Here is a 113,487-nt window from a genome sequence, read left to right as displayed (position 1 = left end):
CCTGGCCAGACAGGGGCTGACATCTGTCTGCAAACACTGTATTGCCATCCCCTCCATCCAGCTAGGTCTGATCCTGCAAGGCTCTGTGCTCACAGTGTGCCTCATGGTGCACCCACCTTCATCTCAGCTCAGACCAACCATAAACTGTAGAAGAACCTCCTGCATTTCACAACAGTCAAGAATGGTGCAAACCAGCCTGGGGAAGCCATTCAGCAGATTCAGACTGTTCTCAGATGATGCAGCTGACCAAAAGCAAGTTATTTGCAGGTGACTGGACAGTAGTGAACAGGTCATCCTGCCTGCAGCAGCAGAAAGCATCACAAATATGCAACTTACAGTAACTTTCCAGAAAAAGAGAGGGAGGAATAGGTGGAGACCTGCTCAGAGGTGATTAAGTGGATAGAGTCATATGCCCTAACCACAGTGCACCTGCTCTCAGGCTCTCCTGCTGCAGCCCTGGGCACCTTCACCTCTCCTTCCCGCACTGCCACATCAATGCAAGCCCAACCACCTCTCCGTGCCTGAGGCAGCTCAAGAATTCCCAGCAGTGCAGGAACAGGAGCAGGGAGAGGGGCAGAGCTGGGATAGAGAGCTGGAAAGGGCAAGAGAAAGGGCAAAGAGCCCTGCGGTCACTGCTTGTTTGCCACATGGAAAGGATCAAAGGGAACAGCAGCCCCTTTCTGGAAACATCCCCTGCCCAGCTAGAGCCATATGGGCCAAGGTTTCCTGCAGCAGGCACACAGCTGCTGTGGCCACCAGCACGGCTTTCTTGGGCTCCAGTCTCAATGAAATGGAGACTAAACCTTGCCAGGACTGCCTGGTGCTTGCCATTTTGGCAGCCACCAAACACAGGCGACTGCCTGTGGTTAGAGAGTGCCCTACAGGCAAGAGCACCAGATGCCTCCTGTGGGGAGTTTCTGAAGAAAATCCAAGAGGTTTGGACTATCTGAAAGTGTAGAAAGAGATGCATAAGAGTATGAAAAAATTAATGACTCTGTCAGGGAATAGGAAAGTAGCCCTTAAGCAATGAAAGATAAGAAAGCATGATTCTAGCAGACTGCATTCAGCACAGACAGACCCCAGCAGAGAAGTTAGGCTAGAATCCCAAAGTAAAGGCTGTAGGGATTGTTGGAAGATGAGTTTCTGCACAGCTGTCCTCCAAAGTTGAATATGTAGATGTAGAAACTGGGGTTGGCAGCAATGGATCAACAGTGCATTCTCTGTTTGTGGTACAGGTCTGAAATCCATTCTGGAGCAGCCCACTGGAAGAGGCTTTGCCATGATCCTGGAAAGACACATGGGACATGAGAATGGATCTCCAAAGATATGGATAGGAGGAAAAAACAAGAAATCTATCTAGGGATGTGGCAGAGAGGTATCCTTGACAGGGACACACTCTCATTGCCCTAACTTCTATCTACTGTCAGTATGAGCTATTCCTTTTCTTTCCAGTAAGGCTGGGTCACCAGGAAGTTACAATTTTCATTCTTTTGGATTAATGGGCCAAGGTGAGGTCAGAAGTTTTAGTACATACACTGTGTCAATGGCTTGCTTGGACTGATCCTACAACCACGATCTTGTATCAGCCCACAGCCTTCAAAGACTGAGCTTTTGCAACAGAGAGCACATGGGTGAAAAGTCTTCTGAAGGTCAACTGATTTCCTTTCAGACTCATACAGATGCACACCCCAGGTATAGATGATGTACATAAATGTGCAGTGAGGCCAAAAAGAGAGCCCACAAAACAGTCAGGACAAGGATGGTCCTCAGAAAAATCAAAGTTGTTCTCATCCATGTGCTAGCTCAGCTGCCAGCAACCACGAAGCTCTCTGTCTTGAGCATCCCATATGAAAACAATTCACCAAGGTCATCCTACGAAATGCTGGACTCCAACACCAAGTTTGCTTTCTAATGGAAATGACCTACTAGATATTGAACATTGTGGGTTATTTGCTGATGCCAGTGGGGAACAAGTCACACAAGACTACTTCATAAACATCAGAACTCAAAATATTAGTTCTTGGCTTGCAAATGAATGTAGCTTCAATTAAAGATGCTGTCCTGTGTTTGCAAACATGAGGCTTTTATGGGCATGAGGATCAAAAAGGCCAAGCTGTTCTGATCCAGTGCAGTGGTACACACAGGGCTACTACAAATGAAAAAAAGGACAAAAAAATCTCCTTCTCCCAGAGCCAGGCAGCTAAGTATTGTGGTGAGACCATGCTACTCTGGTAGAACCAGGCAAGGATAAACCACATGAAAGACAACTTGTCCACACTGGAAGGCCAGCCAGAGCTGGTGTTGTGAAATGCAGTCACCTGCCACTCTGCAGTGGATCCCAGTTGGCCACTCTGTTCCTGAGCAAAAGTCACTTTAGCTCTGGGCACTTCAAAGACAATTCATCCTCCTGGGCAGTTTGTCTTCTGCTTTGTAGGCAGGACCCATGACTTGGACAAAGTCTGCCATTCTAAAGCACTGTAATTATACCCAACATCATTAGCAACAAAACAATTAATTCCTAATTCCAAAGTGCTTATACAAAGAAGATGAAGATAAGAAAGAGAACAAACCTTTTGCAAATGCATCAGAGCACTGACTGTCTGCATATGCCTCACTTAATTACCTATTCAAAAGGAACAAAGCGTCTCTCATACTGTGACTCCAAAAATTAATTAGTCTCAGATCTCATTAAATAAAGATCCAGTTCAACTCTAATTAAATTAGGCTGCCTTTGACAATCAGCTGCAGTCTAGCTATTGAAGGTAGCAAGCTCCTTTTCCTTGCAGCTCTCCCAGGTGTCAGCAGAGGCAGGGATGCAGGCAGCATCCTGCAGTCCTGACCCTGCCACCAAGCATGGAGTATGACCAGGATATGCCCGTGGGCCTGGGGAATAGCTGGCACACAGGAAACCTCTTGGACTTGAGATCTTCTGTTTCAAGAACTAATGCCTCAGGAGAACCACCTTCTCTGCAGCCAGATGACACACATTTAGCATTGTATTTCAGCATGTGCTGCTTTTTGTCACTGCTGTGTTCAGCCCCAGATGTTCCACACAGTCCTGCAAACTCTCTTTCTCTGACTGCTGGAGGAGACTCAGCCTGGCTCAGCATTTGTTCTCATCAAGAATTCCCAAGGACAAAGGAGGGAGACCAGGCCCACCCTTGGGTTTAAGGGGTGGCTTACAGCACACCAGACTCACCAGGTCCCTACCTGCAGCACTTCATCAGTCTTTATTGTTTTCCAGCTTTGGGAGACCCCCAGTCAGATATGTTAATGCTGTCTTTAGTAACCTGGTCACATACCTTTCATTGGTTACCTAATTTTAAACTGGAAGGAGCTTTTTGTACTCACAGCTTCCTCTAATGAAACCGTGTAATGGCTCAGTGTGACAAGAGCAACTCTGATAAGACGAAAGAAATGCACAGCTGCAAGTTGCAGGCACTGTCCTTTGGATTGTTCTGCACTTCACAGCCACCAACCTAATTTTATGCTCCAGCTCCTGAGAGTGAGTGAGCAGGAATCATCTGGATAACCTTCTCCATGTCACTCACTAGTTAGTTCACTCCTCTTCCCCTTTCCCTCACTTTTTTGAGGCTGGAATTATCACCTGCTTAGCTGTCTCTTTTATCAAAACTGCCTCATGTCTTTACTCATCAATTGATTCTTTTGAAGCTTGACTAAATTACCAGAAACCTAAATGTTTCCCAGAAAATCACTGGGAAATATAATGAGCAAGGAACTCGGGGTGAGTAACCACTACACCAAAATAGCTTTTACTCCTGTAATGTTTTACATCTCCTAAGAGCAAGAAAATTTATAGAGGCAAGGAGATTATAACTATAAATAGATCAACAGTGACAAACCACAGATAAGCATTTCTGAGAATTTGCATACTAATCTGGGTGTCAATGAGTTGTCAATAATAACACCTGACTGAATAGTCACCTTGTAAAATGAAGTCCAACTGTTCAGCAAATAACTGCATTAACTTTCTCAGGCAGCATCACTATCCACTTCAATCTGAAATATCACCTCTGCAAATGAGCACAAGCAGATCTCCTTATGCCTTTCTCACTCCAATGTGGCCATAAGGTGCCAGCCACTGTCCTTACTCATGCAGTAAATGCCTGCTCCAGCAGAAAGGCAAATGGACCTCCTGATTCCCTTTCTCATTTCCCAGGCAAGCACTGCAGCTCCTAACCCCACCAAGCATCCATGCTCAGATCTGTGGAAACTTGTAGTGTCCCAACAAGTTCAAGTTACCCTGAACTCCCTGCAATCCGAGAGCTCCCAAAGTGCCCCCACATTAAGGAGATTACACAAAAATGTGAAATGCTCAAGCCATTTGAAATTGCCATGTGATCAGCACAGAGTAAAGGCACATTACTGGACTGCTTTGGATGGTTCTGTAAAGCCTCGTAGCTTGGGATTCAAGCAGCACTGGGAGATGTACACACATCCCTTAAGAGGGATCAGACAGAGATGGAAAGGGGCAAAGAAGAGCTGTAGTGGGGCCTTGGCTCAGACAATGTATGCCAACCACATCCAGATGCTGCAGCTCTTCTTACCTGATAAGACCTTCTAGGAATCAGTGAATGAAAATCATTCGTGTAGGAGAGATATGTGGTAGTGCTAGGGAATGGGACAGGAGATGTGAGCCACTAGAGAGAGACAGACCTGCAGGAACTGAGCAATTTTCTCAAGCATAAGTGAAAAGAAGTATGTATTGCCATTTACATCCCTACAGCACATGTACAGAGAACTGTTAAGATGTCTTTCTTCAGGGTCTGGTGCACTATAACTGTGTCTGAATGCTTTGCTCCCATTTTTCCTTACAAAGATTTCAGCAGGAGCTGGGACTGTCTTTGCAAGAAAGCTTTTAAGAAGATTGTAATAACAAGCTTTTCCTCCCTCTGCCTTTACAGCTTCCCTACTTTCCTTTTGGAACTGGGCAGTTCCCACTGCTGCTGACAGATGCTCAAGAAATTCTCAATTCTTACAAATTTTATGCTGCCTGGTGATCAGGTAGGTAGAAAACACAAGTGTCCTGTGTTCTTTGAAGGGAAGGATACAAGAAGTGGTTCAGCCTTCATCAGATTTAAATTAATCTTAATGAGAACATCAATAAAACTAGGGTGTAGGAGAAGTAGCCACAGGGGAGACTATTTTATTAAACAGCAGAGAATCCCTTTGTCCATCAGGGGACCTCTCTGCTGTGAACATATAATTCTCATTATTACATTGCAGTCTCAGTATAATGCAGCAGGGGAAAGAAAGTTCTGGAAAAAAACCCAAACAAAACCAAACAAACTCAACATACCAGCCTTTCATTATCCACCAGACAAAGCCCTAGGAAATCTGACTTCATTGTCTGCCAATCACAGAGCCCACTTGCCCATTGCTGAAAGTGAAAAATGTCATGGTCTGTCTCAGCATGGAAGGAAGAGAGCCTGGAAAAGCACTCATTTTACAAGCTTTGCTTTCCCATTTGTGTGAGAGGGAACTGGTGGTGGTTTTGCTGTGGAAAGAAGCAGCTCTGGGCTCGTGTCCCACTGCCCAGGCTGCAGGGACAGAGCTGGCCTGGTGATGCACAAAGCAGATGTGCACATGCAGGGAAAGCCCTGCAAAACACGAGTTAAACAAGGTGGGTTTTGTGATTGTAGCTCTGATTGCAACCACTTGTGCATCACTGCAGTGAAACTAGCTACCTGTGCTGGGCTTTGGGAGGGACACACAGGGGAACAGGAGCCATGTGCACTCTGCTTCAGGAATGGCCATGAAGATGTATCTCTGGACCTCAAGGACACCAACCCTGTCACTGGAAAAAGTCATCAGTGGGCATAGGATTAGTTGCTTTGTAGATGTAAATTTGGACAGGCTCCAGTATGGGTGTGTTATTTTGGATGCCAAGTACCTTTTTAAGTTAGTATCATTTTTAGTGTTGCATTAAGGGAAGGGGAAGCAGGGGAAGGAGACCAAGTTCCCTGGCTGGAGCAGAAATGCAGCTTCTCAAGCTGAAAAATGACAGAATGTGCAAGCAGATCCCAAAGTCAGAGAGGGTTGGGGGAGCATTGCTCAATGCTGAATGCTCCTATTTGAGCAGGGTGGGAGATGCACAGTGTACTTCTGTCTTGGACCACAAGTAAAAGACCATGTTGTGAAGTAAACCAGCAGACAACAGAAGCCTTTTTCCCTAAAAGCAGCTCTTGGATTCAAAGCCTCTTCAAAGCCAGTGAAAGAGGTACCAAGAGCTCAAATTTACACAGTGATGACAAGTTGCAAGAGAAGGATTCCACTTCTTACATTGTACATATTAGAATTTCAAGGGCTTTTGACTTTGTCTAATCAAAACCCATTTTCACTACAACACTTAAAGACTTTGAATGAAATCAAGATAATTCCCTTGCCAAATTTTCTCTGAGTAAACTATTTCTCCTCACGTGCCAAGTTGAATTAAAAGAAAGAGTAACAAGTTTTAACATTTTTCTCTGCTATTAGTCAGAGAGGAGAATTAAACCACTGAGCCTTAAGTTTCCACAAAAAAAAATCAGTCTAATTAAACAGAAAAAAATGCATAGGACATTTTACCAAGATTCCTGGAAAAGGAACAGGGGATAGAAAAGCTAAGACAACTCAATCCAAATCAGGATCTTCTCATCTCCTACAGTAAGTTCTGTCTCCACCACTGAGGTGTGGATTTTGCAGAAGTTCAGTCTGAGCTGCAGACTCCGCAGAGTTCCCACAAAGTAGAAACAAAAGCAAGAATCTCTCACGCTGCTTGTGAACATTTCTGCAAGGCAGTGCCTCACCCAGTTCTTAACAGGAAGCTTCCCATTAACAATAAAAGATGGATGACGAATGAATGCTTACATACTCTCCAAACCCATTCACTTCTAATTGTTTTATGATATAAACCATGCTAGTCACACAAGTTTTTCAGGGCACTTTTATCCTGTATGTTCAAAATGAACCAGAATGGTTCTGTGGCACATCTTGCCCCTGCACTGTACTTCAGGCTGCATAAACTTATTTGCAGGCAATCCTAGGAGGATGCTCTGGCTGCCTATTGCAAGCAGCCTACACATGCTCTGGAAAACTCAGGGGTGGGTCTGCATCCTGTAGCCCCCCTTTTCACATAACTTGTGTCAAATATTGATAGAAAGGGGAGGGGGGAAGTAATCAGTCTTCTGCTTTGGAGGGATGAATGCTAAGTCACATCTGATATGCTGAGAACAGCCCCCAAGAGCAACCCTACACTGAGGAGCTTGTAGGAATTTCCCACTGACCACCTGCTCTTAAAACTGTAGGGGGAAATCCCACATGCTCTGGGATGGAGTTCAGTTAAAAACAGCCCTTAACAATTACAGCTGCAGGTTATTTTTAATTGAATTCAGATGATGAATGTGGAATAGATGATTTCGAGTGAGATAAGCAGGGAAATACTTGCTCTTGTCAAGAAGGTAAGGAGCAAACAGTTTTCCCAAGCAGCCTAGATAGGAACTTTTTAATCACTGAAAGAGAAATAATGGATCCAAACTATCAAGATTTATTTTAATCCAAACTGGGGATTTGATTCAGAGGGCCGTGAGAATCTTCCCTGTTCAAGGACTGACTGCAGAGTTGGTGCACAGCTCTCCCTGTCACATCAACACCAAGACTGTCCCAGCCATGGAGAAAGGAGAGGGTTGATGTTCTCACACTCACAGCACTGCAGTTCAGAGCTTCCTGCACACTCCTCACACAAGCTCAGATGCACTGATTAAATTGTCTGGGCAATGGTTTCCCCTCAGAGTAACAGGGGCAATATTTCCTTTCTCCCACTCTTTGTCTTGTCCATCTGTGTGATAAGTCCAGAATTTTTGGCAATGAACAAGCACCTGTAACTAAACTGTGGCTTTCGTCCTGCAGAGCTGCCAGCTGCTTTTCATGTGTCACTGAGCATTGGGGTGGATAACTGGATGCTGAAATGGAAGAATTTGTAGGCACAATGGATGTCCCTCAGTATTGACAGAAAATAAGAATAGGTTTGATAATTTTGGGGTATTTTCCACAGAAGCTGACAAAAATATTCATCAAAACTAGGGACACCATTTGCCAGACTGAAAATTAACAGAACAATGTGAACATATGCCCAAACTGCCAAGAAGGACATCTCCCAGCACCACCACATCTTTTATTTAGATTTTCAGCTCATTTTGTTCATACACATGGCAAAACTGTAAAAAAAGACAAAAAAGTCTTTTCCAGGCTATTGTTACATGAAAATATTCCAGTGGAATTTGATCAACATTCATTTCTAATGTCATGAAAAGAGCTCACACACAGCTCCTCCCTTTCCCTCAACCCAAGACCTTTGCAGGACATTATTTCCATTAAAAAAAATTAACTGTAAGTGCATGAGTGCAAAAGAAAAGGATGAGCAGAGCTGGGGAAAAAAAAAAAACCCAAACCAAACATGCCTAAAAGCGTACACAGTGTTTCACAAGATAATTGCAGAACAAATAGAAAGCAGAGCCAGATAAACACAGCCAGCCTGTGCCACATTCTCATGGCCATCTCGACAGCATTTTAAGACAAAGAGAAATGGAACAGGAGAGTTCTACAGGAACACTTTCTGTTATCTGAAAAATTACTAAAAGTAAAAATTAGAGTGGAAGCACTACTGAGTAGGCTCAGGTCATGCACACACTGGGCACATTCAGAGTCAATGACTGGATACTTGGAGGAAGACATAGCTCAGCACAAGATGGAAACAACCTTATTTCTTAATAGCACTCCACAGGTGCCACATGGCAAAAAAACCCCACTGTGACCCAGCCAGGTGGGATTTGGGCTGGCAAGCTCCCTGAAAACATTTTCACAAACCTTCACTACTGCCTGCCCTTCCATTCTCTCTGTGAAGAGATCCAAGCTGGGTGGATAAGTCTTATAAAATCATGCTTAGAGAAGGAAAGGAAATCTACCAGATACCTGCCACAATTTAAATGCAAAGGAACTGGAAACTACTATCCAAAGAACTGGAAGAAGAAATAATGCATCCCATAGAGCACCATTCCCGCCCCTGCCCCACCCAGGTTATCTCTTGGCCAGGTGAACCACCTCCCAAAGGGAGCATCATTGTGCTCCACCCTGGCTTAGCCCTGGGCTCCAAGCAACTGATCACTCTTAGCTTCCCAGGGCTCTTTCAGAAGTGGCAGGCACTTACCTTCTCCCTGGAGTGTAGGCTGATTTGTTAACTAGCTATTGAAATTAGTAATCCTCGGTTGAGTCAACAGTTAGGCAGTTGCTTATATCACCTTACAAGGAAAAAAATATTGACACTCTTATACTGTCAACACATCAGAAGTAGGCAAATATAGACAGAGATAGAGTATTCAGATAACCTGCCAACCCTTGCCAATTGCAAGCAAAAATATAAACAGAAGGCTCTCTGCTTTCTGAAGATTTGCAGCAGAGGAGCAGCTACATAAGGAGCCCAGGAAGCATCTTCTGTGCTGAGTTTAGGCCAGAGGAGCATTATTTTGCTAACTCAAGGACTTTGGTTTCTGCTCAGAGGAGGTGCTGATGTTATAGGCTTGAGCAACTGGGAAGAAGTGCCTCCATCCCTTTGGCAGAAGCATCAGGAGTTTACAGATTCAGCTGCAGTTGCAAAATAATGCAGCAAAACTGGAGCAGTCTGGAGTTTTAGCCATTTTAAATCAAAATTCTTAATTTAATTTAAAACAAATCTTGGTCTTGTCCTGCTCATTATAGCTGACTGCCAATTTATTCACAGACATCTTCAGTCTAGAGCCCATCCCAGATTTCAGGGATGCAGTACATAGCCCTGCTCTTCATCACTCACCATTTCCTTCGTAAATGTCAGAAGATGTTGAGCCAGCAAATGCTTCTGATTACCGTCAGAAGCTTCTTCCCTCTTCTGTGCCTTGTCCCCTTGCTCTGTGTCCTGTAGCCCTTCTTTCCATCTGTACACTAAATGTCTTCTTGCAGCCACATCCCTGCAGGGTCCTTTCCTTGGGCATCTCTTCATGTATCTCTCGCCATCCTCTGCTCCCCATTCTGCATGACCTGGGAGGGACCAGTGCTTTACCAGGTAACTTCTGTGGAAGTAATTGGCAGGAGATGTTTCCCTAAACGGCCAAGTGTCCTTTTACAAAATCTGGTTGATTGTTTTTCCTCCTAGAGCAGCTGGGACAAGGGCTGGGTGAGCAGCTTGTAACCCTTTCAGCAGTGAGTTAGGGCTAATACAACTGAAAAACAACGTTGTTATTTTGCAGAGACCAATTCTTCATGGAGGTGTAATGTCCAAGTTTGCCCTAAGGGCAAAAAGAAATCTCTCCCTAGAGCCCCTTGCTCTATTTTTTTTGAGTCAACTCAGAGGAAGACTATTCAATCCCTTTCCTCATAAAACCACATAGACTCTCCAACAATGACAAGTGGCTGCTTAGGCTAACCACATGCATCCCCACAACCCCTTCTTTCTAACTCCCTCCTGGCAAAGCCAAAGGGACACATGGGTTTGTGGTCCTGTGGGGAGTAAATCTCAGCTGGAGCCCTGAAGCCCACACCAATCTGGGATAGGTGTGCATGGGCTAAATGCTGGCTGATGTTCAAATAATTCACCTCAAGGTAGGGCAGAGGGGCAGATGTGCAGGAGGAAGATTTTAAGATACCAGTCATACATTTCCCAATGTCTATGAAGGTTCAGCTCTGAGGACACACATGTTCCAGGTTTAGCTTTCTGAGTTGGAGGAGGACAAAATTTAGGCTCAGTTCATCAAGAAATGGGCAAAAATTCAGTCTGAGCTGCAATTTCTTCTACCTGAACCAGTTTGCCCAACCCTGGAGATGCTACTCAAGATATTAGCTTTGCTGAAGTTCCCACCTGACATCTTGCAAGGAGGGCAGAAGGGCTCAGAGAACTCCAACTCCACCTTGGCTTATAAACCTGCCAAACATGTTTCTTGGCAAGGTAGCAGAGTCATTTCCCCAAAGGCATGGTGGTTTTGCTTTGTCTTTTACCAGGTTCTAGCCCTGTGGTACTAGCTGTTGTCATTGGGAGACAATCATAAACCAAGAAAGCAAAGCAGGAAAAAAAAGTAAATAAATAAAAAACAACAAAAAACATTAAGACCACAACTATACACAAAAAGGACATGTTGAGCAGACAAAAGCCAAGATGGATGAAAAAAAAAATGACTCATTTCTTTTCATAAGTTTTTTGCTTGCTCCAAAGTAAAACCAAATGGTGGAATAAGTCATTTCCATTGTGTTTAGCTGCTCTCTGTGGTTTTTACCAGTAGCCACAATTGTCTGCATTGAGTTAAGTATTATTTATAAGGTACAAGGAATGAGTTGTGGAAAAGCCATCCAGGCATTTGACAAACTGCAAGAAAGAGCTTGGAAGATTTCCTAGTCCTCACTGTGCCTGACACTCACCAGCACTGGCCTCCTTCTGTCTCTTTCCCTTTTCTGCCCTTGATAAGAGAGTTTTGTCATTTCATCCTATTCTGTACTACAGACTGAGAACACCTCAACACCAGCTGTGACACACACTCTTCCAGAAATAGAAAAAGGAAGATGCTGGCACCTCATTTGAGAAATCACTGGAAATGAAAAAGGGAAGGAGACTGATTGATTCCCTAGGAGGAGACCCACAACCATCCAGGCTGCCATGAGGCTGTCACGCCTCCCAAAGCACAGGAGACACAGATGTGTCAGTGCAGGAGGTGCAGAGATGCCCCAGCAGGCTGTGCACATGGCAGCCTTGGGGTGACATGACCTGTGAAGGCAGTGCAGACACTCCTGTGCTGGTGGCAGACAACCAGGAGGTGGCCTGGTCACACTTGCAGGCACTGCTGTGCAAACCCAGTCACTGTTTCTGAGCAGGATTTACATGATGAAATGGCACTTTTCCAGCCTGCCCCTACTGCCTTGTGTGTCCAGTTGACCATTTCATGCTCTACCATGGAAAAGCCACCTGGTTCCTCCCATGGCAAAACCACCTGGTCCAGACCTCCTCTCTCATCCAGACCTCCTCCCTTCTTCTTGCCTGTCTTGGCTCAAGTATAATTTGAATTGAAATTTCTAGGCAAATCAAAACCTCTCATTTTAAACCAACTTTTGAACTGCTTCAGAATCCTTAATACTTGCAGATCCAATAAAAGTTTCATTCTAATCAAATATATTACAGTTTTATGGAATATGTCTGGATCAACATACTGTACTTAGATGTAAAAAATCCCCTCATTATTTCCTGAATATCTTGACTCTGTCTCTCCCTCTTAGGATGAATGCAAACACATCTTAGAGTTTCCCAAGGGACAGAAATGTATTATCAAATCCTCTGAACCTCCCTATTAGAACATTCCAGGCTTGCACAGTTTGTAAGAACATTTTTTTGGTTTTGATCAGCACAAGATGCCCCAGCTGCTTCTCTTGACTCACCTTCTAACGTGGTGATTTTAGTCTCAAACTGGGGCAGAAGTCAAATTACAGGCAGCATGATTCATGTGCCTCTCACTTCAATCTACCCTCTTCTTCTCGGAAAATGAATTACCATTTGCTTTGAAGTAATATTTCTCTCAAGTTAACTTTTATAGGATTTGCAACCTGCTTGCTGAGTTGGTTTGGCATAAATTGTTGTATTACTGTGGTGATCTCACTACTGAATGCAGTAGGGTGGTGACAAGAGGAGCTTTCCTGCAGCAGGGCCATTGTGCATTCATCTCAGATTTGCTTTATACAAACACGCAACTCTAGTGGCAAATCACAAAATCACAGAATCAGGTCACAGTTAGGTTGGAAAAGACCTCTGAGATCACTGGGTCCAGCCTATGACCGAACACCACTGTGCTAACTAGACTATGGCACTGAGTGCCACGTCCAGTCTTTCCCTAAACACCTCTAGGGACAGTGACTCCACCACCTCCCTGGGCAGTCCATCCCAATGTTTATCACCCTTTCTGTGAGGAAATTTGTCCTAATGTCCTACCTAAATCTCCCTTGGCTCAGCTTGAGAATGTGTCCTCTCACCCTGTCACCAGCTGTCTGGGACAAGGGGCTGAGCCCCACCTGGCTGCACCTTCCTGTCAGGGAGTTGTTCAGAAGGATAAGGTCCCTCCTGAGCCTCCTTTTCTCCAGGCTAAACACCCCCAGCTTCCTCAGCTGCTCCTCATAGGACTTGTGCTCCAGATCCTTCACCAGCTCTGTTCCCTTCCCTGGACTTGCTCCAGCACCTCAATGTCCTTCCTGAATTGAGGGGTCCAGAACCAGAATTGGGCCCTAAACTGTGGCAAGCTTTTGACCTATAGAGCCTTGTCTGCTGCAGGAAGATTGTCTCTGCATGTATTAAGACAAGACTAAAGGCTCTGCAAACTCGAATAACCTCAGAGTGATCCTTATCCTGTGTAAGAACTACAGTTAATCTTGTCTATTGTCAATTAAAACAAATAAGAGAAAAAGAGGTCCAACTCCAAACCCAAGGAAATCTGGAGTAATTAAACAAGCAGCTTCCTTTTCTTTGAATCGTGCTGTTTCCATACTGATCCTCTCCACAGTTGTCTTGACAAGACTTCTCCAAGCCCAATTTTAAGTATATCCTTCACCATTCTCTTTCTAAAGAAAGATATCCTGCCCCAGGCTACCAGCCATTTCCATTTGCACTGGTTCCTCATCAGAACTAGAGAATTGTCATCAAATTTCCCAGCTCTCTCAAGCCAGCACCTGGTAACATAGATCTTGGACATTTTGAAATTGCAAACATAATCTTCATTGGCTCAGCCATTCTTAAGCCATGATTAATAACCAAAATAATAAATTTTTTTAAAAAAAGTAATTCCACCCATGCTGGTAACTAAAGTGAATAGATCTCTTGCACACAAAACAAATCCCTGTACATTGACTTCCTCTGAGTCACGCCCCAATACACCCACGCCTCGCCTCACTAAGGTATTTCTCATGTCATCTAGCCTAAAGCAAACACCTACACTCTCTCCGAGCCTGCAGAAGAGAGAAGCCAACCTTGCAGCACTGGGATCAAAGCTGTAAACGCCACCATCTTCCCCAGGATGTCCTGCAATTAGCAGGAGATGACCTGGAGATGGTGGCATGGCCCGAGGTCATTTTTGTCTAGGGAGAGGGTGTGTGATGGCTTCTGGTGTAGCAATAAGCTCCAGACATTGGGCCAGGTGTAGCAAAGGAACATCCAGCTCCTCTGACCTCAGTCAGAGGACCTCTCTGAGCACCACAGTTTGGATGGAAATGAAATGAGTGGAATGAGGGTTACACAGTGTGCCTGGTTTCAGACTGGGGTTTGCAGAGATGGTTGGACAAATGGGCAGAACCTGCATCCAAAAAGCAGAGAAGGAGAGAGATGGAGAAATGGAAGAGAGGAACAATAAGGGGAGGAAAAAAGGAACAGAAAAATCATGAGGACTGAAGTGTTGGAAATGCTTTCAAGGAAACACAGACTCTTGCTCCTCTTTGGTTTCTTTCATTGAGTTTGCATTTGTGAATACAGCCTTGTCTGACAGCTCCAGATGCTGCTGCAAAGCCACCCTGGGCTAACAGCTTTGCAAGGCCCCACTACATGGGCAGAGTGTTTTACAGATGAATGTTCTTTTTGCTTTCCACAAAGCATCATTGCATCAGCTCTAGCTCCTGAAGAGCGGTGTTTCCCACCAGGCATAGAAAATTCAATAAGTGCTCATGCTCTTGGGTTACAAAGAAGGGCAGGTCACGTTACGGTCATGCAGTGCCCTCAGCTTGCTGTGAACCAGCCTGGCTTGAAAGCCTCAGTGAATCTCAGCCTCCACAGAGTGACCTCAGGTGCCTCTGGGCTGCAGGTGCTTCTCAGTGCTCTGTAGTGCATTCTCAGCTCCCTGCAGAGACTCCTGCCTGTCCTGGTTGTCCTCCTGCCAGTCCAGGGCATCAGTTCCTACAGCTGGAAGCAGCAGCTGTGGTCTCCCTGCCACCACTGTCCCCCAGCACCCCCTGGGCTTGCCCAAGCTGCCTGCAGCTTCACCAGGAAGGTGTGGACATCCCAGCAGCAAGTCCCCACTCTGGTCATGTGTTCCAAATACCTGCTGGAGGCTGAGCAGAGCACACTGGGACTGTGCTCTCCCTGAGGCCACCAGGCTTTTTGAGGAGAGATTTACTGGATCAAGTACCCAGCACCACCTTTGAGCAGCTGCAAACCCCTAGCTGAGGTTGGAGCTGACCCTCAGCTCTGACTTATACATCAGCTGTGGGTTGGATGGTCTTGTCCTGGGCTATTTTGGGCAGCTCAGTCATTATCTATGCACGGCAAGACTCTTGTAACATCCAAGCCTGAAGCAATACTTCTCACACCAGCAGGGTTAGCAGAACAACCAGCTGCAAACCCAGCATTAGCTACAGAAAAGTCACCAAGTGATCAGTCTTCATGGCCAGTGTATTATCTGCAAGGCTTTCCAGCCTGAGAAGGTAGAAGCAGAAGTTAAAACTGAGGTCAACAAAGTGATTGAAGCAGCATTTTCTTATCCTGCACTGTATCCTTACAGCTGTGACCATCAAATCAAAGGCTGGGGCCACTGAGCTGGATTTTCAGCAGTTGTGCCCTTAAAACAGAAGAGAATTTGGGAGGACCTTTGCCTCCTTCCCACCTCACCTGGACATCCTACTGCATCCCTGAATTTACAATGGCTGAAAATCCTAGGGGGCTGAGAGAGGTGATGTGGGGAGTGATTACAGCCCTGTCAGTAACTGTGGGCTGAAGTACTTTCCATGCCAGCCATGTCCCTTCCTTTCCTAACAGTACAGAAAAGGAACATAACCAGCAGCAAACAGCACACTGATGTGTTTCAAAATCTTTGCTGGAATACCAACACCCAGGCAAACAAACAGAGCTGAGCATGCTGCAACGAATATCTGCCCCATCTACAAATAAGAGCTCTCCCAATTTCAGTAACCTGCAGTGAGGAATTCAGCCTACAGATCTGCCAGCTCTGTGCCAGGCAGACACACATCAGGGATTCTCTGCAGCAGCCAGAGACCCATGGAAAGGTGATAGTGATGGCACAGTTGGATAGTCCCGAAATACCAGTTTCCCCATAAATAGGCAAATCAATTAAAGGTTACGAAATGCAGTAATTTTCTCTGGGTGTAGCTACATGCTTCAGAGTTTAATGAGCAAGTAAATGAAGTTGGGAGAGAGAAAGTGAAAACACACTTTGGGCTTCTGCTGTTTTGTTCCTCAAAACCTTCAAAACTTCACAAGCCTTAGATCACATCTGGTGACCCTTTCAGGACCTTCCAGTTCATGCCATCCTGCAAACAGTCACTCCTGCATGTCATTCCCTTGGGCCTGATGACTCCTGGGAGGAGAGGGAAGTAGAATTGCCTGTCAGGCACAGAAAGTCAGGCACAGAGATGGGATATAGTCCAACTGATTCTACAGATGGTGTGGGGAAGGGAAAATGGCTAGTGAAAAATGTCAAAAAGCAAAAACCTGCAGAGAGCATTAGCACTGGAAATTATCTAAGTCCAATATTGCCCCATTTTATATCCTTTGAAAAAAGTTTAAGCAATTTTCATTTTCCAAAGCCAGATAAGGACCTCAAGCATCCAGAGAGGTTTTATGGCTCCTGCAGGAGGATGACCCTATCCTTACAAAAACCAGACACCTGTGTATGATCCTCTGTCTCAAAAAGCAGAACACTTTTCCAGACAAACTTCAGGAGAACCCTCCATAATGCCCCAACTTCTCCTCTTAACTTAGAACTTGATCTCCCTGGTATTCTACCTTTGAAACTAAACAATTCTTTGCTGCTTTAGGGGCAAGTGTTCACATATGCCTATGAGCCTCTAGGCTTGTGTGCCTTACTTTCTTTACACAGTGAAAATTTCAGCTAATTTAGATACATAACTGAGAACTTTGCCCTAATTTCATTCTCTGCTGTACATTTTTGGGGGTTCCTCCTTTAGAGCAGCCCAATTTTTATAAAGAGGTGATACAGTGAATCATTCCCAGACTTCCCAAGACTGGGGGAACAATGGGGACTAGCCCATGCACAGGCAATAAGAGGCTTTCTGAATCATTCTACAACAATTTCTTGGCATTGCATTTGGGCGATGAAACACGCCTTCAGATTTCTCCTCTCCCCAAAAGAGAGGATGCTGCCACTAGGGCACATTTAGTAATAGATAAAGTAGGAATAAAGTTGCTGTTCTACTAGAGATGGCCATAGAATTTCCTTATCTCGGTTTCTGGTGCACAGAATCATATTCGGGTGCAATTTGCTGGTTGAAAAGTGACTTCTGGGACCACCTTTGTCATGCTAAGTGACCTAGTCCTAGAAATGCTCCAGACACTGTCAACAGCTTGGTCTCAGATTTAGGAACAGATGCTCTGAGACATGAGCAGAGATCTGGAATTCCTTCCAGGAGAGGGCAGGAGCCCTCGTTCAGCCCAAGGCCCAGAAACTACTAAAATCACTGTTTTCCTGTCACACACATTTTTGATAATCAGAAAGAGAGAATTCTGCTGTCCTGGGATGAGGTCAGAAGCATGGTGATTTCATTGCACAGCACGTATGGAAAGCAAAGACTTTGCTTCTGATTGAAATATTTTATCTAATCAGGAGAGATTGCTTAAAAGAATATAAAAGTTCAAACACCACAGTGTAAACCAAAGTGAGAAGAAAATAGTTAGATGAAAAGTTCTTTTAACCAACCTCACCAACTTTAGACTCCTTTTTTTAGATCTACTGTAAGCTTATTAACATTACAGTATTACAAGGGAACAAAATAATTCAGTAGGACTGAAAATCACAAACCAAAGAACCTATAATTTTCCATTAAAAAACAGGGATAAACATTTTGCTTGACTTCACAACCATAAAAAATAATCTGACTTCCAATATTTGAACAGTGTGTTTAACTAGCAGATGCATCAGTAGTATCAATCTAACAGTATTCATGTCCTGGAATAATTTCAGTTTCACATCAGCTACAGAAGGGAGATTGTGAGGCTCATTGTGAACACAAGACTTGTCCTCATTAACATTGTGCTCTCCCAAACCACATCTCAGCTTTATACATTGGACTCCTCCTGAGGTCCATTTACTGCTGCACAACCATTCCATTCTCCGTGTAATGAGACAACAGGAATTCATATTACTTCTAATAAAGAACCACTCCACAGCCCTTATTTTAAATTTGCATTACACAGACACCTTTAAAAAGAAGGTGTCGTTAGGCCAGAGGAGCTGGCTCTGCAACATGCTTCTTTGGTAATAATACCTTCCACATTCTGTAACTTCTGAAATATAGGCATGACATAAACCCTATGGGGGCTCATATCACCGAGATACTGCTAACCTGAGCCCTGCAGCCCTTCTCATTGGGTGCACAGAGCAGGCACTGCAGCCAACCACCCTCCCAGAGTAAGCAAAGATGCTTGGATACTGTGCTCTGGAGTCGTGTCCTGCCTTCAGTGGTAACCTTAGAAAGACTATCTTTTCAGTTTGGTCATTAGATAATTTACAAAAATATCCCATGCTGTGATCTCAGCACAAAGGGCACACAAGAGCACAGGTGGAAGGAGATCTGCCTCGCCTCAGGAGGATGCTGAGTGGAAACCAAACTGAAGGTTGATGATGTCAAGGACCCTACAACAGTATTTGTCTTTCTGAATGGGGGTCCTGCTCCTTTTATTGCCACTCTGGGAGATCTGAGCTCAGCTGCCTGCTTGGAGACATGCTTCTTTTCAAACCAGGGGTGTGCACACTGGTTTTGGGCTGGACTGGAATTTTGAGGAAAAATACCTTCAAGATAGATTTGCAGCTACTGTGATGACACAACCACACAAGGATGTCAGGAAATTGGATGGTCTACTTCCTGTCCTCCTCCCACACTGGTCAGGATGTGAGGATCTGATGTGTGATGAAGTTGCTATTGCCTAATGAGCTATTGCACAGCCTCTGACATGGTGCAAGAGATTATGTCCTGGGCTTTGCCTGCAGCAAATGAAGCTTGGCTCTCTTTCCTCACGTTACATGCAATTTGCTGCAGAGTAGGTGTCTGTGTGTGCACTGTTATCATATGACAGTGATTATTGTTGAGCTACTGTAAAGTGAACAGTGCCTGTGTCCTTTCCCAAGGAGCTGTATTTAACTCAGTAACTTCTCAAAGGAAAACTCTGTAAAATGGTGTGGCTTGCAAAACAGGATGAATTTGGGCAAAAAAAGATAGGAAAGGAAAGGTCCTGAAAATCTGAACAGCAATCAGAGTGGGATCTCCTGTCAACTGGTCTTGAGACTCCTTTTAAGTAAGGCACCTCTGTCCCTGCAACTCAGGTAGGGAGTTGAGTGCCTAAAACTAAGCAACAGGAGCAAGGCTCATGGGTCCTTCTTAATCCCTGCTGAGCCAATCCTTCATGACTTTGATCAAAGAAATGCAATGCTGCAAAGCATAGGTAAGAAAACCAGAGGCATAAAGCAAGGCAGAGGTTGAGCTGCAATTCCCCAGAGGTATTAAACTCCCAAATTCTTAGGTTTTTGTTTGTGAGATACTCTACCTACAGAGAACAATATGGACTAAGCAGTGTCTCAGAACTGGGCTGTTTTCCAGACTTCATCTCACCTCTCCTGAGAGTGTGTGAAAAAAACCTGGCATTGCAGAACAAGGGATGTTTGAAAGTTGGTGCCTCTGGGTGCTTCTATGAAGCCTTAGGTGCTTAAATACCGGCATCTGTGATCTTGAATAAATACTATATTTCATGGAACAATTTTGCTCCACGTGCATTCACTTCATGTACAATGGAGAGCATTTTTCCTTAAAAAATAAAGGAGGGTTTTTCCTTTGGCAAAGTCCTTGTAGAAAGACAAGGAAGGTTCACAAACGAACATTTTTCAGTGAGGAACATTCACCCTGAAAGTGCTTGTGTGGGCACCATGAAAATGTTGTGGGCTTCAGCTCAGTGGGGAGTGAGAGCTGTGCTCGTGAGGCAGTGACCATGAGACACCCCTGGGAGCAGCTGCTGGTTCTGCACAGTCAGAACAATCCCTGCACTGGAGAACATCTGAATAACCAGCAGGGTGGGTACACAGCAAACTCGGGGTGAATAATTTCCATGCAAACAAATTCATGAATCTGTCTGTTTGCACAACATGAGCTCAGATTTAAGAGAAAATTCAGTAATAAATTTTGGCTGTTGAGGTGAGAAGTGATGGTTGCACTGGATTTTGGAGGCAAAAGGAGATATTTTGTAAGAGTTAGTTTTCCATTTGAGGGCCCCCTTTTTCTCTGCCAGGTCCTGACCTGACCTCAACCTCAGCAATGTTCTGACAGCTGTTGGGATGGGAAAGGCTGTGGTCTGCCATTTTCCAGGATCACATGTGATCCCATCTACTGTGTGGGACTACCTGAGCACCCCAGCAGGACAAAGCACACTTTAAATAGTCTTAGGAGTACATCTCCTTTCCAGAAGGGCAGGTAGGTAGCAGCAGTTTTGAATTCTGTGCTTGGGGCATCTGCTGCTCTGACCTCCAGTGATAACTATTCTCTGCCTGTCTGACTGGGGGACCACATGGGACTGTTCCCTTTTTGCCCTCCTTGTCACTTACTTTATGAACTCCTGAAAGGCAGATGTTACCTCTTCTCTGTGTTTGGATGCAAGTTGCAGATTTCTTAAGAACTGACTGTCAAGAAGTTTTTAATCTTGATTTCTTCTCCAGTATGAAAAGAATTCAACATCACATTAGAAAAAACTCAACATTCCTCTTTCCCAAAATAAAGAAAAAGCAGACTTTGTGAAAAAACCAAGTCAATGTACAGCAGCACAAGGAAGTTCATTTAAAACCCACCCTATGATACATGCCAGAAGAAAAACAAATGTAAGTTGCCACTTGCTCAAAAGCACAAGCAGCAAGGAGGGAAAGCACAACATGTCTCCAGCATGAACAGATTTCCATTTGTCAGCCACAGCAGCAGAGACACGGACCTCTGCTAAGAGCTGGCCCATTCCCATGGGACTCAAATGCTCCAAATTCACCCTGAAAACATGGTCCAGCCCTGACACCTCAGGACACCTGAACTCAGGTAAGTTCAGTGCAGAAAGCAGCATAAATCTGTCCCCTACACCCAAACCTCTCAAGGTGAGGCTCGCAGCCAGCCTGGACAGGTTCACCAGACATTTGTGCAGAAAGCCCACACAGCTTTACATTCCCACATCATGTATGAAGGCCTCCTCCTCTGTCCCACAGAAACATATGTAAACTCTTCACATAGATTCTGCCCTGGATTTACCCCATCTTATTCACATAGAGCACTGGGTTCCCCATTTTCACGCTTTAAAAGGTGATGGTTCCATAGCACTGGGCACAGCTCTATCAGTCATCTCTGTCTTCTGCCATGGAAGAACAACCAGAAACTCATTGGAACACTGGGGCAACTTGCTGGGGACAGAACAGAGCAGGATTTTTCTGCAAGATCTTCTGTTTTTCAGAATATTAGCATTCTTCACCAAACATAACAGACAATTAAAATCCTGCTTTTACAAAGCTTTCCTTGGGTTGGGCAAATTTCTAACATCCAGAGTAGGATATCTGATAACTAAGGAGGCAGACTATTAAGAAAAACACCAAGCAAGATTCTGCCACACAACAGCAGTGAGATGTGCAGCACTGGGCACTGAGGACTGGGATGATCAGCTCAAGGAAAGGGCAGTTAGGTCACTAAAAGCTTAAACGAGTGGAAGAGGTGACCAAACACATTCATGGAATTTGCAGCTATTAAGTATCATGAAAGTATCAGGATGGTCTGGGAAAGCACCTGGTTGCAAGCACCAGGAGGTGTCCTGTTTTCAGACTTATTCCAAGCCATAAATGGGTACAGCCAGAAGCAGTGCTTGGGCTACTCCAGTCCTTAGCCTTTAGGAGATATGTGGGCTCCTGGAGCTCTCCTCTTGGAACTAATTCCCTTCCCTAAAAATGCTTAGATGTCCATTGTATTAAAGAACACTCATTAGATGTTATAGCTCACTGGCCAGGGCTGGCAGATGGTATGGAAAGCTTAAACATGAGTTCCCTAATTCTCTGCTGGGTTTCAGTGTGTGAAATCTGCTGTCATTGCAGCGAGAGACCAAATACTATCTTGAGACTCCGCAAAATTTGATTCCCCCCTCAGCAGCTACAATTCTGTGAAATGCTGAATTAGCAAAAAGGTGATACAATAGTATAAGCTGATGAAATCACCCAAAACTGGCAAATGGCTCAAAGGTCCCAAACCCTATTTGCTGGTAACCATGGCACTGCAAATTCTGTTTGCTAAATACTGGCCCTGAAGGGAAGGCAAAGGTGAGAGGCTTGCAGGAGGGAGGCTACAGTGCATGTTGCTAAGCCACTGAGCAATAACATGTTGTGTGCTTCATGGGTGTGATGGCATCAGTCAGAGCAGGCATGTGACTCAGCCCCACCAACACTGAATGGAACCTTGTAAAGCACATGGCTAAATTCTCTTCTTATCTCCAGGGGATACCAGAAGAAGAAAATAAAAACCCGTCAAGAAAAATCTTTCAATTTGCTTTCGTTCATAGAAGCATCAAAAGATTAAACTGCCAAGCAGGGTAATTTTTCAAATGCTGGATACTTCCTTGATGCTGAATAGCCAGGCCTTTTCAAGTCCATCCATCAATACTTAGTCAGTAGGAGCTTAGTTAAGCTCCCAGTCACCAGGAATAACCTCTCTCAGCCATCCCAAGCTTTGGAGATGAGGCTGGTTTTGGACAGAACAGCAAGAAGTGAGCTGATCCCTGAACCCCTGGGGCCTTAGGAGGCAAGATTCCATTAATGTCCCACTGAGGAGCAAAGAGCTTTGATGCTATGTAATAAAACTCAGCACAGAGATCTTGGCATTCAGGAAATAACCAGTGGGAAGAGGCCTGGCCAGGCTCTGGCTGTGCTGGAATCAGAGCCCAAAAATGTGCTAATGGGTTCAGCCTCTCTAAAACTCAGCACTACTTCATGTCCTTTGGCCAAAACCTCCTTATGACCCCGTTGGGACAATGTGACTTCGAAAATACTATGTTGTCTATCCTACAGCCTAAATGTCAGCCAGGGAAAGAGAAGGAAGGAAAGCAAAGAGCCACCAAGGGCTGTGGATTATCAAGTGCTCTCAGCTGCCACTCTGCTGAGCCATTCCTGCTCTCTCCAGTACTCTTGGGTTTTAGGGCAGGATAAGGCTCTCTCCATTCACCTTTCCTGGTCACCCCATGCAGGTGTTCCTTGCAAATATGAGTGTTGAAGAGCCTCATGTACTTCTATAGACGCTAAATTGCATGTGGTTAGTCAAAATCATAATTTACTGATACCAGCTGACTCCTGGGATGAGCAGAAACATGCTGGGGTCAAGCTGTGTAAATTAACCCTATTAAATGATTCTTCAGTGGCTGCCTGTGCACATAACTCATGAAGGGAGCTGTGGTGAGAGCAGGTGATGGAGAGGATGAGGCTCCTGCTCCCTGTGATTGCAGTGTGGTAAGTCTGGGTGGCACCATGGCAAGACCTTTGTTGAGGAGCAGCTCATGCACTGATGCTCTGACTGCAGAAGAAAACTCACATCAGGAGTTTCACTTCTGCCTTACAGCAGCTCAAAGAGACGAGGTCAAGGATCAGTGGGTGGATTGGGATGGAGTAAAAGCAACCCCTTTTGATCCTTTCTCCCAGATGCCTGCAGCACATGAAACTGTGCTTTGGAAAAGTCTAAATTCACACTCACTACATCTCTTGATTCTTAAAGGCATCAGCTCTGTCCTTCTCCAGCACTGTAGCACAACCTCCAGAGACCTAGCTGGGGTTTTGGCTTTGAGTTGTTTGGTTTCTGGTTTTTTCGGTTTTTTTTTCCCCCAGAAATTCTACTCTCACAGCATTTTCAACTCAATTTAAGACAGTGACACAACTGGCTCCTCTTCTCACACTATTAACCAGCAGCCTTTCTACCCAACCTGTGGGACAGTTCCTGGGATAGGTCAGCACCAAACCTCTGGTTTGGAAATTGGCTTATTTTCATAACATATGGCTCAGACACACAGGCCTGCATACAGGATTGAAGGGAAGTTTGGCCCCATTATGTCAGTGGCAGTATTGTCATGCTACATAAAGGTTCCCTGAGTCCTGAGTCTTCAAATGCACATGTACCACCCACAGCAGAAAACCTGTCCCAAGGCGTGATTTCCACACTCAGCATCCAAGATGAACTCACTGCATCTTCCACTGGGAAATGCTAGTCATGTATTACATGTGCTGCTGCACATATGGGTGCTATCCACAGCTTTCTAACTCCCCTTTGTCATTTGTGTCTCTGAAGAGGTCTTTAGCATCAATGAGGGATGCCCACAGATCTCTGTAGTTTATGGATAATGCAGGTACTAAGCACAGTCTAGATGACTTTAAGTTACTACGAACTAGAAATGCTTTTTTTAGAAGATGCTGTACTAAATTTTAGACAGAGCAAGAGTATTTCATGGACATCAAACAGATAGCAGGTAGCTCTTCAAAGTGTCTGAGAGAGAGAACCTTGGGTACTTCAACTTGCCACTCCACCAGCAGCATTTTCTGTGACCACTGCTTGGTCACCTGCTTGCACAGATCCACCTGGCAAATTGACTATTTACAGAGGGAAAGGTAATGCAAAACTAAAGTCCATACTCTTTCCTCCTAATTTATTTTCAGGACCCAGTTCAACCATAATGCATGTTACTTTGGACTTTTGGGAGAGAATTGTACTTGGCAGAAGTTTGGCATATTTTTCAGTCCCTAGATCTTCCCTGCTGTGCATCAGCTTGCACCCAGCATCTGGATCTGGCATTTTTTGGAGTAGGGACTTATTGTTCACATGCAGATGGAAACTAGCAGACACCACCTCTGTAGTACTGCACTATCAGTAGCAAAATCCAGCAATTATTTTAAAAGAAGACCCATTCCAAACCTGCTTACTTTTCCTGTGAGTGTTTCACCGGGATAGCACCGCAGGATCCAGTGTATCTCTCATAAACCACATTAAGCTCTTTAAAGAACCAGTTTCTAGATGACAAAAAGCCCTAACTGAGCACACAGCAGCCGAGGCGAGCTCGTTGTGTTACCTTGTTGAAGGCACACTCAGTTAATCCTCGTGGAAAGTCCCCTCCAGTCCCCTGAAGTCATTGTAACATACACGCAAGTGTGCGTGCTTGGGTATAAATAAAAAAATGCATCATGGACCTCGGTCACCAAATCTGGCCTTATTTGTAAGTGCTCCCCTTGCCACAGCCTTTTCTAGCCTTGACGCGATGGGGAGGAGGAAGGTGTCACCTGTTGGTGTCCTTGACAGATGGAAGTGTGGGTATGTGAGGGGACACATTTTAGAAACAGGGAAGGAGGGAAAACCACTCTCGCCAGCAGCCAAGGGTCCAGCAGAGCTTCTGATGGACAATTCAACCCAGAACAGAAATGAAAGGTACTCGGAGTGAAAAAGAATGAGAGGCTGGAGAAAATACAGAGCAGCTCATCTATGCTCTGGGAGCAATGGAGAGTGGTACTATGGGCAAAGTGTATTCACCCCAAAGCCCACCTCCACATAACCTGCTCAGTCTAGTGATGATCAGAGCTTGTTAGAAAGTTTTTAAGGGAACACAAAAGAAATATGGGTTTCGGACCACATTCATCACACAGTCACCCCTGTGACTGTGAGACCCATTCCATGTGTCCCTCATGTAAGCTGCAAGGACTGAGCTATCTTCTGTTGAAATTTTAAGATTTTATGACAGTTTTGTACTCTGTTTGTAATTGTTTGTGCTTTCCAAAAAAACCCCAAAAAACCAAAACCAAACCAATCAAAATGCCAACTGTTTGGATGTAACATTTGCCCTGAATATTAGAAACAGACAGAAGAATTTGTTTCCTTGCTATGCTTCTTTGTGTGCCAGAAATTATTGAGAAGAAGAACTTTTTCACATCACTTTGCATATGCTGGTCTCATCCTTCACCCATTTCATCTTGTTTTGTTCCCAGGCTTACATACATGTGTAAACATCACTTTGCACAGGGGTGAGCAGAGTCAGAGCATCTAGAGTTCTGGACACTGCTGTAATGCAGGCGCTAACAGGACTGGGCACAGTTCAGCACCTGGTGTCACGATATTACAGCAAAGGAATGGTTCCATGAGTTAGTTCCATGAGATATTAGTTGCTTATCTTATGCTTTGGCTGCTCTAACCAGAAGTAATTGTATCCCTGAAGCACGATACAAGCACACTGATTTAGAGTGTGCCTTTTTGCAGTCACACGTGTGAGTACAGAGCCTCAAACAGAGCAGCACAGAGGGTGCACACAAACCCCACTCTCCCGTGTGTTAGCCCTGCCAGAAAGCCACAGGGAATGAAAAGCATTCCCTCCTTAGCTGAGCGCTGGGAACCTGTATTTCAAGTCATTTCTGTTTGCAGAACCAAAGTGAACTCCTCTGCAGCCCAGGTGGGAGGCAGAGCAGCCCTGGCTCCTGGCAGGAACACGAGCTGCAGAGCTCCTGGAGCCCCTGCCCTCGCAGAGGGTGGCTGGTGGCACAGTGAGCCCCAAGAGGAAAACCTCCACAGCAGGCAAGGGCAGAGCAAGTGCCACTTCCCCAAAGACCTGACCCTCAAAACATCAGAGACAGCAGCTCTGCTAACCCTCCATGAGCTGATGGTCAGAGAAACAGGAGTTTGGGAAACTGCCCCTTAGGTTCCTGGGGAGCAGGGATGGCTCCTTCATCTTCTGGTGCCCAGGGGGGTAAAAAGTACCCAATATCTGACTGTTATTTGAGCAACATTTGGGCAGCCCAGGATGTTCCAGTGTGGAGTAAGTTTGGATAGAAGTTTGCAAGTGTTCCCAACATGAGGGATGCCCCATTTTCTATACAAGTGCACAGCTGCCATACCAGAACTGGGCAGAACTGGAAAATTATACCATATATTAATGTGGCATGTGAGAGGGTTACGGTTTACCTTTTGTTCTTATTTAATGAGAGGGCGGGAGAGGAGGGGGTTAAGGGAGGGGTGAGATCATGATAGATGAAGAGAACTGGCTTGGCTAACTCTCCATAGCCTGTAGCTACTGCAATATTTATGAAAGGGAAGGTTCACCTTGGCAAGCTAATCTGCCTGAAATTGGAAGGTTTCAGATGAAAGGGAAACCCTGTAAAGTAAAACTGAGTGGTGCTTGAGAGAAGCATGATGGCAGGGAAAGAAAAGCTATCTCCTCACCAAGAGTTTCCATTTCTGAATGCTTTGCTTTGCCCAAAAAAAAACCACAAAGGAAAGCAACCTGGCCAGGCCTGCCCGCTTCCAGAGCACAGGAACCAAAGTGCCAACAAACATCAAACTCCCTTTTCGCAATTTGCAGAAGTCCTCTGGTATGTGCTAACACTGCACATTGCCCTGCCTGCAAGGCTGCAAGTGTCCCATCCTGAGAGTGGCTGATTTCTACTTAATTTTCCTGAATTTTGAGGATATTTGCACAGACAGGGCAGAGCCCTTGGGTGTCCGTTACAGGTCTGCTTTTTCAACAGGAAAAGCTTGAAGATGCTATCATGAATGGCATTTCCTGCTTCTCCTACAGTTCTTATTGACATTAAAAAAAAGAAGAATTTTCTGTCAGTGTTACCAAGACTTCTTATTTACCAAACACTGTATCAGCACAGGACTTGGACCTTTTTAGAAGAAAAAAAGCATTCAGATGATAAAAGTATGAATGTCAGGATCCTGCAAAATATTCCCTTGATTCCTTTTTAGCACAAGACATGGAAGCAACTTTGAAAAATTTCAGGAAAGTATTTGATATAATATAGATAATTTTTAATTAAGGTCTTGCCTGAGGGCAGACCCACAGCCCTGGCATCTCTTATCTGCCAGCACAAGGCACTCCCAGTATCCTGTGCTCCTATGGAAGGAGCAAGCTCTGTGCAGGCAGGGATGGGTTTCTTTTAGTTGCTTAACTGTTTCCTCCACAAAGACAGCTCCAAAGGGAGGTGACAAGACACTGCTGGAATTGGAGGAAGGTTTATTTTTCAATTTGGATGAAAAATATGGATCTCTCTCATTCTCTACTCCCACCTAAAAGAAGGTTTTCAACCAGACTGGATGAGTGGCTGTGCTTTATATTGCTTTCATTTTTTTAATTATAATTTCCCTAATTTTGATCTCAATCTATCACTAAAAACAAAAGAGCGGTCTGAAAGCTTCAAAAGAGAATGGTGTGATTTTTCCAGCAGTTTTTCTTATTGTCCCTCCCTTCCCACGCCAGCCCTGGCACACAGGGGCAGGGGAGGAGAGTGCTTGGCACTCTGGAGGTTCTCACACCCCTCTCCTGTCTAGACCAGGGCTATGTCTGATTTTCTATCACCCCAAGGCTACAATTTCCAGTGAAGAAAGTATTAAATTCAAAACCATCTGCCCATCTCGGCTCCTTCCGAAAAGGCAAAACCGGTCAGAGGATGAATTCCCACGTCTGGCATCAGAAAGCCTCCTGCCCAATTTGCAGCTTTAACATCATCATTGCCCAGCCCATGACGTTAAAGGCTCTCACAACGTCTTTGGGGCAGGGACAGACACTCATGTAAAGCCAGGATTTCATGTCAGCACCGAGAAAAGAGTGGGTATTGCATGAAGCAATGGTGCTGGGAGCTGGGAAGGATTTAACCCATTTAAATTTACTCCTTGTCTGACTTGTTCTGCTTTCCTCTGACTTTTCCCTGCAGAGACCTTTGGCTCGAGTTTGCCTGCTGCCGACTGGGCCAGGATCTCATTTGCAGCATTAATCACGGGCAGCTCTCCCCGGGGCTCGGTGGCAAGCCGGGGTCAGCGCTGGGGTGCTGGGAGGGGAGGAGGAACAAGGCGAGTCACTCAATCTGCTGCCTGGTGTCACAAGTGATTTATGGCCTGCTTCAAACACAGCCATTGATCTGTTCTGCTTTCCCCAGCACGCTTGTCAGCGTGTAATAAAGCCAATGGAAATTCCTGGGTGTTGAGTCAAAGAACTTAAGTATGCTCAGGTTTGCTTTTTTAAAAAAAACACACCTGAAGTCTCCCCATTTGGGAAACAGCTCAAGATTTACAATCCTGCAGAAATTTGCAAGGGTAAGAACAAGAAATACAACCCCAACCAGCCCTTCAGGCAGCTGGCCAATTAATCTTCCCTTTGCTGTCTGCTGCTTGTTCTCCTTTCTGCCTTCAGCAGTTTTGGAAGATCTAAGCCAGGCATCGGCAGTGACTTCCTCACGCCTGGCCCGCAGTGAACCCCTGAGATCCGTCCTGGAGGTGAACCCAGCCATTCCCTGGGCTGCATCTCCCAGAAAGGCTGCCCTGGAAATCACCTGCTGCTCCCAGTGTGGGCAAACCCCGAGGCCAGGCCAAGCAAGGCAGGGGCTGTGCAGCCACCTGAGCTTACCAGCAAACATCTCTGCTCAGCTTTGTGCTGGCTTGAGCTCAGAGGACCACTGACCTCAGCAGCTCTGGAACTTGGAGACCTTGCTGAGAATGGTTCTCTCCTCACCTGACATTGCTGCAAGGAGGGAGGAGGTGCAGGGGCAAACCTCCCTGTGTCAGACAAAACACAACTGTGCTGTTGTCACTGCAGGATGGCAGTGATGAAAGAAATCAGCATCAGGCATTGATTTCTCTCCCCACTGCTCCCAGGTCACCTGAAGCCCACGTGTGGGTTTGCATCCATGCCATGTAGGATGAAGGAGAGCATGGACTGAATGGCAAGAAAGGCATCTTGCCCAGAAACCAGCACAGATGTCACCAGGCAGTTTATATTGTTCAGCCCTTGCAGGATCTGTCCTTGATTGTAACATCAATGGCTTCTCACTTCCATCAAGAAGGAAACATTTCCACTAACCATCAAAAAGGAAACATTGCTCTACTGCATAGCATGGGCTACACATTTAAAATACTGAAAGGGTAAATCTTTCGCCCAGTAAAATGATGTAAGGCATCGTATTCTCTTGTTTTGCTCTTGATTAAAAAGCAAGTAATAAAAAATCCCCAATAAAATAAATTCACATTTTTCTCATGAGACATTTTAAAACAAAAAAATTGCATCTTGCATCAGAAATATGATGTCAAAATGTCCCCAAATTCTACTTCTCAAGAGTATCTTTCCAAAAAGTAGCATTTCCAATACATTTCCAGTACACTCTTTTTCTAATCAGAAAACGTTGACTGAGGAACCTAATCAGAAAGTAGTTGACAAGCCCCAGCAATTTTTATTCTGACAATATATTCTCTTTCTCTGCAAAGAAAATTCCCATTAACAATTACTAGGCAGTAGAATAATGAGATTGCAGGAGCGAGCTGCTCCACATTAAAACTGATCTCATTAAAACTGCCAATCTAGGAGCATGTCATGCTCTATTTCAGAGCACTTGTGAATGCTCAGCTCCTCTGGAAAGCCAGGGGTGAACCATTTGCCACCAGTATCTAAAAAAATCACAGAATTCCCAATCAGTGGCCATTGAGAAGATGTTGGCCCCAGTTCAATGGATTTTACATTTCAGCTACTGTACATGTCATAACAATCAAACTGTGTGAAATAGAGAGCAGCAGGTTCCTAAGAAATATTAGCGCCAAGTCTGATTGAGTAATGAAGGAAAATGCACACCTATGGGACTTTCCACAATTCTTATCAGTTCTCAAAAAAACCCCAAGAGACACACATCTTCCAGTGTCTTTTTTTTTTTTTTTTTCTGGAATGAACTTCCCAGCACTCCAGGGAGGAGGGAGAGAAGTGGGAGGAATAGAAAATCCCTTTTGAATGAAACATTGAATTAAATGCCAATGAAATGTTGATATTTAAAACACCCACTCACATATGGACAGTCTGGGAAGGTCAGCCCACAGTGGCACTGGATTCCCAGTCCAGTGCATAGAACAGCTTCCAGTTTTGTCTATCTGAGCACTGTTTTCAAGAAACTCAGTCCTCCTTATTGTATCTTCCCATTTGAAGACTGCCTGTGACATCCAAAGGGACAGAGAGAGTTGGGAAGAGGTGATTTCCTAGGAAGAGTCTGTTTTGTGGCCAAAATCATAACTGTTAGGAGAGCAAGAGGGATTTCCTGCTTTCGGTACTTCAGTTTTTACTTGCCCTCCCAAACCACAACAGAGCTATCACCACAAGTGCAGCAAAGACTTCAAATACCCCAGCACTGGGAGTACCAGCATCTTTTGTGCAGATTAACACCACTAGCTCCTTTGCCTTTCTGAGGCAGATTTTGTGACATTTCTTGTCCAGAAGGCAAGTCTCAGGGTGATAAAAGCAGCCAGCTTGGGCTGCTAGCAACACAGACACTGCCTCATCTCTGTAGCAGAGGGAAGCTTTTTCCCAACAGACCCTGCCTGGCTAAATCCTACTGTAGCAACCAGCTGGAGTCTGCATGTAAACAGCACACACATCCAAAAGCAGCTGGGCAGCTTGAGTAAATGCTGGCATTCACAGCCAAGCCCTTGGAGCTCTGCTCAGGCTCAAAAATTGTCTACAGTGCAATCCTTGCAGTACAGAGTTCTCAGCTTTGTGATTGAGCCCAGGAGTGGTTGCCCTGAAGAATCCCAGATTAAACTGGTTGCAAGGAAGGGATTCTGCTGCGACACATCAACCCCTGACTTCAGTGTTAATATTCTCCCAACTGAGCAGAATTAGGTCAAGAAGTATGTGGCAGTACCTCAGTATGAAAAGGACAGATTTATGGGGATCTGAGGATATTGGTTTATGCTGATTGAAAATCTGGTCCTAAATACCAAAATTTTGTAGAAAAAATGCACAAGAAGGATGCTGCCAAGAAAGATGCACATTCTGAGGCTTTAGAGGAAACATAGAGGCTAATTTGAACTTGTGACTTCCCCGGAATCACACGGTAGAGACCCAGCAAGAGAACTGCTGCATTTGAAATAGGCTCATATAGTGCCAAACACACCCTCATACTCTCCCAATTAAAGTGAGAGGAGTTGCTCTTCCACCTCCCAGATCAAGGCTTGAACAAGGCAATTAATTTGAAAAGGGCAATTTGATTAGAGTCAATTTTGCCTGGGGTAAAAAACATCCATTAACAAACACCAGCTAATGAAAAGATGCTCAGTTTCCCCTGGGCTTTCTAGCTATGTCAGTTGGGAGCATAGATGAGAATGGATTCATCAGAGCTAAAGGTGACATGTTGGAGTTTAACACAAGACACTGTAAACCTGGTATTTTTCAGACTTCACATAGGAAATACTCCAAGATGCTCAGCTCTTCACAGCACTGACAGCAAGAAGGGGTACATGGGGAAGTGACAGACACCTGCCTGTGCTCCTGCCATGCTGAGCACTGCCCCACTGCAGGAGCTGCCACACCAACAAAACCGGTGTTAAGGTCACCTCCAGCAAGCCATCAGTGCAAGCTGGGAGATGCTGCTATTGAGGGAGATACTCCCATGATCAGGCTACAACCAGATTGTCTCACTGGTTCAAATATCTATAAATCTCACATCTCCACACTCAGGAATGACCTTACAGCCACAACTTCCTTTTACCAGTTTAAACGTGGTTTGTTAAATTTATCTGAGTGGCAGATGACAGCCTTTCCTGGAGGACCACACAGGCAGAGCTACAGAAAGAGTGGGTGAGATGCAGAGATGCTGTGTGCTGTGTGCTCTCCATCGAGGGTGCTGGGAAGTGCTCTGTACGTTCTAGCTCAGTGACTGTGTGCATATCCACCCACCCACACGGGCTCATTCACTGCTCTGCAGTATTTTCTAGGCACAATCTGATGATGAACAGCCCACACTGACACAGCCTGAGGTGCACTGCCACCAGGCAGATGCTTGCACATTTAATCTGGCAGCAGAAGCAGCAGTGCCTCTTGGGACACCCAATACAGCACCATGGAGGGGAAAACCAGCTACCCCAATCACATGGATGCCTTTGGGAGCATCTGTCAGTATTGTCATGACATGGTATCTGCTGTTCCATGTATCGACAGACTCATTTAGCGCTAAATGGGTAACATTTTGGCTAACTCTAGCTGTTTGAGCCAAGCTGGCAGTGGAAGCCATTAACCATGGTACACATCACTACTGCATGCTGCTATTTGGCTCGAGTTCATGGCAGCCACCTTGGAAAAACCTGGAATATCTGCTTATTGTGCAAATTGTAACAATAGCCTTTGTGCCCTGCCTGCATGGTAATGGAGCGTGTTTAAGCCACTGACAATGCTGAGTTCCTTGAAGTTGCTAATGGGTTAAAGCTGGGACATCTGGTGAAACACTAGCCTCAGCTGTTCCTCAAATGACATCTTCTTGGGTCAAATTTATCTCTTCTTGCCAGTCCATCTGCTCACAGCCTGTCAATGATAAACACTTGAGAGTCACAGAGCAGCGAGGCAGCAGACAGCAGTGAAGGACAGCATCTTGGAGTCTAACTAGATAGTGATACGGGAGCAAAAATAGCCCCAGTGCTCTCCCCCTCCCAGTCATCTTCCTCCCGTTGCGCTCCAGGGTCAGGGTCAGGCCAGGGAAGCAGTGTGTGCCACGCTGAGTGCAGAGCCCAGGCCAGGCCACCCCAGGGCTAAGGAGAGACTTGTTTGTTCCCTAAGGTAACAAGGATAAAGCCAACATGCACAGCTCAACACACCACTGTGCTTGCTCGTGCTTCTAAGATCCCAGAGGAATGGTTCACACCCATGCTTCCAGCTGGTGAATGTTCATTTCCTTCAGCAAAGTACTCCAGAGCTTCCTAGTCTTTGCTGGCCGCCCCTGGGCAATCCTGCCCACGTAGTACCAGCCCAGAGCAATGCAGCAAGAGCCACAGGGAAGCTGGAGGCTACTGGGGAAGGCACAGGATAAATGTGCTGCTCAGTTTTCTAGGAGTTTGTACATTCCAGGTCCATTGCCTCCTTGCCCACATCTTTAGGAATGACAACTTTCTTCTACCTCAGAAGGCACTGACACTCACTGTAGACATGACTATAATGTTGCACACACACACAAACACACACATATTCTTCTCCAAAGCACTAAATCAAGAACTCCAGGTCACATAGCAGTCTGTAAAACCACAAGGTAGAGGCTGAACGTGACCTCTCCCACTGCTCCATGGGGATTATGTATCTGAGACCAGAATGGTGTAAAACCCATCCAAAAAGGGAAATACTGCAAGGATTCTTGGAGGTTAACTGGTGTGGGTGGGTGTGAATGGGCAAGGAGTCACTTCACATTTAGAGCACTCTGGGAAAAACAGATTAAGCTTTCCTTGGTGTCAGCTGACCAGCAATGACCTTTGAAGGTGCATTAACCTGATGGGTCTCAATGTGGTGAATAACTATTTTGGTTTAAAATGGGCAGACACAGCAAAAGACCACAGTTTGTCCCATGAGTTACAAGAGCATATTCACAGTTAAACAAGCACTGTGTGCTCTTATGTCTTGCTACCACAGCAGTGATGTCCTGCAGCTAGTGAGGATCAATTTCAAGTTGGTAATTTTCTACGCAATGAGACACTTCTACCTTGAGTCACTTGGATTCTTTCACAGCAGTGTCATAACACTGCACTGTGCTATTGCAATGCACCTGCTCATGGCCTGATGCTGCCTGAGACACAGCAAGGAAACATCATCGTGACCCCCATGAAGCAACAAGGCTTCTTGGCATACTACGAATACCCTTGAAGAGAAAAAGCTCTTTCACACTGCCAGTGCTATGCAATTGCTCTAATGAGCCACACGACTTTAAGGAAAGCATTTGCCTTCTCCTTCACAGACTTCTCCATCCCCCCAATTAACTACATTACCATCATAACTAACCCCCTGTGCCTGGCGCGTGCTGGCAGCTGGCAGAGCCCACGCTTCAAGACGTGCTTGATGCATGGCTGCACAGAGGATCAGGACACAGACATTTTAGTGTGCGTCAGACACCACATTTCTCCATCCTTGAAACTGATCCTGCCCGAGTGTGCTCTCTGCAGAGCCAGGACTTTAACCCGAGAGCGCAGCTGCATTTTTAAGTATCATGTTAATACAGTGTTGTGGTGGGGATTTTGTTCAAGGGAGGATGGTTCCCCTCTGACCTTTGGCTCCAGAGGCACGCTTTAAAATTAAAACCTTTCTTCTTCTGTGACCCAACACTAATTTATCTCCATTCATACAATAGTGTGATTCTAAAAGCCGTTTGCATTCTCATCTAGTGTGCATGGCACTTTGTACATGCCAGCAAAGGCCAAGAGAAGATCAGTACGTACTCTTTATTTTTAAACCAAGAAAATATAGAAAGACCTTGGTATTGTCCTGCTGGCATGGTGGTATCCCATCTCTGAGCTTGGGGGCAGAGCCATGGACCAAGAAAATACATTAAACCAACAACAGAGCCAAGCCAAAAGGCTCCTTTGGGATCCTGGACTCTGGTGAAGAGAGAGCAATGAGGATGGTGGCCTGGAAGAGGAGCAGCAGCACTGGAGCCCTGCTCTGCCGCTGCTGCCATGTGCTCCTCATCCACCGTGGCAAGTCCTCTCCTGGCAATGAGTTTGCTCTGCTTCTGCACCGCCGCACCGAGCAGGCAGCAGGAACCCGGAGGCACCGTGTGCCCACGGGGCTTGCAGAGCTCTGACCATCCCTGCAGTGCGTCCCCGGCACAGCCGGATCCTCGCCGAGAAATGAGCCTTTTGCTTTTAATTGTGCTACCCTCTAGTGGCCAGCGCCCTGCCCTCGGAGCTCGGAGCTCCACTCCTGCCGCAGGAGAGCCCTGCGCCGCGAACCTCCGCGACCAGGAGCGATCTTGGAGCTCCGCGAGAATGACTTGCGCATCTGAAGGGAGACAGAGACCTGGCAAGGTCAAACGCTAGCCCAGGGCTCCACCACGCCAGCTCTGCTTTGGTCTTAGGAAGGGGAAGATCTGCCTGCTGGGGGTGGGAGGTCTTGACCAGAGCAGGGTGATGCCAGCTCAATATCAGGTGCTTGCAACGTGGAAAGCGCCACCAAACTATCACTCTTGGCAGGGTCTCCCAGAGAACATGCTTCCTTCCTTTCTTCTCCCTGCTGTCTCACGCCAGGCAATCCAGCAGCTTAGATGGCAGCAGAAACACTCAACACGTCAATAAAAATGGGTTAGAATTCAAGGAACGTCCTTGCAATTACCAAGATAATTGCTACATTTCAGAACCAAGCATTACTTAATGGTGCCCAATTATCTTGTGGCAGGGCCTGCAATGGCAGCAACTAATTGCTTAACTAAAGACTTTTCTTCTTTCCACCCTGTGTCAACATGCATGCATGCAATTAGGCCATTGGTGCAGGGAGGAGAGGAGATACCTGTTGTGAAAAGAGGGGTTAAGTGGCAGCCACAGCCATGTTCCAAAGCTCAGAGGACAGGTGTCTTGCCTCCGACTTTGCAAGGATGGAAAGTAGAACCTCAAAAGCCCAGGAGGGAACAAGGATACAGGTTTTTGCTTCCCGTCTCTGAACAAAGAGCTCAAATGAATACACAATGTGACTGGTGCCCCTCTTACAAGCCTTTAGGCCCCCCAGGCTCAGCTGCATGTCAGTAGCCTTTCCACAGTTTGTCAGTCAGCAGAGTTCACCGATATTAGCAAAAAGAAAAAAACAATCAACTGCCTAGCAAGCTGATAGAAGACTTCCCTTTGGTTACTTTCAAGCTTGTTGAAAAGATTCTTGTTGTTAACCTCTTCACTGAGCATCTCTCTCATATGAAACAGGAGGAAAGGGAAAATAGGTGTACTTTCCTTGTTATTTTCATTTCATCACTTCTTTGCAATTCTCTGTACTATCTTTAAAGCTGTCATAAAAGCCTTTCAATTTGTTTTGACACAGAACAACTCCCTTTCCTTCCAGTTCCTTGTCCCTTCTCCGTGGCCTTTTCAGCCTCTCCTCTACTTGAGGTAGAAACACAAGACCCCAGATCAAGGCATTACCCTTGTGAAAACATCAGGTCTTGGTTTCTACCCCTCACTGGTCATGTTTGATTTGTTCCTCTGACCAGACTGGGTTCACCACAGAGCCAGCTCCAGGCCTTGTCTCCTGAACATTGGCTACCCTGCATCCAAGGGCTGTGCCTGTTCAGCTCTGCTCATCTTTTCCATACTCAAGTTTCTCAGACATGAATTCCCAAGGCCATTTTGTTGTTCAGTTACCAGCTCAACTCCCTCCCTTTGAAGCCCCTCCACACTACTCTTAAGGACATTTTTTTTCTACTCTTCATCATAGTTTCCACAGAAGCAGTAAACAAGCCAGGGTTGACTGTCCAGCTCAGAGCCCTCCTTGGGGGCCTTCAGTTTGATGTAAAACTGTCTGTTCTCACCCTGGTTTTGTATGTTTGACCGTTTCAAATTATAGTCACAGTTTACTCTCATCCACCAAGTTACTGAACAGATTTGAGACAAATGCTTCAGGAGCCCAAATTCTGTCTTTCAAATCTGCATTTTCCTCTTTGCTGTATCAACAGTTTTCACAAGCTGAAGGACATGGTCTTGTCTTCAGAACACCACACTAGTTTTCCCCCTAGATTTCTCCCCATCATTTAAGTCCTGTGCATGCTATTTGGACTCGTGTTTCAGTTACAAGGGGACAGAGCCAGTGGGGCACTAAGACCTTGTGGACTCAAACTGGTCACTTAGAAGGATCATAACCCAGCAAGAGAATAGTTAATATTCCCTAAAACTGAGGGAGTTTCATAGCACACAGTTCAGTTTGCTAGCAATGCACCCTTTCCATTTTCACACGTGCACACATGAGCTAATTGTTTCACAGGAGTAACCTCACCTGCAATTAGCCACAGTTTTAAGTCTTTGATCTCTGTAACTCTCCAGAGGACAGCAAAATTCCCACATGAAAGCCCTTCATTATTTTATTCCACTTTTGGGAGTGACCCTATGCTCCTGGATTTATTAAAAAAAAGTCCTTACCTGCTCTCAGAGAATTTCCATTGAGCTGACTGAGGCTGTGGCAAGGGGAAAAAGCTCCCTTTGGGGGAATTTGGTTCTCCCAGGAGCTAAGGATAAGTGAGTACAGCCCCCAGCTGATGGCCTTCACCTGCTCTCTGAGCAGACTGCTGCTCTGCCAGCAGCAAACCCATCCTGGGCATGGACTTTTTGGGGACATGTCTTGTCTTGCTGGTTCACTTCCTGGGGTAATTTTTATTTCTTTGAGCTATTGTCCAATTCTCAGTTAAGGATCAGCACACATTGTCCCTTTCCAGGGAGTTTACCTTAGCCAAGAGAGAGGAGATGTACATCTGATCCTGTAGCACCAGCTGAGGCCAGAGGGTGCACGCAGCTCCTGAAGAGCAGTTTGCAAGATTTTGCCTGGCTGTTTTTCCAGGGAAAAGGATAGGGCAGAGCAGGTAGCTCAGAGACCATAGGTCTGGTCCCAAAGAAAACAAAACGTCAGGGCCTCAAGGTTCTTAATTAACTCTATTAGAGTGATAATCGTGGCCTGCCCAACCCCAGGGGAATGGAAAAAACCCTCCAGTGTGAGAAGCATATAAAGGTACTGGACTGAAACATGAATATTTTTACCCACTGTCAGCGGTTAGAAGGCAGTGTGGGGTGCAGGCAGGATGAGAAGAAAAGATTCTCATCTCAAGGAGATTCTGGTTTAGCACCAACACATAGGAAACAACCTAGAAATCAGAGAGATTTTTGTGATGTGTATTTGCTTTTTGCAGGACTGCTTTCGAAACAGTCTGAAACTTCGAATCAGTTTTTCAGCTCATCTGAAAAATTTAGACTCTACCCTTTACAGTTCATTAGTGCACACTAAAATATACCCCTTACCACTTTCTTTTGGAATTTTTTTTTAATTAGATGTGGCTTAAAAATAAATCTCTCACATTTCCTTGCAAAAGAGCTGATGGGACAGTGCTTTAAGAGAGCCAGCACTGCTTCCATGCCTGTGTGCAAGATTTGGGCTCCAGTGATGAAGCTCTTTTCATGCCACAGGGATGTGCTTCCAGAAACTGGTTCAAGGGAGCAGGAGAGATGCCTGCTTCCCACAGCTACCAGAGTCCATTCAGTGGCTGGTACTGCAGCTTCATAGAATCATTGAATATCATGATGTGGAAGGGACTCAGAAGGATCATGAAAGTCCAGTTCCTGGCTCTGCACAGGATGGCCCCAAGTTCTGTCCCTTGGGAGCCTCCTTCTCCCCCTTTGGAGTCAGGAGTCAGGGTGGAGCCACCACTCAGGAGCAGCACTGCAGGGCTGGTGTGAAAGGACAGAACATCTGCTAGGCAGCAAGAGGCAGGAGCTACTCTTATATTTTAGACTGTGTGGGTTTGGAGTTCCAGATGTAGCACCACGAAGATGCATAATTAGAGCACCCCAGAAGCTGCTTTAAATTACAAAATCAGCTTTATTTGTCCGCTGTCTTTGGAAGGAAGAGAAAACTTCAGTCCACCTTTTTCCATCTGAGCCTGCAGGCAGGAGATGCTGACCCAAGCCAGTCAATGGGATCAGCACAGCTTTTCCCCTGCCTTATGCTGTCGTGGACCCCCAGCATGTGATGATAAAGGAGGTTTTAGAAGACAGCCCAAAATGCAGTGCTGTCAGGGTGCAGACCTAGCAGGCTCCCCTGGCTCTGCTTTTCGTAGCAGCTTCTCCTGCCAGCTGCTCACCAATTCAGTGTTCTTGTGTTAAACCCACAGCACATGAGTGGCACCAAATTCAAAAACCCTTCACTCGCTAAGCTCCCAGCTCAACCCAAGGTCTCAGCCCTTTCATCTTGTTTGGTTGTGTCAGCATACAGTGTCAGCTCATCATTTATAAAAGCCTCATATCACAGCGTCTCTCTGAAGTGTGGTTTGCCCCAGTTATAAAAAAACTCTCCACAATCACAAATAAGGTGTACTCAAAATCATCAGTTAAATGTTGGCTTTGCTTTCTGGCTTCTTCACTTTCAGGCAAGACACACTTCACCCTTTCAACCTTTTCTTTGCTAATCTCGGAACTAGAATTTCACTTTGATGTTAATGAGCACTGAGATGGGGGCAGAGAAGTGCAAGTGACTGACTGGCCTGGTTTAATGCACAGCCATTCCCCAGCTGAACCAGTCATCACCCTCCCACCCTGACCCAACAGCTCAGTTCAGATGATGGTGCAGCTACTCTGCACCAGGAGAAGCATGTAACTGCTAGAGTCTGGACCCTCTGTCACACTTCTAGAACTGGCATACGAAAGGAGAAAGGAAGGAAAGGCTAAGTAACATGAATTTCCCAGTTAAGAATCACTGAATGGTGACATTCAAACTCAGACTTTATTTTCATCTTTAAGCCCAAAAAGCCTCTGGTATATGAGTTCTTCTGCATTGGTATAACTACATCTCACCCAGGGCAGACCTCATCAGCTGTTTCATCATCTCCTTTCATCTCTCAGGCCCCTTACCTTCCCACGTGACTGGAAAAAGTCAGAAAATCACGGTCAGTGCTGGCCTGGTACCTGCGGGTAGCATTCAATAACAGGTGCTGCAAGCACAGGGCTGCTCCTGCCCTGGCCCTCATGCCAGAAGCCTGTCAGGCAGCTGCTCTGTCTACACTACCCTGCTTAACAGAGGACACTGCTTGCCTTTTTTTCCCCTCCTCCTCCACTGGGAGCTCTTATTTCTCACCTCCCACTGCAACACTTATCACAGAGTATATCCTTCACCTCTAGCTCAGCGTCCCTTTCCTCAGACTGGAAAGTCACTGATGATGGGGGTGGGAGGTGGCAGCTTGTTCTCAGCTCATTAATCTGTCACAAACCTCTGCTTCAGGCTAGCTGCCTCCAGCCCTCATTCATTTTCAAGCACAAAGGATGTTTGTGTTTGATTGGATATGCTGGATAAATGATTCCAAGCTGTGAATTTCATTTAATCGCTAATCACAGACACGGGCTGAAATCCTGTGCATGAAGTTGACAAATAAACTTCCATTGACCTCCACGGCAAGGTGGGACACTGGTTACCCTGAAATAAATAATAATGTGAATTACATCAAAGGGGTCCACAGGAAGGTTATATGCAAGAAGACATCATTCACATCATCCTTATCTTTACTCCTGCTCTGTAGATTTACACGTGAAGGGGATGTTTACTTTCCTATATTACTAGTAGCTGTGAAACAAACACATCATTAAGGAATCTCACAATCCCAGCTCAGATAAACACCAGAAGCTTCTAAACCAGCCCCAAGATGCTCTTCTAACATCAGTCAGACCTTGGAGCTTTGCTGGTAGCTTTGCTGTCCCTATGGATAAGGAATGGCTCCCCTCTGGGCACAGAGATGTCTCTGCCTCCCTCCAGCAGAAAGGGGAACTCACACCATCCCTGGAAGTGTCATTGCAGGGCTTGGGGCTGGGGGCACAACTTCAGCACTGCTCACTTTCCAGCACAGGAGATGTCTCAGACTCTCTTTCCAAGGACATAAAGGGTCCCTCCTCCAAACTGGTAAATCAGTCAGGTGCTCAACATGGAGCTCCTCACAGGAATCAGGAGAAGCAAAAAAACCATTTAATTTGTAATTATTTTTTCTCAAATGCTAGTGATTGTGCACTAGGAACTAGATGTGTATTCCTGGCTCTTTTTTCACAAAGACCTCAACCCCCAAAGTCAGACCAGGGAAATCAGTTGCAGATTTCAGAAAGTTTCCCTCAGCACCTCTACTGTGCCCAGGCAGGCTGAAGTGACAGTGGTTCAGTCCTGCACGAAATGATCTGGCAGTTCTCAGCCCTGCAGCACAGCATCCTCTTTGAACAAAGCCCCTTTATCACATATCACAGAGGAGAGACAGAAGGGAGAAAGAAAAGGGAAGTAAATAGAGGAGGAATAGAGAAGTCAGCAGTACACACAGTCATGACCTGTGCTTGTTACTAGGGCAGCAGTGCCCATCTGCACTTCACAGCTTGTGGTCTGTGCTCTGGAGCTGCTGAAGGTCTGATGGCTTCTCCCACTGCTGTGCCATGATGTGACATGTCCTTGCCTGGGCATAACGGGGCCAGGAGGAAACTCAGCATTAACTGTGCTCAGCAGGGCAGCGTGGGCATCGCCTCCCTGCCTGAATGATGAATGGCCTCAGCACTGCAACCTCCACAAAAAACACACTTGCCTGAATCTCTCCACGGCACCTCACTGGCCTCCAGAGCCTAATTCCTGAAATTAGGTACTAGGGCAGAGGTTTTTGGTTTCCAAACCAGACAATGTACTGGAGAGTGGCCAGAGGCTGTGGGTACACTGAGCAAGGGTGGGGTAATTTGGGGGGAAGCTTTCTGCCTACAGGGAGAACAGGATGCGTGAGAGCAGGTCTACAGCTCTCAGCTGGAGCAAAAATTACCGGCAGATTATCATCTTGATAGCAAGATTTAGTGTGAGGAGGGCCAGGCCAGGTGAGTCACCCTGGTGCTGCTGCCAGTCGTTGGGGCTGCTGATGGCTGTGATAACCCAATGAGCACAGAGTGAGGACCCGCAGGGAGATTGCCAGGTTAGTTATGGAGCTGGGCACTCAGGAATGCCAGCAGCTGCTGCCTGTGCCCCTTTGCAGCGCCAGATACTGGAGAGGACAGGGCACAGGGCCCGAGACATGCCAGCTTTTGCCACTTGTTCCTCGGGTGGGCTGCATGGTGCAGCTGATCCTATCCCAGGAATTGGGTGCGGAAGCAGATTTTGCTCCACCGCAAGCTCCTCCTCTGGGGTGCAGATGAGGAGCTAAACAGCTCCCAACCCCAACACGGCAACAGCTGAACTTGGCTCACTGAGCCATGGTCGAGCACCAGGGACTTAAACCTGTGGCCAAGCTTCTGGGCAAGCCCAGACCAAAGATCATAAAGAACTAATGTGGAGGGGAATAAATTCCCCAAAACAAGAAACAGCCTCTCTGGTCATGTGCAAGAACATCAGGCCCTGGTGAGACAGGAAGGTCTGGGCTCTGCTGTCTTCAGTTCAGTCATTTACCACAGCAGATGAATGAGCTCAGATACTTGTCCTTTACTTGAGACCTTGCATACCCAGTACCTCACCCACCCCTGCAGGTAGTGTCACATCCCATACAGTTTTGACCCTGTGGTCTCTTACCCTTTCTCTGTGCAGGTCTAAATAGAACTGGGATGGCCTCCCAAGCAGTCCTGCTCTTAGTCCCTGTTAGCCAGGGATCACATCGCACCAGAGGGTGTGGAGAGGCTCTTGACACCAAAATGTTTTGACAATCAAACATCCTCAAACAACTCTAGGCATTGAGCACAGCTGATACATGTGGGGCCAAAGCAGCTCTGAGCTGTCTAGAGCCACACACATAACAGAGAGCTCAGCAAATCCTTCCTGAGAAGTGGTGTGAACTCTTGGGTTACTGCTACACACAAAGCCAGCTGTCCTATCTGCACACCCAGTGCTACCTATGTTGGTGAGTCTGATAGGAGCTGAGATGCTGGTGCACACTGGTGCTGCTGGCTGCTTGGTTTTCAGGAGCCACAGACACCCTGAAGAGCACAGGAAAGCCATCACCCTCCACAAGCCCTTCCAACTGCACCCACCAGCCTGTCCCACAGCAGAGAGAAACAGATTGCAGATATTCCTGAACAGTCCCTGCAGGCATGAGGCTCCACAAACTCACCACTATAACCAGTAAGGGATGTTCAGGCTCTCTTCAGGCTCTCTGGCTAACTCTACTTGCAGCTCCAGTTTAAGAGCAGGGATAGTGGCTCTGCCTGCTCTGCATTCAGGGTCTCTCCCCCCATGGATGCACTCTAAACCCAAACACATCATCCACCTCTTGCTGGAACTCCCCCCTTCCCTTTGCTCCAGGTGGAAATGGTGACTGAATGTGATGAGGTGCTACTTGGCCTGAAAAATCTTTAGATGTTGCAATTGGTTGCTCAGGGGCTGCAGCTGGACTAGATTAGATTTCACTGGGCTAACCAGAGAGATTTTTGCTGGGTTTCTCCAGCACCAAGCTAACCACAAATCATGAAGCAGCAAGAAGACCTAGAAAAATGTTCACATCTGAAATGCTTTCTCACAGAGCAAGTTCAATTAACAAAAAGTCCCATGAGGTCAAAAGAGAAACGAAAAGTAATCGTTGGGGTCGGAGGTTGTACAGTGCACTGAGTATTGAAATTACTCACCCTGCTACAGTCCAGCTACAAGATTTCCTGTTTGCTTTGCCCTAATTTTTGGGTGTTTTACAGTGATTGGAATGATAAATTAAACTCCTACACTAGAAAATAGCTGGTGGCAATGGAGGTGGGGTAATTTTGTGAGTTAACTGTGACAGACCAATATGAGAAACATTATGATATAATTTTGGTTTAAATTTGGAGACAAAAGTACACCTCAGTCCTTACTTAGCTGAAATGGCTTATTCAGCTCAAGAACATATTTTGCATCCCTATTTCCCCTGCTGCACAGTGCAATATGATGCCATGCACTCTGCTTGTCATAGCTCAGATCCTGTCTTACATTTCTGTAATGCCTTGCATGCTGGGGAGTCTTGGCATGCTTCACAAACTGCTGTATGCATGGCCAGAATCAGACATGCAGCCACTTCTGGGGTGGAAGGCAGCAAGAAGTGTGTGTGCTGCACTGGGGGCAATGAGATTCTGTCCCAGAAGAGATTCTTTTGCATAGCATGTCATTAACGTCAATCTCTGAACACCCAGCAAGCTCCTGGCTACAAGTTTAGCTGCATCTCAAGGACTGGAAATTTTACTGCTGGGATGTGAACCTGTAATTCCAGGCAATCTATTTCTGCCTAACCTGCTAGGCTGTCAGTAGCTGTTTTCATCACTTACATACACTTTAGAACAATATAGATAAATATCAATGTAGATCTCAGCCTCCTGCACCTTTTGGAAGGGGTTATATACTCTCAAAGGATGCTTTTGGGAAAAGAACCAACAGGAAAGGTGGCAAAGGAGTCAAGTTGCCAGAAAAAGAGTTATCTTCTCTCTTCCACCTCTCATCATCTGCAGGTCTTTCTGCTCACTGTCCCACAATGTAAGAAGGAGGCACATCTGGAAGGCTGGGAGGGCAAAGGCAGAGGAGGGAGGACATGGCTGTGATTCTCAATAGGCTGCATTAGGTGGAGAGATTGAGGGGTGCATGGCTGTAAGGGTGTGACACAGGTTCTGTTCTACCAGCGCTTTTGCATCCCCCAGGGTCCTGCACATCCCCCCTGGCTGAAGAGAGAGCAGTGTGACAACACTGAATACACACTTTAATTCAAGCTCCCAATTGTACTCCCATAGCAAATGCCAGATTCCAGGCATCCTGCAGCTTCTGTGACATTTTCCTGGAGCCATTTGCCATAGCCTACCTGCTCATCTCCATCCCCTTTCCCAAAAGCATGTCCTGGCAGTTGGAGAGAGAGGTTCCAGCAAAGTTCTTGTTGAGCTACCTGCTCATTGCCTTCCAGCACTTGGGAAGGTACCACTGAAAAGGCAGGTGATGCAGCACATTGGAAGTTGACCAAGGGCACCTGTGACCTGGCCACAGTGCTGCTACCAGCCTCTTTCTCAATTGGGTATTAGTTTACTTGTTGTTTTGATTTTAAACAGGTCTAAAAACTGGTTATTCTTAGGGAAGGAGAAAGAGGGGGAAATAATCCCTTTTTCCATGCCAGCCTTAATAAACATCATCCTGGTGCTACATGGGGAGAATGATGTCCCTTTCTTCCTGTACCCTGAGGAGGTACAGAGGAAAGAGCAGTGCCTGTGGCCCTGAGCACTGCCTGGGGCACTGGCTGGCAGCTGAAGAAGACCTGGCTTCCAGCCACACACCCAAGTGCTGTGGTGTGTGTCCTACCTCAGCCTGACTCCCAGCTGCCAGCGGGAGTGAACACCTGGGTTTGCAGGGAATGCTGCCTTCAGCTGCACCCAGCTCCCCGTGCTCAGGAAACCACAGTCCTGTAATGGTGTGGCTGTAACTTGGCTGAGTGTCTCTAAGCAGTGGGCAGCCTATAGCTATTTTTTAGAAGGCATTTGCATTTTGGTGGGGTAGAGGATACAAAGTGGTTGCCTATAAAATAGGATCTTACATACTGAAAAAATCGATTGCTGCTGACACACAGTAGCCCTGAGCCAGGTGATCCATCCCTGGTTCCCAGTGGCCATGACGACACAACAGCCTCCCAGAGATCAACTAAATATTCTGCATGCAGGGCCGCAGGGTGTTGGGTACTGCAATAGCTGGAGCTTGCAGGAATGTTAACTTAGCTCCCTAAGCACTGATGTAGGAATGAGAGTTCACTGGTGAGCCCATCTACCAGCCCGTCTTTATAAGGTGGCTGAACAGGGCTGGGGCTTCACTTCCAAAGCCAGGGTCTGGATACTGAGCTTGAAATCAGCAAACAGAAGAAAATCAAATTAATTCCAGGCTCTGTCTTTCCTTGCCACCATACACCATCCAAGATGCTTCCTGTTCCTCAACAGCATCTTCCACCTCGAGACATCTGAGACAGGGTATCCCTTCATCTCAAAAAGTGGTATGTGGGGCAGAGAGACACCAAAGCTCTGATATCTCAGAGCCACATCTCTGCCTTGTGTATTTCTGTGCAGTGCCACAAACCATTGGGGTGGGCAGCCCTGGGATAGCCTCTCTCTCCAGCCCTGCCTCTTCTCCCCAACCACGGGCAAATGCAGCTCTGGTTTGGACCAGGATCTAGTACCAGCCTCCAACGTAATTTGTTCCATCACCTGGACCTGTTGTTTTCAAATGTTCAAGGGGCCAAGGGATATATTTGTTGATGGTATGTATGTTGGTTACTACCAGGATTGCAGTTTTAAGGATTTTCCACATATCGTGTGTCCTGTGTCTGTCCACGTTGCAGTGCAGTGACCCAGACACAACACTGACAGCTGCAGGGTAAATAAATAAAAACAGAGTATTTTGATCTTGGAAGGGGAGGTGGTTTGGAGGGGAAGGGGGGGCCAGGGTGTCAGCAGCCAGGACAGGGTGGCCACAGCTGTGATGGGAACAGATGCTGCACAGGGAGCGGGAGCAGGGAATAAAGTTCTGCAAATGCAAGCAATGCTGGAGAGTCTTGGAGAATGGCACGCATATTTGGGACAGGTGGGAAGTGTTTACATTGAAATAAGAAGGATGATGGCTTGACAGAATGCTGGTCATGTTACCTGTGACCCAAACTGACCGGCCAGATCTCTCATGGGCCCAGAACATCTGAGACCACCATTTCTATGTCACAGCAGAGCCCACAGAATGTGTGTAGGATCCCATGCAGTTCTTGGGCTACTGCTGCCTGGAGGTGTTTTTGTCCCTCTCACAAGCTAGCTGATGTTGGCTCTAAGCCAGGCTTTATCCCAGCCTAGCTTGTGGTGGGTCTCTGTAGGACCCCTGTGCAAGCCTTGAACCAGGCAGGTACAAGGAAATATGGAGACCTGAGCCAGCAAACCTGCCAGTGTGGTCTCCAGCACAGCTGGGGCACAGCTGGCAGTGCCCAAGGACACATACCTGACTCACCCCAAACAGCAGCTCTGCCATGGCTGGGTCCCAAGCTGGTTACATTGGTTTATTGGCTTTGGTGCTTGGTTTTTGTTTTGGTCGTTTTGTTTGGTTGTTTTTTTAATAAGTCTAGCAGAAGTTATTTCTCAACCAGTGTTTAAATGATGAAACAACTAGAGCTGCACACCTTTCAAATCCTCAGAAGCAGCCCAGCTGCCAGGAGGAGCTCAGTGAGGCTCTTTCAAAGCAGGTAACCTGCTGCTGGCTGCTGCCTGAATGAACTGGCATTTGGGTGCAAAGCAGTTGTGCACTGTGCTCTCTCTGCTGATGGTCATTAAGGACAGGAGGTTGTTGCAGAGGATCTTTGCAATGCTTCACTGAATTTCCCCCATCCTAAGGACTCATCACAACAAATGATGTGAACCATCAGAAGAAAACCCTTCTTTCCTCTGGCCCTTTATACCCTTTCCATAGAACATTAAGGGCTGGGTTTTTCAGGATCCCTAGAGGCACATGTGTCCCCATTTAAAATTAATGGAGAGCTGGGAACACATCTCCCTGAGGTGCTTTTGAAACCCCAGCCAAAGGGGTTGAGCTGAGCCCAGCAAAGGCAGACAGCATGGCTCTGTCACACCTGCATTACCCAGTGGTGTCAAGGAGACTTGTCCAAGGCCATTTTATGCGGTGAACTGAAGAGCAGAGACCAGAGGATAGATCTCCTGTGCCTCCAGTCTGTCTCCAAGCTTCCCTTTTGCTCCTGGCTGCTTGCTGATTTGCGTGACCCAGGGGAAAAGAAATCCTTCTGACTGCAGATATGTCACAGGAGGATGCTCAAAGGCAGCTTGCAAGAAAGTTTGAGCATTTCTAATCAAGCTGGAGAAAGGCTCACAAACACAAAGTCATGTTGAGAGACATTCCCTGCATTTATTCACACCCTAGCCCCTAGATAAAAATAGCTTTCTATGTTAAGTTTAGGACCACAGAAAGCCCAGTGGATAGCAAGGGATTATCACAAAAGGGCAGCAAGGCAGTCAAAAAGAGCCTGAGGGACATTTTGTACAATTTCCATGAAGGGAATAATTAATTCAAACTGTATACAGACAGCTCTGGGAGTGTCCACTCTGGAGATGTTCAAAGAGCCCTTTGCTGCTTTGGGCTCACTTTAAATCGAGTGTCCTAAAAAAACCACTTCAGCTATGCATTTCTTTTCAGTTATACTGAGTGCTTGAATGCCAAGGGATCAGGGAAAACTTTGTTATTAAAGAGCTGCAAGACTTTAACAAGGTACATAGTCATTAGAAAGTTGTTGAGTCATGAAAATACCCTCAATAATTTGAAATTAATGTTTAGTGTGTGCTGTACCATAAAAATGCTTAGATGTCGTGGCCATGGATACTAAAGAAAAGCCTTAAGGCCATGACTACACGAGCAAGTTACCGCAAGGTGAGCGAGGGTGTAATTTTAGAGAACACCACTTACAATAAGGAAACTTCCCTTTCTCCATCTCTTGTCCTGGGACCAGAGGAGGTGGCTAGGTCCTTGCTGAATGTGGAACAGGCTTTCTTTTGAAGGCTGCTGGCTGAGGGCATGCATGTGGCTGGGTACAACACAACGGATAAGGTGCAGGAAATCTGTGTAATAACTGATCTTATCTTTTAGTAGCTTTGCTCTCCAGCACAGATGTAAGGATGGATGGACTATGTGTAGCAGCCAATGCCATAGAAATGGACACAATTAGATATTTAAGAAGGTAAGTAGAAATGGCTAGAAATTATTGTGGAGATTCTGTTTCATAAGAATAAATAATCATATGTATTAATAAATTCTTGCAAATGACAAACTGGGTTCTAGTTTCCCTCTACTAGTGTCTCTATTGACAAGGTAGGGAAAAATGAGAAATTAGCAAGTGTTTCCTTCCTTCTTTTCCAGAAAAACAGTTTTCTGAATTCAGACTGCTTCTGGTAATGTCCTTTCTTTTCCATCTTTGGATTATGCCAAGCAAAATTCATCAAGTTTCACTTATGATTTGTGAAATTCTCTTTCTGACCAAGGGCAGAGGGATGCCTTTTGGGGCTGTCACACCTTATGTTGAAGAACAACATGCTATGGTGGTGCTGCTCAGCATTTCTCATACTCCTTGTGGAAGCAGAACAGGATGCAGATCCCAGCCTGTTCCTGAAATTACACAGAAACTGGGCAGAAATTATGGTCCCCTTGCTAGGAAAGGGTAACTCACATTTCTACTGTTGCCCAGCTCTACAATTAAGAAACATTGCTCTGATGGTGGTTGTCTGTAGGCATCTGTTTTCTTCAGGTGCTCATAATATCAGTGTCTCAAGAGTTAAACTACCTGGAAGAAGGGGATTTTAGTGGAAGATCCGGAGTGGTGAACATTATCAGCAGTGTTAATCTGTCACATCTCTCCTGGACTGTACATGCCACGCTCCATCACTCTGGCATGTCGTGGCCTGCATTGTTACAAGATGTGCTCAAGCTGTAGCCAGCCACAGCTTGGCATCTCAGTGAACCTTCTGATCCAAGAAAATACGGGAAGGAGAAAATAATAGTGCCATTTTCAAAAGGAAAAAACCCTACACAGACCAACCCACCTTATAAAAAGCAACCAAAACTAACTCCTAGACTTCCAAGCAAGAATTAAAATAGAATTTTTCAAATACAACTATAGAACAAACCTGTTTGAATTAAAGGTGAGCTAGGCCCTTGATTGCACATCACTAAGGGATGCCAGATGGCTCAAAATCTAGAGTTTTTCTGTTATTTTTCTCTCCTATTCAGACACATACAAAGTAAAAAACAAAAATTTGTTTTTCTGGTTCTCATTTCCCAGTTCTGGCAAGAACCTGGCCAGCAGCCAGGCTGGCCTGAAAACATCCCATGCTATCTGAGCTTGGAAATGCAGCAGACTCAAGCTGGACCAGTCCTTGGAGTTGACTTGGAGAGCCCACACCCCAGTGCAGACACTGGGCTGCAGACACCAGATGAGAGGGAAGGCTCTTGGCCCTATTGTTGTTGTTGAGCTCCTGGAAAAGAGCTGAAGAGAGGAAAAATGTACTGGATAGGATAAAAAAACTCTCACAGGAATGGATGATCTCACTTGTCCACACATACACACCCAGATGCACAAATATATATAATTAACTGGAAAATACTGTGTGGTACAAAGGTTTCTACAGCTTGGGATCATCACAGTTAGGCTAGTTAAGGTTGGTACAGCCATAACAAAGATTACTTCCCACACATCTCCTGCTAAGAGCCCTTCTACCACATCACAGCATTTTAGTAGGCATTTATATCTGTTGATAGGTACCTCTGTGCTTTTCACACAGAGAAAACTAGGCATGTGATACAATTATGAAATGTACATATAATAGCTCATGTAGTCATCATAGATGAGCTCTATGCACACACATGCTCTTATATGGACAGTCTGGGGACCCCTTTGAACATTCATAAGGGTCTGTAAGGGACAGGAGACAAAAAGACTATCCTGTCTGAATACCTAAAGAATAAAATGAAAAGAAGGAATAAAACCAAAAGCCACCAAAGGCACTATCCCTCTGGTTTTTCCCCTGAGCAGGACATCTGTGGTGGAACAAAGGGAGGGCCACTGGTGGTACTGTGGCATTTTGGGGTTTCTTAAGCAGTCCCATGACAACCTGGACAGAATTGCAAAAAGCAGCTCAACTTACAGCCACAAGTTATCAATTTCAAAGGTGTCACAAAACACCTTCTGCACCTCTTTCCCCATTTACTAGACAGTGCTTCCTAAGGGACAAAGCAGAGTGCTCTCAGAGCATAGCTGAGACCTTACCAGCTCACCAAAGCAGCAAAGTCATTGCCTTGCATTGCTGGGCTGCCATATTGCATAGCAAACAAGACCTTGCTCTATTCTATTGCAAAGATATGTATATTTTTTAACCTGGGCTTGTTATTTTCTTAAATGAAACACATATGCCTCTGTTTGGTTGGGGCTTTTTTGCTGGGTTATTTTTTTGGTTTTGTTTTTTTTGGGGGGGTTGTTTGGGGGTTTTGTGGTTTTGGGTTTTTGTTTGTTTGTTTATTTGTTTGTTCTGAAGTGGGGGCAATTTTTTTAGATTTTTGTTTTGTTTTAGGAAAAGCTATGAAGCGTTCCCACATACTTTCCACTCATGCTGAAGATGAAGTTTTGTCCTTGAATACCACTAGTGGTGCCCATTGTTTCCACCTCCTTGGTCCACATGGGCATCCTCAGCTCTGACCAGGGCATTCTTCATCCTCAGGATCTACAATGTGACAACAAAATCAAACCTTTTCCTTGCAAAAAGCCCACACAACATCTCTTAGAATTTTGCAAGAACCAAAACCACCTTAATAAAACCAAGGAACAAGAGAGAGAAAGCAAGAAAGGAGCTGAGTTACCTCTGCTTTGATAACCCCAGAAGCCACTTCATGCTTGTAGCATTAACTGGAAAGAGTTTACTGCTTCCACTGTCCTGCTAGAGCAGGACCTGTTGTTTGTCTTGCACTGAAGAAGTAGGACAGTGTTTCTCAACAGGAAGGCTTGTCTGGATCCCAGACAAAGAGTATCACCAGCCCTCAAATAACCCAACCACTCACTCACCCTGACCCTTTACACATTGAAGAAAACTCACCACCACAGCTGCAGATTTCCATCCAGCCTCCCCACAAAACAGTTAACGTAATCCCTAAGCAGAGATACTAATGTGAGAAGCCAAGAATGGTTATTTTTTAGGTAACAAGAATGCCCCAAATTTTACTGGTGTTACATAACTTTCAGCTTCTTGTTCCAAGCCCCAAGCTACTGAAAAGCTTCTCTGTTTTTTAGGACTCTGGGTCATTCCTTTCCCTGTGTCCAAGCTGCTCTTCCAATATATTTTTAAAGTCTATGCTTGTTTCCAGTGACTGGACTCCAAGTCACAGGAAAAACTCTGTAAGAGAGATTGTCTTCTAGCATATAAATCTTACTTTGAAAGGGGACAATATTTTTGGAATTCAAGGGCTAGGTTTTTTCTCTGCAATATTTTTCTTCTGCCACTTACAGAAACACTTTTTCTTTAGAAGGAAATTGCTTGTTCAACTCTAATCCAAAGCAGGAGGCACAAGGCAAAAATCTCCTTTCCTACACAGATTTTTTGGATGGAGGAGGTATTTTCTTTTAGTCTGTTCAGGACTTTATTAATTTGTCTACATCCAGGTGTGCAGGATTTCTGTTAGGGAATGCTACAACCCCCTAAATACAATACAGCACAAATTATTGGTTTTCTGGTCTCACTCCAAAATGCCCTGGGATGTCAGTGCTGCACCTAATCCTAAATCAGGATCAATGGCCCTCATGGTACAGACAACTCAGAGATGCTTTGAGGTTCACCTGCCCATTTTAAGAGTCTTGAGCAAAACATTATTTATTACTGATTACTCAACAACAACAACAAATATAAACTTGCAAGAATGGGCTGGGAGTGTCAAAGGCAGAAAAGTTCTACCCCAAAGGCTTGTGCTTTATACAAACATGATGGAAAGACAGAGCACAACACAATGATGAGAAGCTCAGAAAATGGCTTAACATCTCAGACAGTGGACAGGTTTCAGATGTTTGCAAACATACTCCTAAAGCCAGCTCCTCACCCCAATGACTTCTTGCATCCATCCCCTGATTTATACACTGCTGCTCTGATGGACTGCCTGCTAGAGCTCCTGCTGAATGCCAGGCCTGTCACCAGGATCTGGAAGCAACCCAGAACTGGAGCATAGCTAGCAGGCCCCCAGCCACACACTTAAAAGGCACTTAAAAATTCTCCTCTTTTTCAAAGCCTGGTGCAGTGGGCTTTTCTTCACTAAGGCACCCAACTTACTCTCAGCACAACAGGTGACATCGTGGTCTCATGCTTGGGAAAAGGAGACACTAGAATATTTGGGGATTTTCTATGCAATTGATTGTAGCTCTCAGCAGGGTCTGACTTCCTAGAGAGAGGAGATACAATCTTTGCTCAGCACTGTGCCCAGCTGATTGCACTGACCACACTGAGGCACACGTCCAGGTGTATAGTTCATTATGAGATGAAGAGGGAGATATAAAAATTCAAGATGGGGCACTGACTCGATAGCTGGATGTTCCTTGCTCAACCCCAGAAACAGCAGAAGACCTGGAAGACACAGAGATAAGTATAGACCAAATCAGCCTTTTCATCTGTTGATGCTTTACATGGCCACAGCCAACACAAAAACAGGCAGAGGGATTCAGCTTGCCTTACAGTGCAGGATCTCCATCCAACCTGAGCACTCTGGGCTCCTGTCACAGCTGCTGGAAAAACACAGGCATATTTTTAGGGGAGATTAAGCCAGGCTTGTTTTGGGCTGTCAGGTTGAAGTGAGTCAGCCCCTAGCCACACCTCTTGCTTTTCACTTGTTAGAAGGGGTGTCTAGACAGCTCAGGTGTGGGCGTTGCCGTGTCCACATTCAGCGGGATTAATCCCTGCTGGAGGACCTCGTGCTGAGCCAAGGCAGCCCTCTGACACCACCTCGGTAAGCAGGGCAGAGGGCTGCAAACACGCAGGAGAGGTCTAGACTCCCACGAGGATTTAGTGGCCTCACTCCTGGATGACTTTCACAGCCACATGTGGCTGCAAGGAAAAAACAGTGCCCAAAGCCCAGCTCTCCTCTGCTCCTGGGCTGTTTTGGTGACTGTTTTGTTCCCCTCTGGCAACTCTGCAGAGGCAGCAAGAAGCCACACAGCAAGGAGGGCCAGTGCTGATGAAGCCCCCAGTTAACCTGCCTGCTGGATGGGCTTCTCCAAGGAACTCTCAGCATCTGGATGAAAACTGGAATGCTGCCCTTGCTGCCGCCTGGTCTCCAGGGCAACATCCCCGGTGTGTACACAACAGGGCCATCAGGTAGCTGTTTGTGTGTCACTGATCATCACAATCTTTTATTCCTGGCACGGGGCACAGGGAGATGAATGAGGCTGATATGAGGAATGGCACCACCCTGCTGTAATGGGGATAATTCTTCAGTGTCATTCTCCAAGGCTGACTATGAGTCTCCACACACAGACACATGAATGCACTTCACTGCCCTTTGTCTCAGTATTTCTCAGCTGTACCAGCACTGCTTACCTTAAAAGGTGCCTTTCATTTATTTTTTTTAAAATTCATTTTCATTACTTGTGGTCCAATCTTAGTGATGTCCATCTGTAGCAAAGGGATCAATCATCATGTTTATGTTAGGGAGTGGACTTAAATAGTTTGACTGGATAGTGGTAAGTGAATAGTTTTCATAAAAGTGTCTAAATACAAATAGAAATCTGGAGTCAAACCTTTCATTTGCAGTCAATTCCTTCAACAGCCAGGTCCCAGTAGTAACTCAAGATATTTCCAGTGAGAAAATAAGCAAGGTATGGATGATCCTGCAGACACATTTCCTGTCCTAAATGCAAAAAGGACTCCAAAGAGAGGATTTAACAAACGAATTTTAGTTTCTTGCACAGCCATCATTCATGTGAAGAACTTTACACTCTTTGAACCAGTTACAGTAATTTTGCTGAGTGCCCTGGTACTCTTGTCTGATGCCCAGTAGGTTTCCAGTTCTCCAAACCCTGGGAAGCAGTGTTAAACAGCTTATTTTAGTCCTGCCACATATACCAAGGTTCAAATAGCTGGACCACTTTTGGTACTCGAGCCTGTGATGATGACCATGAACTTAATAAATCAAAGGACTTTTCAACCACTTCCCAGAGGCATGAAGGAAGAGCAGCCCTAGAAGCCAAGGAACAATGAATGCACTGACAAGTAGGTATAGAGAGACTTGTGCAGAAATATCTGTATGTGCATGTGTGAGGGAAAAAGACAAGATGAACTAATCCCTTTCCCGGGGCTATGTCTTTACTCTTTCAGACTGGCACGTGTCTCCTTTGTTTTCAATAATAAGAGGTAATTATATCTGAAATGTTAAACTGTAAATCCATCACATAATTAAGGGAATTCAAACTGCACAGAACTATGGGAACATTTAAGGATGGATTAGGGACAGGAACTCTGAGAATCATACTGTGTTTTCCATTCCCTGACTCAAAGGCTCAGGCAGTTTGCTGCTTTCCCCACGGACTGTCTATCTCCCCGCCACAAGATAAGAGAACCACATGCTGATTCCAGGGAGAATCACTAGTGTGCTGTGGTGGAACAAAACAGCCGTCAGAGAGGGGTTTATGGCTTGTGTTTCCTTTAATTTTTTTTGACCCTTCTTATCACTAAACAAAAGCTTGTGGTTTTTCCTAGATAATCACATTTAAGCTCTTATAAAACCACATGCCTGGATAAAGCAAGTCTTATGCAACTCGGATGAAGCTTTTTTCCCCAGTGTAATTATATTATTGAAGAAATCTATCATATTTTACAGCAAAGCCTAAAATGAAAAGCACTTAATTAAAAATACAGATGAAGCAGTGTATTTCGAAATCCTCCCACCCTCTACCACTTATATTTGCAAACAAAAGAAGGAAGAAGGAAGGAGTACTAAAAAAGGAGACTCATTCTTTCCTCCTAGGATCACCAGTGACACTCACCTCCCGTGGGCAGTGAAGGAGGGAGTGCCTGGGCTTATCCCACAGCACTCTGTGGAAACCTCTCCAAGACAATGCAGGAGTGATGGTGATGGTGAAAGCAGGGATCTAAGCCATGGAGGCCCCAAATGCAGCTCTGATGTCCTTCACATCTCTCCGTATTGCTGTCTGCTGGCCAAGCGTGGCATTGCTGCTGCTGGGGAGGTGCACATCTGTGCACAGCTGGCCTGGGCTGCCACACCAAAAGAGAGGAAGGCACCATGTACTTCCTTAAAGAAAAGGGAGGAGAGGGTGGTTTGAGCACAGCCTCAGACATAGGCTTCACCAGAAAAACAGGGGCAGACATCAGGAACTAGAGTTCCTGGGGGTCCTGCTGAGTCTGTCTTGTTCTGAGTGTCCAGGTGAACTGCATCTGACACTATTAGCAGAGGCAGGAGCCATTTGCAACTTTCTTCTCAATATTTCTTTCCAAACATGAACAGAGAGTGATTTTTGGGGGGTGATCTTTGGGCAAGGAATGCCATTACTTACACCACAGTCACTTGGGATAATATTTATTACCGATAAGCTTTTGTGGGGCAAGCTCAGGCAAGGGAGATCAAATCACTGCTTCAGGGCAGCCCTTGACTTATAACTGCAGAAATGCCAACACCACAAAAAGTCAAATGCAGAATGGAATATGAGTGTACAGGGCTTGACTCAGAAACCATAAGATTTGCTGAGTTTGATTTGTTTTACTTTGGGGTGTACATGGGTCATATTATACCTAAGTGTAAGGGCTAGAAACACATTTTGGATTGTTTGAAGGGGTTTGTTTGGTTTGTTTTTTTATGAGAACTCCTTAGATAACATTGTTTTTTTAAAATTGCAGCACAGTGCAAAATTCGGAATACAATTATGAGAACTGGCTACATAGTAACTACTACTCCCACTTCTGCATCCAGCATTGCAAAAATGTTGATTAAAAGCTAGACAACTTTCTTCCACTCACCACATTTGGATCATTAAACAAACCAAATATCTTCATATTTCGAGTAGCATCCAATATTAGTTGAAACCTTTTGACTGGCCTGGATTAGTTTCCTTGCTGGAATAAGAGGGACAAGTACTCCACCCTTTCTTTTAAATAGACTTAAGATGTTTCATTGAAGTTACTTGGAACAGGGTGCAGAGACCATCAGGAAAGGATTAACTGTAACAAAATCTTTGTGAGGTTAAAAACTGGGCAAGCTGGTCATTTAAACTCTGTGATGGGTCATTTGCCTGTAGCAAACCAACCTTCCCAAAAACCAACCTAATTACATATGTCTACCTTAAAGGTGTTGTGTGAGGGTTTCTATTGTTACTGGAAGATGCCCCAATGGAAATGTCTCCAGAAAGCTTTTAAGGAGCCACCAACTCGGACAGAGCGGACGGGTGGACTGCAGACTGGGATTTATTTAGTGAGAGGCGTGAAAAGCCAGAAATCCGGCCCAGCATTCCCTGGATTTCGTCTCTGGCACAGGAAGGGTTTGCATGTTTCCCGCTTGTGGCTTCTATTTTAGCCTGTGTTCATTGCTGGGATGCTTGGACACAGCTGTGCTGGTTCATTAACTGCCCAGCATGTCACTCAGCCCAAGCAAATGGCTTTGGAGTAGCATTTTCCAGTGACTCAAGGGGAGGGTAGTCCTCTCTGTGAGGAAAGGAAGGTGTTGGTCTAGGAGATATTTGATAATCTCCTAAGATACATTTAAAATGAAGAACAGAAAAGAAGACTCGAGCAGGAGCAAGGCAGATTCCCAGAGCAAAAAGGCTGGGACTCAAATGAACATTTCAGGAATAATCCTCAGCCGCTGAGAAGCCCTACTGAGGAATGAACCAAGACCATGAAGTGATCAATGAACCAATATCTCCCTTTGTGTCACAGCCAATATCTGTAACAGAGAGCTCACTGCTCCTGTGGCTTTCCCTGTAGGCTCAGAAGTGAGCAGTTTGAGGGTACTAGCTGGACACCAAGAATAAGGGAAATGGATCTACAGTATCCCCACCCTTTTCTGGTCATTACATCCTGCTCTCAGGCAAAAGCCATTCACAAAATTAGAGCATGCTCAAGCCTTGCCCTTGAATGCTTCAGTTTGGAAGGTGCCCTGCCCTGTTCCAGAAGCTGTGTCAGGGACGTGCTGATCTGTGCAGCTGCTAGTTGGGTGCTCTTTTCAAAGAAACAGGGTCCACATCCTGCTGTAAGTGACTCATGCTGAGATCATCCCACTCAGGAAGAGACAGAAGGAGCTGTCCCACCTCTTACTCCAGGGAGGACTTGTGGCGTGGAGGAGCAAAGCAGGTGCTGCAAGTGGAGAGGCTTGGGGCTCTTTTTGTGCAGAAGAAAAGAGACAGCCCCTAAGGAAGGTGTTGTCTGCCAGCCCACGCTATGGCATCCATCACAGTGACAGCCTTTGGCCAGGGGCAGGCTGGGAGAAGCATCCCTGGCACGCTGGCACGCCTCCACTCCTTCCCCGAGCTGGGCTGTAACCCCTGCACTGCCCTGCCACAGCACAGCCTGCTTGCTCCTGCCTCCCCATGGGCATTAATACAACCCCCAGGGACTGCTCACTTCATCCTTTCCATGGGAAGTCTCTGGAAGACTCCGTGGGCCTGGGTAGAGTTAGGGGCTGTGGATATTTGGCTTTAAAGGCAGGAAATCCACATGACATCACGACAAGCACAAAGTTCCTCTGACTTTTGCCATGCTGGTACTAACCCTATCTCAATAACCAGCTGTGGAAGCCACTCATCCTAAATATTTCCCAAGGCATCTAAAACTAGTTTTAGTTTAAAAATCAGATTCAGGCAGGTCAGCAGGAAGTGAGCCCAGCAGAGCTGTCAGTCCAGCCCCTTATTGTGGCACAGCATTGCTCAGCATGAACCATTGAGAGGTCTATCATTTATACACTCATATCTACATCTCTAGAAACATGGATGCTCAGGGAAATAAGGACTCTGTAGTTTTATTTCCCAGCCCATCCTGGTCTGCTTGTCACTGGGTTGTTCTAGCCTTTGACCTGCACCGTTACAGTTCTTCCCAAATGGGATTCTCCACAGTCACTTCCATGCACATGCACTCATACGTGCCTGCACCACACAGGCTGCTGACTCCTGCTCCTCCAGGCAGTCTTGCTGTTCCAATTGCCCAGTGGAAACCCAGCTTGGCCCAAAAACTAAACAGATTGACAAAAACACATTTCGCTGCTCTTCCTGCAAAACTCTTGAACTCATGAAAGTTGAACACATGAAAGCAATCTGAGGTTAGCGTGTAATATAAAAACCACATGAAAGAGATAATTTAGCATTAGACACATGTTACCAGAAGCAGGTTGAAACTAATGCAGGTTTTGCATTCAGGTCATAAATTTCAGCCCTTACATCGCCTTGTGAGGTGTCCCTCCTCATCATGCCTTGATGGGGGAATAGCTAAAAGTATTTCAATGCTGATACAAATTGAACACAAAAACCACCCTTTTCCTTCACTCTTTTCACCCATTCTGTGGAAGAGATACTCACATCTGCAGGACAGCCTCTGAATGGTGACAGACAATCCAGGAGGAATATGGGTCAAAATAATTTTCTGTCCTCATTACACACCTACTGAAAGGCCCCACCAACAAGCTGAATCCAAGGACTTAGGCAATGTTATAATGCTGGTTTTTATCACTGCCATAACATACCTTACAACCTGGTGCCAGTTGGAGCACTGGAAGGGAGAGTAAGTGGACCCCAGCACTGCCCACTGACTGTGCCTCTGGGATGGAGGGATGAGGGCAGAGCTCAGCCTCCAAGCAGCATTAAGGAGCCTTTATGAGATCTCTGTTCTGAGCCTGGAGGAAATCACACACAACCTGATGTTAGAAACATCTGTCCATGTTTGACTCCTGCAGGATTCAACCATGTTACCACTATTTTTACAGAACCCCAAGCAGTCACTCTCACTGTAGCCCATAAAAACACCAACAAATTCAACAAATTTCAAAGATGAAGTTCTGAAAGTAGAACTGTGTTGCACCTTTAAAAAGTGTGTTGGCAGAGGAACTGGATTTACTTTGAAAGTTAGTTTGGTATGAAAGAGCTACACAGCAAAATGCTAAATCCCTTTAGAGAACAGAATGAAATAAAAGCAGATATTTCATCTCTTAACACCTTGTCAGCAAAATTCTTGTTCTTTGGGAAGACTTTTTTTCTTTTGCAAAATTATTGTGCTAGTTTGCCAGTAAAGCTTTTCTAAGAACAACATAGCTGCTTTCTCACCCTGCCTCTCCCAACACTTCAACACTTCCTTCTGTAGCCCAAGCAGAAAATTCTTCCCCTTGGGGCCTGCAATGAAGCTCATACAAGTTATTGGGAGAAAATGCTGCACTGATGTAGAACCCACTTCCCTCTTTCCTCTCTCCTCTCTTTTAAGTTCCTGACCCTGACTTTCAACTACTGTTCTAGCTGTAGTCTCAGAAATGGATTTGATTTGAGATATTTCTACTGATGTGCTTTACACAAAAATAAACCTATCAAGGGGCACTAAAAATATGAAGATCAATCAACTCAGAGTTAGGCTGAAAAAGCTTGCAGTGTGACCGATGGCCTGACTTGCTAATGATGTACTGGCAAACACAATTCAATTGATCTTGTGGTCTGCATTCAACTCAGCCTTTTAAAGGAAGATCTGGATAGAAATGTGAATATTAATCAAAACACACTATCACTGAGAAAGGTTCTGTAAACACTCTGGGCTAGCAGTAAAGACTACAGAAGAGGACAGTCTATGTCCTATTTTTAACTCTTTATTCACCAGCCGAGAATAGCTGGAAGAATAGCAAAGGTATCACACACTGACCTTAATTAAGACAGTGATTCACCCTTTGCTCTCTGCACACAAATGGAACAGTTTGGAGCTGAAGGGCTGACATGCAAAGAGAGTTTGGGTGAAGAGATAATATTTACCATGCATGACATCTTTCTGGGGAGAATTTAGGGTTCCTGACAGACACTTTATCCCAGAGAACACACACAGCCATTCATCTGTTTTTCTGGAAACCTAGAGAAATACAAGGATGAAAGGTATTGGTTTTTAAAAGTCTGGAAATCACAAGTGAATTCATCACTTTATTCTGACCCATATACAAACAGGGCTTTCATCAATCTGATTATGCAATATATTTATTTTACAAAAAACCCAAAACTTGCAACATCCATTGAAGAAAGGAGCCTGACTCTAACTGTTGATTCAAAACCTCCTACGCTGCCCCCTGACAATGGCTGTGTGCAGATATGGGGATTGTAAACATGGAGAAATGGTTTTAAAATTGACTTTAGTCCATAAGCTTTTCATATGGTCAAACAAAATCTCACACACTAATTCTTCCACAAATTCTTGCTTTTACTATCCAATCCTGCAGTAAAACTGAAGACTGGAGTTTAGAATCAGACAGCAGAATTAGTATCTTGAAGGATTTTGTGTCTCTAGATCACAAACAATTTGGAGTGAGAACCCTGAACTATAAATTAACAGAGCCAGAGGGCAGCCATGGTCAGTAAAGTTTGGCTTCTGAAACAAGGCTGCTCTGAAGGAATATCGTGCATGAACCTGAGTGTAACTGATGGGAAAAGCATCCAATCTCTACTGTAAATGCTGGAATAAAGCATAGCCCTGACTTTTGCTCCAAGAATGGTTTCTGTTCTTAAATGTTGAAGACTTATATGCTGTATGAACTCATCCAACTTCAAACTATTAATTCTTATTATACTACTGCCCAAAGGAGCTTCTGTTCATTAATTTCTCTTCCTTATATAGCATACTTGAAAATCAGACTTCTCTTGACTTGTTTGGTAAGCTAAGGAGATGGACTGCACTGTAAGGCATTTGCCAATCCTCCAGTCATTCTTGTGGCTCCTCTCTGAAAGATTGCCAGGTTTTCAACATCCTTCTTTAATTGTGGGTACCACAGCTGGATGGAGTGTTCCCAAAGAGTTGCACTAATGCCAAACACAGCAGTAAAGCAATCCCTGAGTATAGAGACAGGGAATATCAAGCAGGCATTAGAAAGGATCCAAGGATTGTTTTAGACCCTCTGGCCACAGCACTGGAGTGAGAGATGACATTCAGCCAATTTATGCATTCAAGCCCTCAATCATTTTCCAGATTCCTGTTTCTCAGCCCAGTCTATTCCATCTGGTACATAGATCTCAGATTTTTAATTTCCTTTACCTGTAGGATCCTGAAAAGAAAACTTATTTGCTATTTCCCTTCTATCAAAGCATCCAAACCATGCTAAACTGGTCCTTCTGTCATCTGCTGACACCACCAGAGTGGAGTTCACCCCTTCTTACAGTCACTACCACACCAGTAAACAATTCAGTGCAACAAATGGATCCCACTAGGAATACAACTATTGGATGTGTTTACACTTTAAACCCATTTACAAATTCCACTTTGAAATCTGTAACTGAAACAGTTGGAATCCATTTGCTGTTTCCTATTTGATGCTATACTATTGAGTTTATGAAAGAACATGTGTGGGAGCAAGCTTAAGGCATACAGGAAAGTCTTACATCAACATTAGTGCAATAATCAACTAGATAGATTTTTTTGTTTTAAATCCAACTGAAGCTGACCATTTTTAATTTCCAAAAAACAGTACTAGATATCTCTTCATTTGACACATTGCTTTACTGTGTCATTCCTTATGTATTCCTTGAATATCCTTGAATTTCCTTGAATTAATATTAATGTTAATTATTAATGATCATAGCAATCTATTTAATATATTGATCTAAATTTAGATTTCTTTAGCCTCTAGAACCTCCCCAGTGTTTCTTATCAGGAATCAAAATAAAGACCTAGGGAGCTCTTCAGCTTTGTACCTCCAGGACTTGGAGTTAGAAAAACCCAGTGAGATTTGCATATGTAACTTTAGAACCTGATTAATATACTCCCAAGTACCAGTGAAGTGAAAATTATTCCATTATCCAGAGAAAACATTCATCTTCTGTTTATTCATAAGATACAAAGAAGGTTCTTTTTGTGCCACTATTATCAATTTTATCTCAACCAGTCAGCCAATTGAACTCCTATGGATTATTCAGTTTAAACTCTATTATCTTCTTTATTTATCTGATTTTCCAAGTGAGAATGTCCTAATCAGACCTTCCTTGAGGTGCCAGCATTGAACTCTAATTGGGCACTGGTGTGCAAAGTAGCAGAAGCAGTTTTCACGCTTATGAAAACAAGGAATCCTAGCACCCTAAAAATGATCTGGTGCACAGCATTTTTTCAGGCCACAAATCTACTATGAGTTTTCTAATATTTTCTCACACTCTAAAAAGCTATAGGTTACCTTCTGCCTCCCTGGTGGCAGCCCCTCTCTGCACTGGTTTGGCTGCTGCCTCCCTGCAAACATGTGCTCCAGACTCCCAGCAGCCAGCTGCCGAGGGAGATGCTGTCCAGAATTAAGTTTTGATTCTACTGAAGGTCATTTTCTCCCCGTGTGCAGGCGAGCACAGCCCGACTGGTGCATTAGAATAAACAGATGCTATCAGCACCAGCAACAAATTATCTTCCTAGGCTTTGTAATTTCTGGAGAGTAGCAGGTTGCAGCAAGTCGATTTACATTGAGGATGGAGAGGGAGGGAAGCAGAGGTTACACTGGCATTAGCAAGCAATTCAGTACAAGGGAAAAGGAACAGTGAATTGGAACTGGACAACTACATTGTGAAAGAAGCCATTATCTGTGCACCCATATTGCTCCTGGAGAGGTACACAGCAAACCAGCTGTGGGGGTAGGGAGATTTCACACCTGAAAGAGATTTGTGTTTTATGCTCAAGGGCAAAAAAAACAGAGAGAGCATGTGCATCTGCATGTAAATGTTTTAGGAGATGTAACTGTCTGCATGGAAAGCAGCTCCTTGCACCAGGACTTGGGGATGTGCTGCAGCAGGAGGGGACAACCCACTGTTTGTTTGCTGTTTCCAGGAGAACACTTTCCTATGGCTGGCATAACTGCACTCAGGAATCCTTCCACTGCTTCTCTGCAAGACTGGGAGAGCACATCTCCCTGTATATACTCAGATACACAAATATTTTAGCTTATAGTACTGTGCATAAGTACCTGCCCATAAATTGTCACAACTGGCAGAAAGACATGGAAAAATTTTATAATGCAATGAGGACTGGAACTCCATGTACCTAAAACCCAACTCGGGGTCCCAGAGAGCAAGACTTGCTCTGTTTCTGTGTCCAAGGCTGGTCTTTGCTATGTTCAGACAGAGCACCTACACCTATTTGTGCACAGAACTGCAAGATAAGCCCTGAAGTTTATGTAATTTCTCCAGATAAGGCACCCATTAAAGGCAAGTCATACACCTCTGCTTTTAGCTATGGTCTTTCAACACCCACTTCGCACCTGCACACAAGGTCTGCACTGCTTTTTCATAATATTTTCCTCAGTGTTTTAAGAAGAATTCATATTTCTGATTGGGACTGGGGAGCAATGAAACCATCTGCTGCAATCTTATTTGCAGAAGACAGCAGACACTCATTTCAAAACTAGTCTGGCTTTATTATCACAATGAAAGATGCTATTTCAGCATTCCTCTGTTGGGATGGAAAGAAAAGGCTGCCACATATCTTCATGCAGGTGACTCTTCCTACTTCTAGACTCAACACTTCCCTTCCCATATGTGCTGGAAAAAAACATTTATTCCAGCACCATGTGGCTCCAGCCTTGCCATTTTCTAGCGCTGTCAAGAAAATATCTGCAGATGTTGATGAGTTTTGATGTTTCACTCACATCAATCCACAGCTGCCTACACAATCTGGTATTAGTTTGCCCAGCCAAAAACGGAAACTAATCTTAGCAGTCCTGAAAGACTTCAATGCAAATGTGAGGGGGTAAGCTGCTCATGAAACTCCAAGATATAGAAATTCCTTTAGTTTTTGTAAAAGAACACATATTTTTAGTCTAGAAGAACACACAAAATTTAGTCATCAGCTTTGCAGGCTACATTAGAGCTAGAGGCAAAAAATTAAAAAAAAACCCCCAAAACAGTCACTTGTATAGCATTACTCTATGTTCCCTGTCAATTCTTATAGGGTTTCTTTTTTGACACAACTTTTGGTCATTGTCATATGACTGTGAGGTTGACAAGGACTCTGTCTCAGTTAGTCTTTCTATCATAAAACACCAGAAATTTTGCATGAGGCAGTTCAGTAACTCAGGTTCAAAACAGGACATCATCCTTTAGGTACCTATGGGTTTCTACCTGCTGTCCTGATCCCTCATTTCCCTTACCTGACAGAGTGCAATGAAACTGCTACTGCCATTCTTTGTCTGATGTTCACTAAAGATCTCCTAGGGGACATCTGTAGACCAAGGGTTTCAGTGAAGCAGGACCATCTTTCCTTCAAATGATTTGAGGGATTTCTCATACCTTCTCCTTTCCCCTATTGAATAATCAGTTCAGAACAAATAAATACATTCAATAACATGACTCAAAAATATGAGACCTCAATAATTACAAGTCAGTAGCATTTCAAATTGTAGGGCAGCTATTCACACAAGCTGAAAGCAATCGATATAAATCTAGATTATTTTATGAAGAGTCTGATGTCTCGTTTTCAAACTGCTGGGTAACTGTAATACAAACAAAATCAGGCTGCTGATTCTTTGATTTAAGAGCTTGCAACATTAGAAATTAAAGAATCCAGTCTCCTGACTCATTTCCATGCCTTTGGACTGCTATCAAACCTGGGTGGGTGCAGCATCTCACCCTTCTAGCATAATATTTACAATATTCTGCTGTTCCTTTCTCAAGCACTGCTGAGGTTCCTTGATTTTCCAATTCAGTTCAAAACAGAAGCAGTACTTTTTCTCCCCTAATATCTGTTTATATTTTAGGCAAATCCAGTTGAAATTGTCTGTGATTAGCTTTCAAGGGGTAGATCTACCTATTGGATTACAGGCAAACCTCTACATCGCTGAAAATTTTAAATTATGCTGAAAAAGAAATCTTAGCAGAGAGAGAAATTCAAATATTCTCCAAAGAAAATTGGGCTAGCACATTTAAAGTGCAAAAGTTTCCATAGCCAAAACATTCACATCTGGATGTTTTTAACTTAGTCAGCATGGCCAGACACCCACTTTTATCTGGGTGTTGTGCAATTCCAGCATGAAACTCAAACTCATACCATAAATCCAGAAGAAGCAGCCTAACACTCTGCCCTCACACCCTTTCTTGTAAATCTTTGGTCCTAGAGAACTTCTTCCAGCTCTACAGTTTGGAATAACTTGTTTTCAGACCAAAGCTCTCTTCTCCAAACCAAGTCCTGCACCCTGGCTGAGTTAGCTGGAGTTAAATCAGCATAAAACTAAAATAGCACAATGGAAAGTCAGGCTTACTGTTAAATCATGCTTCTATTTTTATCTGGCAAAGCACTTAAGCATGTGGTTGAGATGCACAGAACTTAAGCATATGCTTAAAGTTAGTCCTCTGTTTACACACATTGTTAACTCAGGGCTTATAAATCACCTGATTTTGTGAATCTGGCTGAAATATTGTGATTTTGAAAAGAAAACACACAGTGCTGATCTCCAAATATAAAAAGAGATCTATCGAGTCAGGATGCAGAAACTTGCACATCAAGCAGGAAAAGCTGAGTATTGGCAGTTGGGCTAAAAGCTCACACAATCCTACAGAAAGAAAAGGAATATTTCCAAGTGACCTGCAGGATGACACAAAGCAGGAAACAAATTTTGGAGCTAAGCAGGTCCAACCTCAGTAGAATTGGGATAGAAACGTGGTGGTGCAGGTAAAGCCAAACTTTATCTAGCCCAGCAGTTCACCTGCAACACTGTCCAAAAGCAGATACTTAACAGACACACAACACAGGCCATGCACAGAATGGTCACAGTTCCAGCTTCTGGCCATTGGCAATTTAGGGACTTGAAGCAAACTCCAAGCTGACAGGCCATTGTGTTTAGTAGTCTCTGGTGAATGGATCTTACAGAATCTCATCTGATCTTCTCTTAAATTTGTTTTATTTTGCTATTTCCAGTATCTGTCATCACTTCCACAATAAAATAATGAAAAAGTACTCCTTTTATTCAATGCCTCTATCCATCCAGTTTCTTTAGCACCCTTAGTTCTTATGTTGCAAGGAGAAAGGAATGGTCAATTCCCATTCACCTCTTCCATATCATTCATGATTTTATGAGCCCCTGTCAAAATGCTTCTTCCATTTTCAAGGCTGAGAAGCATTATTTTATTTACACTTCTCTATTAAAAAAAGAGACATTTCATACTTCTAGCTACTCTTACTGCTCTTTTCTATGCTGTTTCTACTTCTAGTACATCTTTTGGAAATTGAGTGAGCAGTCCTGAACACAGCAGCCAAGATGCAGGAGCACTACAGGAAGATCAACATCTCTGTCACTCTCCTCTATGTACTGCAGTGACATAAGTTTTTTATTTTGCTTTCAATTATTAAAAAAACACTCCAAAAATTTCTCTTTGACATTTATACGACTTCTACTACTTGTCTGACATTTCAGGCAAATGAGCAACTATGACTTTATTAATCATTTTCCTGAGTACAGAAACCACAGAGAACATAGCAACCTAGAGGCATGAATGGTCGGGATTATTTTCTCCTGTGTTATTTATTGACATTGACTTTTGTCTGCCACTGTATTGCCCAGTCTCTCAGGATCCTTGAGAAAAGGACCAAAAAGGTATAGTTATCACTGTGACAGTGTTTTTTTGTCATGAATCACTTCTCTGCCCTACTTACTAATTCTTTTTTCAGGCAGTGCTGTTGAAGAACAGAGTTTCCCCTGCCCCAGAAACTCTGCAAGGACTGCCCTCCCCTCCTCACCCCCAAAAGGATCACTAAAAGGAGCATGAACATTTTCTAGTGTGAAAATTGGCTAGTTATAGCTATCTTTTTCTTCATACCTTGATGAGACCTTTCCAAAACCCATTCAAAACCCCAAGCACACTATATTAAGTGTCACATACTTTTCCAGATGCTTATTAATTCCTTTGATGACCTCCAGGGTTTGCAATACATGACTTTAATTTACAAAGGTCGTGTTAGCAGACCCGCATTATATTGTATTTAGGTTTGCTGCCACTAAATCTGCTGTAATTTCCTTTCAATTTTTCCTGCTGGAGAAGCCAGACTTGAGTCACCTGCAGTTTTTTTGGAATCCCTGCTGGAACACTTCTTAGGATTGGTGTCACATTAGTTACCTCCGCTGGGACTGAGGCTGACTGAACCCAAAATTTCACACCAGAGCAGTTTAGGACATTTGAGTGAATATCGTTTGTCCTGGTGCTTTGCTATTGTTCATTTCATTCATGTCTGTTTTAAAAACTCTTCTGTTAACAATTCAGTTCAGGACCATTCCTTGGGCTCAAACCTCAGAGGACTTTCCTGTTTGCTGTGCAGGCAGTGGCTCTGCTCTCTGTGGGTTTGCTGAGCTCCTTTCAAACCTTGGGCATTTGCTGAATGCACCAGACTGTCAGCTCCTGCTGTATTTGAAGGAAGTTTGTAATGATTTTCCATGTCTTTTGTGAGTCACTCCTCAAACTATTTTAGTTTGTGTTGCAATGGATTTACATTTAATTTGTAAGACATTATATTCCTCTCTGATTTATTTGTTTAGGCACAATTTCCACTTTTTAAAGGACACCATTTTATTGGCCCCTTCCTCCACTGTTTACCTATAGTAAATTTTGGGAACTGGTATGTTTTCTCCACTATACAGGCATGGTACTTACACTCTTAGTCAATTTTCCTACTCATTAATGCTATTAAAATAAATTAGATTTCTCAATATTAAAATGCTTTTAAAATAAAAACAGTCATGGTCTTTGGGTTTTTCCTAATGTTATTATTCCTACTGAAGTAATGAAATTGACCAGGAATGGTCACTATTGCCAAGCCATTCTTCAGTGCAACAGCTATAATTTAAACAAGGTCTTAGTCAAAAATTACTTTTCCCATTTATTGGTCTGTTTATAAATGTAAATTAAAATTTGCCCTTTATATCCTAAGTAGGGTAAATCTCCAGTCTATTTTCATGTATACTCTCCATTGCTTCTGATATTTTTTAAGTATTTAATGGATATTTTCAGTGCCATGGTCAGCTATTTAAAAGGATAAGTTTATTATAATGTTTTTCTTGATTTGGCATGGCAACATCCAATCTATAGAGAGTGGGTGGCAAATGATGATACAGATAACTGATTTATCTTATTGGACTCTGATTTCCAACCGACTGAGTCACTTCTCCAACGGCAAAATCTATTCCTGTTATTTCCACATCATGAGGATCCTGGTAGTGAAGTGTTGTGCTGATAGCTCCATTCAGTAAGATTTCTGTGGGACCAGTACAGTGAAATTCACCCATCCCCACTTTATATGCATTTAATATTTATAGGAAAGCACAGATACTTTTGGTCTTGGTCTGTGTGTGCCTGTTTAACTGGGGATTTGCTTAGACTGTTGGATTATCTGAACATTACTGGTGGCTGTTCTGTCCTGCCATGAAGGCACAGAAGGAAATTTGCCATCAGGATGAGCGTATTCTTCTCCAGGACCTCATTTCACATAATTCTGAAGACTCTCCCAGTGTTTGTTTTCATTTCCAGTGCCACCAACCTGGCTGCCCCCATTTCAGAAGACATCATCCCTCCTGTCCATTTTTGAGCATCGCTTCTGTTTCCAAGATGTTTTCTCCCCACACCACTTCCTTAGACACACAATGGGCCTCTCATTGTCTGGGACAAGTATTTCTTGAATGCAGTAATGGAGCTCCTGTTCTTTACCATTGTCTCCTATCAAAATGTTCTGTTTTACCTCCTGAACCTCTCCCTTGTATTCCTTGGTGCTCACACAACCATGACCAGATGTGATGCACAAGGAAGGTCACCAGCTCCTCTCCAGTATCCTCCCAAAGGCAGCACAGACACCACAAGACACAAAGCCCCCAGAGCACAGGCAAACCACTACATGTTCCCTCCTGGCCTCATATTCCCAGTTATCCATCCCACACAGCACCACAGCCTGCCTCTTCCTCCTCAGCAGGACTGTGGTTCTCCCAGCATGTCTGGCTTAAGTGGATACACAAAGCTGGCTTCTGGCAAGAGACAGAGGGTCACATGGACAGTATCTTTTGCACACATGTTTACTCATTCAGGCTGAAACACAATTTTATGATCTGCCTCATTGTCTGCTAATTCAAGCACCAGCAGCAAGTCAAGCCAATTCTCCCAACCAAATCTCTTCTAAATGTTTATTGTGCATTCAGCACCCAGAAAACAAAGCTCCTTTTACCACACACCTAAACCTCACACAAAAACAGGTGAACATGTGTTTTCCAGAGAGAAATCTTGATGCTTATACTTCCTATCGCCACAGTCCTCACTTTCCTGTGCCTAGGGAAGCTTAATTCTATTTAGAAGCCAGCCTTCTGGGGAACACAATTGTGGTTTTTGCAATATTTTTATTTTCTAAAGACTGACCCTGTGTTTAATTTGCAGAAAGCATGTGGTACAGAACAGATCAGGGAGTTTGGCACAGAGGAAGGAGGTACCTTCAACCCTTGGTCAATTAAACATGAAATGTAAAACCTGGCAAGTACTGTATTTAATCCTCTTTTCACCCTTTAGCCCACTGCCAAGGATCAGAAGTACTTCTCTTCTTAAAAAGAATAAAAGATTTCAGAACACATCATCAACTCCTCCCTTCAGCCCTCAATACTGACAGTGTTATCTCTATACAAAAAGCTTCTCCCCCTTTCTCCAGCTTGGCAACGAAACCCAAGCTCAATGAATATTTTATATGTGTGTGGTTAATGGAGCATTCTGGCTCCAGTCCATTAGGAGCCTTACACAACGGTGTATTAACTGCTTCTCAATGTAACATTTTGAGTCTGTCCAAAGGGGATGTGTGTTTGCCAGTTGAGCCAACACACTATTATTGTCCTGTCAGCCTAGTTCCTGTCTTTGGTTGAAGAACAGGGTCCCCTGCCACAGCAATTTGCCACCATTGTGCTCCCAGCAGCAACCTGAGAAGATTAGCTCAGCTCCAAGCTCTGTTTTCCCCTTTGTGTTTTAAGGTCTGTATCTCATGTGGGGTGGGGAATGCCTGCAGTCTTTCCCCTTCAAAGATATACACGGGGTAAGCAATCACATCACAGATTAACATAAGGGTAAATATAAAGCAGTTGAGATCTTTAGTTTTAATGGAAACCAGGCCCCCATACTTTTTCATCAGCTCTGACCTGATTGATTGAAAAAAACCTGATAGCAGAATGACAACATTTGACAAAGTACTTATTACCTTCTCACTTAAAAAACCTCCTCAGGCAGAACACCATCTCCAAGAAAACCAAAATCAGCAAAAAGACATCTCAACAGTCAGATGGGCACAGGTCACTCCCCTTAAAACAAGGAACAGTGTAATATCACCCTGCACATAGACACTATCCATGGTAGATGGTAAAGAGAAGCAGGTGCTGGATTTCTCAGATTAAGAGCCCTGTGAGAACTTGGGGTCCAGATCTGAATGTTCCCCTGTGCCTCCCAGAGAGTTTGTGGAGAACACAAGAGCTTCCAAAGCATGAATCATCCCAACCTAAGGCAAATGTCTAGAATGGGTAAGGTGAATGGCATGGGCTGTTTATCACTCCTCACTGAGCAAAGAGGGAGTCTAGATGACAATCTTAAACTTTATGTCTAAGTTTTAGATAACCAAAATCAGGTGAGAAGATTCCCAGCCCCAAGGTTTGCAGACTCATTACCAGGTGAGCCACAGACCCTGACAGACTTAGGGCAGAAAACAACAAGATAAAGAAAAGTGCTGATGTGGAAGGACTGATCTCATTCCTTCCCTGCCTGAAAGCAGAAAGAGCTGATGTTTCAGAATGCAAAGCCCATCCTTTGCTCTCACATCATTGCTGAAGCACAGTGGAAGAAAGGGAAGTCCATTGCTGGACATTCCAGGATGCTGTAGTGCTTTCTACAACATCTGTATGAGCAGTCACCACCCACAGGGGGCTTGGGTATTGCAGGCCACTGAGCAAGGCCCAGAGCAGCCAGGGAGGGACAGGTGGCCAAAAAATAGCTAAGGTGAAGGCTTTCAGTAGGTAGGGATCACCTTTGGACAAAGGGTTCATCCTCACCCAGCAGTGCCTGCACCCCGTGACCTACCCAAAATGGGCAGTGGTGGAAGGGTCTTAAAGACATATAAATAGGGAAAGCTCCATGCAAACTTTGAAGGGATTTCCCACTGTAAGGATTTGGAAGAAAAAGCAATGGTTTCCCCAAGCTCACTGACAGGATTACCACTTTTCATGACACACTTGAAAAGGGACAGACACTGCACAAACACCATCAAAAGCCATAAATCTGACTGACCCAAAGCTCAGCTGCTCTGAATGCAGCTCTGAAGTCAGGTTGTTTCTCTGTCCTAGAGGCACAGGCAGCAAATCAGTCATCCTACCAGTAGAAAATCCAGTTACCAGCCCTCCCTCTTCTCCCTCCCAGATCCCTCAGCTCCCCCCACACCCCTCAGCGCTATCATCAATGGAAAGTTTTAGAGAATTAGCTGAAAACAACCAAAGCGCCTAATTGACTGAAGAAGGGAAATGGCAACTTCCATCATCTCAAAAAGCTGCACCTTTCTCCTACTCATCTCAAAGCTGAATAAAGGAATTAAAAACACAGCCTGGGGCAGCCAGCAGAGATTTACAAGAAGCAGACATTAGTTCTAACTCTAAAGGCTGGGCGTGTGCATGAGCCAGGAGGAGCAAACAGAGAAAGGGAGCAGAAACACACAGTCTTTGCATTTAAAGAGGAGGAAGGAGAAGGAAAAAAAACCCGAAAAAAAATCTCAACAACCTTCAAGCCCTTCCTAATAAAACAAAGATCATCCTGGCAACATGAAATGCTACCCTACTTTGTTTATTTATCGACACAAAGAAAGAAGCAAGTTGGCACCTCAGAGGGTATTAAATCCTGGTTTTTTGCTGACTGAATGACCTCAGCTGAAATATTTTCCATGACAAGAGCCCAGAAGACGCTGGCACAGTGTCAGACAATAAGATTTTCAGAGTGTATTTACATTTTATCCATGGCCCCAGGCTGTTCCAAACCCATAGGCAGGTGCTGCCTTTATCTGTTCTTTGCTCACCTGGCTCCCTAGCAAAATGTTCTGAGACCTGTGGCTCAGCTGCCTTAACTGTTTGCTGTCTGGTGCTCAGAAAGCTTCAGAGATATCTGGAATCCTGGCAAATAGAGATGGAGACACTGTTTGCCCCTCAAAGCTGACCACTGAGTGGTGTGTAAGATGCTCTTGCCAAAAAGCAGAGGGAAAACAGTGGTGATGCAATGGTAGAAGACAGCTAAAAAACAGATGAATTCATGCTGAGAAAAGTGGCACTTTTTAAAAAAGGAAGAGAGAAGGTGGTTCTTTCAAGGATACACTGCATTTTCCATGATTTGGGATCTTTAAACTAGGTCTGGACACTTCTCTAAGAAGGAATACTCAAGATCTTGAAGAAGAGCAGAGGAGAGGGTCAAAATTTTACAACTTCTAGCCCTGAAGTCTGTGAGGACAATATTCCACTGTCAAGCAGAGGACACTCAGCAACCCCAATCCCTAAAGCAGTGGACAAAAGGGAGGGAGGCAGGCTAAGCCACCAAGAACCACAGTGTTCTGCCTTCCATCTCCATGGCACAAATTCCCTTCATCACAGCCTTCCAGCTTCATTCTCCCCTAGATCAGCTCCTGACCTGGTCTTCAGCAAAACAATCTGTTCCATCCCTGCGGTGGAAACAGCCTCCTCTTTGCTCAGTTTAATTTGGCTTCTCATGCACAGCTCCTCTCTCTTGAGTAATAAGCCTCCAGGAGATGCTGCGAGAGGCTACGCCCTTCATACCGCCCAACCAGGAAGAATGATAATTGCACTTCTAACAGAACCATGTACAAGGCAGCCACCAAAGCAGAGGAAGCATGAATTAAAGCAGGATAAAAAGGAGGGGCTTTACCCTCTACCTAATAAGGTATTATTCATGCTTTTGGAAAGCTTCCTTGCAGAGAGATAAAAACAGACATAATGGGTATTCATAAGTAACTGCCTCTGGAAAAGGAAAGGTCTGCCTGCCATCTCACCCCCATTGTCATGCTGGACTCACCTTCTACATTCCCAACCTTCAGCTCCCCCTCCCTTTCCTACCTTCTTGCCTCGTGTCCTTGTTTAACCTGTTTTGCACCCAAGTCAGCTCCCCCTTGCCCACATGCATGGCTCAGGTCTGGCCCACTCACACACCTTCACACCAGTTCCTCCAGTCCCATCACCTTCACCCAACCAAGGAAAATGGCTTTTTTCCTTTCTTCTTCCCTTTCTCTCATTCCTGTCCTCCCTGCAAAGCTCTTCAAGTCAAATTCATTCCAGGCCTACTGTGTGCAAATCCTTTGCCCTTTCAAACCCCTCCTCCAGCCCACACCCACCAGGTCACTCATGCCACCCCACATTTGAAAGAATGCAGACATCTGCTAACTGTGCTTGTAACTGTATTTCTGTGTTTGTCTGGCCTCCCTTTTCACCCAGGAAACAAAAATGTGACCTTTCCCTCCAACAAATTTATCATAATAAACTTCCACTCATGAATCCAAAACAATGGTGAGTTTTAAACATCTTCACAAAGTAAATTACCCACCGCTCACTTGCATAACCTGTCACTGTCCTTTCCAATCCTGTCCAACTGGTTATCACAGTGTGTGAGCACCTTGCAGCCTTTGCCATTTCTGGAGCTGCTCTGTGCTGGGCAGGACTTGCCATGTTGGGAAGTGCAGCTCCAGGCACAAACCCAAACAAACAAAATACAAACACTGATTACACTTTGCAAGGATTTTGGGCACATGGCAAGTGGGCTCCTGGTGGAACTTTCAAAGGACCCTAATAAAGCTAAACATATCAATCCCATCAAAGTCACAAAGGGTATCTAATGAGCTAAGGCCCTTTGAAAGCTCTGTAGGCATCTACAGGCACTAAAATGCCTTTGGAAACGGGGCATGGAAACTGGAGTTAGGTGTTAAATGTTTAAGCAGGTCTGTGGGCAGCTCTATGGTGCCTATCCTTGGATAAGATCATATCCACACATCCACTCAGACCACGACACAAGTAGATCTACAGAGATCAACTTTTCAAAGCTGCCCTTTCCCTTGCTCTGCACTCCCAATTATCGTTACAGACTGGTTTAAAAAACAAACCCCAACAATCAAACAAACAAAAAAAACAACTCAACAACCAATCAATCAATCTGCAGACCTCCTGGGATGAAATAAATAAACTATGAAGAGCTCCTCTCAGCTGGAACAGCAGGGACAAAAAATGGAAGAAAACAGAAGACTAACCAGGTGCTACACATGGTATCTGCCACCTTCCATTCTCAGCAGGAGCTCTGAGTAATGCCTGCACCCAGCATTGCTGCCACTGTCCAACCCAAGGACATCTTCTAAACAATGCCTCACTGATAATCCTGCAAGGATTTTCAGCTCTGTCCTGCACAGCATTTTAATTACTCACACTGTTTCATGAACTCAATCATTTACAGAAGGTATTTTCATCCCACTAATTGTAGGTTTCCCAGAGGACTCAGTACAGTATTTCATGTCCTCAGTGCTATTAAATGCATTAGGAAAGCATCCAGACTTCCAGAAGTCACATTTTTTTGTGCATGCATATATTTTAGGAGAGAAAGAGGGCAAATCAGGGAAAGGAAAACTTTCAGACATTAAACAAAAAATAAATTTCAAAGGACAACTTTCAAGGAAAAAAAATCAAAAAGATAATATTTCACATAATACTGCAATAGACTCACTGGAGTCAACAGCAGGTCTGGAACTTGAACTCTCCAATGCTAACAGCATGCAGGTATGCCCCTGCACTGGGAAAAGCAATTTCATTAGTTAGTAGGTAAAGGTTATATCTGTGCCTCTAATGGCATCCAGCCTAGGCAGCAATTCCCAGCCTCCCAGGACAGGTAGTACAGAACATCTCCTGCTGACACCGCCCAGGGCCAGCTTGGCTCTGGAGCAGAACGGCTGTGCCCACACCGTGTGGCACTTGGCCTTGTGGCCATAAGGCACAATAGTTACTTGTGTGTGTGCTTGAAGTCAACATGCCTAAAATAATCTGGGAGCTGTGTGGCAGCCCATGAAAGCGATGATTTTCCTGCCTGGTGCTGGAGGGCTATGCTGCATGGCCTGCAGAAGGAGGGGTAGTGACAGGGGACAGCCAAGGCACAAGGTCTAGGATGGCACAGAAGGGCTGCAAGGGGCAGATGGAAGCCAAACATCACAGTGCTGCCTTATGGGAGCAGTCCTGCATGTCATTGTTTGGTGGCATCTGGCTGGTTCACCCCAGTGCCAGGCACAGAAATGGGCTGGGAGGTTGAGGTGTCTGGCATGGGTGACCCATGACATTTACTGCAGGCTGGCACCCTGGACAGGCAAACCATGAGAGTCAGAGACCCACAGCTCCTTAATGCACTGACTGGAGCCATATATTTTTAAGGAAGGAAAGAATGGAGGTTTCCAAGTGTATCTGTATAGCATATCTGAAAAGTAATAATTGTATGCTACTGCATTCCCTGGAGTGGTGGTAACGTCAGCCCTCCCCTCCATGCCAAGGAAATTTAGACACAGCCCAAGGAGAAAACTGCAATTCTAGTGGAAAAAGGGCTGAGATCTGCCAAGTCCCTGGAGCTCACTGCACTGGGAATGGTATGGAGATATAGCAGATGGGGGATCTATAGCCCAAAGGAGAATCCCTTTTCCCAGCCTCTTCCTATTGGGTACAAAGTGCTCTAAAGTGAAGATAACATTCAACTTTGTTTTCCATGATCCTGTAATGGTGGAAAAGGCTCACAAGTGCTCTCTCACAGATGAAGGCACCTGTATATGAGCTGGGTATTGGTAACCCTCAGTGTAGATGCTCTTAGTTATGTGAAAACAGGTTTGGCACTGTGGCTCGTAACGGGGGCTTTGAGCTGATCAGCAATCAATTATTGGATTGCTGCACCTCAGCTGTGACCTTAAGTCTTCTAGAAAAATAGTCTTCACAATTGTGATCTCTGGACTGTTGTGGTATGCAGATCCCAGGAGACAAGTCTGGTTTATTCTGGCTCTTAGCAAACGAAATCTGCGTCACAAAACCCACTATCACAGTTGGCTTTAACCAGCAAGCATCTTACCAGTTATCTCTGAAAAAATGCCCAGGTGAAATGGCCCAGACAAGCCAGAAGATCTCTACCTGCATAAGAAATGTCCATGCAGATGAGAATTGACTACTCATGACGTGAGAACGTGCAGCAGCTCTTCAAGTGCTGAAGAAGAGATATCCTCTGGCAGCTCCTTTTGTCACTCCTTATAAGTGTTTTTTGATGACAATTAAAAATTTTTTTGATGGATCTTAGCACTAGCTGGGAAATAAACTCAATGAAGTTCCACTAACCAGAAATAAAACTACGGACAAGACAATCCATCAGGACTTTCTTTTGACCTCAGGTGTGTTTCAACTCAAAAAGGTGACATAGATTGCAAGGACAGGACCACCCAAACCCATTACGTCAAATACTGACCGGTGGGTCCTGTCCTGACAGCAATTTTATCCTGAGAGAATTCACTTTCACTACCCACAATCCTGCACCCTTGTACTCTCACCTGGCACATGTGACTGGGGTGGACCTAGGAATATTCCAAAACTGGAGCTTTTACATCCCCCGCAGGGGTACAAAGCACAGCGCAAACGGCGTGACTCAGACACTGCCTGGAACATGTAATGAGGATATTAAACTAGATCGTCATTTTATAGGTTACCTTATTTTTAATTGAAAAAAAAAAAAGAGAAAACACAGAAGCCAACCAACCTACATATTTGGCCTTCGGATGAATATTTTTGTTTTACGTGACAGCTTTTTCCTCTCCTTAAAAATTTGCATAAATACTGTCAAGACAGGACACGCATGGTAAAGAATATGCAAAATCCTGAGCTAAGCTCAGCTGCCTCTCCCACTGCGCTGTGCCAGGACAGAGCAGCGGGGCTAGGACTGGGAACAATCCCTCCTTCTGCATGTCACTAGGTCAGGGACATGGTCCTGCTGGCACACAGCCCTTCAGGGAGCCTTTCTTGACAGACCCCACACAGAGAGCCTCGCTTGGGGTCACTCAGGCCTTTTCCTGTATAGTCACTGTGGTGGGGAAGGGGGGTTTGCTTGTTTTGCTGTGGAAATTGAGAATGAGAAGCTTCAGTGTGACCTCCCCTGCCAAGAGGGGAGAGCAGGCAGGGAAGGCCAAGGATACTGTAAGGAATGTGAGGTTGTGTTTGCCCACACAAGGGCACCCTGTGTGATTTCACGCAGAATTAATCCAGCTCGTGCAAACTCCCGTGAAGACACTTGTGGTTCAGAGAGATTTATCTCTGCTAACAGGATTAGGAAAGGTTTAAGCTAAACTAAAAGAGAAGAATGCACACAAGCACATTCACAGGGTAGAAAACAAACAAATACTGAGCAAATCTGCCTTTAGACATGGCCAAAGCAACCAGAGCTCCCTTCCCAGCAGCTCTAGGCACAGAGAGCATGTTATCTAATGCCATCCTCTTTGCTGCTTTTCCTGCTGCACCCCTAACCCTACCACCCACTCAGAACAGAAAATTGCTGCACTTTACACCTACATGCTGCTAAATAACCTACCTCACTCCAGAATTTGGCCCAAGTAGCCACACTGGAATATGAAGAGGTGTGCAAAACTGCTAAGAAAATTTTTTTTGTCCCTCTGAGAGGGCAGTGGGCAGCAGAGTGTGCCTGTGCTGTGAGAGCCTTGGCACTGTGCTGCAGTAGGATGAGACAAAGGCAAAACAGAGGGAGGCTCCAGCTGCTACCCTGCATTCAGCACAAGGAGGGCATTGTTCAAACCAGGTACCACCAAGGCTTCCAAAATCCCTAAAGGTGGGAAAACACCTCCCCATTTAAACAGTCCCTTCACAGTGAGGACATTTGCACAAGTTAATTGAGAGGCCATTTGCTACCCCAGTAATACTGCTGCAATCTGTGCCAAGCTCTGCAGTGGTTCAGCTGGAGGTACAATACGACCCAGAAGGGAAAGCAAAATCTACTGCATCCTCCTGAAAGGGCAGGGTGGATCTCCATCTGCAGGGTGTGGTTGCTTTGAGATGGAATTTGGTTGGGACTTTGGGGTAATAGCAGGAGTCCCGTGATGTTCATTCTGGAAAGGTGAGGATGTTGGGTTTACATTTTTTCCAAGAGGTTAGGAGCTGTGGTGAGCCTAATCCTTCTGGCATGTCAGCCTGTGCTACCTAGGGGGAAGAGCACCACCTTCTGAATTACCAAGTCAAATTGACTGTAGCAATCAACTTCTCCTTCTAAGTCCCCATCCAAAAACAAACAGGCCCAACCCTGCTTAACTTATGAGATCATAGCCCAAGGCAGTGCAGCTCCCTGAGACATCACTGCCTCACCCATCATCTACAAACATCAGTTGTGCAGGGATGGGATGGATCTCTCCCAAATTTTACATATACAGAGATCTCTGACCAATGACATAAACCCACTAGAAAGTGCCTGCAGCACCTCTACGAGGTGGTAGGCAACCAGCAGAGCCATGGAAATAAGGACAGAGCAGTGGAGTCATCAGGAATATGTCCTGTGTGGATCTCGAACCTCTCCTGGCTGGCTGGGAGAGAAAACCTTTTGCCCAAACTGGTGTTTGTCATTCAAAGCTGCCTTTTGTGAACCTTTCCACACCAATGCTTTGCTGCTGCTCAGTTCCATTCTGGGTAACATATTCACCTTCTCATCATCACCTTAGAACCTATTTGCATTGTTAAATTGCTAAAAGAAATTGGTTTTCCCTTGATACCTTCAAATCAAAGCTGCTGGAACTGGAGATCTTTCTTATGTTGAGGCATGTTACTAACCCTTAATGGGCTTCTCAAATGCATAATCCATACCTTTGACTTCATAAACCATAGTCTTATTGTCCTACAATTCCTGCCTGGCCCATCACTGAAGCAAAAATTTCTCACTGATTTTCTTGAATCTGGCCTTTTCACAGCATTGGTTCTCTGACATCAATGCAGGAACCTTCACCACTGCTAACAGAACTAACTTTATTGATCCACACCTTGCATGTGATTAAACAGACGTATGGCAACCTGCAGGGGCTGATGAAAGGTCAGGCTGTGACTCTGTCTGATATCAGAAGGTCTAAACTCTGCAAACAAGAAAGCTCTTTAACCACTTTCTACCAACATTTTTCCATGAGATGCTTTGCAACACAGAACACATGAAACAGAAACAATAGTAGAAAAATAACTATTAATCGCCTAGACAGAGCAAAAGTGTTGTAGTTGGTACATCTGATAAGCATTTCATAAGTTGCTTCATCTTGGGTGTTCTGCTTGACAGCCTTGATCCTGGAAATTAGTTCCATTCAGTAGTTTCATAAAGAAAATCACATTAATTGACAATATGTATACCACTTCTGCAGGCAAAAAGAAGCTAAGATGAGATTACATTACATAGAAGAGAAGATCAAAAGTCAAAATTATCCTGATAATTTGTGAAAATTGGGGATGGGGGGTTAATTTAGTAAAAATCAGTGCAAGATACTATGTTTGTAAAGGCATCCTTCCTGCCTGCTCAGCACAGGTAAGGTCTCTACTGGTGGATTGCCTGTAGCCTCACTCACCTGTCAAGAAAGATGTGGACAGATCAGAGTCCAGGGAAAAGGAGAAATTTGGGAAACACCATCTCCAGCAAACACATAAGCTGGGGTGTTTAGGCAAGGGGGAGATGGTTAAAGGGAGCAAGAGGGACATCTTCAGCTGTGTAAAAGGCCATGCCAAAAAAGACTTCCAATCAGCCCTCCTTCAGTGGCTGTATGAAAAATTCACTTTTGATTCCTAGACCCATTTCTGTAACAATTGCATGCTTTATGGTTAAGAAAAAAGCTTGAAATATAATTTAAGGATAATCTAAATGTTAAAGAGGTTGAAGTTAAAAAAAAACCAAAACCAAACTAAAAAACTTTTGTCTTATGTCATGATTTGGCTTGTGCTGGATGGGAAGATCCAGAATTTTTTGATCACCATTTGGCAATGCTTGCTTGCTTCCCTAAAGGGTTTTTAAATGGCACCAGCATTTTATCAACCAGGTTACCTCCTCCCATTGTCTCTCTTCATTGACTTCGGTATCTTGAGCCTTGAGCAGCTTTCCAAAGCACCCAGGCTGTACAGGGGCATGGAGCCCCTCTCTCTATTTTACTGCAACTCAGCACTAAGTTCCCCTTGTCTCCCTGCAGCACTTTCTAAAACCCAATCTGATTTGCTCTGCACTGACCTATGCAGGTCTTGCAGTACTCTTCACCTCCCAGATTTCACTCTCTGTGCCCTGCAATCATCAACATCCAGAGTAAATCTTCCCTCCAGCTAGGAGCTTGGCTTTCTCTCAGAGCAGCCTTGTTTTCCTACCTTCGTGCACACTTGCATTCCCTTAATCAAGAGCATGAATTTCCATTAAACAGGAGAGTCTAAATGACAAGTGTTAATGTAATTTTTTTAACCTATTCTCATTTAGCAGGTGCCCTGCAGATCAGGCACTGCCTCCAGCCTCCTCACAAAGGTGTGACCTTACCGACACCAGCATCTCATTTTTATCCTGATTTTCTGCTCCTTGTAGACAAAATAAAAAAATAGACACTTGTGTGGATCACATCTAAAACCACGTGCATAAGTTCAAAGATAATTAGCCTTTTAGCTGCTAAATGCTGTGCAAAGCACACATTTAACAGCTAAAACTGATTTTAATCTTTGCTTAATTCTTTTGCCAGAGAGTCCCATTCATAGTGAGGCAGCTGTCTAAATATCTCGTCCCCTTGGGCTGAGGAGACAGGGGAGCCTCTTGTGATGCTCCTGGGTGACCTCAGCTGGCTTCTCCCACTGAGATTTGCTTCCAACTCATTTGGGGCAGAGGATGCCAGTGGGGCTAGGCCCCCAAAGAGATGGTTTATCTGTGAAGGGCAAAAATTCCCTTTCTTCAGTTCGGGTAGCATGTAATACAGTTGTAACAGAAATTTGGGTAGTGAAAGCAGCCAGAATAATGCAAAGTAATGGCTGTATTTGTGAGGAAATACATGGATTTAACACCCCTTGCCTTCATGCTGGCCAGGCATGAAACCACCTGTCACTGCATCCTTTGCCCTTTATGACAGTAAAAGGAGTCAAAAAAGCTCTGAACAGCAGAGGACAGCTGTAAACAGTGGGAGAGTCACATGACTGTACTCAAAACTCTGGGGTTTGACTGATATTTCTTCTTTCATAACACCTTGTCTAAGCTTTGCCATGCTAGAAGTGCCTGCTTGTAACTCTACTCCTTAAAAATAAGTAAATAGAATATTTCTTTTAATCATCTCAAATTGCCTTCTATAGAATGTGGTTAGACATTGGTGCTTTCTGCATCCAGGGGTGTTCACACATACTCACAAAGGGATGACACTAGGATCCAACCACAGAAAGTTAATGAATCTTCCCTCTGCAACAGGCAGTACCCTATCCCAAGGTCCATTCACCTCAGTGTCTTAATATTCCCCAAAATTTAGGGAACCAAAACATTACTGTGTAATCAGATGATGACTCCTGCATATGGGATATATAAGGCACTGGATGGGAAGGAGCTGAACAACAGAATACACCTATGGTGTGACAGGAAAATATGCTTTGCTCCTTCTCAAAAAGGCTGGTGCACTTCTCAGCTCCAGACCAAGTCTAATTATCATTTAAGGATTAAAATTCTCATTATGTGTTGTTTTGTTTATTTTTGCTTGACCAATTTCTCTCTTACTGGCCCTCGGGTTCTAAAATATAGGAAGTGGCATAAAAATTGCATTATTTTCAATATGTTCCTGACACCTAATCAGGTAAGGGTTTCCATTACAATTGCTGGCTAGTTCTTTTCTCCCTCAGAGCCTGGGAAACCACAGTCTTGTGTGAGGAAAGGAGATGAGAACCATGAAACTGAGCTGGGAGAGGACACAAATTGCAAGAGACATTTGGAAAGCAGTCACCACAAGACAAGATTTTCCTTTCAGGCCTGTGTTCAGACGGTCTAAATTGTCAGTCAGTCCCTCTGCCAAATATTTCCCAATTGGTGGCTTTCAGTGTCTCCCTGTTCAACACCACATTTAGAGACTTACGAAAAATTCAAAAGACTTACAAGTAGCAGGGAGTTTTATTTACCTGCCATTTACCTAGGCTGTCCAGTTAGCTGATGGACTGCACAGCACTTTGAAGTGGGAAAGCTCTAGACAGAGGAGAATTAAAGTTAGGAATGAAAATTATAATGAAGAAAAAGGCTTTTTAAAATTTTCTGTCAGGGTCCCAATAAACACAGTATCTCCAGGCCTAAAAGAGTGTTAGCTCACACAAGAATTATAAAAGACTGATGTTGAATAAAGAGTCAGCAGGACTCAGAAATAATACCTAAGAAATTATATAAAAGCTTGTCTAGAAACAGAGATATAAAAAAACCCCTACAAATCCATTTGGGATCCTTCAGGTTTGCCTGCAAGCCTTACAGTCACCTTCACAAAAGTTCACACCCACACTACGATTATACAAGCCCTCTTCTCTTGCAAAATCAGACAAAACCCACAGTCTATCACAAGACAGGTAATAAAAACATGAGAGTGACAGCTTTGTCCCCGACATTGTTACTTTTCCCAATTTGATATACCTTCTCCCAGCTTGCTCATCCAGGACTTTCCTTCTGGAGTAAGGCTGTGGTTTCTGAAGGTCTCCTGCAGCTCACCAATGGTCTCAGCATTTTCAGGACACGGCTTCCAATCAATGTCCTCAGCTGGAACGGTAAAAAAACCAAATAAATCAAACGACAACCAAAAAACCTCCAACCCCTGGCAGCCCAGAAGAAAGCTTATAGTCATTATATTCATCTGCAGGATGTGAACTTTCCATGTGCTTACTGATTTCTCTTATTAAGCAATCATCAAACACTGACAGGAATATTTTTGCAGGAAATGGGAGTACAACGTGTTCAAAAAAAAAAAAAAAGCCAACAAAAAACACCACCAATATAGCAGGCAGCCAGTATAAGCCTCTTGACATTTCAGGAAATTAGGTTATACTGTGGTCCCAGCTTATAAGTTCAGCAAGACCCACGAGAGAACTCCTTGGAGACCTGCTGTGCTTTCATTTCAACAGTGATGGCCACACAGGCTAATTGAGGGCAGGAGCCACGTGTGCTCTGTCATAGCCATCCTGCTGCCCTTCCTCTCTCCCGGCAGCTCCCACAGAGCTCACAATCTGCACGCCCCAGCCAGCTTTCTCCTTTAGCTGCTGAGCATGCTGTTCTGGGGGTGAGGGAAAAAAAAAAAAGAGGATTTGGAAGGTAAAAAAAAAAAAAAAATCCAGTGAAAACAATAATAAAGTTTCAGAGAAAACCTCAGACTTCTGTCAACCAGAGCTGAATATATTTTTAGGGAGCAAAGTTCAAAGCCCAAACCATCTCACCCCTGGATGGAAGATCACTATGGAATCGTAGGTATTACAAGACTGGAGATCCAAGGTCAGGCACTAAAGCACACAATCTGAACAGATTTATAGGCTGTTTTTGTCCACATTGTTGTCAGAAGGGCAGAAAGGAGGTGGTTGAGCAACAGCAGTACACATGCCAGCTGTGTGGGAGATGGAGAGACACTCATCCTGGAACGGCAGGAGCAGCCACCAAGGCTGGTGCAGTTCAGCCTATTGCTGGTGGAGCTCCTGCTGACAGAAAGGGAAAGACACTGAGCCACCTTGTAGGGGAACATCCTCTTCCTCACCTGAGACAAGGCTGAGGCTGGGTGCAGAAGCTGTGAGCTGCCACCCATGGACCTGTGTCCCAACCTGCAATGGTGGCAGGAGACACACAGCTACAGCAGAGACAGCACAGCCCTGCTTTGTGAGGGGGACAGAGAGAAGGGGTGGCTGGGAGCTCCTGGGGACTGTGCCTCCACACATGTTCTCTGATGGTTGAAATCGGCTCTAAGAGACCAAGGGCTGCACAGGTACAAACACAATTCAGGTCACCAATGCTCCTGGAGCTCTCCATGTTTGCATATCCAGAAGTCTTGGATGATCTTTGAAAGCTTGCAAGGCTGCAGGCAGTACTGCTGCTGTTCCCAGATAAGGGTACCACACCTAAGGTGTCACATAGGAAACAATTTTCTCCTCCTGGCCAATTGCTATGTGCTGAGGGTTTCTTTCAGCCCACTGAAGCCATCAGTGCTTGCAGGATGTGGCTTTGGACTGATTTGGGAAGTGCTGCTGCCCCACTACTACACTGTAGACAGCCTGGCTAAGGGCAACTTCAAACCCAGCTCAGCCTTCAATCTGTGTGTGCCATCAGGCATGCAGACAAAACAGAGTCCTGAGGAGCAAACGACCTGTTTGAGATCAACCAGCTGGTCAAGAGAGGATCAGGAAGCAGTCAGTGCCTCCCAGTCCCCATCATCCCAGCAGAGCCCTGCTCCTGGAAGAGGAACAGTCAGGGATGAATCAAACCCAGCACACATTGTCCAGTAAAGAATTACGAGACTATAAAACAGCCCAGCTAGAGACCAGCATAATGAAGCAGCAGCCAAAACCTTTTGTGGAAGGGCCACTGAGAATCCCATCATATTCCGACTCCAGTAACATCTGCTCCATCGCTTTCAATGTGATCATACAGGAAAGTCATGCGAAGGTAAAATACTTAATTAAAACACTAACGCTGCAAGCATTCACCTCCATGTAGGCGTAGAAACCTTCAAGTTTCCTTTTTATTATACGGATGGGATCCTGCTTTTCACTGGCACAATAGAAAATAGCCACAAAAATTCCACACACACAGCATCAGACCCCGCGACCAGCCTCGACATGCAGGGCGTCAGTAATAAAACACACCCCTAAAGGGATTTAGCACTTTGGCTTGTGCTCAGCTGGGGGACTTGGGCAGAACTTTCGCTCTTCAGACATTAAAAAAATATTAATTATAATCAGCTCTGTCATTATTTCAACCCCCGCATCCCCCCTTCCCTGTTAGTGAAAGGAAGAGGAGCTATGTGCTGATGGGATTGTGGGTTTGCATGAACAAGATGGGGCTCTCTGTGTGTGTACTTCTTTTGCCCTGGAAATCAAACAGCAACTTCAGCAAGGGCATCCTGGGAAGGGCCCTCAGGTGCCAAAAGATAAATTCCTTTATTAAAACAATTACAACAGCTGCTGCAGGTACTTCCTGATGCACACATGCAGACACTGCTCCTTCCTGTCCATCACACACATTCCCTCTGCCTCAGACACTCTTGCACAGCCAGTTGACAATGTGGTTTTCAACTTAAATCTACGCAGACCCACAGCCCTCCTCTTACCAGCTTGACAGGGATGGTCTCTTTCTTAGCTGTCTGTGTAGTGTCTACCAACGCAGGGCTGAGATCCACATCTAAAGGCTTCAAAAGGGAAACTGCAAACCTGTAATACCAAGGGCTATGCACCTATTTTGTCTTTCATTGAAAAGCCTGCAAAGAGGCAGGAAAATGCAGACACACTGCAGTACCTCCCTTCTCTTACACATACTCCCCTCTTTTACAGCTTACCTTCATTGCAAATAGAGTTTGGGAAGAGCATGTGACTCCAGGCAGGAGCACTGAGCAGGCCAGGCTATACCTGGACATGCTGCAGGGTGCCATCTGTGCTTACCACAGCTGGCTGCAGGGCTTAATCTGCAAATTGATCCAGGTGGACAATTATGAGAGAGATTGGGCTCCAACACAGGATGGGGGAAGAGCAAAGATACACTAGGCTGGAGTCCAGTAGAAAACCCTGCCAGCATCATTTTCACCTCAGCACTGCTGCTGCTCACACCTTCACCTGGCCATGCACGCTGCCATGGTCAAACAGGTACCAGATGCTGCTCTTCAGGTCTGTTCTGCCTCTGCTTTGTGCAGGTGTTGGCAACCTCACTTACACACAAAGCCAGGTGAAATCCAGCCTATCCTGGAGAGCACCGTTCCGAGGTGATGCCTGGAGGCTACGTTTCACCTTGCAAGCACACCCTGCGATGGGGGCACCAAGATGGTAAAGTCATCTTGCTCAGGGAAGATACTGACTTTTGTTATTCTCCATAGCTGGTTCATCCATGACAATGGTTTGTTCCTGCTCTGACCAACTCTGTTCATTTTGGGCATGCTAGGAGAAGCAAGACAGTATGCTCCTGGTAATTCCCATTTGGGCAGGATGGCCTCTCTTCAAACAGATGCCAGCAGGCTCTACTACCAGAAATAGAAGGACATTCTGATCAAGAATCTGACTAATTAAGAAGAAATTTGAATTTCAAGCACTTTACTAGTTAGACTTGTTTGGGACAAACCACTCAACTCATTACACCTCAACTTCATATGGAAAATGGAGGGATATAAGACTTCTGAAGCTCATTAAAATCTAAAAGGGAAAAGGGTTAAATGGTTGCTAATGAAGTCCCCCTTTGCTTCAGCATCATCTGTCCAAATGTAACTGATATCCATCTAGCCTTGGTAAAAAAGAGGTCAATAAGCAGACAGAAAACTGTTTGACCTGCAAGACAGCCATCCTGCTGCCAGTGGAGGCTTGCAAAATGCTCAGGCACCTTTAACAACAGCCCTTCAGCTCTGAGATTTGAAGAAGGGTAAGAGAAAATGCACTGGGCTCATGCTGGGATGCAGAGATCTCTCAGAAACATGACACCTAGATGGGCAACGTGTTAACGTCTGAGAAATGTTTCTGTAGGGGCAGAAGATTGGATGAAGCTCTGAAAGATCCAGCTCAGCAGCTCAGTCCATTGCCCAAAATAACCAGGTGGTGGCATGTGGGCTCCTCCCCCACCAAGCCCACCAACAAATGCCCCAGCTATCCCAGCGCACGCTCACGCCATCATCACACGTTGCTGGGCATTGGTGGTGGACAGCACCCCACCCTGAGAAAACATGGGGCATTCTTGGCACTTTGCACTGCAGGCAAGGTCATCAGACACGATGACAGATTCTTTGCCTGCCATAGCCACGGAGGCATGCAGGGGAATACGATCCTGCCCTGAGCAAGGGCCAAGTTTGATTAGGGCTGATCGCTCCAAGATCCTTCCTGTGAGGATCTTGCAAAAGGGAGTTGCTTGCCACCTGTAATAAATCCAAGGACAAGAACATGAAGGCTTGAGGGGATTTTGGCCAAGTGTCCCAAACATACAAAGGAGAGTAGCAGAGCCCATGGAAACAGATAACCTTTCAGTCAGGAAATATAGTGGAAAGTGGCACTTCTCCCAGTGCCCTACAACCCAGCATGCATAACCCACCACAAATGGACATGGCAGAGCCTTCCAGGCATCCCTTTGCAACTTGGCACTGCTTTGGCCCTTGGAACAGAGAAACTCTGGCCTTTTACAGAATGATCTGCCTCACACAAGGCTCAAATAGTTGGCTGAGCAGAGCTGAGCTCCACCCTCATTCTCCTTGGGGCACCCTCTGTGGGACCTTGAATGGGTACTACCTTCTCTACTCTCTGCTTCAGTTTTCCACTGAGGACAATAGTCCTTTCTCACCTCAACAGAGAGCTGTACTTAAATGCATTAACTGAAAGGACACCCCAGTATCATGGGGATGGCCTCACCCCACCCCAGCCAGCTCTGGGGCACAAATCTCATTAATATTTCCCTCCTTTTGCTCTGCAGCAGCCCAGAAATGCTATCACAGATGCCTCAGAGGTCTGCTGAGGCCCACAGGGCTCCAAATGAGTCAGGAGAGCAAAGCCAAGTCAATGTAGACTCCATGGTGTTTCTGTACCTCCACCAGCCCTAGAAACTGGCAGTTCCACCTCAGCAAAAATGCCCACAAAATGACAGCCAAAGCCCAAATTATGGGTTTTTTTCTCCCGTGTGCAAAATGCATATAAATTCTTATGTATTGTCTTTCTTCTCCTTGTGATGGAAACCCATCCTGCTTCACCCGGCAAGCAGCAAAGAAAACTACAGAAGCAGCAAACATTAACCAAATCCTGTCCTAAAGCCTCCCCCCCACACATTTTCTCCTTCCACCATCTGTTTTGCAAATGCAACAGACTAAACCAAACAAGCTCCCAGTAGCTAAATTCCTTGCATCTCAGAAAGCACATGGATCCCTGTGCCAAAGTAAACAATCCCATGGATAGTTTACATAAAACAAGTGAACTAATTTCATCGTAAACAAATGAACAACAAATTGGTTCAAAGACTGGCATAGTACGTTCTGTGGAAATACCCCCCTGTAAGGAGTGGAGTAAAATAACCATAGTAGGACATTCAGTGCATACCCAGCCTGGCACCCTCACCTCAAACCAGTGTAGGAAGTACAAATCTACTTTTCCTGCAGCTGTCATACAGAAAAATGCCAACCAGCTCCCCGCAGTTGATGCAGGTTTAGTAGCAGTGTGATGCAAAAGGCAGCAGAGATCATCCATTCCCAGGATCAACACAGGGAGAAGGGGTGATGTGACCGTGTCACAGCCTGGTGCATGGCAGAACTGGTTCTGGGCTGGTTGAGAGATGCATCCTGTGCAGGAAGCCATTGCAGCACAATGTCCATGCACCCATTCACTGTAACGTGGTGATACAGTGATAGGGGAAAAAAAGGGAAAGAAGTTTGTTTCCTTCACATGGAGCTTCCTTTTTCCCTGGGTTCAAGTGAATGCACTGAATTCTGGGGTATGAACAAGTGTCCAACAACCCAACACAAAACAAATCTCCAGTCTGAGAGTAGAAAGGGCTGGGAGCAGAAAGATGGGCTCCCACTTCCATACAAAACTGAACTCAAGCCTGGCCTTGGCTTTGATTTCTGTTTCTCAAATCTCCTTTGGGAAAAGTCCTAGAGCCACAGCTCCATCTGGAGTCTCAGATTTGGCTAGATGCAGGCTGAGGGACATCCCCACATAGACTGGTGTGGAAATCCTACCTGGAGTTTGACTTCAGGGGACCAGGATTGGACATTCACTCTTTCAATACATCAGCCACCAAATTCAGCTCTTTATAAAAATACACTCTGACGTGTCCTAGGTGAATTCAGATGAAACCCGAAGCTTACACCAAAAGAAGAGTACTCAGACTTTTCCATCAGTTGAGAAACAGATTCTAATGAAACCTGTGCAATTTTCCCAAAGAGGCAGCACTGTGCAGCTTGAACTCAACAGCTCCTGTCAGAGCCCAAAGCTGAGAGATTCATCCAAGTCACCCATTAACTGGCTCTATTATCAACTTCTTTCAGGTCACCCATGCTCATGGCATGTTTCAATTACCAGGACCCATAAAAAGATGTCTTTTGATCCAGATTGTAAAGAGCTGGAACCTAAATGCACATCCCAGAGCATTCACTTACCCACATCAGTGCCAGGAGTGCAAAAAAGTGCCTCCCTGGAAGGAAAGGAGCTGCGTGGTGGCACTTCTCCCATGGATCAGTACAGCGCTCTTCAAAAGCTGCTACCAAGAAAACAAAAAGCACATGAGAAATCCCTCCCTATAATCACTTCAAAGCACATTGATTTGGAGTCAAAATGAAGCAAACAGATTATTCTCACATGCCCCAGCTCTTGCAGAGACCCATGGAAACCTGTGTGGCATTCCAAGCACAGAGACTTGAGAAAGAGTCTGAATCCCAGGGGCCTTGCTAAGTATCACAGACAGTTCTCTCTGGTACCAGTTACAGCAAGGAATCAGGAAAGATGACACATTAAAGATGGAAATAGAAAAAATATATTTTTTTCTTCTCATTACACATTCCGGGAGGTGACATACTGTGGACTGCAACTGAAACAAGGAAATGCATTCCAATGTTCTATACACATTGATTGTTTGATGGTCTCCTTTTAAATCAGTAGCTTTTAAAGCTCTTATAAAAAGGACATTGCTGAAATAGAGCTTGAGTTTGGATACAGTCTGTGCTGGCATAAACAAAAAACAAGTTCATGGATAAGAAGGGAATTAGAGTGGATATGAGTACACAAAAATTACTCAAATCTGCTTACAGATTTAATGCATTCTGCTGACAGTGGTGGTGGGGGAGGTTGTTTATTTAATCCAGAGAGTTTTTGGGCATGCAGAAAAACCGAAGTAGGGAAGGCTAAACCCACTATTGCTAGATCCCACTGCAATTTGAGGTTTGCCTCTCCATTTCTATGGCTTGGAACATTTGCTTCTGAATGCAAAATTCAAATGAATATTGCCCAGGTGGCACTGTACAGTCCCCACTTTGCTAATGTTCATATTGGAGCAGACAACAAATGGGCAAGACTGGTTCAGAGGGCAGTCAGGGGAGAGATGGAAGCAGCACACAGTTGCCTTGGAGTTATCCAGGTTTATCTACACATCACATTGTATGCTCCCTGGTTCTCATAATTAGAGTGTCTAGACAGGAGATGATGCTGGTGAAGTAGCAAGTAAAAAAGGTTTTTCAGAGGACCCCATCTAAAGCAGTGACTACAGCAGAATGACAGATGTCAGAGTTGCAGAACCTAGCTGAGATTAGAGCAAATTTTGACTTAAGGCCTTTTCATAACCCTTCACCTCCCAAAAGAGCTGCTAAATCAGAGCACTGATGGCTCAAGCACTCAGGAGGGCTCAGAGCTTTTGAACAAGCATCAGAGTAGAGGTTTCTGCAAAAGTAATTCCAGCTGCCTCAGCTTCATCTAGATACTGGCATTTAGCAGCCTCAACTTGTGTAAACCAGCTTCACTACACTGAAGTCAATAACAATTGACACCAGCTGAGAATCTGGCTCTCAATGTGGTTTAAATATAGTCTAAAGAAAGAGAACTTACAGAAGGATTGCCCAATTCCTCATGTCCATTTCCCCCTTGGGCTAGGACTGAATAAGATGAATTTTTTCTTTATAATTTAGCTGCAGTTATTTTTAACAACAACATTATGAGCTCACATTTATTATAGCACCTTCCATCCTCCAGGAGCCAGGCTGCCTTTCAGGCTTCACCTGGAATCGCAGAGAGGGATGGACACAGCACCAGGATGGAACCAGCTCTGAATGCAACACAGGAGATGCTCAGCATGCTTGGACGACTAGCCACAAACAATAAATCATCGAGGATACTAAGACAATTCAGCTTCCGCATTGCAAGAGCAAGCCTCAGTCATTTTCATAAAGAGGAAATCCAAGGAGTAGTTCCAAATCCTCCCTTGAGCTGGCTGGGAGGTGGACAGGATGTTGGTACAGCAATGCAGGATGTCATCATCACACACTGTGGCCCTACATGCACAACATGAGGGCAAATTGCACAGTGCTGGAGAAAGGTAAGTGACCTCTGAGATGGAAAGAGTACCTGGGTCACTCCTGCTGGGACAAACCAGGTCTTTTTGGGGTTGCCCCATCTCTATCTGAAATGTCCCTGGCGAAGCTAAAGGACGAGGCTTTGAAGACATGGCAGTCTCCATGCACAGAATGACCAGGCTGTGATCCTCCAAAACTTTAGCCACCATGCAGTGACACATGCACTAGCTGCCAACCAAGGCAGGCAGATGATTGATTTTTTAAAGCTCAGAGGTCTGACATCCCTGACCAACCCTTTTTCAACATGAGAGAGAAGCTCAGAAATTACAACAGGAAAAATACATTGTCTCATGGGCTTAAATCTGAGCAGTTATGCTAGAGGTAGAGTGACACCAAGTTTTGCCAACAGTAGTATAGTCCATTTTATCTGGAATCAGAGTAGGAAACCAGGGCCCACTCAGATCCTACTGTATGGGAACAGCTCGGAAACAACATCTTCCAGATGGCTCCCCTCAAGCCACCACAGAGCCATGGAAATGCAGCAAACAAGAACTGTGGCCACCACCCAAATGTTCCATCAAAGACGTGCACTCTGGCCTCTTCAAAAAAAAAAAAAAAAGCTAAAAAGAAAACCAATACAAACAAAAAAAAACCCAAACCCAGATCCATTAATGAAAACTAAAGCACAAGGCAAGGGGTGATGAAAACAAATAAAACCAGGGCTGTAAAATGCGTGGTATGTAAGATGTGTTGAAACTTGCTGCTGACAGCAGCTTGAGCAAACATTCACATGCAGCCGTTCATAAGATGCACAGTAATTACCTTCTCCGGGAGGCTGCATTATGATGATTTCTTTAAGCAGAGCACAGTATCGCTAGCAACAGGATATAATTACAGCAAAGGATATGCCTCTTAACCTCTTTCTGCCCCCCCAGCCGGTTCAGGGAGAGGATCTGGGAGCTAGGGGCTCTGTAGGGAGGGTAAAAGTAGTTTACCCTGCACTGCTGCACTCATTACCTAGAGCCAAGCACGCTTCTGATGGGAGCTTGTGGTAGTGTTGCTCTCACAGGAACATGATTCTCTCCCCCTCAGCGCTGGGTGAAACACTCCCAGCACTGCAGGACTTTGACAGAGCTGGCAGCAGCCACCAGGCCACCGAAGGAGTTCGGCACAGTCAGCCTGCTCTGGGCTGACACCTCGGTGGTAAATAAATAAATACTAAAAACAAACAGGCAAGGGAATGACTCAGAACTGGAATGCACTGGCAACACTGTAAGGCAGCAGGACTTCCCACCTCCAGACTGGGACCTTGCTGGCCCCAAACACCCCACACTTCAGAGTCCCTCTGGAGAGCTGACATACTCTGAGAAAAACCCCAGGCTCCCAGATAATGACTGGCACCATGACCAGCAAGGGTTGTGGTGTCTCCAGGGGATGGATGCCACTTCCTGGTGATTCCCTGGCTCACCTGCAGCAGTCAAAATGCCAGAGTTGGTCCTCCTAGCTTCAAAATAGAGATGGCTGTTCTGCTCCATTTCCACAGCCCTCCTGCAGAGAAGCACAGGAAATCTTACTGCTGCAGCTGTTGGATTGATTTATGTAGGATCCACAAGCAGAGAAAGATACAGGCAATGACAGAGCCCTAACAGCTGTGTGCTCAGCTGAAGGACTCAGTCTTTCACATTGCCTCCATCCATTCCCAGTACTCACTTCTCCAGATTCCTCTGGAACAGTAAAGTGTCCAACACTGTCAGTGGTGGTCAGCAAGTTTTCCTGCACTGGGAAGCATCTCATGGTGAGGTCCCACTTGCAGACGAGCAGGTAGGAGGTTGTGAGCACCACAAATTGCCTTCATTTGTTTCAGTCTTCAATCCTAGAGGGAAAAAGCAAAGGGTTAACCCCTGCCCCCATACCTCTCCACCCCAAACTAAAAATCCAGTGGAGCATCTGACCCTAGGCTCTGTTGTTAATAGCCCACATACTGATTATCTGAAAATCAACATTGGAGCTCAACTTTTTTTCCAAAACTAGCCACAGTAGCAGTGCTCAGTGGCTTGGGATCTCCATGCCAGAATACTGAGAGCAGAGAATCTGGGAAGCTTTCAGAGCCCTTTTTCAAGACCCAGACAGGTTTCCATTACAAGATAGAAGATGTTTTTTGTAGATGAGAGACTGGAAATCTTCTTTTTCTAACATGAAACAACTAAAATTAAAGAACAACCAACATTTTCCTCACTGGTCTGGAAATTGCATTACAAGTAAGAGTCAGCTTGGTGCAAGTTTGCAAGCTGTGATATCAGTAGGAGAATTTCCCTTCCCATTTACAAAAGGAAATGAATTTTGCATCCGCCGGATGGCAGTGTAGGGAGAGCAATCATATTAGTCATAGTATTATTGTTTTCCTTTTAAGCCTCTCAAAAGTGATTGCAGACACAGCAATTCATTGCTTATTAAGATCTCCCTGCATTACAACCAGGGAAAAATCTAGGTCTCATTAATAAACCATCTTCTAGGATCTCTGTAAGAAGACAGACTCTGATTAGCCAAGATCATTCAATAAATGATTTGGCTTGTCTGACAAAGTGAAATGATTGATTGGAAAGAGTGTTCTTTAAATAGTTCACTCCTCATAATAAAAGCAAAGACTTCAGATAGAAATACAAATAGTAAAAAGGCAGTATTTCTGCTTCCAGAGAAGAAAACTCCATGTACCAGGCTGGGGGATGCTGGCAGCATACACAAAGTTCACTTCAGAGTTCTGACTCTGCACGACTGAATTATTCTAAGCCTGAAACGGCAACATCATCTGCAATTTCCCTTGTAAAGCATATTGATGAGCAGGGAAGTCTGTTCTACTCTCAGACACAGCACGACATTAGTTATCAATTGCAGAGAGAAAACCTTTGTTTCCTGCTTAGCGTAAAACTGAATAATGACTCAGTGTTAAAACCCATGTAAACAATATTCCAACATCACATAACCAAGACGATCGTCCCAGAATACTAAGAACCGGGAGAAACCAGGGCTCGGGAAGACAACCCATCGGCCGTCCCGTTTCCACTAGAGGGCAATAGCAAACAAGCGACAGAAAACTGGAGGCAAGAAGTCTATTGAGAGAAAAATGGTCAAGTCGCGTTTCCCGAGGCAGGAGCCGCGGCTGCCCCGCTCCCGGCAATGCCGCACCTCTCCGCAGCCCCAGCCCGGCAGGTACCGCCTGCCCTCGGCTCCGGGCTCTGCTTCCTCGGCTTAGGCAGCGGAAAATAGTCACAGATGGTTTTGGTCTAGGAAAGAGCCGCAAGTAAAAGAAGTACTTTCAGCGGGATGTATTTAAGCATCATCAAAGAGGTGGTCAGATGCCGCTCTGAACAGATGATTGATCCAACCTCACACATCATTCAGTTCCAGATGTTGCAGAGAGTGAGAAAGATCAGGCTACAAAAGGCTTTCCACGTCCTTATTTGGTTTACTGAAGGGAAGGTTTGGAGGTGATTTGATCTAAATCTATTAACATTTCTCAGTGGGGGACTGTGAGAGATGCTAAAGGACTTCAAAAAATCTAATAAACAAAACTCTAACCAGATCCAGAAGCTCAAAGTAAAAGCTGGAAAAAAATAAAACTGGAAATAATACGAGTATTTAAAAATTAAAACTTGCAATAATGCCAGTAGTTAATCACTTGAACAAATGATGTAGGGGAGCGTTTTATTCTCCACCCGTAGAGCTCTTAAAGCAAGATTTGCTGTCTGCCTAAAACATGTGCTGTAGTTTAACAGTGAATTATTAGCCTTGATGCAGACATTACAGGTACAGGTCTCGTCTGAATGAGGCAGAAGGTGAGACTAGATTAGCAGCATGGTCTCTTTGTGTAATTACAGTCTACAAATATCAAGGTTCTTGTCACAGAGAATTGTCTTTCAGATGTAGGGACTTACTCCCACCTTTGCAAATTGACTTCACAGGCTGCGTCAACACAGCAGTGACAGAGCTCCAAGGACTGTCACACAGCCTTCAGCTAATGGGGCAGCTTCTGTTGCCCAGTCTTTATCTGTCTCTGCAAAGAAAAAGCCATGAGCCTAAAGTAACCCTTCTCTGCACCAAACTGGCCAGGTGAACAGACAGGCTATTCTGTACCCCAGCTAGATTACTAGCTCCTGGGCTGTGATACCAGCTGAGAAGAGACTTGGACAAGAACTGATATGTGAGAGTCATGGAGAAGAGGTGTGGGCCAGTTTCAGTAATTTGAAGCCTCCAGAGAGGCTTCCAAAAGCATCATACCACTGAAGCACCACCAGCCTCAGCCCAGCCCTTGTGAGCTGCAGGACTGACAACAACACAAACAAAAGCTCAGCCTGTCCCACCAGAGACATGGAGACTATTCCAGCTGTAATCTGCTTCCAACCTAACCAAATGCCAGTGCTTTACAAGGCTGGACAGTTATAAAAGAAGCAGAGTGTGATGACAGTGCATTAGCCTTTGCAATTACTCTGGGACATTTCTCTGTGCAAGCAGCATGGGAAGGTGCAGGACAGAGGCAGACAGAGAGCAGAAGCTCATGCTCTTCTGTGGAGGAAGGGTTTGCAGATGCTCCCGAGTGTTTTGTCAAGGCTGAAAGGTGTTGCCAGCAATCTCAGGGAGCACTCTGGGAGACAGCACAGCCATGGGACACTGAGCCAGGCAGGGCACAACAGATCTCTGTGCTGAAAAGGATTGCTGGCCCAGGGGATTTCACCTGCCAGGCTTCCAAAGGCCTGCCTGCCTTCAATAGCTCCACATGCTAGGCTGACAGCTCAGTTTTCTAAACTGCAAAAAAAAAAAATACCCCCAAATTGAAGCAAAAGGATTTGAGGTGTAACAAGGATGGTAATAAGAGGATGGTAATAAGAATGTGTTTGGACATTGTACTATTTTGTAGGCCAGGATATGCCCTAGTCTGATATCCTCCAAGCATTGCCTCCATGACTCCTCTGCAGCAAGTCTCCCCCTCTCCTTCCTCCCACTAACCTCAGTCACCTGTAAGAACCACAGATGTCACCCCCTGCTGTCTTCAGGCTTTCAACTCATGTGACCTAATGTCTGCAGCCTACCCTTGATAAGGAAACCACATCTGAGGGTCACTACTGTCTACCCATAGTGATCAGCAATTAAACCCCATCTCTTAGAATCAGCTTGCAACAAGGGAAGTTCTACCTAAAGTTTGAACCACTTTTCTGGGCAGGTCATCTCCAAAGCAAAAGGTCTGGAGTGACTGTGGCTCTTCCCCTTCCCAGGGCCAAAGGCACATGAAATATCCCTTTATCCACATTCAGACATGTAAAGCAATCACTAGGGTTCTGACAGTAAGTGCTGGAAGCAAGACCATGCTCCTGCACTCTCTTACTCAATTTGCAGAACAGAAGAGAGGAGGTTATGGGGCAGCAAATCTGATACAGGCAGGTGTCAGACTAACACAGTGCTGGTGGAGGCAGGAAAGTGAAAGCATCTAGGTGGGAGTGGAAAGCCAAATTACAGGTCGAAGGGTTAAGAGAAGAGAGCCCATTATTCATCACTACTACTGTGTTCCAGGCATAAGAAACATTTGGAGATAATTAGCGGGAGAACAGAACAATGCACTAGAGAAAGCAACAATGCCCTGGTTCAACCCAGCAGATGAGCTCTGTGCTCAGAGCAAATTGGTCTAAAATAAGTATTGCTCCATCTCAAAACCAGAAAGGTGTGACCTACTTCTCTGACCCTGGCATCAGCTGGCAGGAAGGGAATTGACAGAATGATTTTTCGTTCCCATCACTGGAGATCGAGCATATTCAGTTCCATTTCAGAAATAAAAGCCAACAGCTTTTCCAGCTGATTTTGGGTAACTAATAACACAGAACTGCACTCATTAACTAAGCTGGCTTGTATTGTAAAGAGCTCCAAGGCAACAACTAAATGGACTTGATATTAACAGCTGTGATAGTGTCAGTGTTACTTAGAAGCCTTAACTAATAGCCTTAACATTTTCAAATGTAAAGTATATTCAATTTTTAAGTTATTTCAAGGGCTTTTGTGAGTATTTTTCTCCCAAATAGTAGTACTTTTCAAAACTGAGATTACAGCACCTGAATGCTAGGCTCTATGCAAGATCTGGGAAGCACTTTGGTCTCTCTCAGATGAACATTCCCAGAGAATCATAGTTACTCAACTATAGTTCTGAAAGTTATTTTCCAAAGATATTTAGAAGTTGCAGTGTCAAACTAGTTTGATTTTATTGTGAATTGATTACTTGGGTATTGTCTTTTAGTGAAGATATTCTCGGTCACTGAGCTTGCTGATCACAGGGTTCATGCTCCAAAGAAGAAATGAATATTTCAAGTTTCAATGTTTGGGGAAGAAGGGAATATTTTGAAGTTTCAAAAGAAATTAATTTGTCAGTGAACTTGTGGACTGCAAGTATTTTTATGTATCCTAACTCCCCAATATTTGCCAACACAGAAATTCTCCTTTCAACAGTCTTTTCAAGTACCTTGTATAACATGTGAGTATATCAATGCCAGTTCCCTATCAGTGGTGTTGGCTCCACCAGCAGCTCTCCATTCTCTTACTGGTATAAATGGTCACCTTCCTTCCAGCCACATTAACCCTCACTAACTCAAGATTAGGCAGGGACTTCTTTTCTTCTCCTCTTTAGGATGACAAATACGAACATGACGAGTTTTTCAGAAAGTATCAAGGAGGGAAGCAGTATGTAAGAAAAAAGAAAAATAAAAATAGGCCTTTTCTCAATGGATGACATTTGGTGGATGACACCTCAGGCTGATATTCAGCTGTTTTGTACATAATGGGTTTCCAAAGGACCTAAACCTGATCCTCCAGTGTCTAATTCTACATTTTCAAAAGGCTTTGTGAGGCGTAAGAATTGTCAGAAATGGCAATAGGTTTTATTCTTGTCTCTGCTAAATTGAGGGTGCCACCTGTAAAGATTCTTAAGTTCAGAACATTTACACTCCCAGACAAGAGTGTTGTGCCACCTATTAGACTGAAGAGTTGTCATTTGCCAAATGCTAGGATTCTCTTAACTAGAAATAGATACTGCAGAGAAGTACCAAGTTGCCGTAAAAAGAAGAGCTCTGGCATCAACCTTTGTTTCCTTTAAAGAAATTGCTAGCAGAGACCTTTAAAGTGAAACCAGTAATGATTTCAGTTCCTATCTCCCCTTACCTGCTCTGAACAAATCACAGATTCACTGATGTTGACATGCTTGTTGTTATTATCTTGTCTAAACAAAGAAAATAGTAATAACATCAAAAATGCATCCAGAATTTGTAATCAGTCGGTCTCTGAGCACTTCTCAAAAAGGACAGTATAATTATCTGTTTCATGAGTGATTATCTGCATTTTAATAGCAGGATAACTGAGGCACAGGAAGAGGAATTAACTTGCTCAGTTAGCCAATGAAATACCAAGAAACAGGGTGAGATATCCTGAATCCCCATCAAGTGCCCTCCAGATAACACCCTTGCTAATATAATCAGTTAGAAACATTACATATCACCCATCTTCAAAGCATTTCAGAAACAGTGAACAGACATCATCAGTGTTAAACTGCCCTGTGGATCTCAGTATCCCATTGCATCATCTGCTTTGATCATCTTTGCTCTGTGCCTATAACTCATGTAATTAATAGTTACCATTCTGTGAGGAGTGAGATAATTGACTTATCTAGCAATCACTTCAGAAAGATTATTATTAGAAATAGGTCTGCATCCTAACTATACACGTGCCTCTAGATGAGCTAGGCCAAATACCAGCTCTGAGTGCAGCAAAGCCAACACTGAGGCCAGCACAGCCCAAGTGTTTGGGAATCTGTCCTGTGTGCACAAACCTCATGTGCACCACGCTGCTGCACCCTCTGCCAGCCTGGACAGGGCTTCTTTCCAGCAACCCATCACCCACACCATCACCCCAGCCTGACCCACATGAATCTTCACGATGTCTCAGTCAAATCCCAGGAGCTGGAGTAGTTTTCTCTGTACTCTTGACAACAGGGACCTTCCATGGCTTGGTCTAACACTCCTGGCTAAAATCAGGGTATGCTGTGAAAGAATAGTAAAATAAATCTAACAATAGAAGTCCACAGGTGTAATATAACTGCTTCAGTTTGATTTCTATGTCATCAGTTCAATGTTAAATGTGTAGGTGGTGCCTTCATAGAAAACCATTAAAAGTAGTGTCCTTTACATCCTCAACTCCACAGCAACCATGAAAAATTACTAGGCTAGCCCACCACCTATCTTCTTTCTTGCTAAAATAAATATATACATTTAAAAATAATTAAATTAAAAAATTTTCTGTCTCAACATGTCTCATGTGGATGGCAACAAGGCAGCTGTGACATCCTTGCTGACATTCTGTCATAGAATTCATCACAAGGAAAGACCTCTGAGAAAACAATATTTCAGTAACCAAAAATAAAGCACTGAAAATTACCAAAGCAATCTCAAAGATCTTCAGTTATTACAACAGCATCTGAGGTGGAAGCACAGAAAGCCTCATGGGTTATTACAGTGATCTGTTGGATTATAAGTTTCTACCTTAAGTGGACTTGTTGTTGCACATGTCTCATTTCAGTAGGTTTCCTGTAACTTTATCAAATGTAGAGCAATGTTAAAAAAAAAAGAAGGGAAAGAAAAAATCTGGCTGATTCTGCATGAAGCATTACTATCAATAGCTGACAAAAAAGGCAGAGCTGGAGGGGAAAAAAACCATGGAGCTATTACTTGTCTCTCCTGAGATATAAGAGGAGTGTAAAGGCCTCAGACCTCACATGTTCCTCTATCTAGAAAGCCCACAAGCTTCAACAGCAGTGTCTCTTCATGTCAGTAAGCAAAAGACAGCATGAGGGGCATTTCAGATTATTTCAGCATCCCTTACATTCTTCCTGCACAGCTCTAATTTGACTGTATTGATGTCTTCCTCAGAGGAGATAAAGTTGCCTTCCACAGAGAAATGCAAAGCAAAGGAGCTAGGCAGAAAAGACTGTAATTAACAAAGTCAGATATTTTTTCTACTTAGCAAGTAGGACTCACTCAGTTCTGCAAGTTACTGTCTATACCTTTATACCAAAGCACCTCTGATCTGCCTCCCACCGTTGGATTCAAAGCCAGTAAATAATGACTTTCTCACATAATCATTACACATGGGGTTTTAACCAACTGGATACTAACCTCTAAAATGAAAGCTCAGTTTTGAGTGTGCTTATACATCTGATTTCATACATTCCTGTTGTTTGACTCACACGGGCAGAGTATTGTGTGGCTGAAATCTCCAGACTAGTTTTTGGGAGTATGTGGCAAGCCTGAATTGGCAAGATCCAAATGAGAACTTGCCTATTAGAGTGTGCTGCTCACAGCATAGTACAGGCATGGCACAGCAACAAAGAACCATTAATTAGGCAGCACTGATCCCATGGGTTTAGCTCCATTCCTCTATACATCACATGTTCTGAACTGTCAAATTCAGTGATAATTATTTCCACCCCCCTTTTTTCTTTTGGGTACCATAGCTCATGGACAGTCACTGATTGTACTTTATAAATATCTCTGCTGATGAGCATGGCTCTCCTGAGGTGGTGTTTTGGAACAGCAGTCTCCAAGACAGAGCTAAAGATCACGTTCACGCTGTGTCACAGAGTAGTGGCTTTCAACTCAACATTTTTCCTTCCTGAAAGCCTCTCTGCCCATCCCTTAGACTGGCACAGAAACTAAGGACACAGCCATGCAAGGTGCTTAGCAGCTTCTGTCTCTGTGAAGGTAGAAAGAGTTTAAAGCACATGGAATTGAGTCCTTAAAATTATCGATTGACACAATAAATGGTAGTGACTGACCAAGCACATTCTAATGCCATCCTTTTACATTCCCATATTACAATTGCCACCACCAAAGGAGGTGTTTCAGTTGGTCACTGCAAGGTAAATTTTAGTCTCCTCTACTGTACTCTGCTTCCAAAACATTAGGGAATAAGCCATCACTAATATTACAAATTAGATGGCAGCATACGTTAGGAATTTGCTGTAACTCCAGCCCTCAGTGACTAGCACAGCTTCAAGTGTAAACAAACAAAAGCTGCAATTTGCGCCAACTGTTTACTCTGATTTTGAATCAGGGTTAGCTTTGCCAGTACAAATTATGTCTCCCTTTGTCTTCAAGAAAGCTGGCCAGAGACTAGAGGAAGTGAGACAAATTTTTTTTGTGTTAAATGAGCTGTCTGATTAGATAGATTTTTTTACCAGCTTTTACTTCTCCATCAGTGACCAGGGATTTTACAGCATTTATTTTATTACCCATCTTCCAGCATTGCTCAAATATAAATTTAGTCTGTATCCTCACTAGAAGTTAGGAAGACAGAGATTGATCAGTTGGTGCAAATGACGGCATGAATGCCAGTGAATGAGATCAAACTACTGGGCACTTGATTGCCCTATTAAAGTAAGTCATGAAATTCCAGTTCAGATTTGGGGTCATTAAAGCAGAGTACTTATGATTTTCTTGGCTGTATGAAAGCTGAGTATTCTAGATGAGATTCCAGCTCCCAAACAATTCCCAGCATGGATGGGCTAATGAACAGTGAAAATAAACTGTTACTAGCTTTGCTTACCATAGTAATGAAGAACTTCCTCATGGGATGCCGTTTTGCACAAGGGCTTGCACAGAGAGTGGGTTTGGGAGCCCCAGGTGGGGACTCCCAATCAAGTGTGAATCTGAAGCTTTCCCACTACCATCTTTGTCGTGTTTCGCTTCCAGTTGCTCCATCTGGAACTCTTGCTTGTTTTCGCCATCTAACATTTCAACAGCCTGAATCAAGCAAAACAACTCCTCCAAACAACCAAAATGTTTGATCAGATCCTTTATATAAATGAAATGCTAGTGTATGCCAGGCATCTGAACTTGGTAAAAATAAATGAGTGCTTCAAACCCACTATTGTTCTCAAGGTCCCTGACCTTCAAAACATCATTCTATTCTATTTGTAAACAACACAGACATGACAGAACATGTGAATACCACTTCACCCTTTGGTAACAGTATCTATCCCAAGACCTCAAAGTGTTCTGCAAATATTAGCTAAGACTCTCATGCCTCTAAAGAACTCCTACTCTTCTACAAATATTAGCTGAATCTCAACCCACACCACTCAGCTCATAGGAGACTAGTGCTCTTCTCCAAGTTCACAAGGGTTGAATAGTCTGGCTAAGGTTATTCAAGAGTTTGTAAAAGACTCAGGCAACAGAAAGACAAGTTTATAAGTCTTCTAAGTATGCCTGGACCTCTGGAAGTTTGTTCAGACTATCATCCAAACCTGTCTGCTACTTTTGTCAACTTTATTAGCATCAGACTCAAATCTAAACCAATCCAGATTTCATTTAAACAAGAGAAAGCAACCAGGAAAACTAAAACACTAGTTTAACCATTCATCTTCCCACTACCTTTTCAAGTATCAGTCATTTATCCTTTTGTGCACACCCAGATAAGCCAAGAAATAGGAGACCTCAACTTGCATTTAGCAAGGAACCAAACGAGGCACAGTGGCCTGGAGCAGCTCACACCACCCAGTTCAACACCACAGCAATGAACGTAAGTTGAACTCACCCAGGTTTCAGGCAAAGAGCAGCTCAGCACAGCTGCACTGGTACAGCTGGACCAGTTCCTTACCACAGATGTACGAACACAAAGATAAGGCCATAGTAACTTCCATATGGTAAACAGCCTGAACTTCCTAGGAGGGCTCACTGGAGGCAATTCATTTCCAAGGCACAGAAAACGTGCTTGGCTTTGACTCGTGTCTCTCTTCTGCATCTTTTGCAAAACTGGTCATGGACATTTATGTAATGGAAGTTTTCAACACATCTTGTTAAAGGGCATCACTCCTAGCTCTGGCCAAAACTGCAGCTTACATTGATTTTGATTGCCTCTAGACCATGCTTCTATGACAGGGTAGGAGCACCTTTCCTCTAGGTTTGTTTTGGGTTACCCAGACTTCCTAAGCAGCTCATCTACTTCAGTAGTAACACAAGAAATAGGTAACAACAGAGCTAGAAGCTCAGAGCCTGCACATTGCAGAGCTGAAATACATAAAGTTTCCAGCTATGCTTTTATTGGCTGTACATAACAATTTATTCCATTAGAGAATCAGTTATCTTCCTAAAGACAGGATACTACTTTGCATTAATGTAAAATTGTACTCAGTTTAAGATAAATATAATGCCCAGTCTGTAATTACAGATAATGTGTAAGTTTGGGGTTTTTCCTCCAGAATTTTCTCTTCTATGTTTCATGCAGTCTTCGATTGCATTGAAGCTAAGTTGAAAAAGTTGATTGATGTTGACACAGGAGAAAGCAATGATAATAGCAGTCAGTATGAAGTTCAAGTTCTCCAGGGGTTACCATTTTGCTGGCTAGAAGGGGCCAGTCCACACGGGTGTTGGCTTTTGGCCTTTTTACAATGCATTGTTGACTCTTGGAGTGCACTGTGACCATTACACAACATTAATGAGTATTCCCAGAGCCTTCTAAGCACTCCAGGAGGAAAATGAGAAGGTCAATGAACAGCTTCATGACAGCCTAAAAGTACTATCTGGTTCCCTCAGTATGGAAAAATACTTGTTACGACAGTGTACCTAAAGCCACAGGTAAAAGGAAGAACAAAAAGTGAAAGTTAGGAGCCTGAAACAGCCAGACAAATTCAGGAGGAAAACAAAACCTGCATCATTACCTTGGGATTGGGTGGGAAGGTCCAACACAAGTGAAGTGATGGACTGTTTCACTGAAATGTCTGCAGCCCAGGACTGAGTACCTTTCTGGAGGTAGAACAGAGGTCCTCACTTGTGGCAGAAGGAGAACCATGCAGGTTTTGGTGGTGTGACTCACAGAGCTGACTAAACTAGAGCAGCCCATTTCAGCCTTCAATACAGTGGCTCAAAGTGGAGAAGAAACAAAAACCCAAGAGAGGACTGAAACCCACTTTCCTTATCCTGTGATTCAAACTGCTACAAGGAAGAGAGAGTTCTTCAATCAATAGAAGTGATTTTTCAATCAGCAGAACTGGCTTACAGGCCAAAAGGGTTGAGAAACACTTCTGCTCTTCATAAGAATCTGCAGGATTCTCTCTTCCAAGAGGTCTGCTGGAGGTCATGCTCAGGCTGGTGGTGTGCTCACTTCCCAGGCACTGTTGGCTATTCTGGGCTCTGCTCCCATCACTGCAATGTCTTGAATCTGGGTATGTGGTTAAACACTGCAGCCTGAACATGGTTACCAGTCTGCAGGCTCTCCAAGGCTTGAAATGCTTCTGAGGCAACACAGCGGGGAAGAGCCTCAGAATCCTAGAGAATTTTCTTTCCTTCAAAAGTAGGTTAGGAAAGTGAAACTACTTCCTGTCTGAATAGGCTCCTCCAACTTTTCCCTGATTAAAGAGCTGCTCTCAACCTTCTTCTTAGCCAGTGTGATGGCAAGTCTGCACCTACTTTATGGTATAGCAGAGTGTCCAGCTGGAATGACCCTGGCATAAGGCACAGGGAGAAGGACAGATAAGCTGGTTGCTCTGTTGCTCCCTGTCACTGCATGGAGCCCCAGAGGCTCCCCTGCGTGACTCCCTGAGCTGAACTGGCTCTGCAAGCTCCAGACTTGCTGGGTGAGTCCCCCCACCCTCCCATGCCCACAGGTTACAACCAGCACTGCCAAGAGTCCCCAGCACCATGGGCAGGTTCCTGTTCTGTAGAATACATATATAAGTGAAGACACTCCCTGCCTTGAAACACTTTATGTTTAAGCAAAAAAGAAAAACAAAAGATAACAAAAAAAGGGGTGGCCTAAACAAAGTCATACAGTTAATCCAAAAACCTGGTCCCTGGCCTTTGATTGCGAAGTTTACCACTGATGCTGCCACTGGTGTTTGTGACAGACCAGTGGAGTCACAACACACCTGATGTGGCTGTGCTTCCCATAGGCTATGTGAGCACCCAGAGAGAGCCTGGAGATGGGAAACCTCATCTTTGATGTTGGGTAGCAGGGTGAACAGAGGAGCTGCTTTTGAAACGGTGTCTTCATACCTATCCACTTATGTCACACCACAGACTGCTCGTGAAGCAAGAGCAATTGCATAACATTCTCATCTTCACTTTCCTGCTGCCCATCCAGCAAAGCAGGAGGAGGTCACATCCCCTCTAACAACTTCATTGCTTTGCAGCTTACTCCTACTTATTTCAAAAGAGCTGCCAGTGTTGCATTCTTTTCATAGAACCCCAGGGAAGTTCTAACCTCAAAATTAAGCAAAATAAAGTCCTTTGAATATTTTCCAATTAACCTGAGATTGACACTAACACTTTCCTCTTCATGCTCCCACTATTTCAACAGCTGGATTTCTCCTGCATGCCTCAGTTGCCAAGCTTTTTGGACCGTCAAAGATCTAAGTTACTCCTTTCCCAAAGGTTACTCTAGTTTTAAAACTCAGATACAACCTAGAGCAAGCTTAGCAGAGAAAGGTGTCATTTAGTGGAAGAGATCAGAGAAACTTCCCAGCAGCACAAATCTGGGGAAGATATCAAAGAAGAGACAGCATGGCAAGTTTCTCATACACTAGCAATAAGGGCAAGTCAACACTGCTGAAAGCCTCCAGGGTTGCATTCTGCTCCTAGTCTCACAGCATAAATACCAGAGAAACAGATATGACAGAGGGTTAGTTCTCAGTGTCTAGAGCCAGCAGAGAGCATAATGGCAGTGCCATAAAAAATGTCAGCATTCGTGCAAGAGGCTGGAGGTAGAAGGCACTGTTCCATTCTGGGGCTTGCAGAAGCATGTCAGCCTTCAGGGGCCTGCAGGCACCATGGCTCATTAGCCAAACTTTCTCTGAGTTAATGGTGATGCTGGAACACAGGAACCCTCTCACTTGGCTAAAAAAGCAGTTCTGCCAGCAAAGTTGCAGGCAGCTTCTGAGCAGCCTGGAACAGAGGGAGGAGAAGGCTCCCAACACAGCGTACAGGAGCAGCACTGCCTGCAGACACACAGACTCACAGCACCCAGGGAGCAGCCAGCACTTTGTCTCTAAAGTGTTTGTGTCCTTTGTCACCCACTGTTGCTTAGGTAAGGCACATCTAAAAGCTATAGGGCAGTTTGCCAACGTGCCGCAGCTACAGAGGTGGGGGGTTCCTGAGCACTTTCTGTCCATTAGCTTGCTAATGTCCCTCTGAATAAGGTAAAATGTTGTTTTCCACACTTTACAGATAGGAATACTGAGGCACAGAGGGCCAAGTATCCCAGTTCTCTCTCTCTGCTTTCTAAACCATAAACAACAGTAATCCTTCCCGCAGTTACTGGAAACAACAGGCTCTTTCAGAAAAAGGGAAGCTGCCACTTGCCTGGAACCAAGTAGCCAAAAGCAGTTGGAGGTAGCAGCCTGCAGCCTATGAAGTGCCTGACATGGTTTTAACCCTGAGAACTTTTGCTCCAGCACATCTCTGGGGTCTTTTTCTGCACTCACAAAAACATTCTGTGCTCTGTATGCTCAAGGAGTTCACCTTCAATAAATAATCCGAACAAAGGGAGTTAGTGCTGGCACAGTTGCATGGGTTGCTTCAGGGACATTTTGCAGCAATGTCAAACTCACCTTTTCTGGTGGCTGCTACCACTTGCTGGGAAGGAATCCAACCCCCAAAGGGGAGCACTCAGTAATATCAAGAGCCAAGAGCAATTTCATCCCCATTAGTTAATATCAAATATAAAGGACACGTTCCAGTTCGTAGCAAGCAGTCTTTGCCTCCTTGAAAGACAGTTAGGAAAGATCTGGGTTTAATATCCTTAAATGACAAAACAAATATGTAAAAATATGTAAAAAGAACATGTTTTCAGACTAATTGCAGGATAAGATTGCTCAGACAGCACCAGGAGCATTCAGACTACTACCTGGAAAAATCCTGGGTGAGAGGCGTATTGTTGACCCAATCCAGAAAACAAGCAGAGAGCCCTGTGGGCAGTACTGATGAGGATGTTGAGCAAAGTGGCCAACAGCATCCTTTCTGGTTTGAATAAAATGAAGTGTCATTCATTCTTCCCGTTGTGGAAAAAAACAGAGAAAACCACGGGTCATTCTGAAGGAAGAGCAGATTTCTTAGTGTTGGGTCAATGGACCAGCCTGCAGCTATGCAGAGATTGCTGTTTAGTCTGCAGGTGTACTACAAGAGGCTTCAGCAGCAAAGGCGCTCCTTCCCAACACTGAAGTGAAGAGGATGAAGGAAAAGATGCATTCACCCCATGGCCCTTGAGAAATGATTGCATCCCTATGGAAATGTGGCAAAAGGAATACAAAACTTAGTGAGGGTCATGAACATCAACAAGAACAGTAGTCACCTTGTCTATGAATGCAAGTTTGCCTTTTGATAAACATCTCCCTTGCCTTCCTTCTCCATCCTCTTCTCTGCAAAGTAATTTTTTTCTCCACGTGGAAAAAACTCAGGAATAAAAGAACTTTCCCCTCTACCATGAGCCAAATACACCAGTGATGGCAAAGCATATACTGGAAATTATACTGCCTAGATGAGGCAATAGTTCTCCCCTAAGATCCTCACCACCGCTGGGTTCCTGAGACAGTTTCTAGTTCCTGGCAAAACCTGGATCAAAAAACAACTTCCCTGCTAAATAAGTGCTAGTAGAAATAAGTAAACAGCCTTGCATTCTGTCATATTCCCTGAAAGACTGAGCATGCCAGAAAAGGCAGCACAGACTCTCAGAGCAGTAAACAACCAAGTAGGCAGAGCAAACAAACATTTAAAACTCCATATGCCAGAAAACCTCTCTTTGGAATGAAGAGGTGAAAACAGTTTTGTCAGAAAGGAGGAAGTTTTATCCCCTTCCTTTCTCCCCACTTCCCCGGCCCTTCCTTCCCTTGTTTACTTTGTTTCCCTGTTTCAAACCAAGTAAGAGAAACTTTAGTATTTGTGGAACTGGGCTCTTTCTGTTCAACTCCAGCTGTGCCCACAGCTCGCATACTGGTTTGGTAAAATTTGCCCAGTCTGACAAAGTAGTTTCTCAAGCTTGAAATAAAACCATAGTGATTTTTACACTACTAAAATGAATGGCCCTTGACAGGACTAGCAATTATCTATGAATTCCAAAGAAAAAGCTCGTTTCATGGCACAGCAACATGGTCAGCACAGCACTGTGGCAAGGGGATGCAAGGGCTTTCTGTGCTTTTGCTCTGGCTTTCCAGCCTTTTTTAAAATGTAACAGAACTAGGAGATTCACAGAAAAAACAAAAACAAACAAACAAAAACCCAAAATGAAAAAACAACCAAACCAACGAAAGAAAAAAACCTAAAACAAAAACAAAAAATAAAGCCCCCAAATCCAAAAGATCCTACAAGAAAACAGCTCAGAGGATTTTTACCAGTCACAGGCATGGGGTGGGAAGGACCCCTCTGCTACTCTCTGGTCAATGAAGAAGCAGTGTCCAAATTCAGAGGAAAATCTCTTGCCAGGAATACCACCCATGAGGTTCCTTAGGGAACGGGGGCTCCTGTGGTGGTCCCCACCACCCCACCACAGGGTAGCTGTGCCTCTTTCTTTATGGGGAATACTTGCATACATAGACCCAGAGATGAAGGAGAAGGCAATTTGTTTCCTGATGTTTGATTTAGGAGTGGCTGCTTGGGGATCTAACACCCAGCTGTTATCAGAGAGGGTCTGTGGCCTGCAGCTGTGTTATCAGGTACCAGAGAGCCCCCTTGGGCAGGGACTGTGGGAACAGATGCTGACCTCAGCCAAGCAGCAGGAAAACAAACCTCAGCACAAAAGGGCAGGACGCCACGAAATAAGACTCCTTGAGAAAGGAAACAGGGAGAAACCAAAGCTGAAATCTTGATGTTTCTAGGAGACATGGAGAGGGATAACTGAGCAGGATGAGACATGGCCAGCACAGGGTTGCACAAGGACAGGCTGAGGGTCTGAGCAGTGCCAGCAGCCCGGGCCAGCTGGGGAAGGAGCAGCAACACCTCTGCTGCAACCAAGGGCTGCTTCCAGGGCGGCAAGCAAAACCTGTGAGTGCCAGCCACGCTGCTGCTTTCTGTTTGTGTGCTCACTGAGGTCTGGCAGACAGACTCCCCTTCCCTGTCTGCCTGGTCAGTGCCCAGCACAGCACCAAGGGCCTCTCAGTCCTGCTTGAAGGGAGAGAGCAAACCTTTGCCTGGGATGAGACTGACATGGGGAAGGTAGGTGGCCAGCCTGTCCTGCTTTCATGTCTTTTCAGACTGAACATTTTGGAAGGAAATTTTGCCTCAGATTGAGCCTCTGTCTGGGATTAATTCAGCTCAAATTTGTAGTCACCACAGGCAGCGGGGAAGCTGCAATAGCTATTAGAGGACAAGCCAAAGAAGTAAAAGCAAGCAGGGACAAAGAATAGCCTTTGCCCTCCCCCCAAAACAGAAAGGAGGCACAGGGATACAAATTAAAAAGCAACTACTGGTGGTCAGTGCTAGCGAGTCACTGCGGGCTGGCTAGCAGCAGGACAGCTGCCTGGCCAGAGCCTGGCTGCCAGCAAGCAGCTCTGGCACAGGAGTGTGGCACACCCTGCTCTGGTGTCCAGGCCCCAGCAGGGCAGTCCAGAGATGACTGGAAAGGCCAGTGGAGCTGGGAGCTGCTGTGAACTGCAACGAGGGCAAAAGGGAGAGAAGTCCTGCCCCTGCTGCTGCTCTGCCAGAGGGAAGCAGCCAGCTAACCTCCTGATATTGCTGCTGGCCAGGTGTTTCCAAGCTGTTGGTGTTGGTCATTCATTGGCTGGGGGACTGAGTGGCCAAGATACCCGGAAAGAGCAAACTGCAAAAAGAAATGAGGCCAATGCATGGTGGAGACAGGAAAAAATGCAACGAGACAGGTCAGCAGGCAGCAGTAACAGCCAGGAGGGCAGAGATCCTCGCTGCCCTTGCAGACACAGGCAGCACTGGCAGAAGCTGAAGGAGATGGCAATGGCACAGCTGAGGGCTGGAGGTGGTTTCCCATCAGCTCCCCCAGGCACGGCGCAGCAGCTCCGGGCATCCTCGGTCCCTCCCCGCACGGCATCGCCCTTCGGACGGGAGGTGGCAGCAGATGGCCACCGACAGCACCGCCAGCATCTCCCGGGGACACCCCGGCACCGCGGGAGAAACCCTCCCGGCTCCCAGGGACCACGCAGGGATGCCAGGGGAGCATCCATTCTCCCCATCGTGCCCGCTGGCTCCCAGCCCCGTCCGATTCCACACGCGCCACACCCTGGAAGTGCTTTGCCACAAGTTGAATTGTTTTAAAAACAGCCTTCATCGAGAAAACAGATGGCAGCAGCTAGGAAGCTCTGATTATTATTGATTCATGCAGGATTAGAGTTGGCAATAGGAGATATTGGGAGCAGCAGAAATGAGTGCAGATATTAACCAGTGGAAGGGGGGGGGGTTGGAAATCATGGGGCAGAAGGAATTATAGAATCATTCAGGCTGGAAAGGACCTCTAAGATCACTGAGTCCAATCTTTGACCTAGCACTGCCAAGTCCACCACTAAACCATGGCCCTAAGCACCACACCTACAGGTTTTTAAGTACAGTTCCAGAGAAAGAGGAAGACATTCTATCCAAGTCTCAACAGGCTCTCAACAGTCCAGAATCATGCTCAGATAACCTCAGGATCCACAAATGTTTGGCCCCTGCATCATCTGTCAGCCTTCACCAGAATTAAACTTTTTCTGAAGTTTAAAAAAACCCCAACAAATAATAACTGGAATTGTTTTCCAACAAACTGTAATTTCCATTTTCATCTGCTATCTTAAGAAATACCAGTGGGAAATCAGACCAGCCCAGCTGAAACAGGTAGTCCCAGAAACTTGTCTCCTGTATCCCTAGGGCTACCTTCCTCAGATCAATAAAACATGTAAGATGGATGGATTTTAGAGCTCCTACAAGTCATCTTTCCAGAGCCACACAGGAAATGTGAGGGTTTGGTCATAGTGCATGGAAACAAAGACACAGGAGAATGAGATATCAGTACAAGGAATGGATTGGGACACCCTGTCAAGCCCTACCTTTCATCCCTTCTCCAAATCTGGGTGCCTGGGTCTCTCCAGTCTCTGTCCCCATTCAGATGCCTGTGTCACACAGCCAACCTCCAGGCAGGGCACCACTGGCTTAATTGGCTCCTCTACCCAGAGTGAAAGTTGAACTTGAAAGCAGTGATGTTTGAAGTCACTCCTTCGACCATCCTTTTTTATTTTCATGTGTCAGACCTCACTTCTGTCACCTGGAATCTGCCCTTCCAACGGAAGAGGTTCACACACAGCTGTCTGCCAGCAGTGGCAACAGACAGAAGCCAGCAGGTAGCTTTCATGTCCTCTTCCCAGAAAAAACAAAACTTACCTGCTTCCTAGGAGAGCCCCCTAGGAAATGTAATGGTTTGTAGAGTGCAGTACTGAATGGGAACTCAAAAAGTCACTGACACCATATCCCCACTGTCTCAAGGCTTGGTTGTCTCCACTTAAAGAAGTTTTAGTATGGTTTTTTGGGAGTTGGGTTTTTTGGCAGGTGAAGTGTGTGTATTTGTTTTGGGTTGGTTTTTTTTTTTTTAATCTCAAGCAAGAAAAAATTGTATAACCTTGTCAGAAATAAATTAAATATTATCTCCTCTTACCCTCAGAAAATTCCATCGTGTTCTAGGCCTGATCACATTTTCTGTCTCAAGGTAAGCATAAGACTTTTGGCCCTATCCACAGGCAATAGAAATGCTTTCTCTTCACAGTACCTGTTTATATGTTTAAAGGCTATTCACAATACCCTGTCTCTCCACCTGTGGAAGAACCCTTCAGGAAGAGACTCCCTGATGGAACAGGAACTCACATCTATTTAAACTTATCAGCTTTTAGAAATCATTTCAAATGTAACAAAGAGGGGGAAGCAGAGGGACAGATCTTGAACCCAGTAGCTTTTCAGCAGTAATGGAAGTCACATAATCCAAAAGTGTGGTTTATTCTGTTTGCTTTTTTAAAAAACCAGATGTAAAATCTGTTTACTGAAGACTGTA

At 44.8% G+C, this 113,487-nt stretch overlaps 1 long non-coding RNA gene across 2 annotated transcripts; it reads right to left on the bottom strand.

Annotated features, from left to right (window-relative positions):
* Positions 1-52,820: 52,820 nt before the first annotated feature.
* Positions 52,821-110,078, bottom strand: LOC146433253 (uncharacterized). 2 transcript variants are annotated; one of them, XR_014854026.1, is made up of 13 exons: positions 109,841-110,078; positions 108,361-108,734; positions 108,065-108,254; positions 94,147-94,309; positions 93,905-93,984; positions 83,862-83,984; positions 71,386-71,485; positions 65,330-65,481; positions 60,984-61,077; positions 59,720-59,869; positions 53,854-56,287; positions 53,711-53,765; positions 52,821-53,607 (listed from the first exon to the last, which is right to left on the bottom strand). It is a non-coding gene; the product is annotated as an uncharacterized LOC146433253 (long non-coding RNA). The 2 variants fall into 2 exon arrangements; XR_014854025.1 differs by lacking the exon at positions 71,386-71,485 and having other exon boundaries at positions 53,711-56,287.
* Between the last annotated feature and the right edge of the window lie 3,409 nt (positions 110,079-113,487).

This window comes from Lichenostomus cassidix, chromosome 9, assembly GCF_008360975.1.
Source record: "Lichenostomus cassidix isolate B80296 chromosome 9, HeHo_3.0, whole genome shotgun sequence".
Taxonomy (NCBI): domain Eukaryota; kingdom Metazoa; phylum Chordata; class Aves; order Passeriformes; family Meliphagidae; genus Lichenostomus; species Lichenostomus cassidix.
Note: the sequence above shows the minus strand (reverse complement) of the source record. Positions and strands in the feature narration are given on the sequence as shown.